The sequence below is a fragment of the Aythya marila genome, assembly GCF_965140915.1.
Source record: "Aythya marila genome assembly, chromosome: 25".
NCBI lineage: Eukaryota > Metazoa > Chordata > Aves > Anseriformes > Anatidae > Aythya > Aythya marila.
In genome coordinates this window covers 2,100,970-2,241,174 of record NC_139066.1, presented here as the reverse complement: position 1 = coordinate 2,241,174, position 140,205 = coordinate 2,100,970, and the positions used below count along the sequence as shown (strand labels likewise).

General features: G+C 52.5%; 8 protein-coding genes, 2 long non-coding RNA genes, 1 pseudogene and 2 gene segments (V, D, J or C); 8 read left to right on the top strand and 5 right to left on the bottom strand.

The window, feature by feature from the left end:
• Positions 1-23,665: 23,665 nt before the first annotated feature.
• On the top strand, positions 23,666-23,971 carry LOC309887447 (feather keratin Cos1-1/Cos1-3/Cos2-1-like; the record flags this gene model as incomplete). The annotated part of the gene is made up of 1 exon (XM_082779155.1): positions 23,666-23,971. One exon carries the CDS (start codon positions 23,666-23,668, stop codon positions 23,969-23,971), a length of 306 nt encoding a protein of 101 aa, XP_082635281.1.
• Positions 23,972-39,293: 15,322 nt separating this feature from the next.
• Positions 39,294-40,091, top strand: LOC309887441 (feather keratin Cos2-3-like; the record flags this gene model as incomplete). Its single annotated transcript, XM_082779150.1, has 2 exons — positions 39,294-39,392; positions 39,765-40,091. The coding sequence occupies 2 exons, from the start codon at positions 39,294-39,296 to the stop codon at positions 40,089-40,091; spliced, it is 426 nt and encodes a 141-aa protein (XP_082635276.1).
• Positions 40,092-54,569: 14,478 nt separating this feature from the next.
• LOC309887444 (feather keratin Cos2-3-like) lies at positions 54,570-55,355 on the top strand (annotated as a pseudogene). Its single transcript has 2 exons — positions 54,570-54,648; positions 55,048-55,355. The product of its transcript is annotated as a feather keratin Cos2-3-like (transcript).
• Positions 55,356-63,366: 8,011 nt separating this feature from the next.
• LOC309887443 (feather keratin Cos2-3-like) lies at positions 63,367-64,167 on the top strand (the record flags this gene model as incomplete). The annotated part of the gene is made up of 2 exons (XM_082779152.1): positions 63,367-63,465; positions 63,841-64,167. The coding sequence occupies 2 exons, from the start codon at positions 63,367-63,369 to the stop codon at positions 64,165-64,167; spliced, it is 426 nt and encodes a 141-aa protein (XP_082635278.1).
• A 6,849-nt stretch (positions 64,168-71,016) lies between these two features.
• LOC309887450 lies at positions 71,017-72,219 on the bottom strand. The gene is made up of 3 exons (XR_014319059.1): positions 72,184-72,219; positions 71,635-71,687; positions 71,017-71,538 (listed from the first exon to the last, which is right to left on the bottom strand). It is a non-coding gene; the product is annotated as an uncharacterized lncRNA (long non-coding RNA).
• A 3,865-nt stretch (positions 72,220-76,084) lies between these two features.
• Positions 76,085-76,390, top strand: LOC309887446 (feather keratin Cos2-3-like; the record flags this gene model as incomplete). The annotated part of the gene is made up of 1 exon (XM_082779154.1): positions 76,085-76,390. One exon carries the CDS (start codon positions 76,085-76,087, stop codon positions 76,388-76,390), a length of 306 nt encoding a protein of 101 aa, XP_082635280.1.
• A 7,535-nt stretch (positions 76,391-83,925) lies between these two features.
• LOC309887442 (feather keratin Cos1-2-like) lies at positions 83,926-84,726 on the top strand (the record flags this gene model as incomplete). Its single annotated transcript, XM_082779151.1, has 2 exons — positions 83,926-84,024; positions 84,400-84,726. The coding sequence occupies 2 exons, from the start codon at positions 83,926-83,928 to the stop codon at positions 84,724-84,726; spliced, it is 426 nt and encodes a 141-aa protein (XP_082635277.1).
• Positions 84,727-91,863: 7,137 nt separating this feature from the next.
• Positions 91,864-92,752, bottom strand: LOC309887346 (T cell receptor delta variable 1-like). The segment is given in 2 exons: positions 92,707-92,752; positions 91,864-92,210 (listed from the first exon to the last, which is right to left on the bottom strand).
• A 3,423-nt stretch (positions 92,753-96,175) lies between these two features.
• LOC309887448 (feather keratin Cos1-1/Cos1-3/Cos2-1-like) lies at positions 96,176-96,896 on the top strand (the record flags this gene model as incomplete). Its single annotated transcript, XM_082779156.1, has 2 exons — positions 96,176-96,193; positions 96,571-96,896. Exon 2 carries the CDS (start codon positions 96,591-96,593, stop codon positions 96,894-96,896), a length of 306 nt encoding a protein of 101 aa, XP_082635282.1. The 5' UTR covers positions 96,176-96,193; positions 96,571-96,590.
• Positions 96,897-97,791: 895 nt separating this feature from the next.
• LOC309887345 (uncharacterized protein) lies at positions 97,792-100,330 on the bottom strand (the record flags this gene model as incomplete). The annotated part of the gene is made up of 3 exons (XM_082778970.1): positions 100,247-100,330; positions 99,282-99,818; positions 97,792-97,856 (listed from the first exon to the last, which is right to left on the bottom strand). The coding sequence occupies exons 1-3, from the start codon at positions 100,296-100,298 to the stop codon at positions 97,792-97,794; spliced, it is 654 nt and encodes a 217-aa protein (XP_082635096.1). The 5' UTR covers positions 100,299-100,330.
• Positions 100,331-119,926: 19,596 nt separating this feature from the next.
• LOC309887445 (feather keratin Cos1-1/Cos1-3/Cos2-1-like) lies at positions 119,927-120,232 on the top strand (the record flags this gene model as incomplete). Its single annotated transcript, XM_082779153.1, has 1 exon — positions 119,927-120,232. One exon carries the CDS (start codon positions 119,927-119,929, stop codon positions 120,230-120,232), a length of 306 nt encoding a protein of 101 aa, XP_082635279.1.
• Positions 120,233-125,130: 4,898 nt separating this feature from the next.
• LOC309887440 (T cell receptor alpha variable 1-2-like) lies at positions 125,131-128,666 on the bottom strand. The segment is given in 3 exons: positions 128,553-128,666; positions 127,733-128,013; positions 125,131-125,312 (listed from the first exon to the last, which is right to left on the bottom strand).
• A 4,346-nt stretch (positions 128,667-133,012) lies between these two features.
• On the bottom strand, positions 133,013-139,821 carry LOC309887231. 2 transcript variants are annotated; one of them, XR_014319034.1, is made up of 4 exons: positions 139,768-139,821; positions 139,224-139,338; positions 136,001-136,105; positions 133,013-134,605 (listed from the first exon to the last, which is right to left on the bottom strand). It is a non-coding gene; the product is annotated as an uncharacterized lncRNA (long non-coding RNA). The 2 variants fall into 2 exon arrangements; XR_014319035.1 differs by lacking the exon at positions 133,013-134,605 and having other exon boundaries at positions 134,726-136,105.
• Positions 139,822-140,205: the final 384 nt, after the last annotated feature.

The window sequence follows — 140,205 nt, the reverse complement described above, 5'->3', positions numbered from 1 at the left end:
ATCACAGACCAGTCAGGAGGACATTGCTGACCTCTGGGATCTCTCAATGTGCTGAAGCTCTCTTCCCTCCATAGGGACACCTCTTGAGTGAGATCAAAACCTTTGTTATACCAAATGCTTCCCCAGGAAACCTAGCATTGCCAATAGAGTTATTTCATAAGTTAACTTACATGTAGTTGATTGTGCTAGTTCTCGATACTTCAACATGCTTTGCAAACAGTGTGTTTATCACCAGTGATCCAAAAGAACCTCCAAAAGGAGCACAAGAAGGCAACACACATCCTGTATCATTAGCTGGGATGTTTTGCATTTAAGAGGAGCTTGTCAGAAAATAGTCCCATTAATCTTAAGAATGCTGCAAGAAAAGCAAAAAGTAAAATAAAATTCTAACAAGCAAGTTTTTTTTCTCTAGTTTCTCTACTTTTCCCAGTTCATTTTTTTCTGAACAAAGTCACTGAATGCTCAGAAGATGATAACAGTGATTTAAATGCATTTCTTCTTTGCTCTAAGCAATACTGATCTTCCTTGTGGGATCTTTTGTTTCCTGTATTCATTCTACCTTTATAATTCTCAAACTGGAATTCAGAGGCTGCCTGGTCAGCCCCAGCCATATTCCCAGGCAAGAACCAGAGGGAAAGCATTGTTCCTGCAGAGGTGTTCAATGTCCACAGAGAATCCTTGGGGCAGTGATCCCGGGGGTAGATCAGACCCTTTCTGAGACAAGGCTGAGGCTGGTGCTGCCTTCCCTGAGAGCACAGAGAAAAGAGGGCCCATGGCTGTCCCCTGCTGGGAGCTGCCTGGGCCAAGCTTTTCTTTCTCCAGGTTGCTTTGCTTCTTGCTCTTGCAAGCACACACAAGAGTTTCCTCAAGCCTGAGGATGTCAAAACACCATATTCAACATGGTTTGTGAGACAGAGAAGCTTCATCAGCACAGCCTCGTTTCTTCTGTCTGGTCTCGGCATTTGCATCCTGCAAGATGCCCTTCTTCGCCCAGACACGCGAATCCCCCATTGCTGCAGGAGCTGGTCACTACACCACTGCTTCACTACGACACTGCTCCCTGTACAGGAGCTGGAGATCATCACGCATGCCCCCAGCTCCCATGAGAAGATGACATCTAATGCAACAGGTTGTAGGTCTTCATTTATCTCTTGCTCTGATTGCTTAAAGTGGTGAACATGGAGAACTCTTAGGCCTTTGGCACTAAGGGCTGTTCTATTTTTTCTGTCCCTCAGGCACAAGCTTTGGACATGGACTAGCTGAATGTAACCTGGAGATAACGTGGTGGCTGGGATGTGAATCAAGTTTACCGACTGACTCATTGAAGAGAGGGAAGAACCCTGCAAATCTCTGTCAGAATTTGTTCTAGGGGCCCGGGGCCTGGGCCTGCGGCCCAGTTTGAGAATTTGTTCTGGGCTGGCCAGGCCAGGGCTTGGAGCAAGCTGCTAAATCATGGGCTGCTATGAATTTACTCACCCTGGGGATGAAGGGCTTAGAGCAAGCCCCCGAGGGAGTCCTGGTTCCCAGCAGGCTTTGCCCTATTCTGGCAGTCTGGAAAGGGTACAACAGCAGAGCACTGTGGTCCAGGTCAGCCAGTCAGTCAGCCCTCTCTGCACAGCCATTGACACTAGCCTGTTTGGGAAAGAGGATCTGGCTGGCAGATCTCAGGGTCCACAAGGGAAGAAGCACTACCAGGGGAGAGCTGAGGGCCCAATACCAGAGCTCTGCCTTGCACAGATACATCCTCTCCCTTTCTGGGGTTGTTGCACAGCCAGTGTACCTCCCTGCACTAGGGTGTCACGCACAGCACAGAAGTACAAGGCGCTGTCAGAGAGCTCGACTTCCTTCAGTTGCAGAACACTGGATTTCCCCTCAGTGTTCAGCTCTGTGGTAAAACGGTCCTTCTGCTTGGTGCCTACTATGCCTTGATGTGAAATCAGCTGAGGGACTTGTCCCTTCTTCTGCTGGTACCAGAATAAGCCCTGAAAGTTGGAGCTTTGGTACGTGCAAGTGGTCTGGAAGGTATTTCTGTGCTCCACGGTGACTTGTCCTTCTTGCTGTTTCACAGACACCTGCCCCATGGTTTCTGGAAGAAAGAAAAGGTCAGCAACTCTGTAGAAAAGTCTCCAGGCAGCCAAACAGGAGTGGATTTAGACACGTGGGAGATAAGTTTCCCAGGACGGAGCCCTGCCTGTGCCGACAAGCAGGAGGACATTGGAGGCCATGGCAGGAACACATCAGGCAGAAGACAGACTGGACACCCTGGTAATGTCCATGGGAGAAGAGCTTTCATGTCCTGTATTGACTTGGACACAATCTGTTTTTTTCTATAGGAAAGGGAGAAATGAGGGACTGCAGAGACTGATGAAATCTTCTCTGGTGACAGTAGGTGGACCAGAAGAGAGAGGCAGAAAAGGGATGGACTGAAAGGATGAGAGAAGCAGGATAGGTCTCTTCTCCATCTCCTCTTTCCAAATTTCGAAGAATAATGGCATCGTGAGAGAACTGGTCCAAGAACCAGAAACAGGAGACAACATTTACCAATATTTTCCCTGCGATTCATAAACTCTTCCCCACATAAATGTGATAAGGCTGATGAGGGCTTCCTGGGAAAAGAAGATTTATGTCTTGATTAAAAGCCAGCACTTACCCAGCAGTAGCTCCAGGAAGGCAGTGAAGACGAGATACCCACGGTGCATGCTGAGACTGACCCTCCTGTTTACTGCAGGAGGGAGAGTCAGAAAAGCACCAACCAGCCCCAAGAGAACAGAGCTCAGGAAATGACTCTGCTGGGGGAACAAGGGCAGATTCAGTGACAAGATATGTTCTGGTCTGACTGTGCCCCAAATGCTCCCTGGGGTTTCTCCCTCCTCCAGCAGGAGCAACCCCTGAGGATTGTCACAGTCAGGGGAACTCTGGGAGCAGCATCATGTGCAGGGGCTGCTCTTGTCTCCTCTCCCAGTGGGGTCCTCACCTCCCCAGCTACATCTGCCTTCTCTTCTTCACACACACTGCTTGGCCATGGCTGATGTCAGGGCAGTCTTCTCCACTGAGCTTGTGCACCTTCACCTGGGGTCCTCAGCTCCATGGGGATGTTCCTGTTTCCCGTGGGAGGACAAGACACTTTGATTTCTCTTTCACATCCCCAGAAAGAAGGGAGGAATCATGCTATGCAGCAGCCAGGGTTTCTGGCTGTGTCCTGTTCTGGTGGGATAACCTAGCATTTGCAAGAGGAATGGGGCTCCATTGGGGTGTTGGATGGCACAAGCCTAGAGGGGACAAGGACAAGCTGTTCCATAGGGCAAGGGGTGAGGAGTCAGCAGGGAAAAGGATGTGGGTTCAGTGGGTCACATGCACTCACAATGACGGGCCACAGGGAGCACCCACCCAGGGCCACATCCCTGGCAGTTTCTGCTTCCCTGATGCTTGGGCTCCCTCTATCACCACCCCTAACACCTTGTCTGGCTAGGCTGTGCCTGGCTAGTTGCGTTGTCTTCCCCCATATCTCCCTCAGCACATCTGAAATGTGGAATTCTCAGACACCCAAACGAATGACTCTCCAAGCCCTGCAGACACCTGGCGATGTCCCCTCCCTCCTCTTGCCCACCCTCCACTTCCTGGCTTTGGAGGGCTTGAAGAAAGAGTCTTGATGCTATGACAGCACTGCTCCATAATTGCTCAAACATTGGAGCGATGGCAGTGGAGTTCTATCTCCAAGTACAGAGTACAGCACGCTAGGGACTGCTGTAGGGATGGTTAATTCTGTCCCAGGCAGTCCCAGTACAGCTCCATAAATCAGGGTTCCCAGCTTCAGGAAAAAAAAAAATAAATAAATAAATAAAAAAAAAATTTGCCTATGCTATTCCTTTTTTCTTTGAGAGTTTGGCTCCATTTGACTTTTGAATATATCACCTAGTAATGCAATTTGAATAGACAGCTAAATACAAAGATTAGACATATTCTAATATGAACTCACTGTGTAGTATCCTAATTACAAGAGTAAAAATCACTCCCCTGTGCAGGGAGACCCTGGCCCAACATGGGACCCTTCCTCTCTGAGGACGTGCAGAAGGAAAAGTGCAGATGCTTATTCATCCCTGTACACTCGTTGCTCCTGACATCTCCCAGACTATCTCCCGTACTGGTCTGCAGCCCCTGCTCTCCCTACAGAAAACACTTCCAGTTCTTCCAGGGAGGCAGGACTCCCATTTCCCCCCTCCAGAAATGATGGGATGCCATCTTGACCCTAGCTTGCCCTCCTCAAAGTCACATCTCACCAAAGTCTGACAGTGCCATCAAGGCTGCCAGGAAAAGCAGGACCATGTCACGCTCTCGCCTTCACAGGGTGCCCACGTAGTGCCTGGAAAGAGGGAGCTCAAGCTTGCAAGTTCACTTCCCCCTCTGCCAGCTCAAAGCAGCCTCTAAACCTCAGCACAGCGGGTGGAGCAAAGCTCTCCCCCAGTCTCAAGACTAGTGGTTAAAGCAGTCAGAAAGGAATCCAGCCAATCTTTGCTGTGCCCTAGGATCCCCATGGCCAGCCAGAAGTGTTCAAGCACCGTGAGTGTCACACTTGTGCTGTTAGCTCAAAACTGCAGGCCTGTGAAGGCTAGGACATTTCACTTGGTCAGCGGTAAGGCAAAAGGGCAACGACATCGCCCCTGTATGCTTCCCTCTTCTGGCCCCTTCTGGCAGGTGGGCAGCCCCAGCAAGGGACAAGTGTCCCCAGTGGCCTCCCTCTGACATCCAACCTGCATCCATCCTTCCAAGCAATGCCAGGGCGCCCACGTGGCTCCGGCTGTGGCTGTGCCTCTGGCAGGTTGGTGCAATCTCCGTTCAGCTGCACCCAGGCTCCAGACCCTTTCAGCAGAACCGAAGTGCCTTAGACGGGCCGGGCTGGCGGGGGAACCCCCGAGGCTGCGGGACGAGGAGGTCCTGGCGGGCGGAGCGGCAGCACCCCCTGGGGGCTGTGCCCCTGCCTCGCCCCCGCCACACACGCCCGGCCCCGCCCGCCACGGTTCCTGCACGGCCGCAGCCCCGGCTCCTCTCCCCGTGGCTCTCAGGGCGCAGTAATACACCGCCGCGTCCCGAAGCCGGGGCCGGGCGAGCCACAGGGTGCTGGACCGGCGGTTTGCTGCCACCACGAGCCACCCCTCCGGATTCTCCACTGGTCTGGAGTCTGTACGAATGCTCATGAGGAATGCGGGTTCTCGGCCCGGGAAATGGCGGTACCACTGGATGAACTCGCTAGTTTGGATGTTGGGGTGTGAGCAGGTGATGTTGATGCCGGTGCCCTCCCTGGTCTGTGCCCACGGCTCCTGCTGCACCTGGGCTCTGCCTGCAGCGGCTGCCGAGAAGGAGGAGAAAACTCAGCAAAACGGCTTTTCTGCTACTGCAAACGTCATGTGGGGGGGAAAGGGAAGATCAAGTCGCAGCAGGGCTGTTTGGAAGGAGGGTCCGAGCCAGGAGGAGAAGGGAAGCAGGCAGGAATGAGTGGGGGTGTGCCGAAAGGAGAGGAGGAAGGCAGGGAGCAAGGCAAGGTGGGAGGCAACGGCCGGCTGAGCTCGCTGGAGGCAGGCGGGATGGCTGCAGAGGGAGGCCAGAGGGGAGCGAGGTCCGTAAGAAGCCGGCGGGCCAGAAGCGAGGGCAGCCCCGTCCCGTCCCGTCCCGTCCCGTCCCCGGCGCCGGCAGCCCCGCGCACCCAGGAGCACCGCGGCAAGCGCCGCCAGCCCTGCGGCCCGGCCCTGCCGCATCCCGCCGCTCCGCCGCCCGCGCCGCGCTGCCCCCGCCAGCCCCGGCTCTGCTCCGCCCGCGGCGCCTCCTCCCCGCCGCCGCCGCCCGGCGCCGCCAGCTCCGCCCCGGGGCCGCTCGGGGGCTGTCCCGGGCTGCGAGTGCTGGGCGCCTGTGGGCGGGCATGGCTTCGGCTGCTGCTCGCGGGGCTCTGCCCGTCCTGCAGCCCAGTCCGGGATAGGAGAGGCAGAGGGAGAGGGAGTGGGAGTGGGAGCGAAAGCGAAAGGGCGAGGGAGCGGAGACAGCAGCTGCCCGTCTGCTACGGCATCTCCTTTGGGAGTGGGAAGGGGAGAGGAGGGCAGTGAACATGATAGGAGATGAGTAGGGAGAGAGGAGAGAAGCGGGAGAGGAGAAAGCAGCTGCCTGCCTGAAGCGTCCCCAATGGAGGGCAACGGGTCAGGCTGGGCTGGGCCTGGGAGCTTGGTGCTGTGGTGCGCTGGTATCACAGCTGTGGCTGGCACTGCTGCAGGTGTGGAAAGCCAGCAGCAGGAATGGGTCCGGGGACACAGTGCCCCGACAGCACCCCAAACTGTACGGGGCCCTGCTGTCTGGCACTGCCCATTGAGCTGTCATCGTCGGTCGAGCGTCTCTGCCCAGATTGAGGGGCACAGTTGCCACTTTCCCCTTTTACAGGCTCCATGCAATAGAAGCTGAGCACGTACCTGGGACACACACAGACAGGCACATGCATGCCCCATTGAGGGAAGTTACATCCAGGCCGGTACCCCCAGTAGCTGCTTTTGGAGACCCCAAATGCTTCTGCCGTATTTGCCTGGAGGCTGAGGCTCCCTTTTGAGATGGTAATGATGCTAAAACTTATCCAAATTAGTATTTAGCTACATATATGGTAAAATATCCTAATTATCCGGGAGTTGGATGAAAACCTAGAAATATGCCAATTGGATGTAGATGAGAACCTTATGAGAAGCAGATGTAAAAAAGAAGGTATTGCTCAAGGCCAATGGATGAGGGAAGGATGAACAACTTGTTGGCAGGAAACAAGGCAAAGATAAACAAAAAACTTCTAAATACTGTGCAGCAGCAGGTCAAAGTCCACAAAGGTAAAAAGTTTAACCTCCTCTTCCTCGTTGCCTTCATCCTGCAAGACCCCTTTTCCGTGCATCACTTTCCCTGCTCCAGGAGCTACACGGGGACCCCCTGGCTCCAGCATCTGACAGCACAGGCCAGGGATGTCCTCGCGCTGAGTCTGACTCCTGCAGCTGGAACCAAATGCACTCCTCCCTCTCCACCAGGAGTTGCTACTTTCTCCTTGCAGCACACGTGCACATGGGACAGAGCGAGATTACGCAGATGTAAAGAAATATTCCATAAGAGGACAGGACAGACGGTGGTGCTCATGTGCAGGGCCCAGCCACACAAGTACATGCTGTAGCCCCTTTTACACCTTGCTCTGTCTGCCCTCATGTGCTCCTCCCGGCTCCCATTTCCCTGCACGTCCCCTCATGGGGTTGTATAGGTCTGTCCTGCACCCATCCCAGCCTGTGTCCTGGCCTACAGCTGTAGGAGGTGCAAGGCCCAGGCTGATCTCCCTGGCAGTGGCACCTGTGGTTTCTTGATAGGCCATCAACTGGTGTGAATGGTGATGTTTGTCTCTTGTCATTGCCTCTGTGTTTGTTTTCTCTGGTCTCAGTCTCTGTATGCTTGTTGCTTGCCTCCTCTTTTCTTAGCATCCCACTTGCCAAGGTCCCCAATCTTAGAACCTCACTGACATAAACTCAGCCACAGCTCTGTGTACCCCCCACAAGTGGTGTGACTGCCCACATTTGTCTTCTCACTGCCTCCCACATCATCTGTCAGTCAGGTTTTTATCCCTGTGAGTTGGTTCCAGCTTCCTGCTGTTCTTTCTCTGGTGGTGCTGATTTATTCAAGGAGCACAGAAGTCCAGAAGCTCTCTGCAGAAGGCAGCTGCATGACTGAGAGCGAGTCCCAGAAGAAGCTGCGATTGTGTAGGGCCAGAGCAGGGCAAACAAAGGGTGAGCACCGCTTGTGCCAAGGAGGGGAGCAGGAGCTCAGGCCACAGGCCTCCCACCAGACTGGAGTTCTGCAGTGGGTGGCAGATGCATGCAGCTTGGTCATAGGCCATGAGTGTGAAGAGGACATCCCAGTTTAGGCCCACTAGTGGAGGAAGAGGAGCCAGACCACACAGCTGGAAAAATAAATTGTCCATAAAGAGGCATCCTGACCAAGACATGGCACATGTCAGTGAATGAGAGGTTTCCAAAGACAAACTACACGGAAGGATGCATGGGCTATTTGGGCACCACACATGAGTGTATTCCCAGCCTGGATCAAGAGGTAGATGGCTGAGTCCAGAATAAAGAGCAGCAGCTCTCAGCTCTCAGACAAACCCAGCAGCAACAAAAGAAACTTCTCTCTTAGACCTTCCCCTCACTCCTGTGGGAAGGAGATAGAGTTGCTGCTCAGGATTCCTTGCCTTCCACCACTCGATATCTTCTGGAGGTAAAACACAGCAGGGCCTCAGCAAGCCAGGATGTTCCTTCAGAGAGAGTAGAAAGTAAAATCAGAACCCTGGAGTTCAGGAGAGCAGTATTTGTTTTCTTCACTGTGTGCACAACTATCTCTGTGTGTGCCCAAATATACTTCAGTATGCATCCAGGAGTGTCTGTGAGTGCACCCATGAATTCATGCATCTTTTGACATGAGCAGCAGTGTGCATGAGTGCTGTTCCCTGTACCTGCTTTTGATGTCATGAATGATATCGGTATGAGAACAAGCAGCACACTGTGAATTAACAGAAACAGTGATCTGACGTCAGCATCCCACCAAGGCTGATATGTGGTGACTGTGCATGTTGCCCCATGCTTCCTGAGCAGTCCTAATGAGAAACCCTCCAGAGGATCACAGGCTGCACCTCCAGCACGCACGTAGTCCAACCCTGTTTTCAGAGCAGGTCATCAGATCAGGTTGCTCAGGATCAAGTCCAGGCAAAGTCTGAACTCTTCCAAGGATGGAGCTCCAATAGCACCTCTTAGGCAATCTGCTTCAGGATTTGATCACCTTCAGGGTAAAAATTTCTTCCATGTATCTAACCAAAACTACCTGTTTCTGAACTTGCACGCATTAGCCCCAGACTAAGTATGCTTCATCTCCAGAGTCCAGCTCCGTCTCCTTTGCATCCTCCTGTGAAGTGGGATTAGAAAATACACGTCTGTTTGGCTTTCTGTGTGGCACCCACAGGGTTTGTCCTTCCACCCACAGCACAGCAACACCAGGACCCATGTTCCATTCGTTCAAGGCCACTTCTGCCCAAGGGTTCAGGCATTGCATGACTCAGCACCTTGCACTTAAGGCCTGAGATCCCATTTGTTAGCCTGAGTAGCAGTGGCAAGGAAAGTGCTGGAGTGCCCCGACTGATCACTGGTGGGTGTCATGACAGAAATAAGCTTGCATCATGTAAGGAGATGGTGTATGATTTTATTTATTTTTTAAAACAATAAATGAAAGGCATCAAGTTATGGGAGTGAAGAAGGAATTCCCTATGGACAGGATCTGCACTGCGTGTCTTGGGAAAACCCACCCGGCTCTGTCCGATGCTGGTAGAAGGCAGGATCACCTGCACATGAAAGGTTTCCTTTCTGTGTACATGCATCTTGTTATTCCTTCTAACTAAAACAGCCACTGACCTGTTGGGCCTTTCTTTTGTGATCCAGAAAGGGCCCTGCACAACCTCTCCCCCTTTACAGACATCCCTGGGTCAGAGCAGGAGGAGGCAAAACAGGCCAGCAGGTTTTCCCTGAGGGCAGTGTCAGCAGGGGTAGGGTCACAGTCAGGAGCTGGGTCACCTGTAGCCAAAAGGGCCCCAGAGAGTCCCTAGGGTGTCACCCAGACTGACAACATTTGCTTTTACTGGACTCTTCCAGCACGTGAGCTGAGTCTTCTGCCCACACTGACGTGTGTTGCCTAGAAATACTTGGGCCTTCCTGCCTGCCACTCAGGAGTTGCCTTCTTTGGGGAAAGGGCATAAAGCAGGAAATGAAAAGCAGTATCACAGGAAGGCAACACACATCCCGTATCATTAGGTGGGATGTTTTTCATGCATGAGTAGCTTGTCAGAAAATAGTCCCTGCTTCAAGGGATGCCTCTGGACATGGGGCAGCCAAGGCCCACTATAAAAGCCAGCCCAGCTCCGTGCTCAATCATCCATTTCTCTGGCCTTCGTCTTGTTGGGAAGTATGTGGGTGTGAAGCCCCTTCTTGTGCCCCTCATTCTTCCACAGGAGGACTCAGTTCCTTGGACCTTTCAGCTGCTATCAGCTGTGTGCCCTGCCATATCTTGGGACGGCTGGTTGTGGGAGAGTCAAGTTATAGAAGGTTTGTCATGGAGGAAGACCTCCGTGGTCACAGTACTGCCTGTGCCTTGGATCTGTTAGGGTGGGGTGACAGGCTGCTCCTCATGCAAGCCCATGTTCTGCTTCCTCTTTGCCCTCTCTCCTATGTCCACCTCCTGCCCCCAGACATGTCCTGCTATGACCAGTGCCAGCCATGCCAGCCCTGTTGCCTGACGCCACTGGCCATCAAGGCCACAAGCATGGATCAGCTTTCATCAGGCCATGGAACTCAGAGACCCCATAGGTGGCACAATCGCACCATGCTGCAACCATAGGGCACACGCTGGAGGATCTTCTTCCAGGCACCAAGCTCCTCTGTATTTTCCAGAGTCATGAGGATGAAGTGGCCCTTGCGCTCCATGCAGCACCGCTGCTCTCTATACCCAGGCAAGGGCCTTCTGAACTCTGCACACCTCGGGGCCCTGTGGTGTGGGGCTGATTTAGTTTCACACAGACTGTATGCCAGTGTAATGGGACCAGGACAGAGGATGGGGTTATTGCTCCATGGTGTGAGGATGGGGGGACCTCTCCCCAGGCCAGGTTCTCTGGGAGGCAGTGCTGGCTCAGGTGGCGGTGCAAGGGCAACACGCATCAGAACCAAGCCCACCACAGCCCAGCTCTGGCCTGACCTTTAGCCCAGGGTCTCTGCACAAGCTCAGACCTAGCATAGCCCTTCCCCAGCTCTGCTGCCTGTGTGCCTATGCCTGCCTGGCCAAATCTTGCCAGCCTGGCCTGGCCAGCCTCTTAGGTGGTGCAGGGCCATCACTGGATGGAGCCTTCATCCAGGCCTCTCTGGAGTCTGGCCTATCTGGTATTGTAATACACAATAAATGTTTGTTCATTGTCTTTTGTATTAGAAAAACAAGGAGTTCTGTTTGAGGAGCAGGAGTTGCAAAAGCTTCCTGCTGAAGTAAGGAGATGTATAATGCTTGGCTAGACACTATGAAAATTCCTTTGCTTAATGTAACAAAAAAGAGAACCCCCTCCCCTTCTCTCCTTCTGCATCTCAGTTGCCTCTTTTGTTCAAAGACACTGCTGCAAAGCTCATGTAACCATCTCCTGATAAGTTGCTAAACTAGTGTATCAACATCCTGCCTTCCTGTCTCACACTGGGCCAAAATGACCAATTAAAAAAAAGAAGTTGAACCACAACGCCAAGGAAGACTACGGCCTTCATCTTCACGACCACCAGAGGGACAAAGACGACCCTCTAGCAACAGTGCGCGCAGTCGCAGAATATACCAGGATGTGCTGCGTAATCCCAGAATTACCAAGATATAAAAAGGGACCCTGGTGGGGGTGAGGTGCGCGCCATTGACGGAGCCGAGACTCCCCGGCCGCCCAGTGCTGTTTTGCCTGCTGTTGCTTACTCAATAAATTCCTTTCTATTATTAATGCAATGCTCTCTGAAAATTAATTAAGGGGGCAACTTATAACAGTATTAGCCCCCGCCCAGCTCTCACGCTGGGACTGAGACTTTCTACGCACAACACATCTATTGCCTGGGTTAGAGCAATAATCAATAGGTGCTCCTGAGCCAGAACTATCTCCTGGCTAACACTGAAGTCTGAGATGGAGGAGCATATTCACAATTTGGAGATTCACCTTTGTCTTGGAAACGACAAAATCCATCTGGAGAACAAGTGAAATTTTTGATTCCATCTTTCCTATTCCTGAGCTTTCGTGCTGCAATACGAGCAGCAGAAAACATCAACAAAAAGCGTCTTCCATTTCCTCTCATGGCCTCTCTTGATCTCTCATTTTCCCTCCATCTGTCCTTTCTCCCTCACACTCTACTTCATTACAGACAGCAATACAAACAGCTGTCCATCCTTCTCCAGGCATCCATCCACCCACTCTTCACTTCATGACCTTCCTGGAAGTGAGATACAAATTAGTCTATGTCCTGGTTTCAGTTAGAACAGAATTAATTTTCTTCCTAGTAGCTGGTGGAATGCTGTGTTTTGGCTTAGGATGAGAAGAGTGCTGATAACACCCCGATGTTTTAATTGTTGCAGAGCAGTGCTTATACCAAGCCAAGGACACCTCAGACTTTTGCTCTGTCCTGCCAACAGGCAGGCTGGGGGTGCAGTAAGAGCTGGGAGGGGACAGACCCAGGACAGCTGACCCGAACTAGCCAAAGGGGTATTCCATACCATCTGACGTCATGCTAAACAATATATAGGGGTGGCTAGCCGGGGGGAGGGGGCCGGACTGCTCGGGGTTAAGCTGGGCATCGGTCAGCGGGTGGTGAGCAATTGCATTGTGCATCACTTGTTTGTACATATTATTATTAGTAGTACTATTATCATCATTGTATTATTATTATTATTGTTATTATTATTTTCCTGTCTTATTAAACTGTCTTTATCTCAACTCACGGGCTTCACTTTCCATTTCTCTCCCCCGTCCCAGAGAGGGAGGGGGGAGGGTGAGCGAACGGCTGCGTGGTGCTTAGCTGCCAGCCGGGTTAAACCACGACAGTCTATCAAGTCCAGATTCTTTTCTCTATTCTTGTCCCTTACCTCTTCTCTTGTGTCAGTTTCCAAAAACCAAATAGGTCAGACAAATCTGGAGCATTCGATAGAAATTTTTTATTCAGGTTTCAAAGAAATAGTAATTCTATTTGTTTTTTATTTGCATTTCTAGTGAAATATTTCTTTGTGTCCCACAGTGCTGTATTACATACAATAATTTTCTGCGTAAAAGAAATTCCCAACTCATAAGAATTCCAGCCAGACAACAGAAATACTCTTATACACAACCATCAGTATCAACCCATCGATTTTTTTTTTCCAATCAAAGTGAAGAGAAATTAAGCTTCAAAATGTTGCAAAAGAAACAAAAAATAAACAAAATTTTAGAAGCATTTTTTTTTCTCATTCGGATTCTTAAACTGGTATTTAACAGCTGTTTGGTAAGCCCCAGGCATGTTCCCAGGCAAGAACCAGAGGGAAAGCATTGTTCCTGCAGTGGTGTTCAATGTCTCCAGAGAATCCTTGGGGCAGTGATCCCGGGGATAGATCAGACCCTTTCTGAGACAAGGCTGAGGCTGGTGCTGCCTTCCCTGAGAGCACAGAGAAAAGAGGGCCCATGGCTGTCCCCTGCTGGGAGCTGCCTGGGCCAAGCTTTTCTTTCTCCAGGTTGCGTTGCTTCTTGCTCTTGCAAACAGACAGAAGAGCTTCCTGAAGCCTGGGGACATCAAAACACCATATTCAACATGGTTTTGAGACAGAGGCTGTTTGGGAAAGAGGACTGGGCTGGTAGATCTTGGAGTGAACAGGGGAAACAGCACCGCCAGGGGAGAGTTGAGTGCCCCATCCCAGAGCTCTGCCTTGCACAGACACATCCCCTCCACATCCAGAGTTGTTGCTCAGCCAGGGCAGCTCTGTGCACCAGGGTGTCACGCACAGCACAGAGGTACAAGGCACTGTCAGAAAGCTTGACTTCCTTCAGACGCAGAACACTGGATTTCCTCCCACTGGAGTTCAGCTCCGTGGTGAAACGGTCACTCTGCTTGGTGCCTGCTACTGCTTGATGTGTAATCAGCTGAGGGGCTTGTCCCTTCTTTTGCTTGTACCAGAGCAAGCCATTAAAGTTGGAGGTTTCATATGTGCAATTGGTCTGGAAGGTGTTTCTGTGCTCCACGGTGACCTGTCCTTCTTGCTGTTTCACAGACACCTGCCCCATGGTTTCTGGAAGAAAGAGAAGGTCAGCAGCTCTGTAGAAAAGTCTCCAGGCAGCCAAACAGGAGTGGATTTAGACACGTGGGAGATAAGTTTCCCAGGACGGAGCCCTGCCTGTGCACACAAGGAAGAGGACTTTGGAGGAACACATCAGGCAGAAGACAGACTGGACACCCTGGTAATGTCCATGGGAGGAGAGCTTTCATGTCCTGTATTGACTTGGACACAATCTGTTTTTTTCTATAGGAAAGGGAGAAATGAGGGACTGCAGAGACTGATGAAACCTTCTCTGGTGACAGTAGGTGGACCAGAAGAGAGAGGCAGAAAAGAGATGGACTGAAAGGACGAGAGAAGCAGGAGAGGTCTCTTCTCCATCTCCATTTCCAAATTTTGAAGAATAACAGTATCATGATAGAAACCGGCCAAGAACCAGAAACAGGAGACAACATTTACCAACATTTTCCTTGTGATTCAAAAGCTGTTCCCCACATAAATGTGGTAAGGCTTCCTGGGGAAAGCAGATTTATACCTTGATTAAAAGCCAGCACTTACCCAGCAGTTGCCCCAGGAAGGCAGTGAGGATGAGATACCCACGGTGCATGCTTAGACTGACCCTCCTGTTTACTGCGGGAGGGAGAGTCAGAAAAGCACCTCCCAGCCCCAAGAGAACAGAGCTCAGGAAATGACTCTGCTGGGGGAACAGGAGGAGATTCAACAAAGATAAATTGTCTGTTCTGACTGTGCCCCAAATGCTCCCTGGGGTTTCTCCCTCCTCCAGCAGGAGCAACCCCTGAGGATTGTCACAGTCAGGGGAACTCTGGGAGCAGCATCATGTGCAGGGGCTGCTCTTGTCTCCTCTCCCAGTGGGGTCCTCACCTCCCCAGCTACATCTGCCTTCTCTTCTTCACACACACTGCTTGGCCATGGCTGATGTCAGGGCAGTCTTCTCCACTGAGCTTGTGCACCTTCACCTGGGGTCCTCAGCTCCATGGGGATGTTCCTGTTTCCTGTGGGAGGACAAGACACTTTGATTTCTCTTTCACATCCCCAGAAAGAAGGGAGGAATCATGCTACGCAGCAGCCAGGGTTTCTGGCTGTGTCCTGTTCTGGTGGGATAACCTAGCATTTGCAAGAGGAATGGGGCTCCATTGGGGTGTTGGATGGCACAAGCCTAGAGGGGACAAGGACAAGCTGTTCCATAGGGCAAGGGGTGAGGAGTCAGCAGGGAAAAGGATGTGGGTTCAGTGGGTCACATGCACTCACAATGACGGGCCACAGGGAGCACCCACCCAGGGCCACATCCCTGGCAGTTTCTGCTTCCCTGATGCTTGGGCTCCCTCTATCACCACCCCTAACACCTTGTCTGGCTAGGCTGTGCCTGGCTAGTTGCGTTGTCTTCCCCCATATCTCCCTCAGTACACCTCAAATGCAGAATTCTCAGACACCCAAAGGAATGACACTCCAAGTCCTGCAGCCCCCAGCTGTTCCTTTTATATCCCCCAGGCAGCGTGAACGTTCTCCCTCTCTCCAAAAAAGTTTACTGCACAAAGCAGTGAATCCTCCTCATTGCTTGTGTTTTCCTGAAACAGATGGAGATTTTTCGTGGAGCAGTTTGGGATCTGCATGGCAGCTCACCTGCGTAGGCACAGAGCTCTGCTGTGCTGTACAGAGCTGTGCTGTCCACATCCTGAGCCCAAGATCTTGTCCCCATATCTGTTCTTCATACCTTGTACCCAGATCTGCTCCCCACACCTGCTCCCTAGAGCTGGATCCCACAGAGCTCTTCCCAGTACAGAGTTCCCAGATTGGGTTCCCATGACCCGGGCATGAACACCTGGTCTGCAGATCTGCTCCCCCAGACCTGCTGCCCAGACCTGATCCTCAGATCTGGATGCCAGCTCTTGTCCCCATATAGCCCAGTAGATTGCAACAGCTTGCCAGTGAGGGGCACTGTAGGTTCCGGAGGCCAGCCATGGCTGGCTGGTGGGGGTCCACCACCGCACTCGGGAGATTCCAGCAGCTTGCCGGCAAGGGTCCGCTGTAGCTCCTGGAGAGCCAGGCATGGCTCTTCAGTGCGAGTCTGCTGTGGCACTTGGGAAACCACTGCTGATCATTAGCGGGGGTCTGCTGCCACGCCCTCAGTCCGACGCAGGTCATTGGCAGGGTTCCGCTGCCACACCCGGGAGACCATAGCAGCTCACCAGCGAGGTTGCGCTGCAGCTCCCGGAGGCCCGCTGCAGCTGGCAGACCTGGTCCCAAGACGTGCTCCACCAGGACCTGCTCCCTACACCTTCTCCTCACACCTGTTCCACAGATCTGGTCCCTAGACATGCTCACTAGAGCTGCTCCCCAGAGCTGGCTCTCCAGACCTGCTAATATGACCTGCTCTGCACACCTGTTCCACATATCTGGTCTTGAGAACTGCTCCCCAGACCGGTTTCCCAGAGGTGGTCCCCAGAGCTGGTTCCCAGAAGTGGTCTGCAGACCTGGTCCCCAGATCTGTTCTTCAGTTCTGCTATCACAAACCTGGTATCCAGACCTACTCTGCACACCTGGTCTCCAGTTCTACCCCCAAGATCTGGTCTCCAGAGCTAGTTCACAGACGTGGTCCCCACTCCTGGTGCCCAGACATGGTTTCCGGATCTGGTCCCCAGACCTGCACTCCTGAGAGCTGGTCTCCTGACCTGGTCGTCAGAGTGGGTGCCCAGGGCTGCTCCTCAGAGTTAGTGCCCAGGACTGATTCCTAGACCAGGTTCCCAGATCAGCTCTCCAGACCTTCTCCCCACACGTCTTCCGCAGATCTGGTCCCCAGAAGTGCTCACTGCACATGGCAGTGAGCATGTGGCGAGTCTGTAGGAGTGAAGCAATGTGTTGTTTGATGAATAGTTTCCATTTCTAAGAAGAATCGCAAAAAATCCCTGAAAATCTCCAAAGATAACAATGGCAGTGAATCTTAGCAGGAGCAGGATCTGCAGCATGTGCCTTGCCCTGACAAGTGGTCTGTCTTATGTTCTTTGGTGAGCTCCACCACAACCACTCCCTCACTCCCCCTCAGAAGAAGAGGAAAAGGAAGAAATTTGGTATAAGGCAAAAGTAAGAGAAGAAAATAAGCAAAGGCTGCATGGAAGCACAGAGAGAAAAGAAAATTATCCTCTACTTCCCCTCAAAAAGTGATGTTTGGCCATCTCCTGGGAAGCAGGGCCTCAATACTCATAGCGATTGTTTGGGAGGACAGATGTCTTCATAATGAGAGCTCCCCGCTTTCCTTCCCCTTTCCCACCTTTTATTGCTGAGTGTGACATCACATGGTATGGAATATCCCTTTGGATGGTATGGGTCAGTTGCCCTGGCGATGTCCCCTCCTGCCTCTTTCCCACCCTCCACTTCCTGGCTTTGGAGGTGTTGGAGAGAATCTTGATGCTGTGACAACACTGGAGTTCTAGCTCCAAGTGCAGAGCACAGCACTCTAGGGACTACTGTGGGGAATGTTAATTCTGTCCCAGACAGTCCCAGTACAGCTCCATAAATCAGGGCTCCCAGCATCAGAAAAAAAAATTGCCTATGCTATTCCCTTTTTCTTTCTTGTGTTACCTCCAACTTACAGTGTTTTATTCGGTACTAGAAGGCCACTCCTGCTGGCATCCATCTATATTCACAATCCACCCTCAAGAAAAGCAACAAAAGTCCCAATTTCTAGTAGGAATTTTTCATGTTCCAGAATGTGCGCATTGCCTTGTGTTCTTTCGCTCATTCAAGAAGAATGTGGCTTCATTTGGCTTTTGAATATATCACCTAGCAATGCAATATGAATAGACAGCTAAAAACCAAAGATTAGGAGTATTTACATGTGAAGTCACCATGTACTATCCTAATTGCAGGAGTAAAAATCATGCCTGTGTGCTGGGAGACCCCGGCCCAACAAGGGACCCTTCCTCTCTGAGGATCACAGAATCACAGAATGTAAGAGACCTTCAAGATCACCTAGTCCAACCTCTGACCTAACACTAACCAGTCCTCCACTAAACCATATCACTAAGCACTACATCTAAACGTCTTTTAAAGACCTCCAGGGATGGTGACTCAACCACTTCCCTGGGCAGCCTATTCCAATGCCCAACAACCCTCTCGGTAAAGAAGTTCTTGCTAATATCCAACCTAAAACCCCCCTCGCGCAACTTTAGCCCATTCCCCCTTGACCTGTCACCAGACACGTGGCAGAACAGACCAACCCCCACCTTGCTACAGCCTCCTTTATGGTACCTGTAGAGAGTGATGAGGTCACCCCTGAGCCTCCTCTTCTCCAGGCTGAACAAGCCCAGCTCCCTCAGCCGCTCCTCGTAAAACTTGTTCTCTAGACCCCTCATCAGCTTCGTTGCCCTTCTCTGGACTCACTCAAGCACCTCCATGTCCTTCTTGTAGTGAGGGGACCAAAACTGAACACAGTACTAGAGGTGCGGCCTCACCAGAGTACAGGGGGACGATCACTTCCCTAGACCTGCTGGCCACACTGCTTATGCAAGCCAGGATGCTGTTGGCCTTCTTGGCCACCTGAGCACACTGCTGGCTCATATTCAGCCGACTATCAACCAATACTCCCAGGTCCTTCTCTGCCAGGCAGCTTTCCAAGCACTCATCTCCCAGCCTGTAGCTCTGCTTGGAGCTGTTGTGCCCCAGGTGCAGGACCTGGCACTTGGCCTTGTTGAACTTCATATGGTTGGCCTCAGCGCATCGGTCCAGCCTATCCAGATCCTCCTGCAGAGCCTTCCTACCCTTGAGCAGATCGACACACACACCTAACTTGGTGTCATCTGAAAACTTACTGAGGGTGCACTCGATATTCTCTTCCAGATCATCGATAAAGATATTAAAGAGAACTGGCCCTAGTACTGAGCCCTGGGGGACGCCACTAGTGACTAGCCTCCAGCTGGATTTGACTCCATTCAAGGCCAATAGGCCTTGGTCAAAAGGCTCGTCCAGGTCACCAGGGGGCGTAACAGCAAAAGCCTTCGACAGCTGTAGCAGCAGCGGGGCCAGTGTCATAGATTGTGGCCCCACGTGGCTCTTTAAAGCCTCAGAGACTGCTTGCCAGGTGCCAAGCAATCCCACTGCAACCTTGTCGTTTTTAGTAGCAGAGTCCCACACCTTGACCTCAATTTGGTCCCATATTTCAGGATCATAAACCGTCTGATTGTTAATAAGGAGAATAAACTGTAAGGTTACCAGGACTGTCTTTGTTCCAAAGGACGTATGATTCCCCACAATGTGCAACTGCTTACCAGCAAGGGGCAGTTGTGTGCGCAGGTCCGCTTCTCTCAGCTTTATCTTCTTTCCAGCTCTGGTGCGCCTATTTCCAGCAATTTTCTGTACGAGCTTCTTTGAGCAGTTTTCTGAGATTGGCCGAACCTATCCTCATGAGGAGATCAGTGTGCCTGTTCCAGTCCTGGTCTCCGTTCTGCTAGCCTGTTCCTTTTCATTCCTTCTTTCTGCTCCTTTACTGATGACATAACTTCTTCGTGTTGCCTTCTTTTTTTTTAATCTTTTTTTTTTTTTTTTTTTTTTTTTTTTTTTTTTTTTATCTTGAGGGCAGGCTCCCCTCTTACACCCTTCTCTCTACAGCAGTTCTTCTCAAAACAACTTTTCATTGGTCAAACAACTTTGAATATAACAAGAACAGCAAACACCCAGAAATTTCCATGCCTTAAGGGCTGGAGAACAAGTACTAGAGACTGCATGGAGTCTCCTGAATCACCCTTCTTTGTTCCCTCTAAATTCTTTTACATTCCTCATGGGCTCATGGTTAAGAGTCTAATGTCATCATTAATCATGGGGCTTGCCAACCCCCATGGCCACACTCCCACATCTCCCCCTTCTTTATTAATATCAACCATTTTCTCGACTCGAATTACCACTCCATATATAACACCAGCAAGGGGCAAGAATCCCCAGTGGCCTCCCCCTCCAATCCAGAACCCAGCCCCAGACACAGAGGTCTGCACCCACCTCTGCTGTCAATGAAGATGGGATTGCTTCCCCCACCCCTTCCCCACAACCCCCTCGGAGAAGCCACGTTCTCTCAAGTTGGCAGGGAAGGATGCCGCACCACAGCCCTCTGCTCAGCAGTCAGCACCTCTGCACACACAGACGGGAGTGAATCCTGCACCAAGGGCAGACCTTCAGCAGCGCTGGCTAGTGTAGCAAACTCCCCTACAACTCAGTCCTTTGGCAAGATCCAAGGTTCCAATATGTGTCATTAGAGTGAGTGTCCAGCACAGATATTTGTTGTATTGCCAGTACGTCATCTCAGCGCCAGAAGTGCTGGACTTGGTCTTAGGAAGAAACCTGTACAACAAGCTCTTAAAAAGAGACCACTAAAGAGAATGGAAGAAACCCAGTGTGGCTGTTCTGAGGCTCCCTCGGGCCCGTGCTGTTTAACTCCAGGCCCTGCAAGGGGACTTCCAAGCACCGGCAGCGACCCCACGCGGCCCGACTGTGGCTGTGCCCCCGCCTCGCCCACGCCCCACCTGCCCGGCCTCACGCACTGCGGGGCACCCCCTGGTCCCCCCAGCTCCGCAGGTCATTGGCTGCCTTTGCTGCAAGGGCGCGCTGCTGGCTCGTGTTTGGCTGGGTGCCTCCTGCACCCAAAAGCCTTTCCTGAGGGTCTGCTTCCTTGGCAGCCAGCCCCCATCCTGAATTACTCTGGGAGTGCTTCCTGCCCAAGATGAAAATCCTTTTCTTTGCTCCTTTGCACCAAAATGAGGTTCTGGTCAGCCCCTTTCTCCAGCCAGCCTGTGTTCTCCACAGCACATTTGTGACCTACGCTGTCACCACCTGTGTGCCCTGGTTGGGGACCATGCATAAACTGACCGAGGGTGCCCTCCTTCCGACTGCTTGTGGCCCTAATGAAAGCATTCAGCAGGACTGGGTGTCTGGCACTGCCAGCTGCTACTCAAGCAGAAGGTGCCCTCCATGCCAAAGCTGCAGGCTCAGGCCTGCAGGAAGGGCTCCCAGGAACTATGAAAACTGTGCTTGATTGGCAGCCATGCTGAAGCACTCCAAACGCTGAGCATTCCTCTGGTGCAAGGGGTGGATCAATTTACTCTTGCCACTATGTGATACCTTTGCTGTGAAATCGCAAACGTGGAGGAGTGACAGCTGTCCTTTTGCCTTCAGGAGAACCAGTCTAACATGGGGTGCATGAGAATCTGCCTGCTTTCCGATGTATTTCTGAGACAATGCTGGCAGGCCTTTATAGACAACTGTGAGGAGATAGGCCTGGCTTCAGCACTGACTCCCAGGAGGACCTAGCAGTGTCTACGGGTGGAAATCTCTGACAGACATTATCAGGAGCCTTACAGCAGTCTGCTTCTCCTGTACATCCCAAGGTCAACGATGGACAGTCACTCAGAGGCACTCCAAACGTTGCTATCCTGAATTAAACCAAGGATCCAAACTGTCCTGATATGGTCCTTGTTTGGGCCTGAAGTTGGCAGGAACAGAGGGTGATTGTTGCAGCGAGAGGAAAAGGAGGGCTCAGGAGAAAGGAGCTGTATTTTTCAGTGCCTCTTCCCTGCACACACCTCTGAGAGGCTGGTGCTGTCCTGGTTTCAGTTAGAACAGAATTAATTTTCTTCCTAGTAGCTGGTGGAATGCTGTGTTTTGGCTTAGGATGAGAAGAGTGCTGATAACACCCCGATGTTTTAATTGTTGCAGAGCAGTGCTTACACACAGCATTCCACCAGCTACTAGGAAGAAAATTAATTCTGTTCTAACTGAAACCAGGACAGGTGCCATCTGCGTTCAGCTGCTCTCAGGCTCCTTCTAACCCTGGGAACCTGCTCCCCTGCAGGACTCATGCACAGAGCACGGGAGAGTGCTACAACTGTGCACATTCCCTCGTGATAAAGGGGAAACAAGGACACACGCACGTGCTCATCTATACCTGCATGGAGTCCTGGACAAATCTCTGCATCCACGTGCCTTCACACAAAGCTAGCTGCACAGTGGTTGTCACAAGACAAGAGCAGATGTGTGAACAAAAGCAACCGGGCACTCAGGTGAGTGCACAAGGTGACAAGTTAGGAATCAAGTTAGGAGAGCTTAATGGAAGACAGAATTGAATTTGGCCATGGAATGCAGCTTTGTTTCCATGCTTGGCTGCCTTGACAGAAGCATGACCAGAAGGTGGAGGGAGGTGACTCACGGCCTCTGCTACAGAATCACAGAACTGAAGGGGCTGGAGGAAGGAAGCACAAGAAACTTGCTGCCCTGGACTTCTGGAGAGCAGACTTTGGCCTGTTCAAAGCTAGCTGCACAGTGGTTGTCACAAGACAAGAGCAGATGTGTGAACAAAAGCAAGCGGGCACTCACATGAGTGCACAAGGTGAGCCTACAAGGACAGGTGCTATATTCTGGACCTCATTCTCATAGTACCTGGGGTTGGTGGGACTGTGAAGCTCAAGGGCAGCCTTGGCTGCAGTCACTGTGAAATGGTGGAAGTTAGGTTCCTGAGCACAGTGAGGAGGAAGCACAAGAAACTTGCTGCCCTGGACTTCTGGAGAGCAGACTTTGGTCTGCTCAGGCATCTGCTTGGTAGAGTACCATGATACAAGCCCTGAAGGGGAGATGGGCCTAAGAAGGCTGGTTAATATTCAAGGATCATCTCTTCCAAGTTCAGGAGTGATGCATCCCACCAAAGAAGGAGTCAGGCAAAATGCCAGGAGACCTGCATGGATGAACATGGAGCAACTGGCTGAACTCAAACATGACAGAGAAGGCCATAGAGGGTAGGAGCAAGGACAGGTAGACTGGAAAGAATACAGATACATAGTCTGATGAGGCAAGATAGGAATCAAGTTAGGAGAGCTAAATCGAAGCCAGAATTGAATTTGGCCAAGGAAAGAAGCTTTGTTTCCATGCTTGTCTGCCTTGACAGAAGCATGTCCAGAATGTGGAGGGAGGTGATTCATGGCCTGTGCTCCGCTTCAGTGAGACCTGACCTGGAGTGCTGTGTTCAGCTTTGGGGCCCCCAGCATGAGAAAGATATAGACCTGTTCAAGTGGGTCCAGAGCAGAGCCATGAAGATGATCAGAGGGGACCCATCCAGCACGTCCAGTGAGTCTTCTACACTCCACTGATGCATTCCTGCCCTGGAAATCCTTGGACATTTCATGCCAGCACTCTAAAGAAACCATCACTGCAGAATGGCCATGGCCTAGATCTGGAAATGAAAAGGCAGCAGTGCAGGAAACCAGCGCACAGCCCATATCATTTGTTGGGATGGTTTGCATTCAAGAAGAGCTTGTCAGAAAATTGTTACCTCTGCTAAGGGTGCCTCTGGGCCTTTGGCAATGAAGTACCAGTATAAAAGGCAGCCCAGCTCTCTGCTCTCTCATCCAATTCTTGCGCCTCATCCTCCTTGGTAGCCAGGTGAGTCTGAAGCCCTCTCTCCTCCTCTTCTGAAGTAGAGGGGATCTTGCATTAATAGACATCTCATCTGGTGGTGGTTCAGAGCTATGCTGGGCCTTGGAGTTCCTTCCCATGGGAGAGGGGTGGAGAGAGACGTTCTGTGTAGAGAGAGGCTGGGACACGGTGCAGAGGTAGCCTTTTGGGTTATGTGCAATGTGATTGTCTCATTGGATCAGCCTGCGCTTTGAAGGGCCCTGTCAGTTCAAAGCAATGAAGACCATGAACCTCCTGGCACAGCCTCCACATCCACCCTCACCAGTTGCCTTAGCTCCTTTGTGGTGGGATAATGGGGCTGCTCCTCACCATATGCTCTGCTTCCTCTCTGCCCTCTCTCCCAGGTGCATCTCCAGCCCAAGACATGTCCTGCTACAACCAGTGCCTGCCATGCCGGCCCTGTGGCCCGACCCCGTTGGCCAGCAGCTGCAACGAGCCCTGCGTCAGGCAGTGCCAGAACTCCACTGTCGTCATTGAGCCCTCTCCCGTAGTGGTGACCCTGCCCGGCCCCATCCTCAGCTCCTTCCCGCAGAACACCGTTGTGGGATCCTCCACCTCTGCTGCCGTTGGCAGTATCCTCAGCTGTGATGGAGTCCCCATCACCTCTGGGTGCTGTGATCTCTCGGGCATTTCCAGCCGCTACTGTGGCAGAAGATGCCTGCCCTGCTAAAGGCACTGCCCATGGCCCTGGGGTTCCAGCACGATCATGGTGCTGGACAACAGAAGGAGGAGTCTTCAGGCCATTGCTTTCAGAATGACTGACCTTCCTCACCTCCTCTGGCAAACATTGGCAGAAGCCTGACCAGGGGCTAGTCTGAGATCTCTGAAAACACAGTCCATGTCTCTCCTTCCATTCTAACACCTACCCCCCTGTCTCAATTTTCATAGTGTTCTTCTCCTCCCCTGTGCTGTGGGGATCCTCAGATCCAGCCCTGCCACTGTGGTAACAGCAGACAAATGCCCTGCATGAAATCCTCCATGGGCAAAGGATGCTGCCTCTTGGTTGGCCCTGGTGATCCCTGCACTGAAGGGCCTCTGCTGAGTGACCTCCTTTTCCTCTCTACATTTATTAAAGATTTCTGCATCCCAGCCTTAGTTGTACGTGTTTCTTCCCTCTGCATATGCCCTCCTGAGCTGCTCAGTGAGAATGGTTTTGCCCTTGGTGGTATAAGATGGATGTTTAAAGTCTTCATGCAATTGCTTTCAGAATGACGGACCTTCCTCACCTCCTCTGGCAAACATGGGCAGGAGCCTGACCAGGGGCTACCCTGAGATTTCTGAAAACTCGGCCCATGTCTCTCAGTAGGCCCTGGAGATCTCTGCACTGAAGGGCCTCTGCTCAGAGTGACCTTCTCTTCCTCTGTACACTCGTTAAAGTTTCTGGCAACCCAGCCTTGGCTGTAGATGTTTCTTCCCTCTGCGTATGCCCTCCTGAGCCGCCCAGCGAGAATTGTCTTGCCCTTGGTGGGTATAAGATGGGTGTTTAAGGAGCCTTTTCCCCACTCCCAGAACAATGGGAGGTTGCGACATGCTGCAGAGGGTCTTCTCTTGGACAATGCCCATTGGAGCTGAAGAAGACATTCCTCACTTTCACAGAGCAAGGGGCAATCTACCCTTGCCTTGCAGCATCTCTGCCCACAGCTCCCCCCTGTCCTGCAAACAGAGAGCACAACCTCTGCTGTCCTCACAGAAGAAGCTACGAGTCTGTGGGAGGCTGTGTAGGCTTGACACCCTGTAGGCTCTTAGGAACGGGCTTCTTCTTTCTCAGTACAGTGCTGTGCTGGGGAAGCAGGTGGGGACAGAAAATGGATGGCAGATGTGGGGAATGGGTGGAATAAGTGCAGGGATGCCCCACTGCTTCACATGTGTCCCATGAGGCCCAACCGCCCCCAGCACAGCACTTGGCAGGGCCCAGGTGATGGCACACATGCTGGGCTGATCACCTTACACAAGTCAGCATTGGTGTTCGCCGTAATGGACCATACACAGCATTCTCCAGTCCCTGAGGACTCTGCACTCCCATGGGCTGAGTCAGTGCAAAGACAGCAGGCAGTTTGCATGCCCCCACACTGCTCTAGGGTGCCCACTTGCCCCCAAACCTGCAGCAGCTTTCCTCTGGCCCAGGACCTGCACTCGCAAGGACTTCCTCATGTTCATTTCCACTTTTCCTGACTTTTGGAGCCTGAGGTTGGCATAAATAGAGGGTGATTGTTGCAGCGTGAGGAAAAGGAGGGCTCAGGAGAAAGGGGCTGTGTTTCAGTGCCTCTTCCCTGCACACACCTCTGCCAGGCTGCTGCCATCTCCGTTCAGCTGCACCCAGGCTCCAGACCCTTTCAGCAGAACCGAAGTGCCTTGGAGGGGCCGGGCTGGCGGGGGAAACCCCGCGGGCTGCGGGACGAGGAGGTCCTGGCGGGCGGAGCGGCAGCGCCCCCTGGGGGCTGTGCCCCTGCCTCGCCCCCGCCACACGCGCCCGGCCCCGCCCGCCACGGTTCCTGCACGGCCGCAGCCCCGGCTCCTCTCCCCGTGGCTCTCAGGGCGCAGTAATACACCGCCGCGTCCCGAAGCCGGGGCTCGGTGAGCCACAGGGCGCTGGACCGGCGGTCTGCTGCCACCGAGAGCCTCCCCGGCAGGTCCGTCAGTTCTCTGGACCCACTGAAAGCGCTCACGAGGAATGCGGGTCCTTGGCCCGGGAGCTGACGGTACCAGTAGATGTAGTCACCAGTCTGCATGTTGGGGTGTGAGCAGGTGATGTTGATGCCGGTGCCCTCCCTGGTCTCTGCCCACGGCTCCTGCTGCACCTGGGCTCTGCTTGCAGCCACTGCCAAGAACAAAACGAAGGAGAAAACTCAGCAAATGGCTTTGCTGCACCGAAAATGTTATGCAGAGGGAAAGGGAAGAAAACGGCTGACAGCTGATGGGAGCATTCCCTCAATAGAAAACATACAAAGGCATTTCACTGGGAATGGTTATTTGGGGACCAAATCCGAGCACGGCTGTTTGAAAGGAGAGTCCAAGCCAAGAGGAGAAGGGAAGCAGGCAGGAATGAGTGAGGGTGTGCTGAAAGGAGAGGAGGGAGGCAGGGAGCAAGGCAAGGTGGGAGGCAACGGCCGGCTGAGCTCGCTGGAGGCAGGCGGGATGGCTGCAGAGGGAGGCCAGAGGGGAGCGAGGTCCGTAAGAGGCCAGAAGCGAGGGCAGCCCCGTCCCGTCCCGTCCCCGGCGCCGGCAGCCCCGCGCACCCAGGAGCACCGCGGCCAGCGCCGCCAGCCCTGCGGCCCGGCCCTGCCGCATCCCGCCGCTCCGCCGCCCGCGCCGCGCTGCCCCCGCCAGCCCCGGCTCTGCTCCGCCCGCGGCGCCTCCTCCCCGCCGCCGCCGCCCGGCGCCGCCAGCTCCGCCCCGGGGCCGCTCGGGGGCTGTCCCGGGCTGCGAGTGCTGGGCGCCTGTGGGCGGGCAGGGCTTCGGCTGCTGCCCGCGGGGCTCTGCCCGTCCTGCAGCCCAGCCCGGGATAGGAGAGGGAGTGGGAGTGGGAGTGGGAGTGGGAGTGGGAGAGGGAGCGAAAGGGCGAGGGAGCGGAGACAGCAGCTGCCCGTCTGCTACGGCATCTCCTTTGGGAGTGGGAAGGGGAGGGGAGTGAACGGCATGGGAGATGAGTAGGGAGAGAGGAGAGAAGCGGGAGAGGAGAAAGCAGCTGCCTGCCTGAAGCGTCCCCAGTGGAGGGCAACGGGTCAGGCCGGGCTGGGCCTGGGAGCTTGGTGCTGTGGTGCGCTGGTATCACAGCTGTGGCCGGCACTGCTGCAGGTGTGGAAAGCCAGCAGCAGGAACTGGTCCGGGGACAGAGTGCCCCAACAGCACCCCAAACCGTACGGGGCCCTGCTGTCTGGCACTGCCCATTGAGCTGTCATTGTCGGTCAAGCGTCTCTGCCCAGATTGAGGGGCACAGTTGCCACTTCCCCATTTACAGGCTTCACGGCAATAGTAGCTGAGCATGTACCTGGGAGACACACAGGCAGGGACAAGCATGCCCATTTGGGGAAGACACACCCAGGCCAGTACCCCCAGTAGCTGCTTTTGGAGCCCCCAAATGGACTTGCCACATTTTCCTGGAGGCTGAGACCCCCTTTCCCTGCTCGGGGGACCCCTGGCTCCAGCAGCTGACAGCACAGGGTAGGGATGTCCTCGCGCTGAGTCTGACTCCAGTGGCTAGCATCAAATCCACTTCTGCTACTCCATGAGGAATTGCTACGTTCTCCTTGCAGCACATGTGTGCATGGGACAGAGCGAGATTATGGAGACGTAAGGAAATATTCCAGAAGAGGACAGGACAGACAGCGGTGCTCATGTGCAGGGCCCAGCCACGCAAGTACAGGCTGCAGCCCCTTTTACACCCTGTTCTGTCTGCTCTAGTGTGCTCCTCCCGGCTCCCATTTCCCTGCACGTCCCCTCATGGGGTTGTATAGGTCTGTCCTGCGCCCATCCCAGCATGTGTCCTAGCCCACAGCTGTAGGAGGTGCAAGGCCCAAGCTGATCTCCCTGTGGCTTCTTGATAGGCCACCAACTAGTGTTGTGACTGCCCACATTTGATCTCTTCTCTTCCTCCCTCATCATCTATCAGTCGGGTTTGTATCCCTGTGTGTTGTTTCCAGCTTCCTGCAGTTCTTTCTCTCTGCCCCCCTCCCAAGTGCTGAAGGGCTGCTTCTAGGGTAGGAAACAAGGAGGGAGGAGCTGAAAGGTAAGAAAGAAAATAAGGGCTGCTGTGGAAGCAGTGATGGCAGCTTCCCCAAGACCTCCATTGCAGAAGAGAGTAGAGAAAACGGCATGGCCCTGAAAGCAGAGACAGAGAACACAGCAGAGGAAACAAAGAAACAACCTCCGTTTCTCAGGTTTCGCATGGCTTCTTTCACCTTCTCGGTCTTTACGCTGTAGGTTGGTGCATGGAGCAGAGGGAATCACAGCCCTGGAGAAGATGGACACCACTTTGTTGTGGGAGAAGTTGGCAATGGGGTGGGCATAGAGGAGGGAACGTAGCCCCCGGCATGATACAAGTGCAGCCAAGTGAGAGTGAGCAGACAGTGTCTTGTATCTCCTCACATGTCTACATTCAGAGGGAGACCAGGAGCACCCTGCAGGAGCTCAAGGAGCACAGGAAAACTGGTGGTGCTGTTGTATTTAAGGAGTACAGCAGTCTAGAAGCTCTCTGCAGAAGGCAGCTGCATGACTGACAGCGAGTCCCAGAAGGAGATGCATTTGTGTAGGGCCAGAGCAGGGCAAACGAAGGGTGAGCACCGCTTGTGCCAAGGAGGGGAGCAGGAGCTCAGCCCACAGGCCTCCCACCAGACTGGAGTTCTGCAGTGGGTGGCAGATGCACGCAGCTTGGTCATAGGCCATGAGTGTGAAGAGGACATCCCAGTTTAGGCCCACTAGTGGAGGAAGAGGAGCCAGACCACAGAGCTGGAAAAGTAAATTGTCCATAAAGAGGCATCCTGACCAAGACATGGCACATGTCAGTGAATGAGAGGTTTCCAAAGACAAACTACACAGAAGGATGCATGGTCTGTTTGGGCACCACACATGAGTGTATTCCCAGCCTCGATCAAGAGGTAGATGGCTGAGTCCAGAATAAAGAGCAGCACCTCTCAGCTCTCAGACAAACCCAGCAGCAACAGAAGAAACCTCTCTCTAGACCTTCCCCTCACTCCTGTGGGAAGGAGATAGAGTTTCTGCTCAGAATTCCTTGCCTTCCACCACTCGATATCTTCTGGAGGTAAAACACAGCAGGGCCTCAGCAAGCCAGGATGTTCCTTGACAGACAGTAGAAAGTAAAATCAGAACCCTGGAGTTCAGGAGAGCAGTATTTCTTTTCTTCACTGTGTGCACAACTATCTCTGTGTGTGCCCAAATATACTTCAGTATGCATCCAGGAATGTCTGTGAGTGCACCCATGAATTCATGCATCTTTTGACATGAGCAGCAGTGTGCATGAGTGCTGTTCCCTCCACCCGCTTTTGATGTCATGAATGATATCGGTACGTGATCAAGGGTCACCCTGGGAATTAACAGAAACAGTGATCTGTCAACGGCATCCCTCCAAGGCTGATATGTGGTGACTGTGCATGATCCTCCTCCAGAGGATCACAGGCTGCACCTCCAGCACGCACATAGTCCAACCCTGTTTTCAGAGTGGGTGTCATCAGATCAGGTTGCTCAGGATCAAGTCCAGGCAAAGTCTGAACTCTTCTGAGGATGGAGCTCCATTAGCATCTCTTTGGCAATCTGCTCCAGGACTTGATCGCCTTCAGGGTAAATACTTCTTCCATGTATATTTCATCCATATAACCAAACCTACCCATTTCTGAACTTGCACGCATTAGCCCCGGACTAAGTATGCTTCATCTCCAGAGTTCTGTTTCCTTTGAATCCCCCTGTGAGGTGGGAGTAGACAATACACGTCTGTTTGGCTTTCTGTGTGGCACCCACAGGGTCTGTCCTTCCTCCCACAGCACAGCAACACCAGGACCCATGTTCCTCTCGTTCGATGCCACTTCTGCCCAAGATTTCAGGCCCTGCATGACTCAGCACCAGGCCCATGAGTCACAGATGTATGTGTGGCATTGGTTTCCCCATGGGGGACCTCTGTCCCACCCCACACACCACTGACACTGCACCGGCAGTAGATCCACGCAGGGCTGGGCCTGCACAAAGATGGCAGGATTTCTCAGCCTTTCTCCTTGTACATAAAGCTAACGCCATCCTTTTGAACTCTCTAGCCATGGGGAGTGTGTAATACACAATAAATGTTTGTTCATTGTCTTTTGTATTATAAAACAAGGAGTTCCGTTTGAGGAGCAGGAGTTGCAAAAGCTCCCTGCTGAAGTAAGATGTATAATACTTGGCTAGACACTATGAAAATTCTTTTGCTTAATGTAACAAAAAAGAGAACCCCCTCCCCTTCTCTCCTTCTGCATCTCAGTTGCCTCTTTTGTTCAAAGACACTGCTGCAAAGTTCATGTAACCATCTCCTGATAAGTTGCTAAACTAGTGTATCAACATCCTGCATTCCTGTCTCACGCTGGGCCAACATGACCAAATAAAAAAAAGAAGTTGAACCACAACGCGGAGGAAGACTACGGCCTTCATCTTCACGACCACCAGAGGGACAGAGACGACCCCCTAGCAACAGTGCGCGCAGTCGCAGAATATACCAGGATGTTCTGCGTAATCCCGGAATTACCAAGATATAAAAAGGGACCCTGGCGGGGGTGAGGTGCGCGCCATTGGTGGAGCCGAGACTCCCCGGCCGCCCAGCGCTGTTTTGCTTGCTGTTGCTTACTCAATAAATTCCTTTCTATTATTAATGCAATGCTCTCTGAAAATTAATTAAGGGGGCAACTTATAACAAATTTGGTGCCGTGACTCGGATGAAGGCAATCTGATTGAAAGACCTTCGGAGGGGGCGCCCCGCTGATTTCAGCGGCCTTCGCTAGGACTGCTTTCATTCAAATCCTTCACCGACGAACCCTAAATTCGGCAGCAAGCAAATAAAGCCGGTGTCGTGGTTTAACCCGACCGGCAGCTAAACACCACGCAGCCGTTCGCTCACCCTCCCCCCTCCCTCTCTGGGACGGGGGAGAGAAATGGAAAGTGAAGCCCGTGAGTTGAGATAAAGACAGTTTAATAAGACAGGAAAAAAAAATAAAAATAATAATAACAATAATAATAATGATGATACAATGGTGATAATACGAAAGTAATAATAGTATGTACAAACAAGTGATGCACAATGCAATTGCTCACCACCCGCTGACCGATGCCCAGCTTAACCCCGAGCAGTCCGGCCCCCTCCCCCCGGCTAGCCACCCCTATATATTGTTTAGCATGACGTCAGATGGTATGGAATACCCCTTTGGCTAGTTTGGGTCACCTGTCCTGGGTCTGTCCCCTCCCAGCTCTTACTGCACCCCCCAGCCTGCCCGTTGGCAGGACAGAGCAAAGGCTGAGATGTCCTTGGCTTAGTATAAGCACTGCTCTGCAACAATTAAAGCATCGGGGTGTTATCAGCACTCTTCTCATTCTAAGCCAAAACACAGCATTCCACCAGCTACTAGGAAGAAAATTAATTCTGTGCTAACTGAAACCAGGACAGCCGGCAACCCCTAGTAATCTTTGTGCACGAAGACCGAACGAAGACTCAGGAGTGAGTAAGTATAGGCCGGTGATCCGTTCGGTTGGGGTTGGGTATCCTGGAGCGTGTCGCTGTGAGACGTCCAATTGCGGACGAAGCGAGTGCGGACCCCTCGGTAGTGCGGTTCCCACATCCCGCGAGGGACTGGGCCACGAAAAGGGGGAAGCGATTTGTGTGTGTGTGTGTGAAGGCGCTCCAGAAGATGGGACAGAAGAAGAGTAAGCCTTCTGGTCCCATGGGCGGGGTAACGTCTGATGTTAGGTTACCCCGGGATTAATGATTAAAAATTGGGAGGATTCCCCTTTTAGGCGGGGAAGGAATAAAGTAAAAATGATACATTATTGTGTTGAAGTTTGGGGTGGTAAACAGATTTGAGGAGACCACCTTTACTGGCCTGTATTTGGGTCCTTTGAAGATTGGGTTTGCCAGGCCCTAAATATTTATGTAAACTCAAAAGAACTTTTTAGTTTGGAAGAAAGTGAATATGCACATTTGTGGATCAGCTCGGAAACTCGAGCCAATTTATATCCTCTAAAAGAAAAAGGAGGGGATGGGAGGCACAAGATAAACCGAGAATTAGAGATTCCAGCCCCACTGCCTCCCTATATTCCACCACCCCCACCTGCAGCCCCTCCAACTCCCGGGCTTCCTAATCTGCAACCCCGGGGAGACTCTGATAGCAACTCTGATTCTAGCACTCAGGGACCAGTGACTAGGAATATGTGGCAGTCCCCATTAACTCTGGGGACGTCTGAGATTTTAAGAAAGAGACAGGAGGAGGGTAAGTGATCTTTAATGGCAACTGGCATAATGTTTGCAGCTGCTGAGGAATAATTCTAACTGGAATAATAACTGTACATTGTATATTGTATATATAAAAGCCCGGGGAATTTTTGTTAAAGTGTTCTTTTATACATATGTTAATATGTTAATATGTAAATATAAGAACTGCCATTGAGGTGTATGTCTAAGGGAACAAAATTTGCCCAGGCATATTATCGGCTCATCAGGTTTAAATGTCCCCAGTGTAATTGTCTACAGGCAGTTAATTTACAGTGGTTTGATTTTACTTGTGTATCTGTATATTGTGGATTTTGGAGGGATTGGGATTGACTAGTAAAGAGCTTCTAGGAAAACAGTGGAATATTAACCACTGTAGATTACAATAGGAAAAGTTCAAAGCAAAGAAATCCCGAGGAAAAGCCTCCTAGGATGTATACTAACACATTGGAGGGATATAGTGGGGTGAGAGGGTACAGAAAGTAAAAGAACTCTTATCAAATATTGTAATCAGTGGTGGCCACTTTATAAACTAGAGGATGGAGCGGAGTGGCCCCTAAATGGAACTACTAATTATAACACCATATTACAGTCAATGTTTTTGTGGAGAGAAGGAAAACAGGATGAAATGTTGTATATTGATGTTGTTTCAGCATCTTGGAGGGAAAAGGTATGGAATTAAGTTGGCCCCTGACTGAGCCTTTGATGTCGGCATTAGAAAAGTAAAGGCTAGAGAAAGATAAAGGAAGTGTTAAAAGGTTTGTGGAAAGTGTTAAAGGTATTCGAAGTTGAATGAGCAGGGAAAGGTGATGTAGGTATTATCTAAGTAACAGTCTAGAAGTTTTGGTATATTTGCATATTTGCTGTGGTGTTTGTTCAGTTTCCCAAGCATCAGGGAGGGGGGAACAGCCTGCTCCACGAGGGGCCTCTCCAGCGGCTGCAGAGGGGCTTCGGCTCCAGCGCCTGGAGCGCCTCCTCCCCCTCCTTCTGCACTGACTTTGGTGTCTGCGGGGGGGGTTTCTTGCTCTCCCAACTGCTGTTGAGCAGCAGGTTTTTGTTTGTTTCTTTGTTTGTTTGTTTTCGTGGACGTGCTCTCACAGAGGCACGGACTGTGTTGCTATGGCTTGGCTCTGGGCAGCAGTGGGCCCCTTTAGGGCCAGATGAAATTGTCCCTTATCTACCACGGGGAGGTTTCTGTTTTTGTTTTGTTTTGCTTTGTTTTGTTTTTTCACGGGGGCTGCCACTGCAGTTTCGCACCCCCACACCCCTCACACCCCCCGAACCTTGCCATCAAACCCAATACACTGGGGCAGCTAAGTCATTACTGACTTGTAAAGTATCAGGGATTAAATTAACTAATGAAACCCTAAATGTGATGGGGGTAGAAGGGACTGGGATAACAGTGCCACTTTTGGGGGATACCAAGCTGAGACTAGGGGATAAAATGATCGCGGGGCAATTATTGTATGTATCCAAGGCAGAGACTAACTTGTTGGGAAGGGATTTGATGATTAAATTGGGCATTCAAATAGTAAATTGTTAGACTGGAATAACAGTGTTATTAATGGAGTGCTCTCTGGCCCTGAGAGCAAATATACATGTATATTCACCTCTGACTGGAAAGACCCTGAAATGGGGGCGGAAGCAACAATATAGGTGGACAATTTTACCTCAGGGATTTACAGGGCCACCTATCTGGGTAAATTCTAAAAAAAGATTTTGGAGTAATTACAACCTCCCAAGGAGGTATTAATGTTATAAATATGTGGATCATTTTAAGGAAAATCGATACTCCCTGATGGGAGAGAAATGCTGAATAAAGTGATAATGAGGCAAATATTAACTGTTTTACATCAGAAGAATCATTGGGAGGTGCAAGCAATGTGTGATGTTGTTCTAAGAAAGCATGTCTGTGTAGAAATATATACTTTAGGGAAGCACACATGCAGAGGATGTACTACTATATGTCAAAGGGTAAATAAAAAGGTCTTCTGTAACCTATCTAGAGGGGGACGGGAGCCAGGGGTTTGACCTTTCCAAAGTATACAGGTAGACTTTACTGAGTTACTTGTTTGTCCTAATCGACCACGTGACTGAATGGGTGTAAAGCTTTACTGCAAGGATTAAAGCAGGCCTTAGAGATTGAGTGGGATTTTCACAGCCCCTGGCACCCCTCCTCTTCTGGAAAGGTAGAGCGAATGAATGGTGAAATTAAGAAACAACTAACAAAACTTATGCTGGAAACTAAGGCTTCTTGGGTAAAATGCTTACCTCTTGCACTGTTAAACATATGGACACAGCCCAGAACTGATATAGGAATTTCTCCTTTTGAAATGCTATATGGTATGCCCTATGACTCGGAATTGCCACTTGATCACCCTCAATTCTAATTAAGACTTGGAAAGAGACTTCTTTAACACCACGATGGGGAAGGCCCCTATGTTGTTTTGCTTACCACAGAAACGGCTATTCGAACTGCGGAGAAAGGATGGACGCATGCCGGCTGAGTGAAAGGACCAATCCGGGAACGTAAATGGGAGGCAGCTCCAGGCCCTGACGACTTGAAGCTGACGCTAAGACGGACTCGATAAGTATTGTGTATTATCTGTGTATCGTGGGAAGGGGAGGAGGCCCTGTTTCGAAGGCTCCCTAGTAGGTTCCCCTGAAGAACACTGCTGCTGCCAAGAAGAACCGATACCTTGTAGTTCGCTGCAACCGAACTGACAAGCGAGGCAGAGAAGTGAAAACGGTGGGGGACTGCGGGGCCGACAATTTAGATGGGCTCCGACCACCTCCTACGATACATGGGAGTCAGTATCATCGTTTTGGTCAGCTATGGGTCTGCGCATCCCCACCAGCCTTTTAAATGGAGCTTAATCAGATGGGAGGATCAATTCATCATCCAGCAAACAACGACAGCGGGTGCTCCCAGTTTCCGCATCACATTATGTGACCTGGCGTCAGTGCAGCCATGCTTTAACCTATCAGGATTTTATTTCTGCCCAAGTTCTAACCCAGGAAAGGGGTACTGTAATTATCCAAACACATATTATTGTGCATACTGGGGGGTGTGAAACCATTGCTACGGACTGGACACTCGGGGCTGGTCGGAATACATTCTTACAAGTGGGATATGGGCCGCAAGGTTGTAACTGACAAGTGGATCCCCGTTACAGGTGGCAAGGGCATGGTATAGGGTATACAGGAACCTTCCATGGAAATAAAGAAATTTGCAAGATACTAGCTGGGTACTAGGAAAATGTCAGATTTTACGAACACAGAACAGATAGGGGAGGACTCATACTAATAAAAAGGAGGATGCTGATAGGCCCCAGGCAGTAGGAACAAATGAGGTATTGTCAGAAAATGTCCAGGGAATCCAGCCTGTGGAAAATACTACAGTGCCAACCCTCGGCAGCCCTACAAGCTCAGGTAAAGCTGAGAATGATAACATAGTTGAGAATAACATATGGGGGGGGGGGTCATGAATGCCAGCTACCAATTATTAAACAAAACAAATGTAACAAAACACTGTTGATTATGCTTTAGTATAAGGCCTTCATATTATGATGCTATTGGGGATCCTGGGGAGCCCACCCACACAAACAAGAACAGCCCTCTACATTGCAGTTGGGGAAAAGACATAAGGGTAACACTAACACAAGTCACTGGAGGTGGTAGGTGTGTGGGCACGGTTCCTAGTGGGAAGTGTCACCTATGTAATACCATGGAGAATGGAAAACAATCAACCGAGTGGCTAATCCCAGCCAACAACGCTAGGTGGGTTTGTTCATGAGTGGGCGTAACTCTTTGTCTATCACTAAAACTCTTTAATGCGTCTCGTGATTTTTGTATACAGGTGATAATTATACCAAGGATTCTATACCACCCTGAGGATTGTATGTATACCCAGCACACAGTGGCAAGTTATCATCTGGAAAGACGGGAACCATTCACGGCTCTAACTTTGGCCACCCTAATAATCCTGGGAGGAGCTAGAGTGGGGACCAGGGTAGCCTCATTGGTTAAACAAAATCAAGAATTTACTTCCTTACGCGTTGCTGTGGACGAGGACCTGACCCAAACTGAACAATCCATCTCGGCCCTGGAAAATCTATCAGGTCACTTCAGAGGTAGTGTTACAAAATCGTAGGGGATTAGATTTGGTATTTTTCAACAGGACGGGCTGTTTGCAGCCCTGAAAGAGGAATGCTGTGTATGCTGATCACACTGGAGTGGTAAGAGATACAATGGCAAGACCCAGGGAAGGGTTGGAAAAAAGGAAACGGGAGAAAGAAGCCCAACAGAGCTGGTACGAATCTTGGTTTAATTATTCACCTTGGCTTACTACTTTATTATCAACAATAGCAGGACCTTTGTTGTTATTAATAATAGCACTAACTTTTGGACCATGTATTTTTAATAAATTGATTGCGATTGTAAAGGGATGTTTAGAAGCGGCATATCTAATGCTCATACATGCCAAATACGAGCCAATAAGTACCAACGAAGGAATCGAGGAAACATTAGTTCTTAATAGCCAGGCATTGCAGAGCTTCAATGAACAAAATGAGTAACTAAAAGAAAAAGGAGGGATTGTAATACACAATAAATGTTTGTTCATTGTCTTTTGTATTATAAAACAAGGAGTTCCGTTTGAGGAGCAGGAGTTGCAAAAGCTCCCTGCTGAAGTAAGATGTATAATACTTGGCTAGACACTATGAAAATTCTTTTGCTTAATGTAACAAAAAAGAGAACCCCCTCCCCTTCTCTCCTTCTGCATCTCAGTTGCCTCTTTTGTTCAAAGACACTGCTGCAAAGTTCATGTAACCATCTCCTGATAAGTTGCTAAACTAGTGTATCAACATCCTGCATTCCTGTCTCACGCTGGGCCAACATGACCAAATAAAAAAAAGAAGTTGAACCACAACGCGGAGGAAGACTACGGCCTTCATCTTCACGACCACCAGAGGGACAGAGACGACCCCCTAGCAACAGTGCGCGCAGTCGCAGAATATACCAGGATGTTCTGCGTAATCCCGGAATTACCAAGATATAAAAAGGGACCCTGGCGGGGGTGAGGTGCGCGCCATTGGTGGAGCCGAGACTCCCCGGCCGCCCAGCGCTGTTTTGCTTGCTGTTGCTTACTCAATAAATTCCTTTCTATTATTAATGCAATGCTCTCTGAAAATTAATTAAGGGGGCAACTTATAACAGAGTGCAGCTGTGCCCTGGCCTGGAGAGACAGGGAGGGGTGACTGCCACCATGCTCTTACACTCTAAATCCTGTGGTACAGAATTAAAGAAAGGATCCAAACTGTTGTGGGCCCATCCTTGTTGGGGACTGAAATTGGCAATGAACTTCTTAGGCTCAGGAGAAAGAGGGCTTCAGATATAGAAGGCAGCATTTCAGCATATGTGCAGTGGGCACTTCTGGGCTGTTTTTGTTCTGTGATTGTTCAGCTGTTCTCAGGTTCCTTCTTGCTCTCTTCTTGCCAACTAAACATCCACCACACAGCTCTCTCACACCCCCTGCTGAAAGCAAGATGTGCGCAGAGAATGTGACTTAAGCTAAAGGGCTTACAAGTGTAGATAGGGATAATATAATTAAATGAAAAAGGAAGAAAAATTATAAAACTAAAGAGCGAAGGGTGTTTGGAAACAAACTGAGAGAAAATTATACTCCACTTCCCATCAGCAAGTGATGTTCGTCGAAGTGTTTGGAAGCACTGACTTAGTATGCCCACCCCTGTTTTTCCTTCCCCTTTCACATCTTCACTGCTGAGTGTGACATCATGCAGTACGGAATATCCCTTTGGTTGGTTTAGGTCAGCTGCCCTGGTGATGTCCCCTCCCAACCTCGTGCCCACCTGCATACCTGCTGGCTTTGGGGGGCTTGGAGAGAGTCTTGATGCTGTGTCAGCACTGCTCCACTATAGCCCCAACGTTGATGTGATGGCAATGCTGTTCTAGCTCCAAGAGCAGAGCACAGCACTCTAGGGGCTGCTGTGGGGAATGCTGAGTCTGTCCCACATAGCCCCAGTATAGGCAAGTGCCCACAAGGGAGGAACATGTGCATGAACGTGACACAATGTGCAGCAAAGACAGCATTTGAGCAAAGCACATGGTTTGACGTGATAGAGAGGTGAGGTGGACTGGGAGCCTTGCAGAAGGCACCGGAGCCAGGGCTCTTGACAAGATGATGTCAGCTTTCTTGGGCCTTGAACTTAAGGCCTGAGAATCCCATTTGTTATCCTGAGTAGCAGTGGTAAGGAAAGTGCTGGAGTGCCCCGACTGATCACTGGTGGGTGTCATGACAGAAATAAGCTTGCATCTTGTAAGGAGATGGTGTATGATTTTATTCTTTTTTTTTTTTTTTTTTTTTTTGAAGCAAAAAAATGAAAGGCATCAGGTTATGGGAGTGAAGAAGGAATTCCCTATGGACAGGATCTGCATTGCGTGTCTTGGGAAAACCCACCCGGCTCTGTCCGATGCTGGTAGAAGGCAGGATCACCTGCATGTGAAAGGTTTCCTTTCTGTGTACATGCATCTTGTTATTCCTTCTAACTAAAACAGCCACTGACCTGTTGGGCCTTTCTTTTGTGATCCAGAAAGGGCCCTGCACAACCTCTCCCCCTTTACAGACATCCCTGGGTCAGAGCAGGAGGAGGCAAAACAGGCCAGCAGGTATTCCCTGAGGGCAGTGTCAGCAGGGGTAGGGTCACAGTCAGGAGCTGGGTCACCTGTAGCCAAAAGGGCCCCAGAGAGTCCCTAGGGAGTAACCCAGACTGACAACATTTGCTTTTACTGGACTCTTCCAGCACGTGAGCTGAGTCTTCTGCCCACACTGACATGTGTTGCCTGGAAATACTTGGTCCTCCCTGCCTGCCACTCAGAAGTTGCCTTCTTTGGGGAAAGGGCATAAAGCAGGAAATTAAAAGCAGCATCACAGGAAGGCAACACACATCCCGTATCATTAGGTGGGATGTTTTACATTCAAGAGCAGCTTGTCAGAAAATAGTCCCTGCTTCAAGGGATGCCTCTGGACATGGGGCAGCCAAGGCCCACTATAAAAGCCAGCCCAGTTTCATGCTCTCTCATCCACTTCTCTGGCCTTCTTCTTGTTGGGAACCAGGTGAGTGTGAAGCCTTTTCTTGTCCCCCTCATTCTTCCACAGGAGGACTCAGTTCCTTGGACCTTTCAGCTGCTATCAGCTGTGTGCCCTGCCATATCTTGGGACTGCTGGTTGTGGGAGAGTCAAGTTGTAGGTTTGTCATGGAGGAAGATTGGGCCTTTGGTATGATGGCTCTTATGCTGAAGCCTAGGGTGTAGCCTGGCTGTGGTGGCTCTTTTTGGGCCCTGTCAGGATGCAGCCAAGAATGCCTCGCACATCCCTGCACAGCCTCCAGCTCACAGTACTGCCTGTGCCTTGGATCTGTTAGGCTGTTGTGACTGGCTGCTCCTCATGAATGCCCATGTTCTGCTTCCTCCCTGCCCTCTGTCCCAGGTGAACCTACTGCCCCTAGACATGTCCTGCTACGACCAGTGCCGGCCATGCCAGCCGTGCGGCCCGACCCCGCTGGCCAGCAGCTGCAACGAGCCCTGCGTCAGGCAGTGCCAGAACTCCACCATTGTCATCCAGCCCTCTCCCGTGGTGGTGACCCTGCCCGGCCCCATCCTCAGCTCCTTCCCGCAGAACACAGCTGTGGGATCCTCCACCTCTGCTGCCGTTGGCAGCATCCTCAGCTGTGACGGCGTCCCCATCAACTCTGGGTGCTGTGATCTCTCCTGCATTACCAGCCGCTACTGTGGCAGCAGGTGCCGCCCCTGCTAAAGATGCCAGAGAGTGCCCCAGACCAGGACCCCAGGAACCCAGAACATGCTGCTGGACAAGAATGGATGGACGAAGAGACCTCATGTTGTTGTTGTAAGAGGACCTGACCATCTCTGTCTTGTCCTGTAAAGACAGATAGGAAGGGGCCAGTCTTGAGTCTATGACAACATGACCAATGTCTTCCTATCCTGTTTTCTACACGCTCTTTTTCTTTCTTTCCTTTCTTGCCCTCTGCTTTGCATGAGGCCCCAGGAACCAGCCTGGAGAGACCTGCTAGCCCTCCTCCCCATGTGGGCCAGGTAGATTGATGCCCTGTTGCAAGTCTGCCATTGGAAAAGCTAACAGATTTTTGTCTGCTCCTGCTGTGCTATGATCTCGGGGCCTCCTCTTGGAGTCACCTCCTTTCCCTCCTGAGCCTTGATAAACATTTGCAGCAACCCTGAGTGTGTCCCTGTGTGGTCTTTTCATCTGGATACTGATGGCCAAGGGAGAAAACCATTCCTTAATGGGAATAGGCTGGGGACACTGCCTCATTCCCCTAGGCACTGGAGGGTGGGACATACTGCAGCAATTCCTCTTTCAGGCACTGTCTCTTGAAGGTGAGGAAGACATCCCTAGTTCCATCACAGCCAATAGCCACCAGTCCTTGACTTGTGGCATCTCCGCCTAGACAAGCGCTGTTGACATTGGAGGCCCCGGCTCTTGGGGAAGAGTGTTCGTCTTGCTTTGGGTGAAGCTGTGCTGGGGATGGAGGCTGAGACCAATATGATCCCAAAGGACTGCAGAAACTGGGAATGGGTAATTGTCTTGGCAATGGCCCTCTGTCTCTCATCAACTTTCACCTTTCCTCCACCACCTAATCATGGGCATCATGTCTGGGCATGGAGAGCAGGAACAGCTTCTCTGTGCATCCCCATCACACTTCAGCACAGCGTCTGGCATGACCCAGCTGTTGCCAGGATGCATAGGGCTGAGGGGATCCACAGGTTCGTTCTGGTACCAGTCCCATCAGGCCACACACTGGAGTTCCCAGGCCCTGTGAACTCAATGCCTTTTTCATGAAGGCAGGCCCAGGGCAGGGACCAATGCCCAAACACTCATGGCTGCTCAGTCTTGCTTTCTTTTCCCCAAGCATGGATCATCTTTCATCAGGCCCTGGAACTCAGAGACCTCATAGGTGGCACAATTGCACCATGCTCCAGAAAAGACATTCTGTGGGGGCAGGTATCCCACAGTCTCTGCTGAGACATAGCAGTGAGAATGGGACCTGATTGTGCACTCAGCAAGGTCTGTTTATGGGCCCTTGTTATAAATGGCTTCAGTCTTCAAAATAGGATTATAATCAAAGTTTACAATTTATTAAAGGAAGGTAAGCAAACACCGCTGGGTGCGCCGGGAGTCTCCCCTCCACCAGGACGCACACCAGTTACATCAAATAGCTGATTTTTATGCTCCTAGACTAATACATATTCATTACTACTTCTAAAAAAAATGGGTTATTATAATTAGCTTCTGGGATCCAGTCCCTCCTACTGGAGCATGCGCATCAGTCTCTGGTGGCCCCCTGGGGGTTTCTGGGGGTCTTTCATGCTGAAGGCTCATAGTCTTCCTCTCAGGTTTTTTTCTTGTCCTTCCCCTTTGTACTCCTTGGCAGTATGTCAAAAGCTTACACAGCGTCCCCTGCAAGTTTTGTCTCCTAGCTGTCCTTCAGCTTCTTTTTTCTTCTCCTTAATCTCCTGGCCACCTGGCCAGATATGAGGAGCTTGCATAGTGTCCCACTCAGAAGCTATAACAGTTACTAGTTGTTAGCAGTTGTTCTGAAACCCCCAGACATCAGAGACTTCAAAGAAAGAACATACAAACACAAATACCTCTCTTATTGACGCTTCACGAGTAGTTAAAACATGCGTCACAGGCCATTCACAGGGACACTCCAGTCACATCTATAGCAGTGCTAAATCAACCACAAAGAAGGCAAAAAGGCTGTAACTGTTAAGAACAAGAGTCTGGAATAACAAAAGCAAATAGGCTCATGGATTTGAGGAATATTTCTGAAGATTTGATAAATTGACTATAATGAGGGGGAGACTGGGACACTGGGAGGAAAGGGAAGAAACCAAAGTCAAGGTACAAGAACTATATACATTAACCATTCTGTTTCTCTTAGACTTGTGGTTATACAAGAGTATGTAAGACAGAAGGTCACATTCATCATACCATGCGGCCCTAGCACTGTTCCATACTGACTTGAATCAGATGAACATATATCACAATCCCCCATCTCCTTTTTCATGGCATTGATTCGTGTTTTCCTTTCTAATCAAGTTAATACTTGCCGAATTGATGCCAATTGATACCAATTCTGGATCTTTATTTGTTTTTATTATCATCAGAGAATGGGTTTTTTCTTTCCCTGGTTCTGGGTCAACAGGTATCGCAGATATTTGCATTCCTTGTATAACCGAGTGTATTAATCTGGTAATATTAAACATGGAATTATTAACAATCCTCCACATATCCCCAATACAACCATCCTTATTTTAGCAAACCAATCACCACCCATAAAGTCCCCTTCCATAATCATCTTAGATCGATTCCATTCCAAATTTGAACTGGGACATGTGCAATTTTCTTCATTTCCTTTACAAGTTCATTTACAGCTTTTATTTTCGTTGTGGTTTAACCCAGCAGGCAGCTAAACAACACACAGCTGCTCGCTCACCTCCCCGCATCCTTCTCTGGGATGGGAGAGAGAAATGGGAAAGTGAAGCCTGTGAGTTGAGATAAAGACAAAATAATAACAATAATAATGACAATAATGATGATAATAGTACTACTAGTAATAATGTGTACGAAACAAGTGATGCACAATGCAATTGCTCACCACCTGCTGTCCGATGCCCAGCCTAACTCTGAGCAGTCCAGCCCTCCTCCCAGCTCTTGCATCCCCAGCCTGTCCGCTGGCAGGACAGAGTGAGAAGCTGAAACGTCCTTGGCTTGGTGTAAGCACTGCTCTGTAACAATTAAAACATCAGCATATTATTAGCATTCTTCTCATCCTAAACCAGAACATAACATTCTACCAGCTACTAGGAAGAAACACCCTTATCATCAATCTTTAAACAGCAATTACTAAAGTTACATTTTCCACAGACTTCTCCTTCTTGTGTTAGTAAATAATCCAAAGCTAGGCGATTTTGATACAAAGCAGTTCTCATCTTGGTATTTTGCTTTGCAATTAATCCAAGTGCATCTCTGGTTTTATTTATAACACCCTGAATGGCACAGGGCATGCACCACCCCAACCACAGGGCACACGCTGCGTGATCTTCTCCCAGGCACCAAGCTCCTCTGTCATTCCCAGAGCCATGAGGATGAAGTGGCCCTTGTGCTCCATGTAGCCCCACTGCTCTCCACACCCAGGTGAGGGTCTTCCCACAGTAGCACACCTCGGGGCCCTGTGGTGTGGGGGTGCTTTACTTTCACAAGGACTCTTGGCCCCTAGCCCAAAGACTCTGCTCAAGCTCAGGCCTAGCATGGCATTGCCCCAGCTCTGCTGCCTGTGTGCCTGTGCCTGGTCTGGCCAAATCTTGTCAGCCTGGCCTAGCCAGCCTCTTAGGCGGTGCAGGGCCATCACTGGATGGAGCCTTCATCCAGGCCTCTCTGGAATCTGGCCTATCAGGTATTAGCCCCGGCCCAGCTCTCACGCTGGGACCGAGACTTTCTACGCATAACACATCTATTGCTTGGGTTAGAGCAATAATCAATAGGTGCTTCTGAGCCAGAATTATCTCCTGGCTAACACTGAAGTCTGAGATGGAGGAGCATATTCACAATTTGGAGATTCACAATTGTCTTGGAAATGACAGAATCCTTCTGGAGAACAAGTGCCCTCCACATCCAGAGTTGTTGCACAGCCAGGGCAGCTTCCTGCACCAGGGTGTCACTCACAGCACAGAAGTACAAGGCGCTGTCAGAAAGCTTGACTTCCTTCAGACGCAGAACACTGGATTTCCCCTCAGTGTTCAGCTCCGTGGTGAAACGATCACTCTGCTTGGTGCCTGCTACTGCTTGATGTGTAATCACCTGAGGGGCTTGTCCCTTCTTCTGCTGGTACCAGAGCCAGGCATCAGGTGTGGAGCTCTGGTATGTGCAATTGGTCTGGAAGATGTTTCCCTGCTCCACGGTGACTTGTCCTTCTTGCTGGGTGACGGACACCTGCCCCGTGGTTTCTGGAAGAAAGAGAAGTTCAGCAGTTCTGTGGGGAAATCTCCAGACAGCCAAACAGGAGTGAATTCAGACCTGTGGGAGATAAGGCCCCCTGTCCTTTACTGGGCTGAAAGGTCCCCAGGGCTGGGGCACAGCAAGGTGGTTTGGGGGCAGAGCTCAGAGCTCCCTGGCAAGAGTGGACCTTGAGGAGAGCTGTGCTGTGTGCCTGCTCCTCCTGCCTCACACATCAGGCAGAAGACAGACTGGACACGCTGGTAATGTGCATGGGAGGAGAGCTTTCATGTCCCTGTATCCACTTGGACACAATCTGGCTGTTTCTATAGGAAAGGGAGAAATGAGGGACTGCAGAGACTGATGAAATCTTCTCTGGTTACAGTAGGTGGACCAGAAGAGAGATGCAGAAAAAGGATGGACTGAAAGGACGAGAGAAGCAGGAGAGGTCTCTTCTCCATCTCCTCATTCCAAATTTCGAAGAATAACAGCATTGTGAGATAACCAGTCCAAGAACCAGAAACAGGGGACAACATTTACCAACATTTTCCCTGTGATTCATAATGTCTTTGTCACATAAATGTGGTAAGGCTGATGAGGGCTTCCTGGGAAAAGAAGATTTATGTCTTGATTAAAAGCCAGCACTTACCCAGCAGTTGCCCCAGGAAGGCAGTGAGGATGAGATACCCACGGTGCATGCTGAGACTGATCCTCCTGTTTGCTGTGGGAGAGAGAGTCAGAAAAGCACCTCCCAGCCCCAAGAGAACAGAGCTCAGGAAATGACTCTGCTGGGGGAACAAGGGCAGATTCAGTAACAAGATATGTTCTGGTCTGACTGTGCCCCAAATGCTCCCTGGGGTTTCTCCCTCCTCCAGCTGCAGCAGCCACTGAGGATTGTCACAGTCAGGGGAACTTTGGGAGCCACATTATGGGAAGGGACTGCTCTCGTCTCCTCTCCCAGTGGGGTCCTCACTTCCCCAGCTACATCTGCCTTCTCTTCTAACTTCTGCACAGGTACTGTTTGGCCATGGCTGATGTCAGGGCATTCTTCCCCACTGAGCTTGTTCTTTCTACCTTGGGGTCCTCTGCTCCATAGAAATGTTCCTGTTTCCTGTGTGAGGAGTAGATGCCTTTCACATCCCCAGAAAGAAGGGAGGAACCATGCTACGCAGCATCCAGGGTTTCTGGCTGTGTCCTGTTCTGGTGGGATAACCTAGCATTTGCAAGAGGAACAGGGCTCCATTGGGGTGTTGGATGGCACGAGCCTAGAGGGGACAAGGACAACCTGTTCCATCAGGCAACGGGTTAGGAGTCAGCAGGGAAAAGGATGTGGGTTCAGTGGGTCACGTGCACTCACAATGATGGGCCACAGGGGGCACCCACCCAGGGCCACATCCCCAGCAGTTTCTGCTTCCCTGATGCTTGGGCCCCCTCTATCACCACCCCTAACACCTTGTCTGGCTAGGTTGCGCCTGGCTAGTTGCCTTGTCAATGCCTCAAATGTGTACTTCTCAGACATCCAAAGGAATGACACTCCAAGCTCTGCAGACCCCAACTGTTCCTTTCATAGCCCCCAGGCAGCGTGAACGTTCTCCCTCTGTCCAAAAATATTTACCGCATGAAGCAGTGAATCCTCTCCACTGCCTGTGGTGTCCCGAAACAGAAGGAGATTTTTCGTGGAGAAGTTTGGGATCTGCATGGCAGCTCGCCTGAATAGGCACAGAGCTCTGCTGTGCTGGACAGAGCTGTGCTGTCCACATCCTTTGGCATGTGGTAGTGTGCATGTGGCAAATCTGTAGGAATGAAGCAACGTGTTGTTGTTTGATGAATAGAGTTCTCCATTTCAAAGAAGAATTACACAAAATCCCAGAAAATCTCCAAAGAAAACAATGCCAGTGAATCTCAGCAGGAGCAGGATCTGCAGCATGTACCTTGCCCTGACAAGTGGTCTGTCTTATGTTCCTTGGTGAGCTCCACCACATCCACTCTCTTACTCCCCCTCATCAGAAGAGGGTGAGAAGAAAAAAATTTAATATAAGGGAAAAGTAAGAGAGAGAAATAAGCAAGGGCTGCACAGAAGCACAGAGAGAAAAGAAAATTATCCTCTACTTCCCCTCAAAAAGTGATGTTTGGCCATCACCTGGCAAACAGGGCCTCAATACTCATAGCGATTGTTTGGGAGGACAGATGTCTTCACAAAGAGAGCTCCCCGCTTTCCTTCCCCTTTTCCACCTTTTATTGCTGAGTGTGACATCACATGGTATGGAATATCCCTTTGGATGATATGGGTCAGCTGCCATGGTGATGTCCCCTCCCTCCTTTTGCCCACCCTCCACTTCCTGGCTTTGGAGGTGTTGGAGAAAGAATCTTGATGTTGTGCCAGCGCTGGTCCATAATTGCCCAAACATTGTTGCGATGGCAGTGGAGTTCTAGCTCTAAGTGCAGAGCACAGCACTCTAGGGGCTACTGTGGGGAATGTTAATTCTGTCCCAGACAGTCCCAGTAAAGCTCCATAAATCAGGGTTCCCAGCATCAGAAAAACAAAAAAAACAAAAAAACAAAAAACAAAAAACAACTTACCTATGCTATTCCCTTTTTCTTTCTTGTGTTACCTCCAACTTATGGTGTTTTATTCGGTACTAGAAGGCCACTCCTGCTGGCATCCATCTATATTCACAATCCACCCTCAAGAAAAGCAACAAAAGTCCCAATTTCTAGCAGGAATTTTTTATGTTCCAGAATGTGCGCATTGCCTTGTGTTCTTTCGCTCATTCAAGAAGAGTGTGGCTTCATTTGGCTTTTGAATATATCACCTAGCAATGCAATATGAATAGACAGCTAAAAACCAAAGATTAGGAGTATTTACATGTGAAGTCACCATGTACTATCCTAATTGCAGGAGTAAAAATCACGCCTGTGTGCTGGGAGACCCCGGCCCAACAAGGGACCCTTCCTCTCTGAGGATCACAGAATCACAGAATGTAAGAGACCTTCAAGATCACCTAGTCCAACCTCTGACCTAACACTAACCAGTCCTCCACTAAACCATATCATTAAGCACTACATCTAAACGTCTTTTAAAGACCTCCAGGGATGGTGACTCAACCACTTCCCTGGGCAGCCTATTCCAATGCCCAACAACCCTCTCGGTAAAGAAGTTCTTGCTAATATCCAACCTAAAACCCCCCTCGCGCAACTTTAGCCCATTCCCCCTTGACCTGTCACCAGACACGTGGGAGAACAGACCAACCCCCACCTTGCTACAGCCTCCTTTGAGGTACCTGTAGAGAGTGATAAGGTCACCCCTGAGCCTCCTCTTCTCCAGGCTGAACAAGCCTAGCTCCCTCAGTTGCTCCTCGTAAGACTTGTTCTCCAGACCCCTCATCAGCTTCGTTGCCCTTCTCTGGACTCACTCAAGCACCTCCATGTCCTTCTTGCAGTGAGTTGCCCAAAACTGAACACAGTACTAGAGGTGCGGCCTCACCAGAGCCGAGTACAGGGGGACGATCACTTCCCTAGACCTGCTGGCCACACTGCTTATGCAAGCCAGGATGCTGTTGGCCTTCTTGGCCACCTGAGCACACTGCTGGCTCATATTCAGCCGACTATCAACCAATACTCCCAGGTCCTTCTCTGCCAGGCAGCTTTCCAAGCACTCATCTCCCAGCCTGTAGCTCTGCTTGGGGTTATTGCATCCCAGGTAGAGGACTCGGCACTTGGCCTTGTTGAACTACATACGGTTGGCCTCAGCTCATCCAAATCATTCTGCAGAGCCTTCCTTCCTCGAGCAGATTGACACATGCACCTAACTTGGTGTCATCTGCAAACTTACTGAGGGTGCACTCGATCCTCTCTTCCAGATCATCGATAAATGTATCAAAGAGAACTGGCCCTAGTACTGAGCCCTGGGGGACGCCACTAGTGACTAGCCTCCAGCTGGATTTGACTCCATTCATCACAACTCTTTGGGCCTGGCTATCCAGCCAGTTTTTAACCCAGCAAAGCGTATGCCAGTCCAAGCCAAGAGCAGCCAGTTTCTTGAGGAGAACGTTGTGGGGAACGGTGTCAAAGACCTTACTGACGTCAATGTAGACCACATCCACAGCCTTTCCCTCATCCAGCCAGCATGTCACTTTATCATAGGAGATCAGGTTCGTCAAGCAGGACCTGCCTTTCATAAACCCATGCTGACTGGGCCTGATCGCCTGCTTGCCCTGCAAGTGCCACGTGATTACACTCGAGATAATCTGCTCCATGAGCTTCCCTGGCACTGAAGTCAAACTAACAGGCCGATAGTTCCCTGGGTCTACCTTCCGGCCCTTCTTGTAGATGGGCATCACGTTTGCTAGCCACCAGTCGACTGGGACCTCCGCCAATAGCCAGGACTGCTGATAAATGATGGAAAGCAGCTTGGCCAGCTCCTCCGCCAGTTCTCTCATTACCCTCGGGTGGATCCCATCCAGCCCCATCAACTTGCGTACATCCAAGTGCTGTAGCAGGTCGCCAACCATTTCCAGGTTGATTATGAGGCATACTTTCTGTTCCCCATCCCCTTTCACCAGCTCAGGATGCTGGGTATCCCAAGAACAACTGCACTTGCTGCTAAAGACTGAGGCAAAAAGGCATTAAGCACCTCAGCCTTTTCTTGTAACTAAGTTACTTGTAACTAAGTTTCGCCCTGCATCCAGTAAAGGATGGAGATTCTCCTTAGTCCTCCTTTTTGTGTTGATGTATTTCTCAAAACAATTGTTGTTATCTTTAACGTCAGTAGCCACTTTGAGCTCCAGATGAGCTTTGGCCTTTTTAATTTTGTCCATGCACAGCCTCGCAACGTCTTTATAGTCCTCCAAAGTGGCCCGCCCTCTTTTCCAAAGATCTGCAAGAATGATTCTGTCATGGCAGCACTATGGTAGTATGTAACCATTCAGAGGACTGGGGATTGTACAAACATGTAAATGTATTGAGAAGGGGTTTTATGAAAGTGGAACGAAAAGTCTTAAGGGGTGCCAGCCTTGCTAGAAACCACCAGCTACCCAGACTTGCACTATTCTGAAATAAACAATGTCTAGTCCTTGTCTGTGGATTGACTCGTAGTACACTGGGTAACATATCTGGACTTTTTACCTGGTTGTGTCTCCTTCCACCTTCATCTGCACCTCCAGCGTCCTTGGTGGAGGGTAGTGTAAGAAGCTGAAAAGTCCTCAACATCGTCTAAGCACTGTTCTGCAACAGCCAAAACATCTGTATCTTTGGCTGATAATTCCCTTTTCAACCTTCTGTTTTCTTCCTCTAAATTTCCAGACCACTCCTTCTCAATTTTCCACATTGCAGCTAAGGACCAGCTAACACTCCTTCCTTCCTTTTCTCTTTCCTTACCGTACATGCATCTTTCCATTTATTAAGTTAATTCCCTGAGGCATTTGGATTGTGGTGTATTGAGCTTAGCCATTGCTGCTTTGCATCTTGCCTTCCATTTCCAAGAAAACCCTTTCACAATGTGGCCCATTTATTCATTATTCTAACACAAGGCTCCTGCTGACTACACCCAGCTCTGTCTCCCAACACTACAGAGCACTGGCAGGTTCTCTACGGATCCTTGGCGGAATGAGGACTGGCCACAGGTTGTGGTTGTAATTAGGAATGTATTATTACATAATAAATTACTAGAAATACTAAAAATTACTACAAAATCCTAAAGCTTACTACAAATAAATTGCTAGTTTGATTACTAGCTTGATAACACCAATGCCCTTTCTCACCACAATGGTGGGTGTCTCAGCATGCTGGGGCCAGTGAGAGGGAGAGACAAGGAGGCAGGGGTGCACATTAACAGCCCCTTCCACATGATGGATATTTGCCTTGCTGTTGGTTATGCTAACCACACTGCCAGGCATCAGGAGTGGGACGGCTGGCTCACCACAAGCCCCAGGTGTCCTTGCTGGGCAGGCTCAGCTCAGAGCTCCATGCAAACTGTGATGAGAGGGAACTGCACCTCACAGCACCTGCACCTTCCTGTATAAAGCTGCAAGCTGAAGGCACCAGTGTGGGCTCAGTGCACACAGGTACACAGCGCTGTCCTGGAGCTTGGCATCTTGCACGTGGAGAAGCACCTGGGAGTTCTCCATGGAGAGCACAGAGGAGATCCTCCTGGAATGCACATGAGGCTTGAACTTGCTCACCTGCAGCAAGAACTGAGGGGACTGGGTCAGGTGCTGCTGGTACCAGAAGATGTATGGAGAAGAGGTGCTGGTGGAGAAATTGCAGTGCAGAGTAGCGTTGTGTCCCACCTGGATGGCAGTTTCTTGTGCAAACTGCACCACAGAGTCCTTCTGTGCATGACCTGCAAAGCCAGAACAGCATCTCAGCACTGCTTGAAGATGTATCTGTTCTCCCCCTCTCTCTCCTGTGTCTATCAGCTCACCAACTTGTTCACTGTCCCCCCTCTCCATCTCCCTTTTCATGGGCTATAAAATGCTGAGCTAAGTACACATGCCCTCTTCTTTCTGCAGGTGTTATTCAATTCCCATACCCAAGTCTGTCAGCTTACCTACTTTTTAGCAGTATCTTACCAGGATTTGAGTCCTTACGTACCTATGAACAATGCATGTATGAACGCTAGGCATCTGCAAAGGAAAAGTGCAGATGCTTATTCATCCCTGTACACTCGTTGCTCATGACATCTCCCAGACTGTCTCCCGTACTGGTCTGCAGCCCCTGCTCTCCCTAAAGATAACACTTCTAGTTCTTCCAGGAGGAAGGAGTCCTATTTCTCCCCTCCAGAAATGATGGGATGCCACCTTGACCCTAGCTTGCCCTGCCTCAAAGTCACATCTCACCTAAGTCTGACAGTGCCAACAAGGCTGCCAGGAAAAGCAGGACCATGTCACGCTCTCGCCTTCACAGGGTGCCCACGTAGTGCCTGGAAAGAGGGAGCTCAAGCTTGCAAGTTCACTTCCCCCTCTGCCAGCTCAAAGCAGCCTCTAAACCTCAGCACAGAGGGTGGAGCAAAGCTCTCCCCCTGCTGCTCCTTGGGGCTCACCTCTGCCCCAGCAAGGCTCTCAAGAGAGGGATGGACTAGTGGCTAAAGCAGTCAGAAAGGAATCCAGCCAGTCTTTGCTGTGCTCCAGGACCCCTTGGCCAGCCAGAAGTGTTCCAGCACTGGGAGTGTCACACTTGTGCAGTTAGCTCACAGCTGAAAGCCTGTGAAGCCTAGGACATTTCACTTGGTCAGCATAAAGGCAAAAGGACACCAACATGGCTGCTGTGTGCTTCCCTCTTTTTGCCCCTTCTGGCAGGTGGGCAGCCCCAGCAAGGGGCAAGTGTCCCCAGTGGCCTCCCCCACCCATCCAGAACCCGGCCAGACACAGAGGCCTGCACCCACCTCTGCTGTCAATGAAGATGGGATTGCTTCCCCCACCCCCTTTCCACCCAATCCCCCGGGAGAGCCACACATTATCTGGCAGGGAAGGACGCCCCACCACAGCCCTCTGTTCAGCAGTCAGCAGCTCTGCACACACAGGAGTGAATACTGCATCAAGGGCAGACCTACAACAGTGCTGGCTAGTGCAGCAAACCCCTCAATGACTCAGTTCTTTGGCAAGATCCAAGGTTCCAACACGTGTCATTAGAGTGAGTGTCCAGCACAGATATTTGTTGTATTGCCAGGACGTCATCTCAGCGCCAGAGGTCCTGGATTTGGGCTTAGGAAGAAACCTGTACAACAAGCTCTTGGAAACAAGACCACTGCAGAAAACGGAGGAAACCCAATGTGGCTGCTCTGAGGCTCCCTCGGGCCCGTGCTGTTTAACTCCAGGCTCTGCAAGGGGACTTCCAAGCACCGGCAGCGACCCCACGCGGCCCGACTGTGGCTGTGCCCCCGCCTCGCCCACGCCCCACCTGCCCGGCCCCACGCACTGCGGGGCACCCCCTGATGCCTCCAGCTCCACAGGCCGTTGGCTACCTTTGCTTCAAGGGCGCGCTGCTGGCTCATCATGTGTGGCTGGGTGCCTCCTGCACCCAAAAGCCTTTCCTGAGGGTTTGCTTCCTTGGCAGCCAGCCCCCATCCTGAATTACTCTGGGGGTGCTTCCTATCCAAGAGGAAAATCCTTTTCTTTGCTCCTTTGCACCAAAATGAGGTTCTGGTCAGCCCCTTTCTCCAGCCAGCCTGTGTTCTCCACAGCACATTTGTGACCTATGCTGTCATGACCTGTGTTCCCTTGTTGGGGACCATGCACAAACGAGGGTGCCCTCCTTCCGACTGCTTGTGGCCCTAATGAAAGCATTCAGCAGGACTGGGTGTCTGGCACTGCCAGCTGCTACTCAAGCAGAAGGTGCCCTCCATGCCAAAGCTGCAGGCTTAGGCCTGCGGGAAGGGCTCCGACGAACTATGAACACTGTGCCAGACGGTCAGCCATGCTGAAGCACTCCAAATGCTGAGAATTCATTTGGCACAAGGGGGAGTGAGGGGGGGACACACAAATTACTCTTGCTATTGTGTGATCCCTTTGCTGTGATATTCTACACATGGAGGAGTGACAGCTGCTCCTTTACCCTCAGGCGAACCAGCCAGTCCAGGCAGAACCAGCCATGGGAATCTGTCCCCTCTGTGATGCATTTCTGAGACAATGCTGGCAGGCCTTTATAGACAACTGTGAGGAGATAGGCCTGGCTTCAGCACTGACTCCCAGGAGGACATGGCAGTGTCCAGGGTTGGAAATCTCTGACTGACAGGCACTATCAGGAGCCTTACAGCAGTCTGCTTCTCCTGTACATCCCAAGGTCAACGATGGACAGCCACTCAGAGGCACTCCAAACGTTGCTATCCTGAATTAAACCAAGGATCCAAACTGTCCTGATACAGTCCTTGTTTGGGCCTGAAGTTGGCAGGAACAGGGGGTGATTGTTGCAGCGGGAGGAAAAGGAGGGCTCAGGAGAAAGGAGCTGTATTTTCCAGTGCCTCTTCCCTGCACACATCTCTGAGAGGCTGGTGCCATCTGCGTTCAGCTGCTCTCAGGCTCCTTCTGACCCTGGGAACCCGCTCCCCTGCAGGACTCATGCACAGAGCACGGGAGAGTGCTGCCAAGTGCATATACCCTCGTGATAAAGGGGAAACAAGGACACACGCACGTGCTCATCTGTACCTGCATGGAGTCCTGCACAAATCTCGGCACCCGCGTGCCTTCACACAAAGCCAGCTGCACAGTGGTTGTCACAAGACAAGAGCAGATGTGTGAACAAAAGCAACCGGGCACTCAGGTGAGTGCAAAAGGTGAGCTTAAAAGGAGAGGTGCTATATTCTGGACCTCGTTCTCATAGTACCTGGGGTTGGTGGGACTGTGAAGCTCAAGGGCAGCCTTGGCTGCAGTCACTGTGAAATGGTGGAAGTTAGGTTCCTGAGCACAGTGAGGAGGAAGCACAAGAAACTTGCTGCCCTGGACTTCTGGAGAGCAGACTTTGGTCTGCTCAGGCATCTGCTTGGTCGAGTACCATGATACAAAGCCCTGAAGGGGAGGTGGGCCTAAGAAGGCTGGTTAATATTCAAGGAATATTCAAGCAATATTCAAGGATTACCTCCTCCAAGCTCAGGAGTGATGCATCCCACCAAAGAGGGAGTCAGGCAAAATGCCAGGAGACCTGCATGGATGAACATGGAGCAACTGGCTGAACTCAAACATGACAGAGAAGGCCATAGAGGGTAGGAGCAAGGACAGGTAGACTGGAAAGAATATAGATACATAGTCTGATGAGGCAAGATAGGAATCAAGTTAGGAGAGCTAAATCGAAGCCAGAATTGAATTTGGCCAAGGAAAGAAGCTTTGTTTCCATGCTTGTCTGCCTTGACAGAAGCATGTCCAGAATGTGGAGGGAGGTGATTCACGGCCTCTGCTCCGCTTCAGTGAGACCCGACCTGGAGTGCTGTGTTCAGCTTTGGGGCCCCCAGCATGAGAAAGATATAGACCTGTTCAAGTGGGTCCAGAGCAGAGCCATGAAGATGATCAGAGGGGACCCATCCAGCACGTCCAGTGAGTCTTCTGCCCTCACTGATGCATTCCTGCCCTAGAAATCCTTGGACATTTCATGCCAGCACTCTAAAGAAACCATCACTGCAGAATGGCCATGGCCTAGATCTGGAAATGAAAAGGCAGCAGTGCAGGAAACCAGTGCACAGCCCATATCATTTGTTGGGATGGTTTGCATTCAAGAAGAGCTTGTCAGAAAATTGTTACCTCTGCCAAGGGTGCCTCTGGGCCTGCGGCAATGAAGTACCAGTATAAAAGGCAGCCCAGTTCTCTGCTCTCTCATCCAATTCTGTTGCCTCATCCTCCTTGGTAACCAGGTGAGTCTGAAGCCCTCTCTCCTCCTCTTCTCAAGTAGAAGGGGTCTTGCATTAATAGACATCTCATCTGGTGGTGGTTCAGAGCTATGCTGGGCCTTGGAGTTCCTTGACATGGTAGAATGGTGGAGAGAGACGTTCTGTGTAGAGAGAGACTGTGACATGGTGTAGAGGCAGCCTTTTGGGTTATGTGCAATGTGATTGTCTCTTTGGATCTGGCTGCTCTTTGAAGGGCCCTGTCAGTACAAAGCGATGAGGACCATGAGCCTCCTGGCACAACCTTCACATCCACCATCACCAGTTGTCTTGGCTCCTTTGTTTTGGGTAATCAGACTACTCCCCACCTACCCATGTGCTATGCTTCCTTTCTGCCATCTCTCAAAGGTTCAACTCCAGCCCAAGACATGTCTTGCTATAACCAGTGCCTGCCATGCCGGCCCTGTGGCCCGACCCCGCTGGCCAGCAGCTGCAACGAGCCCTGCGTCAGGCAGTGCCAGAACTCCACCGTCGTCATTGAGCCCTCTCCCGTAGTGGTGACCCTGCCCGGCCCCATCCTCAGCTCCTTCCCACAGAACACCGTTGTGGGATCCTCTACCTCTGCTGCTGTTGGCAGCATCCTCAGCTGTGACGGTGTCCCCATCACCTCCGGGTGCTGTGATCTCTCAGGCATTTCCAGCCGCTACTGTGGCAGAAGATGCCTGCCCTGCTAAAGGCACTGCCCATGGCCCTGGGGTTCCAGCACGACCATGGTGCTGGACAACAGAAGGAGGAGTCTTCATGCAATTGCTTTCAGAATGACGGACCTTCCTCACCTCCTCTGGCAAACATGGGCAGGAGCCTGACCAGGGGCTACCCTGAGATTTCTGAAAACTCGGCCCATGTCTCTCAGTAGGCCCTGGAGATCCCTGCACTGAAGGGCCTCTGCTCAGAGTGACCTCCTTTTCCTCTCTACACTCATTAAAGTTTCCGGCAACCCAGCCTTGGCTGTAGATGTTTCTTCCCTCTGCGTATGCCCTCCTGAGCCGCCCAGCGAGAATTGTCTTGCCTTCGGTGGGTATAAGATGGGTGTTTAAGGAGCCTTTTCCCCACTCCCAGAACAATGGGAGGTTGCGACATGCTGCAGAGGGTTTTCTCTTGGACAATGCCCGTTGGAGCTAAAGAAGACATTCCTCACTTTCACAGAGCAAGGGGCAATCTACCCTTGCCTTGCAGCATCTCTGCCCACAGCTCCCCCCTGTCCTGCAAACAGAGAGCACAACCTGTGCTGTCCTCACAGAAGAAGTTACGAGTCTGTGTGAGGCTGTGGAGGCTTGACACCCTGTAGGCTCTTAGGAACGGGCTTCTTCTTTCTCAGGACAGTGCTGTGCTGGGGAAGCAGGTGGAGACAGAAGATTGATGGCAGATGTAGGGAATGGGTGGAATAAGTGCAGGGATACCCGACTGCTTCTACTCCACCCTCATCTTCCCTCGTTTGCCCTACCTCAGGGCTATGGCCAGCACAAATGGGCACGTGCGGCAGGAACATGTGTCCCATGAGGCCCAACTGCCCCCAGCACAGCACTTGGCAGGGCCCAGGTGATGGCACACATACAGGGCTGATCACCTTCCACAAGTCAGCATTGGTGTTCGCCGTAATGGACCATACACAGCATTCTCCAGTCCCTGAGGACTCTGCACTCCCATGGGCTGAGTCAGTGCAAAGACAGCAGGCAGTTTGCATGCCCCCACGCTGCTCTAAGGTGCCCACTTGCCCCCAAGCCTGCAGCAGCTTTCCTCAGGCCCAGGACCTGCACTCGCAGGGACTTCCTCATGCTCATTTCCACTTTTCCTGACTTTTGGGGCCTGAGGTTGGCATAAATAGAGGGTGATTGCTGCAGCGTGAGGAGGGCTCAGGAGAAAGGGGCTGTGTTTCAGTGCCTCTTCGCTGCACACACCTCTGCCAGGCTGCTGCCATCTCCGTTCAGCTGCACCCAGGCTCCAGACCCTTTCAGCAGAACCGAAGTGCCTTGGAGGGGCCGAGCTGGCGGAGGAACCCTCGCGGCTGCGGGACGAGGTGGTCCTGGCGGGCGGAGCGGCAGCGCCCCCTGGGGGCTGTGCCCCTGCCTCGCCCCCGCCACACACGCCCGGCCCCGCCCGCCACGGTTCCTGCACGGCCGCAGCCCCGGCTCCTCTCCCCGTGGCTCTCAGGGCGCAGTAATACACCGCCGCGTCCCGAAGACGGGGCTCGGTGAGCCACAGGGCGCTGGACCGGCGGTCTGCTGCCACCTCGAGCCTCCCCGGCAGGTCCGTCAGTGCTCTGGAGTCTTTACGAATGCTCATGAGGAATGCGGGTCCTTGGCCCGGGAGACGGCGGTACCAGTGGATGACTTCATCAATCTGGATGTTGGGGTGTGAGCAGGTGATGTTGATGCCGATGCCCTCCCTGGTCTCTGCCAATGGATCTTGCTGCACCTGGGCTCTGCCCACAGCCACTGCCGAGAAAGAAAGCAGGAGAAAACTCAGAAAATGTCTTTCCTACACCGAAAATGTCACACAGTGGGAAAGGGAAGAAGAAAACGGCTGACAGCTGATGGGAGCATTCCCTCAATAGAAAGCACACAAAGGCATTTCACTGGGAATGGTTATTAGGGGACCAAGTCGGAGCAGGACTGTTTGGGAGAAGAGTCCGAGCCAGGAGGAGAAGGGAAGCAGGCAGGAATGAGTGGGGACGTGCCGAAAGGAGAGGAGGGAGGCAGGGAGCAAGGCAAGGTGGGAGGCAACGGCCGGCTGAGCTCGCTGGAGGCAGGCGGGATGGCTGCAGAGGGAGGCCAGAGGGGAGCGAGGTCCGTAAGAAGCCGGCGGGCCAGAAGCGAGGGCAGCCCCGTCCCGTCCCGTCCCCGGCGCCGGCAGCCCCGCGCACCCAGGAGCACCGCGGCCAGCGCCGCCAGCCCTGCGGCCCGGCCCTGCCGCATCCCGCCGCTCCGCCGCCCGCGCCGCGCTGCCCCCGCCAGCCCCGGCTCTGCTCCGCCCGCGGCGCCTCCTCCCCGCCGCCGCCGCCCGGCGCCGCCAGCTCCGCCCCGGGGCCGCTCGGGGGCTGTCCCGGGCTGCGAGTGCTGGGCGCCTGTGGGCGGGCAGGGCTTCGGCTGCTGCCCGCGGGGCTCTGCCCGTCCTGCAGCCCAGCCCGGGATAGGAGAGGGAGTGGGAGTGGGAGTGGGAGTGGGAGTGGGAGAGGGAGCGAAAGGGCGAGGGAGCGGAGACAGCAGCTGCCCGTCTGCTACGGCATCTCCTTTGGGAGTGGGAAGGGGAGGGGAGTGAACGGCATGGGAGATGAGTAGGGAGAGAGGAGAGAAGCGGGAGAGGAGAAAGCAGCTGCCTGCCTGAAGCGTCCCCAGTGGAGGGCAACGGGTCAGGCCGGGCTGGGCCTGGGAGCTTGGTGCTGTGGTGCGCTGGTATCACAGCTGTGGCCGGCACTGCTGCAGGTGTGGAAAGCCAGCAGCAGGAACTGGTCCGGGGACAGAGTGCCCCAACAGCACCCCAAACCGTACGGGGCCCTGCTGTCTGGCACTGCCCATTGAGCTGTCATTGTCGGTCAAGCGTCTCTGCCCAGATTGAGGGGCACAGTTGCCACTTTCCCATTTACAGGCTTCACGGCAATAGTAGCTGAGCACGTACCTGGGAGACACACAGGCAGGGACAAGCATGCCCATTTGGGGAAGATACACCCAGGCCAGTACCCCCAGTAGCTGCTTTTGGAGCCCCCAAATGGACTTGCCACATTTTCCTGGAGGCTGAGACCCCCTTTCCCTGCTCGGGGGACCCCTGGCTCCAGCAGCTGACAGCACAGGGCAGGGATGTCCTCGCGCTGAGTCTGACTCCAGCAGCGAGCATCAAATCCACTTCTGCTACTCCATGAGGAATTGCTACGTTCTCCTTGCAGCACATGTGTGCATGGGACAGAGCGAGATTATGGAGACGTAAGGAAATATTCCAGAAGAGGACAGGACAGACAGCGGTGCTCATGTGCAGGGCCCAGCCACGCAAGTACAGGCTGCAGCCCCTTTTACACCCTGCTCTGTCTGCCCTAGTGTGCTCCTCCCGGCTCCCATTTCCCTGCACGTCCCCTCATGGGGTTGTATAGGTCTGTCCTGCACCCATCCCAGCGTGTGTCCTAGCTCACAGCTGTAGGAGGTGCAAGGCCCAAGCTGATCTCCTTGTGGCTTCTTGATAGGCCACCAACTGGTGTTGTGACTGCCCACATTTGATCTCTTCTCTTCCTCCCTCATCATCTATCAGTCAGGTTTGTATCCGTGTGTGTTGTTTCCAGCTTCCTGCAGTTCTTTCTCTCGGCCCCCCTCCCAAGTGCTGAAGGGCTGCTTCTAGGGTAGGAAACAAGGAGGGAGGAGCTGAAAGGTAAGAAAGAAAATAAGGGCTGCTGTGGAAGCAGTGATGGCAGCTTCCCCAAGACCTCCATTGCAGAAGAGAGTAGAGAAAACGGCATGGCCCTGAAAGCAGAGACAGAGAACGCAGCAGAGGAAACAAAGAAACAACCTCCCTCTGTTTCTCAGGTTTCGCATGGCTTCCTTCACCTTCTTGGTCTTTACGCCGTAGGTTGGTGCATGGAGCAGAGGGAATCACAGCCCTGGTGAAGATAGACACCACTTTGTTGTGGGGAGAAGTTGGCAATGGGGTGGGTATAGAGGAGGGAACGTAGCCCCCGGCATGATACAAGTGCAGCCAAGTGAGAGTGAGCAGACTGTATCTTGTGTCTTCTCACATGTCTACATTCAGAGGGAGACCAGGAGCACCCTGCAGGAGCTCAAGGAGCACAGGAAAACTGGTGGTGCTGTTGTATTTAAGGAGTACAGCAGTCTAGAAGCTCTCTGCAGAAGGCAGCTGCTTGACTGACAGCGAGTCCCAGAAGGAGATGCATTTGTGTAGGGCCAGAGCAGGGCAAACGAAGGGTGAGCACCGCTTGTGCCAAGGAGGGGAGCAGGAGCTCAGCCCACAGGCCTCCCACCAGACTGGAGTTCTGCAGTGGGTGGCAGATGCACGCAGCTTGGTCATAGGCCATGAGTGTGAAGAGGACATTCCAGTTTAGGCCCACTAGTGGAGGAAGAGGAGCCAGACCACACAGCTGGAAAAGTAAATTGTCCATAAAGAGGCATCCTGACCAAGACATGGCACATGTCAGTGAATGAGAGGTTTCCAAAGACAAACTACACAGAAGGATGCATGGTCTGTTTGGGCACCACACATGAGTGTATTCCCAGCCTGGATCAATAGGTAGATATCTGAGTCCAGAATAAAGAGCAGCAGCTCTCAGCTCTCAGACAAACCCAGCAGCAACAGAAGAAACCTCTCTCTAGACCTTCCCCTCACTCCTGTGGGAAGGAGATAGAGTTGCTGCTCAGGATTCCTTGCCTTCCACCACTCGATATCTTCTGGAGGTAAAACACAGCAGGGCCTCAGCAAGCCAGGATGTTCCTTGACAGACAGTAGAAAGTAAAATCAGAACCCTGGAGTTCAGGAGAGCAGTATTTCTTTTCTTCACTGTGTGCACAACTATCTCTGTGTGTGCCCAAATATACTTCAGTATGCATCCAGGAGTGTCTGTGAGTGCACCCATGAATTCATGCATCTTTAGACATGAGCAGCAGTTTGCATGAGTGCTGTTCCCTCTACCCGCTTTTGATATCATGAATGATATCAGTACGTGATCAAGGGTCACCCTGGGAATTAACAGAAACACTGATCTGTCAACAGCATCCCTCCAAGGCTGATATGTGGTGACTGTGCATGATCCTCCTCCAGAGGATCACAGGCTGCACCTCCAGCACGCACGTAGTCCAACCCTGTTTTCAGAGCGGGTCTCATCAGATCAGGTTGCTTAGGATCAAGTCCAGGCAAAGTCTGAACTTTTCAGAGGGTGGAGCTCCAATAGCATCTCTTAGGCAATCTGCTCCAGGACTTGATCGCCTTCAGGGTAAATACTTCTTCCATGTATATTTCATCCATATAACCAAACCTACCCATTTCTGAAATTGCACGCATTAGCCCCGGACTAAGTATGCTTCATCTCCAGAGTTCTGTTTCCTTTGAATCCCCCTGTGAGGTGGGAGTAGACAATACACGTCTGTTTGGCTTTCTGTGTGGCACCCATAGGGTCTGTCCTTCCTCCCACAGCACAGCAACACCAGGACCCATGTTCCTCTCCTTCGATGCCACTTCTGCCCAAGGTTTCAGGCCCTGCATGACTCAGCACCAGGCCCATGAGTCACAGATGTATGTGTGGCATTGGTTTCCCCATGGGGGACCTCTGTCCCACCCCATACACCACTGACACTGCACCGGCAGTAGATCCACGCAGGGCTGGGCCTGCACAAAGATGGCAGGATTTCTGAGCCTTTCTCCTTGTACATAAAGCTAACGCCATCCTTTTGAACTCTCTAGCCATGGGGAGTGCAGCTGTGTCCTGGCCTGGAGAGGCAGGGAGGGGTGACTGCCACCATGCTCTTACACTCTGAATCCTGTGGTACAGAATTATAGAAAGGATCCAAACTGTTGTGGGCCTATCCTTGTTGGGGACTGAAATTGGCAATGAACTTCTTAGGCTCAGGAGAAAGAGGGCTTCAGATACAGAAGGCTGCATTTCAGCATATGTGCAGTGGGCACTTCTGGGCTGTTTTTGTTCTGTGATTGTTCAGCTGTTCTCAGGTTCCTTCTTGCTCTCTTCTTGCCAACTAAACATCCACCACACAGCTCTCTCACACCCCCTGCTGAAAGCAAGATGTGCGCAGAGAATGTGACTTAAGCTAAAGGGCTTACAAGTGTAGATAGGGATAATATAATTAAATGAAAAAGGAAGAAAAATTATAAAACTAAAGAGCGAAGGGTGTTTGGAAACAAACTGAGAGAAAATTATACTCCACTTCCCATCAGCAAGTGATGTTCGTCGAAGTGTTTGGAAGCACTGACTTAGTATGCCCACCCCTGTTTTTCCTTCCCCTTTCACATCTTCACTGCTGAGTGTGACATCATGCAGTACGGAATATCCCTTTGGTTGGTTTAGGTCAGCTGCCCTGGTGATGTCCCCTCCCAACCTCGTGCCCACCTGCATACCTGCTGGCTTTGGGGGGCTTGGAGAGAGTCTTGATGCTGTGTCAGCACTGCTCCACTATAGCCCCAATGTTGGTGTGATGGCACTGCTGTTCTAGCTCCAAGAGCAGAGCACAGCACTCTAGGGGCTGCTGTGGGGAATGCTGAGTCTGTCCCACATAGCCCCAATACAGGCAAGTGCCCACAAGGGAGGAACATGTGCATGAACGTGACACAGTGTACAGCAAAGATTCTGGACAGCATTTAAGCAAAGTACATGGTTTGATGTGATAGAGAGGGGAGGCAGACTGGGAGCCTTGCGGAAGGCACCGGAGCCAGGGCTCTTGACAAGACAATGTCAGCTTTCTTGGGCCTTGAACTTAAGGCCTGAAAATCCCATTTGTTAGCCTGAGTAGCAGTGCTAAGGAAAGTGCCGGAGTGCTGCTACTGATCACTGGTGGGTGTCATGAATTAAATAAGCTTGCATCATGTAAGGAGATGGTGTATGATTTTATTTGTTTTTAAAGCAAAAAATTAAAGGCATCAAGTTATGGGAGTGAAGAAGGATTTCCCTATGGACAGGATCTGCACTGTGTGTCTTGGGAAAATCCACCCGGCTCTGTCCGATGCTGGTAGAAGGCAGGATCACCTGCACGTGAAAGGTTTCCTTTCTGTGTACATTCATCTTGTTATTCCTTCTAACTAAAACAGCCACTGACCTGTTGGGCCTTTCTTTTGTGATCCAGAAAGGGCCCTGCACAACCTCTCCCCCTTTACAGACATCGCTGGGTCAGAGCAGGAGGAGGCAAAACAGGCCAGCAGGTATTCCCTGAGGGCAGTGTCAGCAGGGGTAGGGTCACAGTCAGGAGCTGGCTCACCTGTAGCCAAAAGGGCCCAAGAGAGTCACAGAATCACAGAATCAGAGAATCATAGAATTTCTAGTTTGCAAGAGACCTCAATATCATCGAGTCCAATCTCTGACCTAATGCTAACAGTCCCCACTAAACCATATCCCTAAACTCTACATCTAAACGTCTTTTAAAGACTTAAAGGGATGGTGACTCCACCATTTCCCTGGGCAGCCTGTTCCAGTGTCTAACAACCCTTTCGGTAAAGAAGTTCTTCCTAACATCCAACCTAAAACTGCCCTGGCGCAACTTTAGCCCATTCCCCCTCGTCCTGTCACCAGTCACGTGGGAGAACAGGCCAACCCCCACCTCACTACAGCCTCCTTTAAGGTATCTGTAAAGAGCAATAAGGTCGCCTCTGAGCCTCCTCTTCTCCAGGCTGAACAAACCCAGCTCCTTCAGCCGCTCCTCGTAGGACTTGTTCTCCAGGCCCCTCACCAGCTTCGTTGCCCTTCTCTGGACCCGCTCAAGCACCTAGGGAGTCACCCAGACTGACAACATTTGCTTTTACTGGACTCTTCCAGCACAGGAGCTGAGTCTTCTACCCACAGTGAGGTGTGTTGCCTGGAAATACTTGGGCCTCCCTGCCTGCCACTTAGAAGTTGCTTTCTTTGGGGAAAGGGCATAAAGCAGGAAATGAAAAGCAGCATCACAGGAAGGCAACACACATCCCGTATCATTAGGTGGGATGTTTCTCATGCATGAGTAGCTTGTCAGAAAATAGTCCCTGCTTCAAGGGATGCCTCTGGACATGGGGCAGCCAAGGCCCACTATAAAAGCCAGCCCAGCTCCGTGCTCTCTCATCCACTTCTCTGGCCTTCTTCTTGTTGGGAACCAGGTGAGTGTGAAGCCTTTTCTTGTCCCCCTCATTCTCCCACAGGAGGACTCAGTTCCTTGGACCTTTCAGCTGCTATCAGCTGTGTGCCCTGCCATATCTTGGGACTGCTGGTTGTGGGAGAGTCAAGGGGTAGAAGGTTTGTCATGGAGGAAGATTGGGCCTTTGATATGATGGCTCCCGTGCTGGAGCCTAGGGTGTAGCCTGGTTGTGGTGGCTCTTTTTGGGCCCTGTCAGGATGCAGCCAAGAACTGCTCGCACATCCCTGCATAGCCTCCAGCTCTCAGTACTGCCTGTGCCTTGGATCTGTTAGGGTGGGGTGACTGGCTGCTCCTCATGAATGCCCATGTTCTGCTTCCTCCCTGCCCTCTGTCCCAGGTGCACCTCCTGCCCCCAGACATGTCCTGCTACGACCAGTGCCGGCCATGCCAGCCGTGTGGCCCGACCCCGCTGGCCAGCAGCTGCAACGAGCCCTGCGTCAGGCAGTGCCAGAACTCCACTATCGTCATCCAGCCCTCTCCCGTGGTGGTGACCCTGCCCGGCCCCATCCTCAGCTCCTTCCCGCAGAACACAGCTGTGGGATCCTCCACCTCCGCTGCCGTTGGCAGCATCCTCAGCTGTGACGGCGTCCCCATCAACTCTGGGTGCTGTGACCTCTCCTGCATTACCAGCCGCTACTGTGGCAGCAGGTGCCGCCCCTGCTAAAGATGCCAGACACTGCCCCAGACCAGGACCGCAGGAACTCAGAACATGCTGCTGCCCAAAATGCATGGAAGAAGAGACCTCTTGTTGTTGTTCTAAGAGAATCTGTCCATCTCTGGCTTGTCCTGTAAAGACAGATAGGAAGGGGCCAGTCTTGAGTCTATGACAACATGACCAATGTCTTCCTATCCTGTTTTCTACACACTCTTTTTCTTTATTTGCTTTCTTGCCCTCTGCTTTGTGTGAGGGCCCCAGAAACTGGTCTGGAGAGACCTGCTAGCCCTCCTCCCCATGTGGGCCAGGTAGATTGATGCCCTGTTGCAAGTCTGCCATTGGAAAAGCTAACAGATTTTTGTCTGCTCCTGCTGTGCTATGATCTCGGGGCCTAATCTTGGAGTCACCTCCTTTCTCTCCTGAGCCTTGATAAACATTTGCAGCAACCCTGGGTGTGTCCCTGTGTGGTCTTTTCATCTGGATACTGATGGCCAAGGGAGAAAACCATTCCTTAGTGGGAATAGGCTGGGGGCACTGCCTCATTCCTCTAGGCACTGGAGGGTGGGGCATACTGCAGCAATTCATCATTCAGGCACTGTTTCTTGAAGGTGAGGAAGACATCCCTAGTTCCACCACAGCCAATAGCCACCAGTCCTTGACTTGTGGCATCTCCGCCTAGACAAGCGCTGTTGACATTGGAGGCCCCAGCTCTTGGGGAAGAGTGTTCGTCTTGCTTTGGGTGGAGCTGTGCTGGGGATGGAGGTTCAGACAAAGATGGTCTCAAAGGACTGCAGAAACTGGGAATGGGTAATTGTCTTGGCGATGGCCCTCTGTCTCTCATCAACTTTCACCTTTCCTCCACCACCTAATCATGGGCATCATGTCTGGGCATGGAGAGCAAGAACAGCTTCCCTGTGCATCCCCATCACACTTCAGCACAGCGTCTGGCATGGCCCAGCTGTTGCCAAGATGCATAGGGCTGAGGGGATCCACAGGTTCGTTCTGGTACCAGTCCCATCAGGCCACACACTGGAGTCCCCAGGCCCTGTGAACTCAATTCCTTTTTCATGAAGGCAGGCCCAGGACAGGGACCAATGCCCAAACACTCATGGCTGCTCAGTCTTGCTTTCTTTTCCCCAAGCATGGATCATCTTTCATCAGGCCCTGGAACTCAGAGACCCCATAGGTGGCACAATTGCACCATGCTCCAGAAAAGACATTCTGTGGGGGCAGGTATCCCACAGTCTCTGCTGAGACATAGCAGTGAGAATGGGACCTGATTGTGCACTCAGCAAGATCTGTGTATGGGCCCTGACTATCACAGGGTGTGCACCAGCCCAACCACAGGGCACACGCTGCGTGATCTTCTCCCAGGCACCAAGCTCCTCTGTCATTCCCAGAGCCATGAGGATGAAGTGGCCCTTGTGCTCCATGTAGCCCCACTGCTCTCCACACCCAGGTGAGGACCTTCCCACAGTAGCACACCTCGGGGCCCTGTGGTGTGGGGGTGCTTTACTTTCACAAGGACTCTTGGCCCCTAGCCCAAAGACTGGGGGCTCTGCTCAAGCTCAGGCCTAGCATGGCATTGCCCCAGCTCTGCTGCCTGTGTGCCTGTGCCTGGTCTGGCCAAATCTTGTCAGCCTGGCCTAGCCAGCCTCTTAGGCGGTGCAGGGCCATCACTGGATGGAGCCTTCATCCAGGCCTCTCTGGAATCTGGCCTATCAGGTATTAGCCCCGGCCCAGCTCTCACGCTGGGACCGAGACTTTCTACGCATAACACATCTATTGCTTGGGTTAGAGCAATAATCAATAGGTGCTTCTGAGCCAGAATTATCTCCTGGCTAACACTGAAGTCTGAGATGGAGGAGCATATTCACAATTTGGAGATTCACAATTGTCTTGGAAATGACAGAATCCTTCTGGAGAACAAGTGCCCTCCACATCCAGAGTTGTTGCACAGCCAGGGCAGCTTCCTGCACCAGGGTGTCACTCACAGCACAGAAGTACAAGGCGCTGTCAGAAAGCTTGACTTCCTTCAGACGCAGAACACTGGATTTCCCCTCAGTGTTCAGCTCCGTGGTGAAACGATCACTCTGCTTGGTGCCTGCTACTGCTTGATGTGTAATCACCTGAGGGGCTTGTCCCTTCTTCTGCTGGTACCAGAGCCAGGCATCAGGTGTGGAGCTCTGGTATGTGCAATTGGTCTGGAAGATGTTTCCCTGCTCCACGGTGACTTGTCCTTCTTGCTGGGTGACGGACACCTGCCCCGTGGTTTCTGGAAGAAAGAGAAGTTCAGCAGTTCTGTGGGGAAATCTCCAGACAGCCAAACAGGAGTGAATTCAGACCTGTGGGAGATAAGGCCCCTTGTCCTTTACTGGGCTGAAAGGTCCCCAGGGCTGGGGCACAGCAAGGTGGTGTGGGGGCAGAGCTCAGAGCTCCCTGGCCAGAGAGGACCCTGAGGAGAGCTGTGCTGTGTGCCTGCTCCTCCTGCCTCACACATCAGGCAGAAGACAGACTGGACACCCTGGTAATGTGCATGGGAGGAGAGCTTTAATGTCCCTGTATCCACTTGGACACAATCTGGCTGTTTCTATAGGAAAGGGAGAAATGAGGGACTGCAGAGACTGATGAAATCTTCTCTGGTTACAGTAGGTGGACCAGAAGAGAGACGCAGAAAAGGGATGGACTGAAAGGACGAGAGAAGCAGGAGAGGTCTGTTCTCCATCTCCTCATTCCAAATTTCGAAGAATAACAGCATTGTGAGATAACCAGTCCAAGAACCAGAAACAGGAGACAACATTTACCAGCATTTTCTCTGTGATTCATAATCTCTTTTTCACATAAATGTGGTAAGGCTGACGAGGGCTTCCTGGGAAAAGAAGATTTATGTCTTGATTAAAAGCCAGCACTTACCCAGCAGTTGCCCCAGGAAGGCAGTGAAGACGAGATACCCATGGTGCATGCTGAGACTGATCCTCCTGTTTGCTGTGGGAGAGAGAGTCAGAAAAGCACCTCCCAGCCCCAAGAGAACAGAGCTGCCGGAAATGACTCTGCTGGGGGAACAGGAAGAGATTCAGCGATGAGAAATGATCTGTTCTGACTGTGCCCCAAATGCTCCCTGGGGTTTCTCCCTCCTCCAGCTGCAGCAACCTCTGAGGATTGTCACAGTCAGGGGAACTCTGGGAGCCGCATCATGTGCAGGGACTGCTCTTGTCTCCTCTCCCAGTGGGGTCCTCACTTCCCCAGCTACATCTGCCTTCTCTCCTCTCTTCTGCACAGGCACTGTTTGGCCATGGCTGATGTCAGGGCAGTCTTCCCCACTGAGCTTGTTCTTTCTACCTTGGGGTCCTCTGCTCCATAGAAATGTTCCTGTTTCCTGTGTGAGGAATAGATGCCTTTCACATTTCAAGAAAGAAGGGAGGAACCATGCTACGCAGCATCCAGGGTTTCTGGCTGTGTCCTGTTCTGGTGGGATAACCTAGCATTTGCAAGAGGAACAGGGCTTCATTGGGGTGTTGGATGGCACGAGCCTAGGGGGGACAAGGACAACCTGTTCCATCGGGCAAGGGGTGAGGAGTCAGCAGGGAAAAGGATGTGGGTTCAGTGGGTCACATGCACTCACAATGATGGGCCACAGGGGGCACCCACCCAGGGCCACATCCCCAGCAGTTTCTGCTTCCCTGATGCTTGGGCCCCCTCTATCACCACCCCTAACACCTTGTCTGGCTAGGCTGCGCCTGGCTAGTTGCCTTGTCAATGCCTCAAATGTGTACTTCTCAGACATCCAAAGGAATGACACTCCAAGCTCTGCAGACCCCAACTGTTCCTTTCATAGCCCCCAGGCAGCGTGAATGTTCTCCCTCTGTCCAAAAATATTTACCGCATGAAGCAGTAAATACTCTTCACTGCCTGTGGTGTCCCAAAACAGAAGGAGATTTTTCGTGGAGAAGTTTGGGATCTGCATGGCAGCTCGCCTGAATAGGCACAGAGCTCTGCTGTGCTGGACAGAGCTGTGCTGTCCACATCCTTTGGCATGTGGTAGTGTGCATGTGGCAAATCTGTAGGAGTGAAGCAACGTGTTGTTGTTTGATGAATAGAGTTCTCCATTTCAAAGAAGAATTACACAAAATCCCAGAAAATCTCCAAAGATAACAATGCCAGTGAATCTCAGCAGGAGCAGGATCTGCAGCATGTGCCTTGCCCTGACAAGTGGTCTGTCTTCTGTTCCTTGGTGAGCTCCACCACATCCACTCTCTTACTCCCCCTCATCAGAAGAGGGTGAGAAGAAAAAAATTTAATATAAGGGAAAAGTAAGAGAGAGAAATAAGCAAGGGCTGCACAGAAGCACAGAGAGAAAAGAAAATTATTCTCTACTTCCCCATAAAAAGTGATGTTTGGCCATCTCCTGGGAAGCAGGGCCTCAATACTCATAGCGATTGTTTGGGAGGACAGATGTCTTCATAATGAGAGCTCCCCGCTTTCCTTCCCCTTTTCCACCTTTTATTGCTGAGTGTGACATCACATGGTATGGAATATCCCTTTGGATGATGTGGGTCAGCTGCCATGGTGATGTCCCCTCCCTCCTTTTGCCCACCCTCCACTTCCTGGCTTTGGAGGTGTTGGAGAAAGAATCTTGATGTTGTGCCAGCACTGGTCCATAATTGCCCAAACATTGTTGTGACGGCAGTGGAGTTCTAGCTCCAAGTGCAGAGCACAGCACTCTAGGGACTACTGTGGGGAATGTTAATTCTGTCCCAGACAGTCCCAGTACAGCTCCATAACTCAGGGTACCCAGCATCAGAAAAAAAAACTTTGCCTATGCTATTCCCTTTTTCTTTCTTGTGTTACCTCCAACTTATGGTGTTTTATTCGGTACTAGAAGGCCACTCCTGCTGGCATCCATCTATATTCACAATCCACCCTCAAGAAAAGCAACAAAAGTCCCAATTTCTAGTAGGAATTTTTTATGTTCCAGAATGTGCGCATTGCCTTGTGTTCTTTCGCTCATTCAAGAAGAGTGTGGCTTCATTTGGCTTTTGAATATATCACCTAGCAATGCAATATGAATAGACAGCTGAAAAACAAAGATTAGGAGTATTTACATGTGAAGTCACCGTGTACTATCCTAATTGCAGGAGTAAAAATCACGCCTGTGTGCTGGGAGACCCCGGCCCAACAAGGGACCCTTCCTCTCTGAGGATCACAGAATCACAGAATGTAAGAGACCTTCAAGATCACCTAGTCCAACCTCTGACCTAACACTAACCAGTCCTCCACTAAACCATATCATTAAGCACTACATCTAAACGTCTTTTAAAGACCTCCAGGGATGGTGACTCAACCACTTCCCTGGGCAGCCTATTCCAATGCCTAACAACCCTCTAGGTAAAGAAGTTCTTGCTAATATCCAACCTAAAACTCCCCTTGTACAACTTTAGCCCATTCCCCCTTGACCTGTCACCAGACACGTGGGAGAATAGACCAACCCCCACCTCACTACAGCCTCCTTTGAGGTACCTATAGAGAGTGATAAGGTCACCCCTGAGCCTCCTCTTCTCCAGGCTGAACAAGCCCAGCTCCCTCAGCTGCTCCTTGTAAGACTTGTTCTCCAGGCCCCTCACCAGCTTCGTTGCCCTTCTCTGCACTTGCTCAGGCACCTCCATGTCCTTCTTGCAGTGAGTTGCCCAAAACTGAACACAGTACTCGAGGTGTGGCCTCACCAGAGCCGAGTACAGGGGGGCGATCACTTCCTTAGATCTGCTGGCCACACTGCTTCTGATACAAGCCAGGATGCCGTTGGCCTTCTTGGCCACCTGAGCACACTGCTGGCTCATATTCAGCCGACCATCAACCAATACTCCCAGGTCCTTCTCTGCCTGGCAGCTTTCCAAGCACTCATCTCCCAGCCTGTATCTCTGCTTGGGGTTATTGCGCCCCAGGTGCAGGACCCGGCACTTGGCCTTGTTGAACTTCATGCAGTTGACCTCAGCCCATTGGTGCAGCCTATCCAGATCCTCCTGCAGAGCCTTCCTACCCTCAAGCAGATCGACACACGCACCTAACTTGGTGTCATCTGCAAACTTATTGAGGGTGCACTCAATGCCCTCGTCCAGATCATCGATGAAGATATTAAAGAGGACCGGCCCCAGCACCGAGCCCTGGGGAACGCCACTAGTGACTGGCCTCCAGCTGGACTTGACTCCATTTACCACGACTCTTTGGGCCCGGCTATCTAGCCAGTTTCTAACCCAAAAAGCATGCGCCAGTCCAAGCCATGAGCAGCCAGTTTCTTGAGGAGAATGCTGTGGGAAACGGTGTCAAAAGCCTTGCTGAAGTCAAGGTAGACCATATCCACAGCCTTTCCCTCATCCACCCAGAGCGTCACTGTGTCATAGAAGCAGATCAGGTTCGTCAAGCAGGACCTGCCTTTCATAAACTCATGCTGACTGGGCCTGATCGCCTTCCAGCCCACTCCTTCTCAATTTTTCACATTGCAGCTAACAGCCAGCTAACTCTCCTTCCTTCCTTTTCTCTTTCCTTACTGTACATGCATCTTTCCATTTATTAAATTCATTCCTTGAGGGATTTGGATTGTGGTGTATTGAGCTTAGCCATTGCTGCTTTGCATCTTGCCTTCCATTTCCAAGAAAACCCCTTCACAATGTGGCCCATTTATCAAGGGAACCATTCATTATTCTAACACAAGGCTCCTGCTGACTACACCCAGCTCTGTCTCCCAACACTACAGAGCACTGGCAGGTTCTCTATGGATCCTTGGCAGAATGAGGACTGGACACTGCTTGTGGTTGTAACTAGGGATTTATTATTACATAACAAATTACTAGAAATACTAAAAATTACTACAAAATCCTAAAGCTTACTACAAATAAATTGCTAGTTTGATTACTAGCTTGATAACACCAATGCCCTTTCTCGCCACAATGGTGGGTGTCTCAGCATGCTGGGGCCAGTGAGAGGGAGAGACAAGGAGGAAGGGGTGCACATTAACAGCCCCTTCCACATGATGGATATTTGCCTTGCTGTTGGTTATGCTAACCACACTGCCAGGCATCAGGAGCAGGGGCTGCCACTCACACCTGGCTCACCACAAGCCCCAGGTGTCCTTGCTGGGCAGGCTCAGCTCAGAGCTCCATGCAAACTGTGATGAGAGGGAACTGCACCTCACAGCACCTGCACCTTCCTGTATAAAGCTGCAAGCTGAAGGCACCAGTGTGGGCTCAGTGCACACAGGTACACAGCGCTGTCCTGGAGCTTGGCATCTTGCACGTGGAGAAGCACCTGGGAGTTCTCCATGGAGAGCACAGAGGAGATCCTCCCGGAATGCACATGAGGCTTGAGCTTGCTCACCTGCAGCAAGAACTGAGGGGACTGGGTCAGGTGCTGCTGGTACCAGAAGATGTATGGAGTAGTGGTGCTGGTGGAGAAATTGCAGTGCACAGTAGCGTTGTGTCCCACCTGGATGGCAGTTTCTTGTGCAAACTGCACCACAGAGTCCTTCTGTGCATGACCTGCAAAGCCAGAACAGCATCTCAGCACTGCTTGAAGATGTATCTGTTCTCCCCCTCTCTTTCCTGTGTCTATCAGCTCACCAACTTGATCACTGTCCCCCCTCTCCATCTCCCTTTTCATGGGCTATAAAATGCTGAGCTAAGTACACATGCCCTCTTCTTTCTGCAGGTGTTATTCAATTCCCATACCCAAGTCTGTCAGCTTACCTACTTTTTAGCAGTATCTTACCAGGATTTGAGTCCTTACGTACCTATGAACAATGCATGTATGAACGCTAGGCATCTGCAAAGGAAAAGTGCAGATGCTTATTCATCCCTGTACACTCGTTGCTCATGACATCTCCCAGACTGTCTCCCGTACTGGTCTGCAGCCCCTGCTCTCCCTACAGATAACACTTCTAGTTCTTCCAGGAGGAAGGAGTCCTATTTCTCCCCTCCAGAAATGATGGGATGCCACCTTGACCCTAGCTTGCCCTGCCTCAAAGTCACATCTCACCTAAGTCTGACAGTGCCAACAAGGCTGCCAGGAAAAGCAGGACCATGTCACGCTCTCGCCTTCACAGGGTGCCCACGTAGTGCCTGGAAAGAGGGAGCTCAAGCTTGCAAGTTCACTTCCCCCTCTGCCAGCTCAAAGCAGCCTCTAAACCTCAGCACAGAGGGTGGAGCAAAGCTCTCCCCCTGCTGCTCCTTGGGGCTCACCCCTGCCCCAGCAAGGCTCTCAAGAGAGGGATGGACTAGTGGCTAAAGCAGTCAGAAAGGAATCCAGCCAGTCTTTGCTGTGCTCCAGGACCCCTTGGCCAGCCAGAAGTGTTCCAGCACTGGGAGTGTCACACTTGTGCAGTTAGCTCACAGCTGACAGCCTGTGAAGCCTAGGACATTTCACTTGGTCAGCATAAAGGCAAAAGGACACCAACATGGCTGCTGTGTGCTTCCCTCTTTTTGCCCCTTCTGGCAGGTGGGCAGCCCCAGAAAGGGGCAAGTGTCCCCAGTGGCTTCCCCCTCCTATCCAGAACCCGGCCAGACACAGAGGCCTGCACCCACCTCTGCTGTCAATGAAGATGGGATTGCTTCCCCCACCCCCTTTCCACCCAATCCCCCGGGAGAGCCACACATTATCTGGCAGGGAAGGACGCCCCGCCACAGCCCTCTGTTCAGCAGTCAGCAGCTCTGCACACACAGGAGTGAATACTGCATCAAGGGCAGACCTACAACAGTGCTGGCTAGTGCAGCAAACCCCTCAATGACTCAGTTCTTTGGCAAGATCTAAGGTTCCAACACGTGTCATTAGAGTGAGTGTCCAGCACAGATATTTGTTGTATTGCCAGGACGTCATCTCAGCGCCAGAGGTCCTGGATTTGGGCTTAGGAAGAAACCTGTACAACAAGCTCTTGGAAACAAGACCACTGCAGAAAACGGAGGAAACCCAATGTGGCTGCTCTGAGGCTCCCTCGGGCCCGTGCTGTTTAACTCCAGGCCCTGCAAGGGGACTTCCAAGCACCGGCAGCGACCCCACGCGGCCCGACTGTGGCTGTGCCCCCGCCTCGCCCACGCCCCACCTGCCCGGCCCCACGCACTGCGAGGCACCCCCTGATGCCTCCAGCTCCACAGGCCGTTGGCTACCTTTGCTTCAAGGGCACGCTGCTGGCTCATCATGTGTGGCTGGGTGCCTCCTGCACCCAAAAGCCTTTCCTGAGGGTTTGCTTCCTTGGCAGCCAGCCCCCATCCTGAATTACTCTGGGGGTGCTTCCTACCCAAGAGGAAAATCCTTTTCTTTGCTCCTTTGCACCAAAATGAGGTTCTGGTCAGCCCCTTTCTCCAGCCAGCCTGTGTTCTCCACAGCACATTTGTGACCTATGCTGTCATGACCTGTGTTCCCTTGTTGGGGACCATGCACAAACGAGGGTGCCCTCCTTCCGACTGCTTGTGGCCCTAATGAAAGCATTCAGCAGGACTGGGTGTCTGGCACTGCCAGCTGCTACTCAAGCAGAAGGTGCCCTCCATGCCAAAGCTGCAGGCTTAGGCCTGCGGGAAGGGCTCCGACGAACTATGAACACTGTGCCAGACGGTCAGCCATGCTGAAGCACTCCAAATGCTAAGAATTCATTTGGCACAAGGGGGAGTGAGGGGGGGACACACAAATTACTCTTGCTATTGTGTGATCCCTTTGCTGTGATATTCTACACATGGAGGAGTGACAGCTGCTCCTTTACCCTCAGGCGAACCAGCCAGTCCAGGCAGAACCAGCCATGGGAATCTGTCCTCTCTGTGATGCATTTCTGAGACAATGCTGGCAGGCCTTTATAATATAACTGTGAGGAGATAGGCCTGGCTTCAGCACTGACTCCCAGGAGGACCTGGCAGTGTCCAGGGTTGGAAATCTCTGACTGACAGACACTATCAGGAGCCTTACAGCAGTCTGCTTTTCCTGTACATCCCAAGGTCAACGATGGACAGCCACTCTGAGGCACTCCAAACGTTGCTATCCTGAATTAAACCAAGGATACAAACTGTCCAGATACGGTCCTTGTTTGGGCCTGAAGTTGGCAGGAACAGGGGGTGATTGTTGCAGCGGGAGGAAAAGGAGGGCTCAGGAGAAAGGAGCTGTATTTTCCAGTGCCTCTTCCCTGCACACATCTCTGAGAGGCTGGTGCCATCTGCGTTCAGCTGCTCTCAGGCTCCTTCTGACCCTGGGAACCCGCTCCCCTGCAGGACTCATGCACAGAGCAGGGGAGAGTGCTGCCAAGTGCTTATACCCTCGTGATAAAGGGAAACGAGGACACACGCACGTGCTCATCTATACCTGCATGGAGTCCTGCACAAATCTCGGCACCCACGTGCCTTCACACAAAGCCAGCTGCACAGTGGTTGTCACAAGACAAGAGCAGATGTGTGAACAAAAGCAACCGGGCACTCAGGTGAGTGCAAAAGGTGAGCTTAAAAGGAGAGGTGCTATATTCTGGACCTCGTTCTCATAGTACCTGGGGTTGGTGGGACTGTGAAGCTCAAGGGCAGCCTTGGCTGCAGTCACTGTGAAATGGTGGAAGTTAGGTTCCTGAGCACAGTGAGGAGGAAGCACAAGAAACTTGCTGCCCTGGACTTCTGGAGAGCAGACTTTGGTCTGCTCAGGCATCTGCTTGGTTGAGTACCATGATACAAAGCCCTGAAGGGGAGGTGGGCCTAAGAAGGCTGGTTAATATTCAAGGAATATTCAAGCAATATTCAAGGATTACCTCCTCCAAGCTCAGGAGTGATGCATCCCACCAAAGAGGGAGTCAGGCAAAATGCCAGGAGACCTGCATGGATGAACATGGAGCAACTGGCTGAACTCAAACATGACAGAGAAGGCCATAGAGGGTAGGAGCAAGGACAGGTAGACTGGAAAGAATATAGGTACATAGTCTGATGAGGCAAGATAGGAATCAAGTTAGGAGAGCTAAATCGAAGCCAGAGTTGAATTTGGCCAAGGAAAGAAGCTTTGTTTCCATGCTTGTCTGCCTTGACAGAAGCATGTCCAGAATGTGGAGGGAGGTGATTCACGGCCTCTGCTCCGCTTCAGTGAGACCCGACCTGGAGTGCTGTGTTCAGCTTTGGGGCCCCCAGCATGAGAAAGATATAGAGCTGTTCAAGTGGGTTCAGAGCAGAGCCATGAAGATGATCAGAGGGGACCCATCCAGCACTTCCAGTGAGTCTTCTGCCCTCACTGATGCATTCCTGCCCTAGAAATCCTTGGACATTTCATGCCAGCACTCTAAAGAAACCATCACTGCAGAATGGCCATGGCCTAGATCTGGAAATGAAAAGGCAGCAGTGCAGGAAACCAGTGCACAGCCCATATCATTTGTTGGGATGGTTTGCATTCAAGATGAACCTGTCAGAAAATTGTTACCTCTGCCAAGGGTGCCTCTGGGCCTGCGGCAATGAAGTACCAGTATAAAAGGCAGCCCAGTTCTCTGCTCTCTCATCCAATTCTGTTGCCTCATCCTCCTTGGTAACCAGGTGAGTCTGAAGCCCTCTCTCCTCCTCTTCTCAAGTAGAAGGGGTCTTGCATCAACAGACATCTCATCTGGTGGTGGTTCAGAGCTATGCTGGGCCTTGGAGTTCCTTGACATGGTAGAATGGTGGAGAGAGACGTTCTGTGTAGAGAGAGACTGTGACATGGTGTAGAGGCAGCCTTTTGGGTTATGTGCAATGTGATTGTCTCTTTGGATCTGGCTGCTCTTTGAAGGGCCCTGTCAGTACAAAGCGATGAGGACCATGAGCCTCCTGGCACAACCTTCACATCCACCATCACCAGTTGTCTTGGCTCCTTTGTTTTGGGTAATCAGACTACTCCCCACCTACCCATGTGCTATGCTTCCTTTCTGCCAACTCTCAAAGGTTCAACTCCAGCCCAAGACATGTCTTGCTATAACCAGTGCCTGCCATGCCGGCCCTGTGGCCCGACCCCGCTGGCCAGCAGCTGCAACGAGCCCTGCGTCAGGCAGTGCCAGAACTCCACCGTCGTCATTGAGCCCTCTCCCGTAGTGGTGACCCTGCCCGGCCCCATCCTCAGCTCCTTCCCACAGAACACCGTTGTGGGATCCTCTACCTCTGCTGCTGTTGGCAGCATCCTCACCTGTGACGGTGTCCCCATCACCTCTGGGTGCTGTGATCTCTCAGGCATTTCCAGCTGCTACTGTGGCAGAAGATGCCTGCCCTGCTAAAGGCACTGCCCATGGCCCTGGGGTTCCAGCACGACCATGGTGCTGGACAACAGAAGGAGGAGTCTTCATGCAATTGCTTTCAGAATGACGGACCTTCCTCACCTCCTCTGGCAAACATGGGCAGGAGCCTGACCAGGGGCTACCCTGAGATTTCTGAAAACTCGGCCCATGTCTCTCAGTAGGCCCTGGAGATCCCTGCACTGAAGGGCCTCTGCTCAGAGTGACCTCCTTTTCCTCTCTACACTCATTAAAGTTTCCGGCAACCCAGCCTTGGCTGTAGATGTTTCTTCCCTCTGCGTATGTCCTCCTGAGCCGCCCAGCGAGAATTGTCTTGCCTTCGGTGGGTATAAGATGGGTGTTTAAGGAGCCTTTTCCCCACTCCCAGAACAATGGGAGGTTGCGACATGCTGCAGAGGGTTTTCTCTTGGACAATGCCCGTTGGAGCTGAAGAAGACATTCCTCACTTTCACAGAGCAAGGGGCAATCTACCCTTGCCTTGCAGCATCTCTGCCCACAGCTCCCCCCTGTCCTGCAAACAGAGAGCACAACCTGCGCTGTCCTCACAGAAGAAGCTACGAGTCTGTGGGAGGCTGTGGAGGCTTGACACCCTGTAGGCTCTTAAGAACGGGCTTCTTCTTTCTCAGGACAGTGCTGTGCTGGGGAAGCAGGTGGAGACAGAAGATTGATGGCAGATGTAGGGAATGGGTGGAATAAGTGCAGGGATACCCGACTGCTTCTACTCCACCCTCATCTTCCCTCGTTTGCCCTACCTCAGGGCTATGGCCAGCACAAATGGGCACGTGCGGCAGGAACATGTGTCCCATGAGGCCCAACTGCCCCCAGCACAGCACTTGGCAGGGCCCAGGTGATGGCACACATACAGGGCTGATCACCTTCCACAAGTCAGCATTGGTGTTCGCCGTAATGGACCATACACAGCATTCTCCAGTCCCTGAGGACTCTGCACTCCCATGGGCTGAGTCAGTGCAAAGACAGCAGGCAGTTTGCATGCCCCCACGCTGCTCTAAGGTGCCCACTTGCCCCCAAGCCTGCAGCAGCTTTCCTCAGGCCCAGGACCTGCACTCGCAGGGACTTCCTCATGCTCATTTCCACTTTTCCTGACTTTTGGGGCCTGAGGTTGGCATAAATAGAGGGTGATTGCTGCAGCGTGAGGAGGGCTCAGGAGAAAGGGGCTGTGTTTCAGTGCCTCTTCGCTGCACACACCTCTGCCAGGCTGCTGCCATCTCCGTTCAGCTGCACCCAGGCTCCAGACCCTTTCAGCAGAACCGAAGTGCCTTGGAGGGGCCGGGCTGGCGGAGGAACCCTCGCGGCTGCGGGACGAGGTGGTCCTGGCGGGCGGAGCGGCAGCGCCCCCTGGGGGCTGTGCCCCTGCCTCGCCCCCGCCACACACGCCCGGCCCCGCCCGCCACGGTTCCTGCACGGCCGCAGCCCCGGCTCCTCTCCCCGTGGCTCTCAGGGCGCAGTAATACACCGCCGCGTCCCGAAGACGGGGCTCGGTGAGCCACAGGGCGCTGGACCGGCGGTCTGCTGCCACCTCGAGCCTCCCCGGCAGGTCCGTCAGTGCTCTGGAGTCTTTACGAATGCTCATGAGGAATGCGGGTCCTTGGCCCGGGAGACGGCGGTACCAGTGGATGACTTCATCAATCTGGATGTTGGGGTGTGAGCAGGTGATGTTGATGCCGATGCCCTCCCTGGTCTCTGCCAATGGATCTTGCTGCACCTGGGCTCTGCCCACAGCCACTGCCGAGAAAGAAAGCAGGAGAAAACTCAGAAAATGTCTTTCCTACACCGAAAATGTCACACAGTGGGAAAGGGAAGAAGAAAACGGCTGACAGCTGATGGGAGCATTCCCTCAATAGAAAGCACACAAAGGCATTTCACTGGGAATGGTTATTAGGGGACCAAGTCGGAGCAGGACTGTTTGGGAGAAGAGTCCGAGCCAGGAGGAGAAGGGAAGCAGGCAGGAATGAGTGGGGACGTGCCGAAAGGAGAGGAGGGAGGCAGGGAGCAAGGCAAGGTGGGAGGCAACGGCCGGCTGAGCTCGCTGGAGGCAGGCGGGATGGCTGCAGAGGGAGGCCAGAGGGGAGCGAGGTCCGTAAGAAGCCGGCGGGCCAGAAGCGAGGGCAGCCCCGTCCCGTCCCGTCCCCGGCGCCGGCAGCCCCGCGCACCCAGGAGCACCGCGGCCAGCGCCGCCAGCCCTGCGGCCCGGCCCTGCCGCATCCCGCCGCTCCGCCGCCCGCGCCGCGCTGCCCCCGCCAGCCCCGGCTCTGCTCCGCCCGCGGCGCCTCCTCCCCGCCGCCGCCGCCCGGTGCCGCCAGCTCCGCCCCGGGGCCGCTCGGGGGCTGTCCCGGGCTGCGAGTGCTGGGCGCCTGTGGGCGGGCAGGGCTTCGGCTGCTGCCCGCGGGGCTCTGCCCGTCCTGCAGCCCAGCCCGGGATAGGAGAGGGAGTGGGAGTGGGAGTGGGAGTGGGAGAGGGAGCGAAAGGGCGAGGGAGCGGAGACAGCAGCTGCCCGTCTGCTACGGCATCTCCTTTGGGAGTGGGAAGGGCAGGGGAGTGAACGGCATGGGAGATGAGTAGGGAGAGAGGAGAGAAGCGGGAGAGGAGAAAGCAGCTGCCTGCCTGAAGCGTCCCCAGTGGAGGGCAACGGGTCAGGCCGGGCTGGGCCTGGGAGCTTGGTGCTGTGGTGCGCTGGTATCACAGCTGTGGCCGGCACTGCTGCAGGTGTGGAAAGCCAGCAGCAGGAACTGGTCCGGGGACAGAGTGCCCCAACAGCACCCCAAACCGTACGGGGCCCTGCTGTCTGGCACTGCCCATTGAGCTGTCATTGTCGGTCAAGCGTCTCTGCCCAGATTGAGGGGCACAGTTGCCACTTTCCCATTTACAGGCTTCACGGCAATAGTAGCTGAGCACGTACCTGGGAGACACACAGGCAGGGACAAGCATGCCCATTTGGGGAAGATACACCCAGGCCAGTACCCCCAGTAGCTGCTTTTGGAGCCCCCAAATGGACTTGCCACATTTTCCTGGAGGCTGAGACCCCCTTTCCCTGCTCGGGGGACCCCTGGCTCCAGCAGCTGACAGCACAGGGCAGGGATGTCCTCGCGCTGAGTCTGACTCCAGCAGCGAGCATCAAATCCACTTCTGCTACTCCATGAGGAATTGCTACGTTCTCCTTGCAGCACATGTGTGCATGGGACAGAGCGAGATTATGGAGACGTAAGGAAATATTCCAGAAGAGGACAGGACAGACAGCGGTGCTCATGTGCAGGGCCCAGCCACGCAAGTACAGGCTGCAGCCCCTTTTACACCCTGCTCTGTCTGCCCTAGTGTGCTCCTCCCGGCTCCCATTTCCCTGCACGTCCCCTCATGGGGTTGTATAGGTCTGTCCTGCACCCATCCCAGCGTGTGTCCTAGCTCACAGCTGTAGGAGGTGCAAGGCCCAAGCTGATCTCCTTGTGGCTTCTTGATAGGCCACCAACTGGTGTTGTGACTGCCCACATTTGATCTCTTCTCTTCCTCCCTCATCATCTATCAGTCAGGTTTGTATCCGTGTGTGTTGTTTCCAGCTTCCTGCAGTTCTTTCTCTCGGCCCCCCTCCCAAGTGCTGAAGGGCTGCTTCTAGGGTAGGAAACAAGGAGGGAGGAGCTGAAAGGTAAGAAAGAAAATAAGGGCTGCTGTGGAAGCAGTGATGGCAGCTTCCCCAAGACCTCCATTGCAGAAGAGAGTAGAGAAAACGGCATGGCCCTGAAAGCAGAGACAGAGAACACAGCAGAGGAAACAAAGAAACAACCTCCCTCTGTTTCTCAGGTTTCGCATGGCTTCCTTCACCTTCTCGGTCTTTACGCCGTAGGTTGGTGCATGGAGCAGAGGGAATCACAGCCCTGGAGAAGATAGACACCACTTTGTTGTGGGAGAAGTTGGCAATGGGGTGGGTATAGAGGAGGGAACGTAGCCCCCGGCATGATACAAGTGCAGCCAAGTGAGAGTGAGCAGACTGTATCTTGTGTCTTCTCACATGTCTACATTCAGAAGGAGACCAGGAGCACCCTGCAGGAGCTCAAGGAGCACAGGAAAACTGGTGGTGCTGTTGTATTCAAGGAGCACAGCAGTCCAGGAGCTCTCTGCAGAAGGCAGCTGCATGACTGACAGCGAGTCCCAGAAGGACCTGTGATTGTGTAGGGCCAGAGCAGGGCAAACGAAGGGTGAGCGCCGCTTGTGCCAAGGAGGGGAGCAGGAGCTCAGCCCACAGGCCTCCCACCAGACTGGAGTTCTGTAGTTGGTGGCAGATGCACGCAGCTTGGTCATAGGCCATGAGTGTGAAGAGGACATCCCAGTTTATGCCCACTAGTGGAGGAAGAGGAGCCAGACCACACAGCTGGAAAAGTAAATTGTCCATAAAGAGGCATCCTGACCAAGACATGGCACATGTCAGTGAATGAGAGGTTTCCAAAGACAAACTACACAGAAGGATGCATGGTCTGTTTGGGCACCACACATGAGTGTATTCCCAGCCTGGATCAAGAGGTAGATATCTGAGTCCAGAATAAAGAGCAGCAGCTCTCAGCTCTCAGACAAACCCAGCAGCAACAGAAGAAACCTCTCTCTAGACCTTCCCCTCACTCCTGTGGGAAGGAGATAGAGTTGCTGCTCAGGATTCCTTGCCTTCCACCACTCGATATCTTCTGGAGGTAAAACACAGCAGGGCCTCAGCAAGCCAGGATGTTCCTTGACAGACAGTAGAAAGTAAAATCAGAACCCTGGAGTTCAGGAGAGCAGTATTTCTTTTCTTCACTGTGTGCACAACTATCTCTGTGTGTGCCCAAATATACTTCAGTATGCATCCAGGAGTGTCTGTGAGTGCACCCATGAATTCATGCATCTTTTGACATGAGCAGCAGTTTGCATGAGTGCTGTTCCCTCCACCCGCTTTTGATACCATGAATGATATCGGTACGTGATCAAGGGTCACCCTGGAAATTAACAGAAACACTGATCTGTCAACAGCATCCCTCCAAGGCTGACATGTGGTGACTGTGCATGATCCTCCTCCAGAGGATCACAGGCTGCACCTCCAGCACGCACGTAGTCCAACCCTGTTTTCAGAGTGGGTGTCATCAGATCAGGTTGCTCAGGATCAAGTCCAGGCAAAGTCTGAACTCTTCTGAGGATGGAGCTCCATTAGCATCTCTTTGGCAATCTGCTCCAGGACTTGATCGCCTTCAGGGTAAATATTTCTTCCATGTATATTTCATCCATATAATCAAACCTACCCATTTCTGAAATTGCATGCATTAGCCCCGGACTAAGTATGCTTCATCTCCAGAGTTCAGCTCTGTTTCCTTTGAATCCCCCTGTGAGGTGGGAGTAGACAATACACGTCTGTTTGGCTTTCTGTGTGGCACCCACAGGGTCTGTCCTTCCTCCCACAGCACAGCAACACCAGGACCCATGTTCCTCTCCTTCGATGCCACTTCTGCCCAAGGTTTCAGGCCCTGCATAACTCAGCACCAGGCCCATGAGTCACAGATGTATGTGTGGCATTGGTTTCCCCATGGGGGACCTCTGTCCCACCCCATACACCACTGACACTGCACCGGCAGTAGATCCACGCAGGGCTGGGCCTGCACAAAAAATGGCAGGATTTCTGAGCCTTTCTCCCTGTACATAAAGCTAACGCCATCCTTTTGAACTCTCTAGCCATGGGGAGTGCAGCTGTGTCCTGGCCTGGAGAGGCAGGGAGGGGTGACTGCCACCATGCTCTTACACTCTGAATCCTGTGGTACAGAATTATAGAAAGGATCCAAACTGTTGTGGGCCTATCCTTGTTGGGGACTGAAATTGGCAATGAACTTCTTAGGCTCAGGAGAAAGAGGGCTTCAGATACAGAAGGCTGCATTTCAGCATATGTGCTGTGGGCACTTCTGGGCTGTTTTTGTTCTGTGATTGTTCAGCTGTTCTCAGGTTCCTTCTTGCTCTCTTCTTGCCAACTAAACATCCACCACACAGCTCTCTCACACCCCCTGCTGAAAGCAAGATGTGCGCAGAGAATGTGACTTAAGCTAAAGGGCTTACAAGTGTAGATAGGGATAATATAATTAAATGAAAAAGGAAGAATAATTATAAAACTAAAGAGCGAAGGGTGTTTGGAAGCAAACTGAGAGAAAATTATACTCCACTTCCCATCAGCAAGTGATGTTCGTCGAAGTGTTTGGAAGCACTGACTTAGTATGCCCACCCCTGTTTTTCCTTCCCCTTTCACATCTTCACTGCTGAGTGTGACATCATGCAGTACGGAATATCCCTTTGGTTGGTTTAGGTCAGCTGCCCTGGTGATGTCCCCTCCCAACCTCGTGCCCACCTGCATACCTGCTGGCTTTGGGGGGCTTGGAGAGAGTCTTGATGCTGTGTCAGCACTGCTCCACTATAGCCCCAACGTTGGTGTGATGGCACTGCTGTTCTAGCTCCAAGAGCAGAGCACAGCACTCTAGGGGCTGCTGTGGGGAATGCTGAGTCTGTCCCACATAGCCCCAATACAGGCAAGTGCCCACAAGGGAGGAACATGTGTATGAACATGACACATTGTACAGCAAAGATTCTGGACAGCATTTGGTCCAAGCACATAGTTTGACGTGATAGAGAGGGGAGGTGGACTGAGAGCCTTCCAGAAGGCACTGGAGCCAGGGCTCTTGACAAGACAATGTCAGCTTTCTTGGGCCTTGAACTTAAGGCCTGAGAATCCCATTTGTTAGCCTGAGTAGCAGTGCTAAGGAAAGTGCCGGAGTGCTGCTACTGATCACTGGTGGGTGTCATGAATTAAATAAGCTTGCATCATGTAAGGAGATGGTGTATGATTTTATTCATTTTTTAAAGCAAAAAATTAAAGGCATCAAGTTATGGGAGTGAAGAAGGATTTCCCTATGGACGGGATCTGCACTGTGTGTCTTGGGAAAATCCACCCGGCTCTGTCCGATGCTGGTAGAAGGCAGGATCACCTGCACGTGAAAGGTTTCCTTTCTGTGTACATTCATCTTGTTATTCCTTCTAACTAAAACAGCCACTGACCTGTTGGGCCTTTCTTTTGTGATCCAGAAAGGGCCCTGCACAACCTCTCCCCCTTTACAGACATCCCTGGGTCAGAGCAGGAGGAGGCAAAACAGGCCAGCAGGTATTCCCTGAGGGCAGTGTCAGCAGGGGTAGGGTCACAGTCAGGAGCTGGGTCACCTGTAGCCAAAAGGGCCCCAGAGAGTCCCTAGGGAGTAACCCAGACTGACAACATTTGCTTTTACCGGACTCTTCCAGCACGTGAGCCGAGTCTTCTGCCCACAGTGAGGTGTGTTGCCTGGAAATACTTGGGCCTCCCTACCTGCCACTCAGAAGTTGCCTTCTTTGGGGAAAGGGCATAAAGCAGGAAATGAAAAGCAGCATCACAGGAAGGCAACACACATCCCGTATCATTAGGTGGGATGTTTTTCATGCATGAGTAGCTTGTCAGAAAATAGTCCCTGCTTCAAGGGATGCCTCTGGACATGGGGCAGCCAAGGCCCACTATAAAAGCCAGCCCAGCTCCGTGCTCAATCATCCACTTCTCTGGCCTTCTTCTTGTTGGGAACCAGGTGAGTGTGAAGCCCCTTCTTGTCAACCTCATTCTTCCACAGGAGTACTCAGTTCCTTGGACCTTTCAGCTGCTATCAGCTGTGTGCCCTGCCATATCTTGGGACTGCTGGTTGTGGGAGAGTCAAGTTATAGAAGGGTTGTCATGGAGGAAGATTGGGTCTTTGATATGATGGCTCTTATGCTGAAGCCTGGGGTGTATCCTGGCTGTGGTGGCTCTTTTTGGGCCCTGTCAGGATGCAGCCAAGAATGCCTCGCACATCCCTGCACAGCCTCCAGCTCACAGTACTGCCTGTGCCTTGGATCTGTTAGGGTGGGGTGACTGGCTGCTTCTCACGCATGCCCATGTCAAACTTCCTATCTGCCCTCTGTCCCAGGTGCATCTCCTGCCCCCAGACATGTCCTGCTATGACCAGTGCCAGCCATGCCAGCCGTGCGGCCCGACCCCGCTGGCCAGCAGCTGCAACGAGCCCTGCGTCAGGCAGTGCCAGAACTCCACCATTGTCATCCAGCCCTCTCCTGTGGTGGTGACCCTGCCCGGCCCCATCCTCAGCTCCTTCCCGCAGAACACAGCTGTGGGATCCTCCACCTCCGCTGCCGTTGGCAGCATCCTCAGCTGTGATGGAGTCCCCATCAACTCTGGGTGCTGTGACCTCTCCTGCATTACCAGCCGCTACTGTGGCAGCAGGTGCCGCCCCTGCTAAAGATGCCAGACACTGCCCCAGACCAGGACCCCAGGAACCCAGAACATGCTGCTGGACTAAAATGGATGGAAGAAGAGACCTCATGTTGTTGTTCTAAGAGGACCTGACCATCTCTGTCTTGTCCTGTAAAGACAGATAGGAAGGGGCCAGTCTTGAGTCTATGACAACATGACCAATGTCTTCCTACCTTGTTTTCTACATGCTCTTTTTCTTTCTTTGCTTTTTTGCCCTCTGCTTTGTGTGAGGCCCCCAGAAACAAGCCTGGAGAGACCTGCTAGCCCTCCTCCCCATGTGGGCCAGGTAGATTTATGCCCTGTTGCAAGTCTGCCATTGGTAAAGCTGAACAGATTTTTGTCTGCTCCTGCTGTGCTACGATCTCGGGGCCTCCTCTTGGAGTCACCTCCTTTCCCTCCTGAGCCTTGATAAACATTTGCAGCAACCCTGAGTGTGTCCCTGTGTGGTCTTTTCATCTGGATACTGATGGCCAAGGGAGAAAACCATTCCTTAATGGGAATAGGCTTGGGGCACTGCCTCATTCCTCTAGGCACTGGAGGGTGGGGCATACTGCAGCAATTCATCATTCAGGCACTGTTTCTTGAAGGTGAGGAAGACATCCCTAGTTCCACCACAGCCAATAGCCACCAGTCCTTGACTTGTGGCATCTCCGCCTAGACAAGCGCTGTTGACATTGGAGGCCCCAGCTCTTGGGGAAGAGTGTTCGTCTTGCTTTGGGTGGAGCTGTGCTGGGGATGGAGGTTCAGACAAAGATGGTCTCAAAGGACTGCAGAAACTGGGAATGGGTAATTGTCTTGGCGATGGCCCTCTGTCTCTCATTGACTTTCACATTTCCTCCACCACCTAATCATGGGCATCATGTCTGGGCATGGAGAGCAAGAACAGCTTCCCTGTGCATCCCCATCACACTTCAGCACAGCGTCTGGCATGGCCCAGCTGTTGCCAAGATGCATAGGGCTGAGGGGATCCACAGGTTCGTTCTGGTACCAGTCCCATCAGGCCACACACTGGAGTCCCCAGGCCCTGTGAACTCAATTCCTTTTTCATGAAGGCAGGCCCAGGACAGGGACCAATGCCCAAACACTCATGGCTGCTCAGTCTTGCTTTCTTTGCCCCAAGCATGGATCATCTTTCATCAGGCCCTGGAACTCAGAGACCCCATAGGTGGCACAATTGCACCATGCTCCAGAAAAGACATTCTGTGGGGGCAGGTATCCCACAGTCTCTGCTGAGACATAGCAGTGAGAATGGGACCTGATTGTGCACTCAGCAAGATCTGTGTATGGGCCCTGACTGTCACAGGGTGTGCACCAGCCCAACCACAGGGCACACGCTGGGGGATCTTCTCCCAGGCACCAAGCTCCTCTGTCATTCCCAGAGCCATGAAGATGAAGTGGCCCTTGTGCTCCATGTAGCCCCACTGCTCTCCACACCCAGGTGAGGACCTTCCCACAGTAGCACACCTCGGGGCCCTGTGGTGTGGGGGTGCTTTACTTTCACAAGGACTCTTGGCCCCTAGCCCAAAGACTGGGGGCTCTGCTCAAGCTCAGGCCTAGCATGGCATTGCCCCAGCTCTGCTGCCTGTGTGCCTGTGCCTGGCCTGGCCAAATCTTGTCAGCCTGGCCTAGCCAGCCTCTTAGGCGGTGCAGGGCCATCACTGGATGGAGCCTTCATCCAGGCCTCTCTGGAATCTGGCCTATCAGGTATTAGCCCCGGCCCAGCTCTCACGCTGGGACCGAGACTTTCTACGCATAACACATCTATTGCTTGGGTTAGAGCAATAATCAATAGGTGCTTCTGAGCCAGAATTATCTCCTGGCTAACACTGAAGTCTGAGATGGAGGAGCATATTCACAATTTGGAGATTCACAATTGTCTTGGAAATGACAGAATCCTTCTGGAGAACAAGTGCCCTCCACATCCAGAGTTGTTGCACAGCCAGGGCAGCTTCCTGCACCAGGGTGTCACTCACAGCACAGAAGTACAAGGCGCTGTCAGAAAGCTTGACTTCCTTCAGACGCAGAACACTGGATTTCCCCTCAGTGTTCAGCTCCGTGGTGAAACGATCACTCTGCTTGGTGCCTGCTACTGCTTGATGTGTAATCACCTGAGGGGCTTGTCCCTTCTTCTGCTGGTACCAGAGCCAGGCATCAGGTGTGGAGCTCTGGTATGTGCAATTGGTCTGGAAGGTGTTTCCCTGCTCCACAGTGACTTGTCCTTCTTGCTGGGTGACGGACACCTGCCCCGTGGTTTCTGGAAGAAAGAGAAGTTCAGCAGTTCTGTGGGGAAATCTCCAGACAGCCAAACAGGAGTGAATTCAGACCTGTGGGAGGTAAGGCCCCCTGTCCTTTACTGGGCTGAAAGGTCCCCTGGGCTGAGGCACAGCAAGGTGGTTTGGAGGCAGAGCTCAGAGCTCCCTGGCCAGAGCAGACCCTGAGGAGAGCTGTGCTGTGTGCCTGCTCCTCCTGCCTCACACATCAGGCAGAAGACAGACTGGACACGCTGGTAATGTGCATGGGAGGAGAGCTTTAATGTCCCTGTATCCACTTGGACACAATCTGGCTGTTTCTATAGGAAAGGGAGAAATGAGGGACTGCAGAGACTGATGAAATCTTCTCTGGTGACAGTAGGCGGACCAGAAGAGAGACGCAGAAAAAGGATGGACTGAAAGGACGAGAGAAGCAGGAGAGGTCTGTTCTTCATCTCCATTTCCAAATTTCGAAGAATAACAGTATCATGATAGAAACCGGCCAAGAACCAGAAACAGGAGACAACATTTACCAACATTTTCCTTGTGATTCAAAAGCTGTTCCCCACATAAATGTGGTAAGGCTTCCTGGGGAAAGCAGATTTATACCTTGATTAAAAGCCAGCACTTACCCAGCAGTTGCCCCAGGAAGGCAGTGAAGATGAGATACCCACGGTGCATGCTGGGACCGACCCTCTTGTTTGCTGTGGGAGAGAGAGTCAGAAAAGCACCTCCCAGCCCCAAGAGAACAGAGCTCAGGAAATGACCCTGCTGGGGGAACAGGAGGAGATTCAGCAAAGATAAATTTTCTGTTCTGACTGTGCCCCAAATGCTCCCTGGGGTTTCTCCCTCCTCCGGCAGGAGCAACCTCTGAGGATTGTCACAGTCAGGGATCCTGGGAACTCTGGGAGCCGCATCATGTGCAGCGGCTGCTCTTGTCTCCTCTCCCAGTGGGGTCCTCACTTCCCCAGCTACATCTGCCTTCTCTTCTAACTTCTGCACAGGCACTGTTTGGCCATGGCTGATGTCAGGGCATTCTTCCCCACTGAGCTTGTTCTTTCTACCTTGGGGTCCTCTGCTCCATAGAAATGTTCCTGTTTCCTGTGTGAGGAGTAGATGCCTTTCACATCCCCAGAAAGAAGGGAGGAACCATGCTACGCAGCATCCAGGGTTTCTGGCTGTGTCCTGTTCTGGTGGGATAACCTAGCATTTGCAAGAGGAACGGGGCTTCATTGGGGTGTTGGATGGCACGAGCCTAGGGGGGACAAGGACAACCTGTTCCATCGGGCAAGGGGTGAGGAGTCAGCAGGGAAAAGGATGTGGGTTCAGTGGGTCACGTGCACTCACAATGATGGGCCACAGGGGGCACCCACCCAGGGCCACATCCCCAGCAGTTTCTGCTTCCCTGATGCTTGGGCCCCCTCTATCACCACCCCTAACACCTTGTCTGGCTAGGCAGTGCCTGGCTAGTTGCATTGTCAATGCCTCAAATGTGTACTTCTCAGACATCCAAAGGAATGACACTCCAAGCCCTGCAGACCCCAACTGCTCCTTTCATAGCCCCCAGGCAGCGTGCACGTTCTCCCTCTGTCCAAAAATATTTACCACATGAAGCAGTGAATCCTCTTCACTGCCTGTGGTGTCCCAAAAGAGAAGGAGATTGTTCATGGAGAAGTTTGGGATCTGCATGGCAGCTCGCCTGAATAGGCACAGAGCTCTGCTGTGCTGTACAGAGCTGTGCTGTCCACATCCTTTGGCATGTGGTAGTGTGCATGTGGCAAATCTGTAGGAGTGAAGCAATGTGTTGTTGTTTGATGAATAGAGTTCTCCATTTCAAAGAAGAATTACACAAAATCCCAGAAAATCTCCAAAGATAACAATGCCAGTGAATCTCAGCAGGAGCAGGATCTGCAGCATGTGCCTTGCCCTGACAAGTGGTCTGTCTTCTGTTCCTTGGTGAGCTCCACCACAACCACTCTCTTACTCCCCCTCATCAGGAGAGGGTGAGAAGAAATAAATTTAATATAAGGGAAAAGTAAGAGAGAGAAATAAGCAAGGGCTGCACAGAAGCACAGAGAGAAAAGAAAATTATTCTCTACTTCCCCACAAAAAGTGATGTTTGGCCATCTCCTGGGAAGCAGGGCCTCAATACTCATAGCGATTGTTTGGGAGGACAGATGTCTTCATAATGAGAGCTCCCCGCTTTCCTTCCCCTTTTCCACCTTTTATTGCTGAGTGTGACATCACATGGTATGGAATATCCCTTTGGATGATGTGGGTCAGCTGCCATGGTGATGTCCCCTCCCTCCTTTTGCCCACCCTCCACTTCCTGGCTTTGGAGGTGTTGGAGAAAGAATCTTGATGTTGTGCCAGCACTGGTCCATAATTGCCCAAACATTGTTGCGACGGCAGTGGAGTTCTAGCTCCAAGTGCAGAGCACAGCACTCTAGGGACTACTGTGGGGAATGTTAATTCTGTCCCAGACAGTCCCAGTACAGCTCCATAACTCAGGGTACCCAGCATCAGAAAAAAAAACTTTGCCTATGCTATTCCCTTTTTCTTTCTTGTGTTACCTCCAACTTATGGTGTTTTATTCGGTACTAGAAGGCCACTCCTGCTGGCATCCATCTATATTCACAATCCACCCTCAAGAAAAGCAACAAAAGTCCCAATTTCTCGTAGGAATTTTTTATGTTCCAGAATGTGCGCATTGCCATGTGTTCTTTTGCTCATTCAAGAAGAGTGTGGCTTCATTTGGCTTTTGAATATATCACCTAGCAATGCAATATGAATAGACAGCTGAAAAACAAAGATTAGGAGTATTTACATGTGAAGTCACCGTGTACTATCCTAATTGCAGGAGTAAAAATCACGCCTGTGTGCTGGGAGACCCCGGCCCAACAAGGGACCCTTCCTCTCTGAGGATCACAGAATCACAGAATGTAAGAGACCTTCAAGATCACCTAGTCCAACCATGTCCCTAAGCTCTACACCTAAACGTCTTTTAAAGACCTCCAGGGATGGTGACTCAACCACTTCCCTGGGCAGCCTATTCCAATGCCTAACAACCCTCTCAGTAAAGAAGTTCTTGCTAATATCCAACATAAAACGCCCCTCGTGCAACTTTAGCCCATTCCCCCTTGACCTGTCACCAGACACGTGGGAGAATAGACCAACCCCCACCTCACTACAGCCTCCTTTGAGGTACCTATAGAGAGTGATAAGGTCACCCCTGAGCCTCCTCTTCTCCAGGCTGAACAAGCCCAGCTCCCTCAGCTGCTCCTCGTAAGACTTGTTCTCCAGACCCCTCACCAGCTTCGTTGCCCTTCTCTGCACTTGCTCAGGCACCTCCATGTCCTTCTTGTAGCGAGGGGCCCAAAACTGAACACAGTACTCGAGGTGCGGCTTCACCAGAGCTGAGTACAGGGGGGCGATCACTTCCCTAGACCTGCTGGCCACACTGCTTCTGATACAAGCCAGGATGCCGTTGGCCTTCTTGGCCACCTGAGCACACTGCTGGCTCATATTCAGCCGACTATCAACCAATACTCCCAGGTCCTTCTCTGCCTGGCAGCTTTCCAAGCACTCATCTCCCAGCCTGTAGCTCTGCTTGGGGTTATTGCGCCCCAGGTGCAGGACCCGGCACTTGGCCTTGTTGAACTTCATGCAGTTGACCTCAGCCCATTGGTGCAGCCTATCCAGATCCTCCTGCAGAGCCTTCCTACCCTCAAGCAAATCGACACATGCACCTAACTTGGTGTCATCTGCAAACTTATTGAGGGTGCACTCAATGCCCTCATCCAGATCATCGATGAAGATATTAAAGAGGACCGGCCCCAGCACCGAGCCCTGGGGAACGCCACTAGTGACTGGCCTCCAGCTGGACTTGACTCCATTTACCACGACTCTTTGGGCCCGGCTATCCAGCCAGTTTCTAACCCAACAAAGCATGCGCCAGTCCAAGCCATGAGCAGCCAGTTTCTTGAGGAGAATGCTGTGGGAAACGGTGTCAAAAGCCTTGCTGAAGTCAAGGTAGACCATATCCACAGCCTTTCCCTCATGCACCCAGAGCGTCACTTTGTCATAGAAGGAGATCAGGTTCGTCAAGCAGGACCTGCCTTTCATAAACTCATGCTGACTGGGCCTGATCGCCTTCCAGCCCACTCCTTCTCAATTTTTCACATTGCAGCTAACAGCCAGCTAACTCTCCTTCCTTCCTTTTCTCTTTCCTTACTGTACATGCATCTTTCCATTTATTAAATTCATTCCTTGAGGGATTTGGATTGTGGTGTATTGAGCTTAGCCATTGCTGCTTTGCATCTTGCCTTCCATTTCCAAGAAAACCCTTTCACAGTGTGGCCCATTTATCAAGGGAACCATTCATTATTCTAACACAAGGCTCCTGCTGACTACACCCAGCTCTGTCTCCCAACACTACAGAGCACTGGCAGGTTCTCTACGGATCCTTGGCAGAATGAGGACTGGACACTGCTTGTGGTTGTAACTGGGGATTTATTATTACATAACAAATTACTAGAAATACTAAAAATTACTACAAAATCCTAAAGCTTACTACAAATAAATTGCTAGTTTGATTACTAGCTTGATAACACCAATGCCCTTTCTCGCCACAATGGTGGGTGTCTCAGCATGCTGGGGCCAGTGAGAGGGAGAGACAAGGAGGAAGGGGTGCACATTAACAGCCCCTTCCACATGATGGATATTTGCCTTGCTGTTGGTTATGCTAACCACACTGCCAGGCATCAGGAGCAGGGGCTGCCACTCACACCTGGCTCACCACAAGCCCCAGGTGTCCTTGCTGGGCAGGCTCAGCTCAGAGCTCCATGCAAACTGTGATGAGAGGGAACTGCACCTCACAGCACCTGCACCTTCCTGTATAAAGCTGCAAGCTGAAGGCACCAGTGTGGGCTCAGTGCACACAGGTACACAGCGCTGTCCTGGAGCTTGGCATCTTGCACATGGAGAAGCACCTGGGAGTTCTCCATGGAGAGCACAGAGGAGATCCTCCCAGAATGCACATGAGGCTTGAGCTTGCTCACCTGCAGCAAGAACTGAGGGGACTGGGTCAGGTGCTGCTGGTACCAGAAGATGTATGGAGTAGTGGTGCTGGTGGAGAAATTGCAGTGCAGAGTAGCATTGTGTCCCACCTGGATGGCAGATTCTTGTGCAAACTGCACCACAGAGTCCTTCTGTGCATGACCTGCAAAGCCAGAACAGCATCTCAGCACTGCTTGAAGATGTATCTGTTCTCCCCCTCTCTTTCCTGTGTCTATCAGCTCACCAACTTGATCACTGTCCCCCCTCTCCATCTCCCTTTTCATGGGCTATAAAATGCTGAGCTAAGTACACATGCACTCTTCTTTCTGCAGGTGTTATTCAATTCCCATACCCAAGTCTGTCAGCTTACCTACTTTTTAGCAGTATCTTACCAGGATTTGAGTCCTTACGTACCTATGAACAATGCAAGTATGAACGCTAGGCATCTGCAAAGGAAAAGTGGAGATGCTTATTCATCCCTGTACACTCGTTGCTCATGACATCTCCCAGACTGTCTTCCGTACTGGTCTGCAGCCCCTGCTCTCCCTAGAGAAAACACTTCTAGTTCTTCCAGGAGGAAGGAGTCCTATTTCTCCCCTCCAGAAATGATGGGATGCCATCTTGACCCTAGCTTGCCCTGCCTCAAAGTCACATCTCACCAAAGTCTGACAGTGCCAACAAGGCTGCCAGGAAAAGCAGGACCATGTCACGCTCTCGCCTTCACAGGGTGCCCACGTAGTGCCTGGAAAGAGGGAGCTCAAGCTTGCAAGTTCACTTCCCCCTCTGCCAGCTCAAAGCAGCCTCTAAACCTCAGCACAGAGGGTGGAGCAAAGCTCTCCCCCTGCTGCTCCTTGGGGCTCACCCCTGCCCCAGCAAGGCTCTCAAGAGAGGGATGGACTAGTGGCTAAAGCAGTCAGAAAGGAATCCAGCCAGTCTTTGCTGTGCTCCAGGACCCCTTGGCCAGCCAGAAGTGTTCCAGCACTGGGAGCGTCACACTTGTGCAGTTAGCTCACAGCTGAAAGCCTGTGAAGCCTAGGACATTTCACTTGGTCAGCATAAAGGCAAAAGGACACCAACATGGCTGCTGTGTGCTTCCCTCTTTTTGCCCCTTCCGGCAGGTGGGCAGCCCCAGAAAGGGGCAAGTGTCCCCAGTGGCCTCCCCCTCCCATCCAGAACCCGGCCAGACACAGAGGCCTGCACCCACCTCTGCTGTCAATGAAGATGGGATTGCTTCCCCCACCCCCTTTCCACCCAATCCCCCGGGAGAGCCACACATTATCTGGCAGGGAAGGACGCCCCACCACAGCCCTCTGCTCAGCAGTCAGCACCTCTGCACACACAGGAGTGAATACTGCACCAAGGGCAGACCTACAACAGTGCTGGCTAGTGCAGCAAACCCCTCAGTGACTCAGTTCTTTGGCAAGATCTAAGGTTCCAACACGTGTCATTAGAGTGAGTGTCCAGCACAGATATTTGTTGTATTGCCAGGACGTCATCTCAGCGCCAGAGGTCCTGGATTTGGGCTTAGGAAGAAACCTGTACAACAAGCTCTTGGAAATAAGACCACTGCAGAAAACGGAGGAAACCCAATGTGGCTGTTCTGAGGCTCCCTCGGGCCCGTGCTGTTTAAATCCAGGCCCTGCAAGGGACTTCCAAGCACCGGCAGCGACCCCACGCGGCCCGACTGTGGCTGTGCCCCCGCCTCGCCCACGCCCCACCTGCCCGGCCCCACGCACTGCGGGGCACCCCCTGAAGCCTCCAGCTCCACAGGCCGTTGGCTACCTTTGCTTCAAGGGCGCGCTGCTGGCTCGTGTGTGGCTGGGTGCCTCCTGCACCCAAAAGCCTTTCCTGAGGGTTTGCTTCCTTGGCAGCCAGCCCCTGAATTACTCTGGGGGTGCTTCCTACCCAAGAGGAAAATCCTTTTCTTTGCTCCTTTGCACCAAAATGAGGTTCTGGTCAGCCCCTTTCTCCAGCCAGCCTGTGTTCTCCACAGCACATTTGTGACCTATGCTGTCATGACCTGTGTTCCCTTGTTGGGGACCATGCACAAACGAGGGTGCCCTCCTTCCGACTGCTTGTGGCCCTAATGAAAGCATTCAGCAGGACTGGGTGTCTGGCACTGCCAGCTGCTACTCAAGCAGAAGGTGCCCTCCATGCCAAAGCTGCAGGCTTAGGCCTGCGGGAAGGGCTCCGACGAACTATGAACAATGTGCCAGACGGTCAGCCATGCTGAAGCACTCCAAATGCTGAGAATTCATTTGGCACAAGGGGGAGTGAGGGGGGGACACACAAATTACTCTTGCTATTGTGTGATCCCTTTGCTGTGATATTCTACACATGGAGGAGTGAAAGCTGCTCCTTTACCCTCAGGCGAACCAGCCAGTCCAGGCAGAACCAGCCATGGGAATCTGTCCCCTCTGTGATGCATTTCTGAGACAATGCTGGCAGGCCTTTATAGACAACTGTGAGGAGATAGGCCTGGCTTCAGCACTGACTCCCAGGAGGACCTGGCAGTGTCCAGGGTTGGAAATCTCTGACTGACAGACACTATCAGGAGCCTTACAGCAGTCTGCTTTTCCTGTACATCCCAAGGTCAACGATGGACAGCCACTCTGAGGCACTCCAAACGTTGCTATCCTGAATTAAACCAAGGATACAAACTGTCCAGATACGGTCCTTGTTTGGGCCTGAAGTTGGCAGGAACAGGGGGTGATTGTTGCAGCGGGAGGAAAAGGAGGGCTCAGGAGAAAGGAGCTGTATTTTCCAGTGCCTCTTCCCTGCACACATCTCTGAGAGGCTGGTGCCATCTGCGTTCAGCTGCTCTCAGGCTCCTTCTGACCCTGGGAACCCGCTCCCCTGCAGGACTCATGCACAGAGCAGGGGAGAGTGCTGCCAAGTGCTTATACCCTCGTGATAAAGGGGAAACGAGGACACACGCACGTGCTCATCTATACCTGCATGGAGTCCTGCACAAATCTCGGCACCCACGTGCCTTCACACAAAGCCAGCTGCACAGTGGTTGTCACAAGACAAGAGCAGATGTGTGAACAAAAGCAACCGGGCACTCAGGTGAGTGCAAAAGGTGAGCTTAAAAGGAGAGGTGCTATATTCTGGACCTCGTTCTCATAGTACCTGGGGTTGGTGGGACTGTGAAGCTCAAGGGCAGCCTTGGTTGCAGTGACTGTGAAATGGTGGAAGTTAGGTTCCTGAGCACAGTGAGGAGGAAGCACAAGAAACTTGCTGCCCTGGACTTCTGGAGAGCAGACTTTGGTCTGCTCAGGCATCTGCTTGGCAGAGTACCATGATACAAAGCCCTGAAGGGGAGATGGGCCTAAGAAGGCTGGTTAATATTCAAGGAATATTCAAGCAATATTCAAGGATTACCTCCTCCAAGTTCAGGAGTGATGCATCCCAAGAGGGAGTCAGGCAAAATGCCAGGAGACCTGCATGGATGAACATGGAGCAACTGACTGAACTCAAACATGAAAGAGAAGGCCATAGAGGGTAGGAGCAAGGACAGGTAGACTGGAAAGAATATAGATACATAGTCTGATGAGGCAAGATAGGAATCAAGTTAGGAGAGCTAAATCGAAGCCAGAATTGAATTTGGCCAAGGAAAGAAGCTTTGTTTCCATGCTTGTCTGCCTTGACAGAAGCATGTCCAGAATGTGGAGGGAGGTGATTCACGGCCTCTGCTCCGCTTCAGTGAGACCCGACCTGGAGTGCTGTGTTCAGCTTTGGGGCCCCCAGCATGAGAAAGATATAGAGCTGTTCAAGTGGGTTCAGAGCAGAGCCATGAAGATGATCAGAGGGGACCCATCCAGCACTTCCAGTGAGTCTTCTGCCCTCACTGATGCATTCCTGCCCTAGAAATCCTTGGACATTTCATGCCAGCACTCTAAAGAAACCATCACTGCAGAATGGCCATGGCCTAGATCTGGAAATGAAAAGGCAGCAGTGCAGGAAACCAGTGCACAGCCCATATCATTTGTTGGGATGGTTTGCATTCAAGACGAGCTTGTCAGAAAATTGTTACCTCTGCCAAGGGTGCCTCTGGGCCTGCGGCAATGAAGTACCAGTATAAAAGGCAGCCCGGTTCTCTGCTCTCTCATCCAATTCTGTTGCCTCATCCTCCTTGGTAACCAGGTGAGTCTGAAGCCCTCTCTCCTCCTCTTCTCAAGTAGAAGGGGTCTTGCATCAACAGACATCTCATCTGGTGGTGGTTCAGAGCTATGCTGGGCCTTGGAGTTCCTTCCCATGGGAGAGGGGTGGAGAGAGACATTCTGTGTAGAGAGAGGCTGTGACATGGTGTAGAGGTAGCCTTTTGGGTTATGTGCAACGTGATTGTCTCATTGGATCAGCCTGCGCTTTGAAGGGCCCTGTTAGTACAAAGCGATGAAGACCATGAACCTCCTGGCACAACGTTCACATCCACCCTCACCAGTTGTCTTAGCTCCTTTGTGGTGGGATAATGGGGCTGCTCCTCACCATATGCTCTGCTTCCTCTCTGCCCTCTCTCCCAGGTGCATCTCCAGCCCAAGACATGTCCTGCTACAACCAGTGCCTGCCATGCCAGCCCTGTGGCCCGACCCCGCTGGCCAGCAGCTGTAACGAGCCCTGCGTCAGGCAGTGCCAGAACTCCACCGTCGTCATTGAGCCCTCTCCTGTAGTGGTGACCCTGCCCGGCCCCATCCTCAGCTCCTTCCCGCAGAACACCATTGTGGGATCCTCCACCTCTGCTGCCGTTGGCAGCATCCTCAGCTGTGATGGAGTCCCCATCACCTCCGGGTGCTGTGATCTCTCGGGCATTTCCAGCCGCTACTGTGGCAGAAGATGCCTGCCCTGCTAAAGGCACTGCCCATGGCCCTGGGGTTCCAGCACGACCATGGTGCTGGACAACAGAAGGAGGAGTCTTCAGGCCATTGCTTTCAGAATGACTGACCTTCCTCACCTCCTCTGGCAAACATTGGCAGGAGCCTGACCAGGGGCTAGTCTGAGATCTCTGAAAACACAGTCCATGTCTCTCAGTAGGCCCTGGAGATCCCTGCACTGAAGGGCCTCTGCTCAGAGTGACCTCCTTCTCCTCTCTACACTCATTAAAGTTTCCGGCAACCCAGCCTTGGCTGTAGATGTTTCTTCCCTCTGCGTATGCCCTCCTGAGCCACCCAGCGAGAATTGTCTTGCCTTCGGTGGGTATAAGATGGGTGTTTAAGGAGCCTTTTCCCCACTCCCAGAACAATGGGAGGTTGCGACATGCTGCAGAGGGTTTTCTCTTGGACAATGCCTGTTGGAGCTGAAGAAGACATTCCTCACTTTCACAGAGCAAGGGGCAATCTACCCTTGCCTTGCAGCATCTCTGCCCACAGCTCCCCCATGTCCTGCAAACATAGAGCACAACCTCTGCTGTCCTCACAGAAGAAGCTACGAGTCTGTGGGAGGCTGTGGAGGCTTGGCACCCTGTAGGCTCTTAGGAACGGGCTTCTTCTTGCTCAGGACAGTGCTGTGCTGGGGAAGCAGGTGGGGACAGAAAATGGATGGCAGATGTGGGGAATGGGTGGAATAAGTGCAGGGATGCCCCACTGCTTCTACTCCACCCTCATCTTCCCTCGTTTGCCCTACCTCAGGGCTATGGCCAGCACAAATGGGCATGTGCGGCAGGAACATGTGTCCCATGAGGCCCAACTGCCCCCAGCACAGCACTTGGCAGGGCCCAGGTGATGGCACACATGCAGGGCTGATCCCCTTCACAAATCAGCATTGGTGTTCCCCGTCATGGACCATACACGTAAATCTCTAGTCCCTGAGGACCCTGAACCCATATGGGTTGGGTCAGTGCAAAGACAGCAGGCAGTTTGCATGCCCCCACGCTGCTCTAGGGTGCCCACTTGCCCCCAAGCATGCAACAGCTTTCCTCAGGTGCAGGACGTGCACTCACAGGGACTTCCTCATGCTCATTTCCACTTTTCCTGACCATTTGCTTTGCTCCTGCTCAGGCAAGTTGCTTCTCTGTTTCTTCTTTTGGTTATGTAGAGGCTATGTTCAGGATGTGTGCAGCTCTCTATTACCCAGTTGCACTTCAAGGATGCCCATTGTTTCCAGGCCCTGCTTGACTGCTGGCAGACATTTTTCCTGTCAGTGCTTTGCAGCCCCATGATATCTCTCATCAGTATCTCATTAGAGCCTGGTTACATCTATAACAGGTCCCATCAGAAGGGCACCCGGTCCCTGCTCAGTTACAAAGATGTTTCCTTATGGATTCATGTATGGCCCTGCTTGGTACAGCCTTGTCATGTCCAGAAGGAATCAGCAATGCAGGCAAGAGAGAAGAGCCAAAGGTGCGCTGGGGTAAACCCTTTGTCTTTCCTGGTGTCAGAGGAATGGAATCAGCCACAGCTGCAAGAGAATGCAACCAATTTAGCCCAGGTGAAGCTGTGGCACTGCCAGGGCTAAGGTGTGGGGTAGACCACAGGAAAGAGACCCAGGCAGAGCTCTGACAAACATTTCTGCTTTGTTGGGATGGCCCATTGCCCTGGAAGGGCTTGGCCCATGTTGCAACCCAAAACATGACTGGTACTTCCTGGAGACATTGGTTTCTTAATTGCTCTGCTGTTTATTGCCTACCTTGAATGCCCCAGGACACTGTTAGCAATATATAAACCTTGTGTGTAGTTCTGGGTGCATGTCATTGGCAAACAGATAAAAGTGTGGTTGGGATCTGCCTCTGTGTTTGAACAAGGCAGATTAGCTTGGATGAGACACCCACTACGCTGAGAAAACACATTTGCTCTGAAATACGACGTGTGAAGCTGCCCCTTTGCCTTCAGGAGAACCAGACAGACATGGGCTGGATGGGAATCTGTCCCCTCTGCAATGCATTTCTGAGACAATGCTGGCAGGCCTTTAATGACAAGTGTGAGGAAATAGGCCTGTCTCCAGCACTGACTCCCAGAAGAACCTGGCAGTGTCCAGGGGCGGAAAAACCCTGACTGACAGGCACTCTCAGGAACCTCACAGCAGTCTGCTTCTCCTATACATCCCAAGGTCATCGATGGACAGCCACACTGAGGCACTCCAAACATTGTTACCCTGAATTAAACCAAGGATCCAAACTGTCCTGATTCGGTCCTTGTTTGGGCCTGAATTTGGGAGAAACTGAGGGAGATTGTTGCAGCGTGAAGAAAAGGAGGGCTCAGGAGAAAGGGGCTGTGTTTCAGTGCCTCTTCCCTGCACACACCTCTGCCAGGCTGCTGCCATCTCCGTTCAGCTGCACCCAGGCTCCAGACCCTTTCAGCAGAACCGAAGTGCCTTGGAGGGGCCGGGCTGGCGGAGGAACCCTCGCGGCTGCGGGACGAGGTGGTCCTGGCGGGCGGAGCGGCAGCGCCCCCTGGGGGCTGTGCCCCTGCCTCGCCCCCGCCACACACGCCCGGCCCCGCCCGCCACGGTTCCTGCACGGCCGCAGCCCCGGCTCCTCTCCCCGTGGCTCTCAGGGCGCAGTAATACACCGCCGCGTCCCGAAGACGGGGCTCGGTGAGCCACAGGGCGCTGGACCGGCGGTCTGCTGCCACCTCGAGCCTCCCCGGCAGGTCCGTCAGTGCTTTGGAGCCTGTAGTACCGAACACTAGGGATGCGGGTCCTTGGCCCGGGAGATGACGGTACCAGTAGATGTAGTCACCAGTCCGGATGTTGGGGTGTGAGCAGGTGATGTTGATGCCGGTGCCCTCGGTGGTCTGTGCCCATGGCTCCTGCTGCACCTGGGCTCTGCCCAAAGGCACTGCCGAGAAAGAAAGCAGGAGAAAACTCAGAAAATGTCTTTCCTGCACCGAAAATGTCACGCAGGGGGAGAGGGGAGAAGAAAACAGTTGACAGCTGATGTGAGCTTTTTCTCAGAAGGAAGCATACAAAGGCATTTCACTGGGAATGGTTATTAGGGGACCAAGTCGGAGCAGGACTGTTTGGGAGGAGAGTCCGAGCCAGAAGGAGAAGAGAAGAAGGCAGGAATGAGTGGGGGTGTGCCGAAAGGAGAGGAGGAAGGCAGGGAGCAAGGCAAGGTGGGAGGCAACGGCCGGCTGAGCTCGCTGGAGGCAGGCGGGATGGCTGCAGAGGGAGGCCAGAGGGGAGCGAGGTCCGTAAGAAGCCGGCGGGCCAGAAGCGAGGGCAGCCCCGTCCCGTCCCGTCCCCGGCGCCGGCAGCCCCGCGCACCCAGGAGCACCGCGGCCAGCGCCGCCAGCCCTGCGGCCCGGCCCTGCCGCATCCCGCCGCTCCGCCGCCCGCGCCGCGCTGCCCCCGCCAGCCCCGGCTCTGCTCCGCCCGCGGCGCCTCCTCCCCGCCGCCGCCGCCCGGCGCCGCCAGCTCCGCCCCGGGGCCGCTCGGGGGCCGCTCGGGGGCTGTCCCGGGCTGCGAGTGCTGGGCGCCTGTGGGCGGGCAGGGCTTCGGCTGCTGCCCGCGGGGCTCTGCCCGTCCTGCAGCCCAGCCCGGGATAGGAGAGGCAGAGGGCGAGGGAGTGGGAGTGGGAGCGGGAGCGAAAGGGCGAGGGAGCGGAGACAGCAGCTGCCCGTCTGCTACGGCATCTCCTTTGGGAGTGGGAAGGGCAGGGGAGTGAACGGCATGGGAGATGAGTAGGGAGAGAGGAGAGAAGCGGGAGAGGAGAAAGCAGCTGCCTGCCTGAAGCGTCCCCAGTGGAGGGCAACGGGTCAGGCCGGGCTGGGCCTGGGAGCTTGGTGCTGTGGTGCGCTGGTATCACAGCTGTGGCCGGCACTGCTGCAGGTGTGGAAAGGCAGCAGATTGAATGGGTCCGGGGACACAGTGCCCCGACAGCACCCCAAACCGTACGGGGCCCTGCTGTCTGGCACTGCCCATTGAGCTGTCATCGTCGGTCGAGCGTCTCTGCCCAGATTGAGGGGCACAGTTGCCACTTTCCCATTTACAGGCTCCACGCAATAGTAGCTGAGCATGTACCCAGGAGACACACAGACAGGCACATGCATGCCCCATTGAGGGAAGTTACATCCAGGCCGGTACCCCCAGTAGCTGCTTTTGGAGACCCCAAATGCTCCTGCCGCATTTTCCTGGAGGCTGAGGCTCCCTTTTGAGATGGTAAAGATGCTAAAACTTATCCAAATTAGTATTTAGCTACATATATGGTAAAATATTCTAATTATCCGGGATGTGGGTGAAAAGCTAGAAATATGCCAATTGGATGTAGATGAGAACTTTATGAGAAGCAGATGTAAAAAAGAAGGTATCGCTCAAGGCCAATGGATGAGGGAAGGATGAACAACTTGTTGGCAGGAAACAAGGCAAAGATAAACAAAAAGTTCTAAATACTGTGCAGCAGCAGGTCAAAGTCCACAAAGGTAAAAAGTTTAACCTCCTCTTCCTCGTTGCCTTCATCCTGCAAGACCCCTGCCCACGACTGTGAGAAACACTCCGTAGCCAATAACTTAGGCTCAGGCGAGGATCTCAGTGAAGTAGTAATTTATTCGTGATTGCAATGGCGGGCGCCCCACAAGCAGGAGAGTACATCTACTAGTTCCAAAACATAATTTATATACTTTTTGATGACAGGACCCTCCCCTGTTTCCCCACTGAGTGGGTAATCCAGGTTCACAATCTATCTGATGCTTCACAAACAATGCATGGCCTTCAGTAGCCGGCCTGTCAAATTTCAATTTCCTTTTGCCATTTTTACTGTTCGAAGTGGTAATGTTTCTTCACTTATCTGACTTGACTTAACACCATGATTTTCACCTAATTGTCCTAAGGAGTCTGGTTGTCTGCATTTTACAAGGTCACCTGCTTAAGCTTTCTTATCACTGTAAGCATATCTCAGTACCACATTCCTTCCTTCTAAACAATGTAACTCTGCAAAAACAACATTTCTATTCCTACACGACCACCAGGCTACACTGCGCAGGCGCAGCCGGGAGGAGCTAAGGGTAGGGAGTATGGAAATGAGTACTTGGAAGAGGTCTGCCTTTTGGGGGAAAATAATGAATATGTAGTAGAGCTCATGTAATGTGTAACAATATTCATTTATTAAAGTTGTGAGAGATGACTGGGAAAGTGCACAATTTTGAGGGAAGCTATTCCCAGTGCGCCCGGTGCACTGCAATATAGTATACCTACTTTACAACTTTATGGTTGTGGAGTTTTTTCCGTGCATCACTTTCCCTGCTCCAGGAGCTACACGGGGACCCCCTGGCTCCAGCATCTGACAGCACAGGCCAGGGATGTCCTCGCACTGAGTCTGACTCCTGCAGCTGGCACCAAATGCACTCCTCCCTCTCCACCAGGAGTTGCTACTTTCTCCTTGCAGCACACGTGCACATGGGACAGAGCGAGATTACGCAGATGTAAGGAAATATTCCAGAAGAGGACAGGACAGATGGTGGTGCTCATGTGCAGGGCCCAGACACACAAGTACATGCTGTAGCCCCTTTTACACCTTGCTCTGTCTGCCCTCATGTGCTCCTCTCGGCTCCCATTTCCCTGCACGTCCCCTCATGGGGTTGTATAGGTCTGTCCTGCACCCATCACAGCCTGTGTCCTGGCCTACAGCTGTAGGAGGTGCAAGGCCCAGGCTGATCTCCCTGGCAGTGGCACCTGTGGTTTCTTGATATGCCATCAACTGGTGTGAATGGTGATGTTTGTCTCTTGTCATTGCCTCTGTGTTTGTTTACTCTGGTCTCAGTCTCTGTATGCTTGTTGCTTGCCTCCTCTTTTCTTAGCATCCCACTTGCCAAGGTCCCCAATCTTAGAACCTCACTGACATAAACTCAGCCACAGCTCTGTGTACCCCCCACAAGTGGTGTGACTGCCCACATTTGTCTTCTCACTGCCTCCCAAATCATCAGTCAGTCAGGTTTTTATCCCTGTGAGTTGGTTCCAGCTTCCTGCTGTTCTTTCTCTGGTGGTGCTGATTTATTCAAGGAGCACAGAAGTCCAGAAGCTCTCTGCAGAAGGCAGCTGCATGACTGACAGCGAGTCCCAGAAGAAGCTGCGATTGTGTAGGGCCAGAGCAGGGCAAACAAAGGGTGAGCACCGCTTGTGCCAAGGAGGGGAGCAGGAGCTCAGCCCACAGGCCTCCCACCAGACTGGAGTTCTGCAGTGGGTGGCAGATGCACGCAGCTTGGTCATAGGCCATGAGTGTGAAGAGGACATCCCAGTTTATGCCCACTAGCGGAGGAAGAGGAGCCAGACCACAGAGCTGGAAAAGTAAATTGTCCATAAAGAGGCATCCTGACCAAGACATGGCACATGTCAGTGAATGAGAGGTTTCCAAAGACAAACTACACAGAAGGATGCATGCGCTATTTGGGCACCACACATGAGTGTATTCCCAGTCTGGATCAAGAGGTAGATGGCTGAGTCCAGAATAAAGAGCAGCAGCTCTCAGCTCTCAGACAAACCCAGCAGCAACAAAAGAAACTTCTCTCTAGACCTTCCCCTCACTCCTGTGGGAAGGAGATAGAGTTGCTGCTCAGGATTCCTTGCCTTCCACCACTCGATATCTTCTGGAGGTAAAACACAGCAGGGCCTCAGCAAGCCAGGATGTTCCTTCAGAGAGAGTAGAAAGTCAAATCAGAACCCTGGAGTTCAGGAGAGCAGTATTTGTTTTCTTCACTGTGTGCACAACTATCTCTGTGTGTGCCCAAATATACTTCAGTATGCATCCAGGAGTGTCTGTGAGTGCACCCATGAATTCATGCATCTTTTGACATGAGCAGCAGTGTGCATGAGTGCTGTTCCCTCTACCTGCTTTTGATGTCATGAATGATATCGGTATGAGAACAAGCAGCACACTGTGAATTAACAGAAACAGTGATCTGACGTCAGCATCCCTCCAAGGCTGATATGTGGTGACTGTGCATGTTGCCCCATGCTTCCTGAGCAGTCCTAATGAGAAACCCTCCAGAGGATCACAGGCTGCACCTCCAGCACGCACATAGTCCAACCCTGTTTTCAGAGCAGGTCATCAGATCAGGTTGCTCAGGATCAAGTCCAGGCAAAGTCTGAACTCTTCCAAGGATGGAGCTCCAATAGCACCTCTTAGGCAATCTGCTCCAGGACTTGATCGCCTTCAGGGTAAATATTTCTTCCATGTATATTTCATCCATATAATCAAATCTACCCATTTCTGAACTTGCATGCATTAGCCCCAGACTAAGTATGCTTCATCTCCAGAGTCCAGCTCCATCTCCTTTGCATCCTCCTGTGAAGTGGGAGTAGAAAATACACGTCTGTTTGGCTTTCTGTGTGGCACCCACAGGGTTTGTCCTTCCACCCACAGCACAGCAACACCAGGACCCATGTTCCATTCGTCAAGGCCACGTCTGCCCAAGGGTTCAGGCATTACATGACTCAGCACCTTGCACTTAAGGCCTGAGATCCCATTTGTTAGCCTGAGTAGCAGTGGCAAGGAAAGTGCTGGAGTGCCCCGACTGATCACTGGTGGGTGTCATGACAGAAATAAGCTTGCATCATGTAAGTAGAAGGTGTATGATTTTATTTATTTTTTAAAACAATAAATAAAAGGCATCAAGTTATGGGAGTGAAGAAGGAATTCCCTATGGACAGGATCTGCACTGCGTGTCTTGGGAAAACCCACCCGGCTCTGTCCGATGCTGGTAGAAGGCAGGATCACCTGCACATGAAAGGTTTCCTTTCTGTGTACATTCATCTTGTTATTCCTTCTAACTAAAACAGCCACTGACCTGTTGGGCCTTTCTTTTGTGATCCAGAAAGGGCCCTGCACAACCTCTCCCCCTTTACAGACATCGCTGGGTCAGAGCAGGAGGAGGCAAAACAGGCCAGCAGGTTTTCCCTGAGGGCAGTGTCAGCAGGGGTAGGGTCACAGTCAGGAGCTGGGTCACCTGTAGCCAAAAGGGCCCCAGAGAGTCCCTAGGGAGTCACCCAGACTGACAACATTTGCTTTTACTGGACTCTTCCAGCACGTGAGCTGAGTCTTCTGCCCACACTGACATGTATTGCCTGGAAATACTTGGGCCTTCCTGCCTGCCACTCAGGAGTTGCCTTCTTTGGGGAAAGGGCATAAAGCAGGAAATGAAAAGCAGCATCACAGGAAGGCAACACACATCCCGTATCATTAGGTGGGATGTTTTTCATGCATGAGTAGCTTGTCAGAAAATAGTCCCTGCTTCAAGGGATGCCTCTGGACATGGGGCAGCTAAGGCCCACTATAAAAGCCAGCCCAGCTCTGTGCTCAATCATCCATTTCTCTGGCCTTCGTCTTGTTGGGAACCATGTGGGTGTGAAGCCCCTTCTTGTCCCCCTCATTCTTCCACAGGAGGACTCAGCTCCTTGGACCTTTCAGCTGCTATCAGCTGTGTGCCCTGCCATATCTTGGGACTTCTGGTTGTGGGAGAGTCAAATTATAGAAGGTTTGTCATGGAGGAAGACCTCCGTGGTCACAGTACTGCCTGTGCCTTGGATCTGTTAGGGTGGGGTGACAGGCTGCTCCTCATGCAAGCCCATGTTCTGCTTCCTCTCTGCCCTCTCTCCTATGTCCACCTCCTGCCCCCAGACATGTCCTGCTATGACCAGTGCCAGCCATGCCAGCCCTGTTGCCTGACGCCACTGGCCATCAAGGCCACAAGCATGGATCAGCTTTCATCAGGCCATGGAACTCAGAGACCCCATAGGTGGCACAATCGCACCGTGCTCCAACCATAGGGCACACGCTGGAGGATCTTCTTCCAGGCACCAAGCTCCTCTGTATTTTCCAGAGTCATGAGGATGAAGTGGCCTTGTGCTCCATGCAGCACCGCTGCTCTCTATACCCAGGCAAGGGCCTTCTGAACTCTGCACACCTCGGGGCCCTGTGGTGTGGGGCTGATTTAGTTTCACACAGACTGTATGCCAGTGTAATGGGACCAGGACAGAGGATGGGGTTATTGCTCCATGGTGTGAGGATGGGGGGACCTCTCCCCAGGCCAGGTTCTCTGGGAGGCAGTGCTGGCTCAGGTGGCGGTGCAAGGGCAACACGCATCAGAACCAAGCCCACCACAGCCCAGCTCTGGCCTGACCTTTAGCCCAGGGTCTCTGCACAAGCTCAGACCTAGCATAGCCCTGCCCCAGCTCTGCTGCCTGTGTGCCTATGCCTGCCTGGCCAAATCTTGTCAGCCTGGCCTGGCCAGCCCCTTAGGTGGTGCAGGGCCATCACTGGATGGAGCCTTCATCCAGGCCTCTCTGGAGTCTGGCCTATCTGGTATTGTAATACACAATAAATGTTTGTTCATTGTCTTTTGTATTAGAAAAACAAGGAGTTCTGTTTGAGGAGCAGGAGTTGCAAAAGCTTCCTGCTGAAGTAAGGAGATGTATAATGCTTGGCTAGACACTATGAAAATTCCTTTGCTTAATGTAACAAAAAAGAGAACCCCCTCCCCTTCTCTCCTTCTGCATCTCAGTTGCCTCTTTTGTTCAAAGACACTGCTGCAAAGTTCATGTAACCATCTCCTGATAAGTTGCTAAACTAGTGTATCAACATCCTGCCTTCCTGTCTCACACTGGGCCAACATGACCAATTAAAAAAAAGAAGTTGAACCACAACGCCAAGGAAGACTATGGCCTTCATCTTCACGACCACCAGAGGGACAGAGACGACCCTCTAGCAACAGTGCACGCAGTCGCAGAATATACCAGGATGTGCTGCGTAATCCCGGAATTACCAAGATATAAAAAGGGACCCTGGTGGGGGTGAGGTGCGCGCCGTTGACGGAGCCGAGACTCCCCGGCCGCCCAGTGCTGTTTTGCCTGCTGTTGCTTACTCAATAAATTCCTTTCTATTATTAATGCAATGCTCTCTGAAAATTAATTAAGGGGGCAACTTATAACAGTATTAGCCCCCGCCCAGCTCTCACGCTGGGACTGAGACTTTCTACGCACAACACATCTATTGCCTGGGTTAGAGCAATAATCAATAGGTGCTCCTGAGCCAGAACTATCTCCTGGCTAACACTGAAGTCTGAGATGGAGGAGCATATTCACAATTTGGAGATTCACCTTTGTCTTGGAAACGACAAAATCCATCTGGAGAACAAGTGAAATTTTTGATTCCATCTTTCCTATTCCTGAGCTTTCGTGCTGCAATATGAGCAGCAGAAAACATCAACAAAAAGCGTCTTCCATTTCCTCTCATGGCCTCTCTTGATCTCTCATTTTCCCTCCATCTGTCCTTTCTCCCTCACACTCTACTTCATTACAGACAGCAATACAAACAGCTGTCCATCCTTCTCCAGGCATCCATCCACCCACTCTTCACTTCATGACCTTCCTGGAAGTGAGATACAAATTAGTCTATCAAGTCCAGATTCTTTTCTCTATTCTTGTCCCTTACCTCTTCTCTTGTGTCAGTTTCCAAAAACCAAATAGGTCAGACAAATCTGGAGCATTCGATAGAAATTTTTTATTCAGGTTTCAAAGAAATAGTAATTCTATTTGTTTTTTATTTGCATTTCTAGTGAAATATTTCTTTGTGTCCCACAGTGCTGTATTACATACAATAATTTTCTGCGTAAAAGAAATTCCCAACTCATAAGAATTCCAGCCAGACAACAGAAATACTCTTATACACAACCATCAGTATCAACCCATCAATTTTTTTTTTCCAATCAAAGTGAAGAGAAATTAAGCTTCCAAATGTTGCAAAAGAAACAAAAAATAAACAAAATTTTAGAAGCTTTTTTTTTCTCATTCGGATTCTCAAACTGGTATTTAACAGCTGTTTGGTCAGCCCCAGGCATGTTCCCAGGCAAGAACCAGAGGGAAAGCATTGTTCCTGCAGAGGTGTTCAATGTCTCCAGAGAATCCTTGGGGCAGTGATCCCGGGGATAGATCAGACCCCTTCTGAGACAAGGCTGAGGCTGGTGCTGCCTTCCCTGAGAGCACAGAGAAAAGAGGGCCCATGGCTGTCCCCTGCTGGGAGCTGCCTGGGCCAAGCTTTTCTTTCTCCTGGTTGCGTTGCTTCTTGCTCTTGCAAACAGACAGAAGAGCTTCCTCAAGCCTGGGGACATCAAAACACCATATTCAACATGGTTTTGAGACAGAGGAAGGTTCATCAGCACAGCCTCGTTTCTTCTGTCTGGCCTTGGCATTTGCATCCTGCAGGATGCCTGGCTTGTCCCAGACACGCACCAGGTTGTCCCAGACACGCAATCCTACACTGCTGCAGGAGCTGGTCACTATGACACTGCTTCCTGTGCAGGGACTGAGGATGATCACACATGCCTCCAGCTCCCCTGAGGAGACATCAACGAACTCAGTGGGCTGTAAGTCTTCATTTATCTCTTGCTCTGATTGCTTACTGTGAAGAACATGGAGAGCTCTTGGGCCTTTGGCACTAGGGGCTGCTCTATTTTTTCTGTCCCTCAGGCACAGGCTTTGGACATGGACTGGCTGGAGGTCTGCAGATAACCTGGTGGCTGGGATGCAAATCCATTGCTATTGACTGACTCATTGAAGAGAGGGAAGTACCCTGTAAATCTCTGTCAGAACTACATCTAGGGGTCTCTGGGCTGGGCTAGCCAGGGCTCAAAGCAAGCAGCTTTATCATGGGCTTGAAGAACTTTACTCACCCTGGGGATGAGGGGCTGAGGGCAAGCCGCCAGGGGAGTTCTGTTTCCCAGCAGGCTCTGCCCTATTCTGGCAGACAACAAAGGGAGGAAAGTAGAGCACGGTGGCCCATGTCAACCAGTCAAGGTCAGCCCTCTCTGCACAGCCAAAGACATCAGGCTGTTTGGGAAAGAGGACTGGGCTGGTAGATCTTGGAGTGAACAGGGGAAACAGCACAGCCAGGGGAGAGTTGAGTGCCCCATCCCAGAGCTCTGCCTGGCACAGACACATCCCCTCCACATCCAGAGTTGTTGCTCAGCCAGGGCAGCTCTGTGCACCAGGGTGTCACGCACAGCACAGAGGTACAAGGCACTGTCAGAAAGCTTGACTTCCTTCAGACGCAGAACACTGGATTTCCCCTTAGTGTTCAGCTCGGTGGTGAAACGGTCACTCTGCTTGGTGCCTGCTAATGCTTGATGTGTAATCAGCTGAGGGGCTTGTCCCTTCTTTTGCTTGTACCAGAGCAAGCCATTAAAGTTGGAGGTTTCATATGTGCAATTGGTCTGGAAGGTGTTTCTGTGCTCCACGGTGACCTGTCCTTCTTGCTGTTTCACAGACACCTGCCCCATGGTTTCTGGAAGAAAGAGAAGGTCAGCAACTCTGTAGGGAAGTCTCCAGGCAGCCAAACAGGAGTGGATTTAGACACGTGGGAGATAAGTTTCCCAGGACGGAGCCCTGCCTGTGCCGACAAGCAGGAGGACATTGGAGGAACACATCAGACAGAAGACAGACTGGACACCCTGGTAATGTCCATGGGAGGAGAGCTTTCATGTCCTGTATTGACTTGGACACAATCTGTTTTTTTCTATAGGAAAGGGAGAAATGAGGGACTGCAGAGACTGATGAAACCTTCTCTGGTGACAGTAGGTGGACCAGAAGAGAGAGGCAGAAAAGAGATGGACTGAAAGGACGAGAGAAGCAGGAGAGGTCTCTTCTCCATCTCCATTTCCAAATTTTGAAGAATAACAGTATCATGATAGAAACCGGCCAAGAACCAGAAACAGGAGACAACATTTACCAACATTTTCCTTGTGATTCAAAAGCTGTTCCCCACATAAATGTGGTAAGGCTTCCTGGGGAAAGCAGATTTATACCTTGATTAAAAGCCAGCACTTACCCAGCAGTTGCCCCAGGAAGGCAGTCAGGATGAGATACCCACGGTGCATGCTGAGACCGACCCTCTTGTTTGCTGTGGGAGAGAGAGTCAGAAAAGCACCTCCCAGCCCCAAGAGAACAGAGCTCAGGAAATGACCCTGCTGGGGGAACAGGAGGAGATTCAGCAAAGATAAATTTTCTGTTCTGACTGTGCCCCAAATGCTCCCTGGGGTTTCTCCCTCCTCCAGCAGGAGCAACCCCTGAGGATTGTCACAGTCAGGGGAACTCTGGGAGGCACATCATGTGCAGGGGCTGCTCTTGTCTCCTCTCCCAGTGGGGTCCTCACCTCCCCAGCTACATCTGCCTTCTCTTCTTCACACACACTGCTTAGCCATGGCTGATGTCAGGGCAGTCTTCTCCACTGAGCTTGTGCACCTTCACCTGGGGTCTTCAGCTCCATGGGGATGTTCCTGTTTCCCGTGGGAGGACAAGACACTTTGATTTCTCTTTCACATCCCCAGAAAGAAGGGAGGAATCATGATATGCAGCAGCCAGGGTTTCTGGCTGTGTCCTGTTCTGGTGGGATAACCTAGCATTTGCAAGAGGAATGGGGCTCCATTGGGGTGTTGGACGGCACAAGCCCAGAGGGGACAAGGACAACCTGTTCCATAGGGCAAGGGGTGAGGAGTCAGCAGGGAAAAGGATGTGGGTTCAGTGGGTCACATGCACTCACAATGACGGGCCACAGGGAGCACCCACCCAGGGCCACATCCCTGGCAGTTTCTGCTTCCCTGATGCTCGGGCCCCCTCTATCACCACCCCTAACACCTTGTCTGGCTTTTCTGCACCTGGCTAGTTGCGTTGTCTTCCCCCATACCTCCCTCAGTACACCTCAAATGTAGAATTCTCAGACACCCAAAGGAATGACACTTCAAGTCCTGCAGCCCCCAACTGTTCCTTTTATACCCCCCAGGCAGCGTGAACGTTCTCCCTCTCTCCAAAAAAGTTTACTGCACAAAGCAGTGAATCCTCCTCATTGCTTGTGTTTTCCTGGAACAGATGGAGAGTTTTCATGGAGAAGTTTGGGATCTGCATGGCAGCTCACCTGAGTAGGCACAGAGCTCTGCTGTGCTGTACAGAGCTGTGCTGTCCACATCCTGAGCCCAAGATCTTGTCCCCATATCTGTTCTTCATACCTTGTACCCAGATCTGCTCCCCACACCTGCTCCCTAGAGCTGGATCCCACAGAGCTCTTCCCAGTACAGAGTTCCCAGATCGGGTTCCCATGACCCGGGCATGAACACCTGGTCTGCAGATCGGCTCCCCCAGACCTGCTGCCCAGACCTGATCCTCAGATCTGGATCACAGCTTTTGTCCCCATATAGCCCAGTAGATTGCAACAGCTTGCCAGCGAGGGGCACTGTAGGTTCCGGAGGCCAGCCATGGCTGGCTGGTGGGGGTCCACCACCGCACTCGGGAGATTCCAGCAGCTTGCCGGCAAGGGTCCGCTGTAGCTCCTAGAGAGCCAGGCATGGCTCTTCGGTGCGAGTCTGCTGTGGCACTTGGGAAACCACTGCTGATCATTAGCGGGGGTCTGCTGCCACGCCCTCAGTCCGACGCAGGTCATTGGCAGGGTTCCGCTGCCACACCCGGGAGACCATAGCAGCTCGCCAGCGAGGTTGCACTGCAGCTCCCGGAGGCCCGCTGCAGCTGGCAGACCTGGTCCCAAGACGTGCTCCACCAGGACCTGCTCCCTACACCTTCTCCTCACACCTGTTCCACAGATCTGGTCCCTAGACATGCTCGCTAGAGCTGCTCCCCAGAGCTGGCTCTCCAGACCTGCTAATATGACCTGCTCTGCACACCTGTTCCACCTATCTGGTCTTGAGAACTGCTCCCCAGACTGGTTTCCCAGAGGTGGTCCCCAGAGTTGTTTCCCAGAAGTGGTCTGCAGACCTGGTCCCCAGATCTGTTCTTCAGTTCTGCTCTCACAAACCTGGTATCCAGACCTGCTCTGCACACCTGGTCTCCAGTTCTACCCCCAAGATCTGGTCTCCAGAGCTAGTTCACAGATGTGGTCCCCACTCCTGGTGCCCAGACATAGTTCCCGGATCTGGTCCCCAGACCTGCACTCCTGAGAGCTGGTCTCCTGACCTGGTCGTCAGAGTGGGTGCCCAGGGCTGCTCCTCAGAGTTAGTGCCCAGGATTGATTCCTAGACCGGGTTTCCAGATCAGCTCTCCAGACCTTTTCCCCACACGTCTTCCGCAGATCTGGTCCCCAGAAGTGCTCACTGCACATGGCAGTGAGCATGTGGCAAGTCTGTAGGAGTGAAGCAATGTGTTGTTTGATTAGTAGTTTTCCAATTCTAAGAAGAATCACAAAAAATCCAAGAAAATCTCCAAAGATAACAATGCCAGTGAATCTCAGCAGGAACAGGATCTGCAGCAAGTGGTCTGTCTTATGTTCCTTTTGTGAGCTCCACCACAACCACTCCCTCACTCCCCCTCAGAAGAAGAAGAAGAGGAAAAGAAAGAAATTTGGTATAAGGCAAAAGTAAGAGAAGAAAATAAGCAAAGTCTGCATGGAAGCACAGAGAGAAAAGAAAATTATTCTCTACTTCCCCACAAAAAGTGATGTTTGGCCATCTCCTGGCAAGCAGGGCCTCAATACTCATAGCAATTTTTTGGGAGGACAGATGTCTTCATAATGAGAGCTCCCCGCTTTCTTTCCCCTTTCCCAACTTTTATTGCTGAGTGTGACATCACATGGTATGGAATATCCCTTTGGATGGTATGGGTCAGTTGCCCTGCCGATGTCCCCTCCTGCCTCTTTCCCACCTTCCACTTCCTCGCTTTGGAGGTGTTGGAGAGAATCTTGATGCTGTGCCAACACTGGAGTTCTAGCTCTAAGTGCAGAGCACAGCACTCTAGGGACTACTGTGGGGAATGTTAAGTCTATCCCAGACAGTCACAGTACAGCTCCATAAATCAGGGTTCCCAGAAACAGAAAAAAAAAAAAAAAAAACAAAAAAAAAAAAAAAACACTTTGCCTATGCTATTCCCTTTTTCTTTCTTGTGTTACCTCCAAATTATGGTGTTTTATTCGGTACTAGAAGGCCACTCCTGCTGGCATCCATCTATATTCACAATCCACCCTCAAGAAAAGCAACAAAAGTCCCAATTTCTAGTAGGAATTTTTCATGTTCCAGACTGTGCGCATTGCCTTGTGTTCTTTCGCTCATTCAAGAAGAGTGTGGCTTCATTTGGCTTTTGAATATATCACCTAGCAATGCAATATGAATAGACAGCTGAAAAACAAAGATTAGGAGTATTTACATGTGAAGTCACCGTGTACTATCCTAATTACAGGAGTAAAAATCACGCCTGTGTGCTGGGAGATCCCGGCCCAACAAGGGACCCTTCCTCTCTGAGGATCACAGAATCACAGAATGTAAGAGACCTTCAAGATCACCTAGTCCAACCTCTGACCTAACACTAACCAGTCCTCCACTAAACCATATCACTAAGCACTACATCTAAACGTCTTTTAAAGACCTCCAGGGATGGTGACTCAACCACTTCCCTGGGCAGCCTATTCCAATGCCCAACAACCCTTTCGGTAAAGAAGTTCTTGCTAATATCCAACATAAAACGCCCCTCGTGCAACTTTAGCCCATTCCCCCTTGACCTGTCACCAGACACGTGGGAGAATAGACCAACCCCCACCTTGCTACAGCCTCCTTTAAGGTACCTGTAGAGAGTGATAAGGTCACGCCTGAGCCTCCTCTTCTCCAGGCTGAACAAGCCCAGCTCCCTCAGCTGCTCCTCGTAAGACTTGTTCTCCAGACCCCTCACCAGCTTCGTTGCCCTTCTCTGGACTCTCTCGAGCATCTCAATGTCCTTCTTGTAGTGAGTTGCCCAAAACTGAACACAGTACTCGAGGTGTGGCCTCTCCAGAGCCGAGTACAGGGGGACGATCACTTCCCTAGACCTGCTGGCCACACTGCTTATGCAAGCCAGGATGCTGTTGGCCTTCTTGGCCACCTGAGCACACTGCTGGCTCATATTCAGCCGACTATCAACCAATACTCCCAGGTCCTTCTCTGCCAGGCAGCTTTCCAAGCACTCATCTCCCAGCCTGTATCTCTGCTTGGGGTTGTTGTGCCCCAGGTGCAGGACCCGGCACTTGGCCTTGCTGAACTTTATACGGTTGGCCTCAGCGCATCAGTCCAGCCTATCCAGATCCTCCTGCAGAGCCTTCCTACACTTGAACAGATCAACACATGCACCTAACTTGGTGTCATCTGCAAACTTACTGAGGGTGCACTCGATCGTCTCTTCCAGATCATCGATAAAGATATTAAAGAGAACTGGCCCTAGTACTGAGCCCTGGGGGACACCACTAGTGACTGGCCTCTAGCTGGATTTGACTCCATTTACCACGACTCTTTGGGTCCGGCTATCCAGCCAGTTTCTAACCCAACGAAGCATGCGCCAGTCCAAGCCATGAGCAGCCAGTTTCTTGAGGAGAATGCTGTGGGAAACGGTGTCAAAAGCCTTGCTGAAGTCAAGGTAGACCACATCCACAGCCTTTCCCTCATCCACCCAGAGCGTCACTTTCTCATAGAAGGAGATCAGGTTCGTCAAGCAGGACCTGCCTTTCATAAACCCATGCTGACTGGGCCTGATCGCCTTCCAGCCCACTCCTTCTCAATTTTTCACATTGCAGCTAACAGCCAGCTAACTCTCCTTCCTTCCTTTTCTCTTTCCTTACTGTACATGCATATTTCCATTTATTAAATTCACTCCTTGAGGCATTTAGATTGTGGGGTATTGAGCTTAGCCATTGCTGCTTTGCATCTTGCCTTCCATTTCCAAGAAAACCCTTTCACAATGTGGCCCATTTATCAAGGGAACCATTCATTATTCTAACACAAGGCTCCTGCTGACTACACCCAGCTCTGTCTCCCAACACTACAGAGCACTGGCAGGTTCTCTAGGGATCCTTGGCAGAATGAGGACTGGCCACTGCTTGTGGTTGTAACTAGAGATGTATTATTACATAATAAATTACTAGAAATACTAAAAATTACTACAAAATCCTAAAGCTTACTACAAATAAATTGCTAGTTTGATTACTAGCTTGATAACACTAATGCCCTTTCTCGCCACAATTGTGGGTGTCTCAGCATGCTGGGGCCAGTGAGAGGGAGAGACAAGGAGGCAGGGGTGCACATTAACAGCCCCTTCCACATGATGGATATTTGCCTTGCTGTTGGTTATGCTAACCACACTGCCAGGCATCAGGAGCAGGGGCTGCCACTCACACCTGGCTCACCTCAAGCCCCAGGTGTCCTTGCTGGGCAGGCTCAGCTCAGAGCTCCATGCAAACTGTGATGAGAGTAAACTGCACCTCACAGCACCTGCACCTTCCTGTATAAAGCTGCAAGCTGAGGGCACCAGTGTGGGCTCAGTGCACACAGGTACACAGCGCTGTCCTGGAGCTTGGCATCTTGCACGTGGAGAAGCACCTGGGAGTTCTCCATGGAGAGCACAGAGGAGATCCTCCCGGAATGCACATGAGGCTTGAGCTTGCTCACCTGCAGCAAGAACTGAGGGGACTGGGTCAGGTGCTGCTGGTACCAGAAGATGTATGGAGAAGAGGTGCTGGTGGAGAAATTGCAGTGCAGAGTAGCGTTGTGTCCCACCTGGATGGCAGTTTCTTGTGCAAACTGCACCACAGAGTCCTTCTGTGCATGACCTGCAAAGCCAGAACAGCATCTCAGCACTGCTTGAAGATGTATCTGTTCTCCCCCTCTCTCTCCTGTGTCTATCAGCTCACCAACTTGATCACTGTCCCCCCTCTCCATCTCCCTTTTCATGGGCTATAAAATGCTGAGCTAAGTACACATGCCCTCTTCTTTCTGCAGGTGTTATTCAATTCCCATACCCAAGTCTGTCAGCTTACCTACTTTTTAGCAGTATCTTACCAGGATTTGAGTCCTTACGTACCTATGAACAATGCAAGTATGAACGCTAGGCATCTGCAAAGGAAAAGTGCAGATGCTTATTCATCCCTGTACACTCGTTGCTCATGACATCTCCCAGACTGTCTCCCGTACTGGTCTGCAGCCCCTGCTCTCCCTACAGATAACACTTCTAGTTCTTCCAGGAGGAAGGAGTCCTATTTCCCCCCTCCAGAAATGATGGGATGCCACCTTGACCCTAGCTTGCCCTGCCTCAAAGTCACATCTCACCTAAGTCTGACAGTGCCAACAAGGCTGCCAGGAAAAGCAGGACCATGTCACGCTCTCGCCTTCACAGGGTGCCCACGTAGTGCCTGGAAAGAGGGAGCTCAAGCTTGCAAGTTCACTTCCCCCTCTGCCAGCTCAAAGCAGCCTCTAAACCTCAGCACAGAGGGTGGAGCAAAGCTCCCCCTGCTGCTCCTTGGGGCTCACCCCTGCCCCAGCAAGGCTCACAAGAGAGGGATGGACTAGTGGCTAAAGCAGTCAGAAAGGAATCCAGCCAGTCTTTGCTGTGCTCCAGGACCCCTTGGCCAGCCAGAAGTGTTCCAGCACTGGGAGTGTCACACTTGTGCAGTTAGCTCACAGCTGAAAGCCTGTGAAGCCTAGGACATTTCACTTGGTCAGCATAAAGGCAAAAGGACACCAACATGGCTGCTGTGTGCTTCCCTCTTTTTGCCCCTTCTGGCAGGTGGGCAGCCCCAGCAAGGGGCAAGTGTCCCCAGTGGCCTCCCACACCCATCCAGAACCCGGCCAGACACAGAGGCCTGCACCCACCTCTGCTGTCAATGAAGATGGGATTGCTTCCCCCACCCCCTTTCCACCCAATCCCCCGGGAGAGCCACACATTATCTGGCAGGGAAGGACGCCCCGCCACAGCCCTCTGTTCAGCAGTCAGCACCTCTGCACACACAGGAGTGAATACTGCACCAAGGGCAGACCTACAACAGTGCTGGCTAGTGCAGCAAACCCCTCAATGACTCAGTTCTTTGGCAAGATCCCAGGTTCCAACACATGTATTAGAGTGAGTGTCCAGCACAGATATTTGTTGTATTGCCAGGACGTCATCTCAGCGCCAGAGGTCCTGGATTTGGGCTTAGGAAGAAACCTGTACAACAAGCTCTTGGAAACAAGACCACTGCAGAAAACGGAGGAAACCCAATGTGGCCGTTCTGAGGCTCCCTCGGGCCCGTGCTGTTTAACTCCAGGCCCTGCAAGGGGACTTCCAAGCACCGGCAGCGACCCCACGCGGCCCGACTGTAGCTGTGCCCCCGCCTCGCCCACGCCCCACCTGCCCGGCCCCACGCACTGCGGGGCACCCCCTGATGCCTCCAGCTCCACAGGCCATTGGCTACCTTTGCTTCAAGGGCGCGCTGCTGGCTCATCATGTGTGGCTGGGTGCCTCCTGCACCCAAAAGCCTTTCCTGAGGGTTTGCTTCCTTGGCAGCCAGCCCCCATCCTGAATTACTCTGGGGGTGCTTCCTACCCAGGAGGAAAATCCTTTTCTTTGCTCCTTTGCACCAAAATGAGGTTCTGGTCAGCCCCTTTCTCCAGCCAGCCTGTGTTCTCCACAGCACATTTGTGACCTACGCTGTCACCACCTGTGTTCCCTTGTTGGGGACCATGCACAAACGAGGGTGCCCTCCTTCCGACTGCTTGTGGCCCTAATGAAAGCATTCAGCAGGACTGGGTGTCTGGCACTGCCAGCTGCTACTCAAGCAGAAGGTGCCCTCCATGCCAAAGCTGCAGGCTTAGGCCTGCGGGAAGGGTTCTGACGAACTATGAACACTGTGCCAGACGGTCAGCCATGCTGAAGCACTCCAAATGCTGAGAATTCATTTGGCACAAGGGGGAGTGAGGGGGGGACACACAAATTACTCTTGCTATTGTGTGATCCCTTTGCTGTGATATTCTACACATGGAGGAGTGACAGCTGCTCCTTTACCCTCAGGCGAACCAGCCAGTCCAGGCAGAACCAGCCATGGGAATCTGTCCCCTCTGCGATGCATTTCTGAGACAATGCTGGCAGGCCTTTATAGACAACTGTGAGGAGATAGGCCTGGCTTCAGCACTGACTCCCAGGAGGACCTGGCAGTGTCCAGGGTTGGAAATCTCTGACTGACAGACACTATCAGGAGCCTTACAGCAGTCTGCTTCTCCTGTACATCCCAAGGTCAACGATGGACAGTCACTCAGAGGCACTCCAAACGTTGCTATCCTGAATTAAACCAAGGATCCAAACTGTCCGGATACGGTCCTTGTTTGGGCCTGAAGTTGGCAGGAACAGGGGGTGATTGTTGCAGCGGGAGGAAAAGGAGGGCTCAGGAGAAAGGAGCTGTATTTTCCAGTGCCTCTTCCCTGCACACATCTCTGAGAGGCTGGTGCCATCTGCATTCAGCTGCTCTCAGGCTCCTTCTGACCCTGGGAACCCGCTCCCCTGCAGGACTCATGCACAGAGCAGGGGAGAGTGCTGCCAAGTGCTTATACCCTCGTGATAAAGGGGAAACAAGGACACACGCACGTGCTCATCTATACCTGCATGGAGTCCTGCACAAATCTCTGCACCCACGTGCCTTCACACAAAGCCAGCTGCACAGTGGTTGTCACAAGACAAGAGCAGATGTGTGAACAAAAGCAACCGGGAACTCAGGTGAGTGCAAAAGGTGAGCTTAAAAGGAGAGGTGCTATATTCTGGCCCTCGTTCTCATAGTACCCGGGGTTGGTGGGACTGTGAAGCTCAAGGGCAGCCTTGGTTGCAGTGACTGTGAAATGGTGGAAGTTAGGTTCCTGAGCACAGTGAGGAGGAAGCACAAGAAACTTGCTGCCCTGGACTTCCGGAGAGCAGACTTTGGTCTGCTCAGGCATCTGCTTGGCAGAGTACCATGATACAAAGCCCTGAAGGGGAGATGGGCCCAAGAAGGCTGGTTAATATTCAAGGAATATTCAAGCAATATTCAAGGATTACCTCCTCCAAGCTCAGGAGTGATGCATCCCACCAAAGAGGGAGTCAGGCAAAATGCCAGGAGACCTGCATGGATGAACATGGAGCAACTGGCTGAACTCAAACATGAAAGAGAAGGCCATAGAGGGTAGGAGCAAGGACAGGTAGACTGGAAAGAATACAGATACATAGTCTGATGAGGCAAGATAGGAATCAAGTTAGGAGAGCTAAATCGAAGCCAGAGTTGAATTTGGCCAAGGAAAGAATCTTTGTTTCCATGCTTGTCTGCCTTGACAGAAGCATGTCCAGAATGTGGAGGGAGGTGATTCACGGCCTGTGCTCCGCTTCAGTGAGACCCGACCTGGAGTGCTGTGTTCAGCTTTGGGTCCCCCAGCATGAGAAAGATATAGAGCTGTTCAAGTGGGTTCAGAGCAGAGCCATGAAGATGATCAGAGGGGACCCATCCAGCACTTCCAGTGAGTCTTCTGCCCTCACTGATGCATTCCTGCCCTAGAAATCCTTGGACATTTCATGCCAGCACTCTAAAGAAACCATCACTGCAGAATGGCCATGGCCTAGATCTGGAAATGAAAAGGCAGCAGTGCAGGAAACCAGTGCACAGCCCATATCATTTGTTGGGATGGTTTGCATTCAAGAAGAGCTTGTCAGAAAATTGTTACCTCTGCCAAGGGTGCCTCTGGGCCTGCGGCAATGAAGTACCAGTATAAAAGGCAGCCCAGCTCTCTGCTCTCTCATCCAATTCTGTTGCCTCATCCTCCTTGGTAACCAGGTGAGTCTGAAGCCCTCTCTCCTCCTCTTCTCAAGTAGAAGGGGTCTTGCATCAACAGACATCTCATCTGGTGGTGGTTCAGAGCTATGCTGGGCCTTGGAGTTCCTTGACATGGTAGAATGGTGGAGAGAGACGTTCTGTGTAGAGAGAGACTGTGACATGGTGTAGAGGCAGCCTTTTGGGTTATGTGCAATGTGATTGTCTCTTTGGATCTGGCTGCTCTTTGAAGGGCCCTGTCAGTACAAAGCGATGAGGACCATGAGCCTCCTGGCACAACCTTCACATCCACCATCACCAGTTGTCTTGGCTCCTTTGTTTTGGGTAATCAGACTACTCCCCACCTTCCCATGTGCTATGCTTCCTTTCTGCCATCTCTCAAAGGTTCAACTCCAGCCCAAGACATGTCTTGCTATAACCAGTGCCTGCCATGCCGGCCCTGTGGCCCGACCCCGCTGGCCAGCAGCTGCAACGAGCCCTGCGTCAGGCAGTGCCAGAACTCCACCGTCGTCATTGAGCCCTCTCCCGTAGTGGTGACCCTGCCCGGCCCCATCCTCAGCTCCTTCCCACAGAACACCGTTGTGGGATCCTCTACCTCTGCTGCTGTTGGCAGCATCCTCAGCTGTGACGGTGTCCCCATCACCTCCGGGTGCTGTGATCTCTCAGGCATTTCCAGCCGCTACTGTGGCAGAAGATGCCTGCCCTGCTAAAGGCACTGCCCATGGCCCTGGGGTTCCAGCACGACCATGGTGCTGGACAACAGAAGGAGGAGTCTTCATGCAATTGCTTTCAGAATGACGGACCTTCCTCACCTCCTCTGGCAAACATTGGCAGGAGCCTGACCAGGGGCTACCCTGAGATTTCTGAAAACTCGGCCCATGTCTCTCAGTAGGCCCTGGAGATCCCTGCACTGAAGGGCCTCTGCTCAGAGTGACCTTCTTTTCCTCTCTACACTCGTTAAAGTTTCCGGCAACCCAGCCTTGGCTGTAGATGTTTCTTCCCCCTGCGTCTGCCCTCCTGAGCCGCCCAGCAAGAATTGTCTTGCCCTCGGTGGGTATAAGATGGGTGTTTAAGGAGCCTTTTCCCCACTCCCAGAACAATGGGAGGTTGCGACATGCTGCAGAGGGTCCTCTCTTGGACAATGCCCGTTGGAGCTGAAGAAGACATTCCTCACTTTCACAGAGCAAGGGGCAATCTACCCTTGCCTTGCAGCATCTCTGCCCACAGCTCCCCCCTGTCCTGCAAACAGAGAGCACAACCTCTGCTGTCCTCACAGAAGAAGCTACGAGTCTGTGGGAGGCTGTGGAGGCTTGGCACCCTGTAGGCTCTTAGGAACGGGCTTCTTCTTGCTCAGGACAGTGCTGTGCTGGGGAAGCAGGTGGGGACAGAAGATGGATGGCAGATGTGGGGAATGGGTGGAATAATTGCAGGGATGCCCCACTGCTTCTACTCCACCCTCATCTTCCCTCGTTTGCCCTACCTCAGGGCTATGGCCAGCACAAATGGGCATGTGCGGCAGGAACATGTGTCCCATGAGGCCCAACTGCCCCCAGCACAGCACTTGGCAGGGCCCAGGTGATGGCACACATGCAGGGCTGATCCCCTTCCACAAGTCAGCATTGGTGTTCCCCGTCATGGACCATACACGTAAATCTCTAGTCCCTGAGGACCCTGAACCCATATGGGTTGGGTCAGTGCAAAGACAGCAGGCAGTTTGCATGCCCCCACGCTGCTCTAGGGTGCCCACTTGCCCCCAAGCATGCAACAGCTTTCCTCAGGTGCAGGACGTGCACTCACAGGGACTTCCTCATGCTCATTTCCACTTTTCCTGACCATTTGCTTTGCTCCTGCTCAGGCAAGTTGTTTCTCTGTTTCTTCTTTTGGTTATGTAGAGGCTATGTTCAGGATGTGTGCAGCTCTCTGTTACCCAGTTGCACTTCAAGGATGCCCATTGTTTCCAGGCCCTGCTTGACTGCTGGCAGACATTTTTCCTGTCAGTGCTTTGCAGCCCCATGATATCTCTCATCAGTATATCATTAGAGCCTGGTTACATCTTTAACAGGTCCCATCAGAAGGGCACCCTGTCCCTGCTCAGTTACAAAGATGTTTCCTTATGGATTCATGTATGGCCCTGCTTGGTACAGCCTTGTCATGTCCAGAAGGAATCAGCAATGCAGGCAAGAGAGAAGAGCCAAAGGTGCGCTGGGGTAAACCCTTTGTCTTTCCTGGTGTCAGAGGAATGGAATCAGCCACAGCTGCAAGAGAATGCAACCAATTTAGCCCAGGTGAAGGTATGGCACTGCCAGGACTAAGGTGTGGGGTAGACCACACGAAAGAGACCCAGGCAGAGCTCTGACAAACATTTCTGCTTTGTTGGGATGGCCCATTGCCCTGGAAGGGCTTGGCCCATGTTGCAACCCAAAACATGACTGGTAGTTCCTGGAGACATTGGTTTCTTAATTGCTCTGCTGTTTATTGCCTACCTTAAATGCCCCAGGACACTGTTAGCAGTATATAATGTTTGGGTGAAGTTCTGGGTGCATGTCATTAGCAAACAGATAAAAGTGTGGTTGGGATCTGCCTCTGTGTTTGAACAAGGCAGATTAGCTTGGATGAGACACCCACTACGCTGAGAAAACACATTTGCTCTGAAATACGATGTGTGAAGCTGCCCCTTTGCCTTCAGGAGAACCAGCCAGACATGAGTTGGATGGGAATCTGTCCCCTCTGCGATGCATTTCTGAGACAATGCTGGCAGGCCTTTAATGACAAGTGTGAGGAAATAGGCCTGTCTCCAGCACTGACTCCCAGAAGAACCTGGCAGTGTCCAGGGGCGGAAAAACCCTGACTGACAGGCACTCTCAGGAACCTCACAGCAGTCTGCTTCTCCTATACATCCCAAGCTCATCGATGGACAGCCACGCTAAGGCACTCCAAACATTGTTACCCTGAATTAGACCAAGGATCCAAACTGTCCTGATTCGGTCCTTGTTTGGGCCTGAATTTGGGAAAAACTGAGGGAGATTGTTGCAGCGTGAAGAAAAGGAGGGCTCAGGAGAAAGGGGCTGTGTTTCAGTGCCTCTTCCCTGCACACACCTCTGCCAGGCTGCTGCCATCTCCGTTCAGCTGCACCCAGGCTCCAGACCCTTTCAGCAGAACCGAAGTGCCTTGGAGGGGCTGGGCTGGCGGGGGAAACCCCGCGGCTGCGGGACGAGGTGGTCCTGGCGGGCGGAGCGGCAGCACCCACTGGGGGCTGTGCCCCTGCCTCGCCCACCACGGTTCCTGCACGGCCGCAGCCCCGGCTCCTCTCCCCGTGGCTCTCAGGGCGCAGTAATACACCGCCGCGTCCCGAAGACGGGGCTCGGTGAGCCACAGGGCGCTGGACCGGCGGTCTGCTGCCACCGAGAGCCTCCCCGGCAGGTCCGTCAGTGCTCTGGAGCCTCTAGTACCGAACACTAGGGATGCAGGTCCTTGGCCCGGGAGATGACAGTACCAGTAGATGTAGTCACCAGTCTGCATGTTGGGGTGTGAGCAGGTGATGTTGATGCCAGTGCCCTCGGTGGTCTGTGCCCATGGTTCCTGCTGCACCTGGGCTCTTCCCACAGGCACTGCCGAGAAAGAAAGCAGGAGAAACTCAGAAAAGGTATTTGCTGCACCAAAAATATCACGCTGGGCGAGAGGGGAGAAAACAGTTGACAGCTGATGCGAGCTTTTTCTCAGAAAAAAGCATACAAAGGCATTTCACTGGGAATGGTTATTAGGGGACCAAGTCGGAGCAGGACTGTTTGGGAGGAGAGTCCGAGCCAGGAGGAGAAGGGAAGCAGGCAGGAATGAGTGGGGGTGTGCCGAAAGGAGGAGAGGAAGGCAGGGAGCAAGGCAAGGTGGGAGGCAACGGCCGGCTGAGCTCGCTGGAGGCAGGCGGGATGGCTGCAGAGGGAGGCCAGAGGGGAGCGAGGTCCGTAAGAAGCCGGCGGGCCAGAAGCGAGGGCAGCCCCGTCCCGTCCCGTCCCGTCCCCGGCGCCGGCAGCCCCGCGCACCCAGGAGCACCGCGGCCAGCGCCGCCAGCCCTGCGGCCCGGCCCTGCCGCTTCCCGCCGCTCCGCCGCCCGCGCCGCGCTGCCCCCGCCAGCCCCGGCTCTGCTCCGCCCGCGGCGCCTCCTCCCCGCCGCCGCCGCCCGCCGCCGCCAGCTCCGCCCCGGGGCCGCTCGGGGGCTGGCCCGGGCTGCGAGTGCTGGGCGCCTGTGGGCGGGCAGGGCTTCGGCTGCTGCCCGCGGGGCTCGGCCCGTCCTGCAGCCCAGCCCGGGACGCGGAGGCGTGGAGGCGTGCGGGGAAAGGCTGAGGCAGCTCCTTCGGCACGGGAGAGGAGAGGGGAGAGGAGAGGGAATGGGAATGGGAAAGGGAGAGGGAGCGGAGAAAGCAGCTGCCCATCTGCAGCAAGAGGGGCAGGCGGAGGGCAGCGGGCCGGGGTGTACTCGGTCTGGTAGTGTGGTGATGCGAAGCACTGGTTTCCCAGCTGTGGCCGGTAGTGTTTGGAGCTCCACTGGTATCGGAGCTGAGCACGTTTTGAGGGACACACACAGACAGAGTAATGCACACCCCATTTGGGAAAGATACAGCCAGGCTGGTACCCCCAGTAGTTGCTTTTGGAGACCCAAACATTCCTGCCGCATTTGCCTGGAGGCTGAGACACGGTTCCCTTCTCCAAGATCTGCAGGAGGACCCCCTGGTTCCAGTAGCTGAAAGCACAGGCCAGGGGCGACCTCAGCCCAAGTCTGACTCAAGTTCCTGGCACCAAATCCACTCCTGCTGCTCCACCACGACCTGACACTTTCTCCTTGCAGCACATGTGCACATGGGACAGAGCGAGACTATACAGAGGTAATCTCTGAGTAGACAAGTGCATGGAGTGTCCCCTTTTACACCCTGCTCTATCTGCCCTCGTGTGCTCCTCCCAGCTTCACATGCCCTGCTGTCCCCTCATGGGTTTGTATAGGTTTGTCCCTCACCCATCCCAGCCTGTGTCCTGGCCCACAGCTGTAAGAGGTGCAAGGCCCAGGCTGATCTCCCTGGTAGTGGCACCTGTGGCTTCTTGATAGGCCAACAACTGGTGTGAATGGTGAGGTTTGTCTCTTGTCACTGCCTCTGTGTTTGTTTTCCCTGGTCCCTGTCTCTGTATGCTTGTTGCTTGCCTCCTCTTTTCTTAGCATCCCCATTGAGAAGATCCCTAATGTGATAACTTCTGAGGCATAAACAGAGCCACAGACCCATGAACCACCCACAAGTCGTGCAAATGCCCAGATTTGGTCTCCTCACTGCCTCCCTCATCATCTGTCAGTCAGGCTTGTGTCCGTGCATGTACTTCTTTCCAGCTTCCTGCTGTTCTTTCTCTCTGCCCCCCTCCCTAATGCTTGTAGAGAAGGCATCTATAAGCATAAGAGGCATCCCGACCAAGACATGGCGCATATCAGTGAAGGGGAGGTTGCCAAAGACAAACTACACAGAAGGATGCAAGTGCTGGTTGGGCACCACCATCACCATCACAGGTGTATTTTCAATAGGGATGAAGAGGTTGATGACTGAGTCCAGGACGATGAGCAGCAGCTCTCAGCTATCAGACAAACCCGGCAGCAAGAAAAGAAAGCACTCTATAGACCTTCCCCCACCCCTAGGAGAAGACAGCAGCAGCAGGAGGAAGGAGGAGATGGAGTTGCTGCTCAGGATTCATTGTCCTCCACCACTCAATATCTTCTGGACAGACAACACAGAAGGGCCTCAGCAAGCCAGGATGTTCCTGCAGAGACAGTAGAGAGTAAGATCCCAACCCTGGGCTTCAAGTGAGCAGATTTTGCTGTCTTCACTGTGTGTGCACAGGTATGTGTGTGTGTAGTTGACGGTACCTCAGTATGTATCCAGGAGTGTTTGTGAGTGGACCAATGAGTTCATGTATGTTTTTACAAGAGCAGCAGTGTGCATGAGTGCTGTTCCCTCCACCTGCTTTTGATGTTATGAGTGATATCAGTATGAGAACAAGTGGCACACTGGGAATTAACAGAAACAGTTATCTGACATCAGCGTCCCACCAAGGCTGAGATATGGTGATTATGCAGGTTGCCCCAAGACTCCTGAGCATTCCTAGCCAGTGGTCATCTGAGAAACCCTCCCAGAGGATCACAGGCTGCACCACCAGCATGCATGTAATCCAACCCTGAGTTCAGAGCAGGTCTCATCACATCAGGTTGCTCAGGATTTCTCAGCCTGTCTCCCTGGCGATGGCGGTCATGAGAGAGGGATTAGGAAAGGTGTGACTCAGAGACCGTGTAGGACCTGGCTGAGTTGGATTTTCATCTAAGAGAGAGGCAGCAGCCTTATTGGTCCTAACCACTCTTTTTGGATCATGTCTGAATGAAGACATTTTGCTCCTCACTTTTCCCTGTGCTCTTCTTCCTGCCTGCCCTCTCTCCCAGGTTCACCTGCAGCCTTAAGACATGTCGCTGTATGACCAGTGCATGCTGTGCTGGCTCAGTGGCCCAACCCCGCTGGTCAGCAGCTGCGATGAGCCCTGCTTCAGGCAGTGCCAGAACTCCACTGTCATCATCCAGCCCTCTCCTGTGATCATGGCTCTGCCACACCCCATCCTCAGCTCTTACCAACAGAACACCGCTGCGGGATCCTCCATGTCTGGTGCTAATTGCAGCATCCTCAGCTGTGAGGTGCAGACTTCTGGTACCTCCTGGTGCTGCCTGCACTGACAGACTCCTCTAGAAGTCGCCTCATTTACCTGTTGATAGTCATTAAAGTTTTCTGCATCCCACCCTCTTCCTCCAAATGAAACTTTTCCTGGTGGTATCAAGTTGCCAGGTGTCCTGGTTTCAGTTAGGACAGAGTTAATTTTCTTCCTAGTTGCTGGTAGAATGCTATGTTTTGGCTTAGGATGAGAAGAGGGCTGATAACACGCAGATGTTTTAATTGTTGCAGAGCAGTGCTTACACCAAGCCAAGGATGTCTCAGCTTCTTGCGCTGTCCTGCCAATGGGCAGGCTGGGGGTGCAGCAGGAGCTAGGAGGGGACAGACCCAGGACAGGTGACCCAAACTAAGTCAAAGGGGTATTCCATACCATCTGCCATCATGCTGAACAATATATAGGGGTGGCTAGCCGCAGGAGGGGGGCTGGACTGCTCAGGGTTAGGCTGGGCATTGGTCAGCAGGTGGTGAGCAAGTGCATTGTGCATCACTTGTTTTGTACACATTATTATTAGTAGTACTATTATCATCATTATTGTTATTATTATTGTTATTATTATTATTGTTGTTATTATTGTCCTGTCTTAATAAACTGTCTTTATCTCAACTCACGGACTTCACTTTCCCATTTCTCTCCCCCATCCCAGAGAGAGAGGAGGGAGGGTGTGTGAACGTCTGTGTGGTGTTTAACTGCCGGCCGAGTTAAACCATGACAGTCCCTGGCACACCCCCAGTTACCATCACACAGGACCATCCAAGGACAGCATCCAATGCCCAACCCCACCCTGGCTGCTCTGCAGGGCCTTTCCCCCACCACGAAGCAGTTCTCGGTCAGTCCAGCCCTCTTCCTGGCACGGCCAACCTCTGTAGTGGTGGACACAGTCATAGGGATATGTCTAATGCACAAGAAACCATGTCCCATCTCCTGTGTTCCTCCCTGCTTAGAGATTTCCACTTCGCTGGGTGGCTTGGGAGATCCTGTTCTTGTTGAAGCTGTGTGCTGACAACATTACGTTCTGTGGGAATGCCCACCCAGGGACGGTCCATCCTACCAGACCTATGCGGAAAGTCAGAGGACAAAGAAGCTTTTTGCATGGGACTGCCATGCTCAGGTGAGCCTCTGACCTCTTGCTTCCTGCCCTCAATGCAGAGCAGAGCACATAAATCAGAATAAGAAGTGAGCTTTTTGCGAAGCAAATGGCAAAAGCTGCTTTGTCCATGGCTGCACACGGAGAACAGTTTGAGGGCAGGGCCTCTTTCACCACCTTCTCCTTCCTTTCAAGCCACTGACACCAGTCCCATTGGGAAAGAGGATCTGGCTGGCAGATCTCAGAGTGCACAGGGGAAGCAGTGCTGCCAGGGGAGAGCTGAGGACTCCGTCCCAGAGCTCTGCCTTACACAGACACATCCCCTCCCCATCCAGGGTTGTTGCACAGGCAGTGTAGCTCCCTGCACCAGGGTGTCACTCACAGCACAGAGGTACAAGGCGCTGTCAGAGAGCTCAACTTCCTTCAGCCGCAGAATGCTGGACTTCCTCACAGTGTTCAGCTCCGTGGTGAAACGGTCGCTCTGCTTGGTGCCTGCTGCGGTGTGATGTGTGACCAGCTGAGGGGCTTGTCCCTTCTTCTGCTGATACCAATACAAAGCATATAAGCTGGGGATTTGATACGTGCAAGTGGTCTGGAACGTTTCTTTCTGTTCCACGGTGACTTGTCCTTCTTGCTGGGTGACGGAGGTCTGCCCCATGGCATCTGAAAGAAACCAAATGTCACCAACTGATCACAGAAACCTAGGGGAGAAGTAAGCTTCTGGATGGGAAGGATCTTTATGCCTTCGACTGCAGCAAGAATCCCATGGATTTTGGCGTCTTTGGGCAGAAGGTCTATGACCAGAGGTTAGCATGAATCCCAGAGCAAGGTAATATCTATTACATCCCACATGTAGGGCCACTACCATCCCCCCAGAGTAGAGCTGTCTTTAGTACCTTCACTCAGGAGAAGAAACTGCCCAGAGTGTCAGAAGAGAGGGGCAGAGTGGCATGGATGGTTGGCAACAGGAAAGGAAGGGAAGAAGATCTGAGATGATCAGGAGAGGAGGTCTTTCTGCTGTTTCATTTTTCTTCCCAGCAGTAAGAGCATCTTCAGAAACGAAGCGCAAAATGGGCATGATCTGATACTAGCCATCATTTTCCCAGTAATTCAAGAGCAACTCCCTGCAGAGAGCTGTTGATGGGGGTGATGGTCTCCTGAAGAGAAGGAGAACCATGCCACCGGCCACAGGCAATGCTTACCCAGTGGTTGCCTCAGGAAGGCAGCGAGGATGAGATAAACAAGGCGCATTGTGAGACCACTCCTCCGGCATGTGTGAGAGAGCCTCAGAAGAGCACCCGTCCCCACCAAGAGCCGCTGGGGAGCAGAGCTGCAGGAAATGACTCGGCAAGGGGAACAAAGAATGCAAGGGGGAGGAGAAAATGCTTGTGCTTGGAGTGCTTGAAATACCCGGCTGCGGTCCTCCTCCACCAGTGACAGTACTGCTTCTGCAGCCAACATCTGCACAGCTGGGGAACATGGTGGCTCTTTTCTCCCCATGGTCGGAAGGGTCTGTTCCTGCACTGATCCTCCATTGGCATCCTCCCCGCTACAGTGAGAAATTTCTGCTGTTCTACACACTCCTGATGGCCCATTTAGAGTCTTCAGGGCTCATGCTCCACCGGGGTTTTACATCACCTCCTGGGGTCCCCCTCTCTCTGGGGATGGTTCTTTTTCTTCTGGGAACAACTTGCACCCTGTTTCTAACCACTCTCTTCTTTCTTTCCTATACCAACTGGGAACATTGCCTTGTAAGCAAGTCCCCAGAAATTGGTGAGGAACCCTGTGGTGCAGCATCCCAGCAGTCTGGCTGTGTCCTGATGGGGTGGGATGAGGAATGGTGTAGTCACTGTATCATTCAAGGTTCCAGAGCTATCATTAGAGTGAGTGGCCAGTACTGACGTTTCTTGCCGGGATATTATCTCGGTCCCAAAGGTAAAATCAGAATCATTGAATATCCTGACTTGGAAGGGACTCATAAGGATAATCGAGTCCAGCTATTGGCACCACACAGTTCTACCCAAGTTCATATGACTAAGAGCATATTAAACTTCTTAAACTCCGACAGGCTTGGTACCCTCTCAGTGAAGAACCACTTCCTGATATCCAAACTGAACCTCCCCGCAACTTGACACCTTTCCCTTGTGTACCATCGCTGGTTACCAGAGAGAATAGCCTGCCACGCTACTCCCCATCGTGAGGAAGCTGGAGACCATGATGAGGTCTCTTTTCCATGCTGAACAGGCCAAATAACCACTCCTCAAATGTCTTCCCCTCAAGGAACTTCACCATCTTTGTAGTCCTTCTCTGGACACTCTCCAATAGTTTCATGTTGTTTTTGTTCTGTGGTTCACAAGACTGCACACAGTACTAGAGGTGAGGTCACACCTGCACAGAGTAGAGCAGGACAATCACTTCCCTCGACCAGATAGCAATGCTGTGCTTGAAGTATTGTGCTGGATTTGGGCTTGGGACAAAGCCTGTACAACAAGATCTTAAAACATGACCACTACATAAAATGCAGGTAACCGAGTATAACTGCTCTAACACTCCCTCAGGCCAGTGCCATTTAATCCCAAACCCTGCAAGGGGACTTCCATGCACCAGAAGCGTCTCCCGGTGAGCTTGGCTGCAACTGTACCCCCGGCTCGCCCCCACAAACCGCATGGCACCGCCTGTCCCTGCCAGCTCTGCAGGCCGTTGGCTGCCTTTGCAACAAGTGAACACTGCTGGCTCATGTGTGGCTGGGTGCCTCCTGCACCCAAAAGGCTTTCCTGTGTGTCTGCTTCCTTGGCAGCCAGCCCCCACACTGCATGATTCTGGGGGTGCTTCCTGACTAAGAGGAAAAGCCTTTTCTTTGCTCCTTTGCACCATCATGAGGCTCTGCTCTGACCCTTTCTCCAGCCTGACTCTTTTTCTCTGAAGCCCCCTTGTGACCTACGCTGTCACCACCTGTGTGCCCTGGTTGGGGACCATGCACAAACTTCCAAGGGTGCCTTCCTTCTGACTGCTTGTGGCCTTAGTGAAACGATTCAGCAGGACTGGATGTCTCTGGCATTGCCAGCTGCTACTCAGGCACAAGGTGCCCTCCATGCCAAAGCTCCTGGACAGGGCCCCTGGGAAGGGCTCCCAGGAACCACAAACATGATGCAGATGGAAAGAGAAAGAAGCTTTGCACCTCTGTGTCAAATTTCAATTCTTATCGATGTGCAGGCCTCTCTCTGCCAGGCGTTAGCAACTTGAAAGAAGCAGCGAGAGCACGACTGTGTGGAGGTCTCTGTGGTGCTACGCACACAGCTCATGCAGTCAGGTGTGCCCCTCCACTCTCTCGACATCGCTGGGTGTGACGTCCTGAACCCTCACACCCAGATAGGTCTGCCCACACCTGACCCTCATCATCTGACCGAGAAGAACCGAAGGGCCTCCTCAGTCGGGACGAGTCTGGGCTGGCGGCGGAACCCCCGGGGCTGCGGGACGAGGTGGTCCTGGCGGGCGGAGCGGCAGCGCCCCCTGGGGGCTGTGCCCCTGCCTCGCCCCCGCCACACACGCCCGGCCCCGCCCGCCACGGTTCCTGCACGGCCGCAGCCCCGGCTCCTCTCCCCGTGGCTCTCAGGGCGCAGTAATACACCGCCGCGTCCCGAAGACGGGGCTCGGTGAGCCACAGGGCGCTGGACCGGCGGTCTGCTGCCACCGAGAGCCGCCCTGCCGGGTCCGTCACATCTTGAGACCCACTCTGAGCCCTCACGAGGAATGTGGGTTCTCGGCCCGGGAGCTGACGGTACCAATAAATTATATCATATGACTGGATGTTGGGGTGTGAGCAGGTGATGTTGATGCCGGTGCCCTCGGTGGTCTGTGCCAACGGCTTCTGCTGCACCTGGGCTCTGCCTGCAGCCACTGCCAAGAAGAAAAGCAGGAGAAAACTCAAAAAATGGCTTTGCTTCCACCAAAAATGTCATGAAAGGGGAAAGAGCAGAAGAAAACGGTTGATAGCCGATGCGAGCTTTTTCTCAAAAGAAAACAAAAAAAAAGGCGTTTATCTGGGAATGGTTATTTAGGGAACAGGTCGGAGCAGAGCTGTTTGGAAGGAGGATCCGAGCCAGGAGGAGAAGGGAAGCAGGCAGCAATGAGTGGGGGTGTGCCGAAAGGAGGAGAGGAAGGCAGGGAGCAAGGCAAGGTGGGAGGCAACGGCCGGCTGAGCTCGCTGGAGGCAGGCGGGATGGCTGCAGAGGGAGGCCAGAGGGGAGCGAGGTCCGTAAGAAGCCGGCGGGCCAGAAGCGAGGGCAGCCCCGTCCCGTCCCGTCCCGTCCCGTCCCCGGCGCCGGCAGCCCCGCGCACCCAGGAGCACCGCGGCCAGCGCCGCCAGCCCTGCGGCCCGGCCCTGCCGCATCCCGCCGCTCCGCCGCCCGCGCCGCGCTGCCCCCGCCAGCCCCGGCTCTGCTCCGCCCGCGGCGCCTCCTCCCCGCCGCCGCCGCCCGGCGCCGCCAGCTCCGCCCCGGGGCCGCTCGGGGGCTGGCCCGGGCTGCGAGTGCTGGGCGCCTGTGGGCGGGCAGGGCTTCGGCTGCTGCCCGCGGGGCTCGGCCCGTCCTGCAGCCCAGCCCGGGACGCGGAGGCGTGTGTGGAAAGGCTGAGGCAGCTCCTTCAGCACAGGAGAGGAGAAGGGAGAGGAGAGGGAGCGGAGAAAGCAGCTGCCCATCTGCAGCGTCCCCAGCAAGGGAGGCATGCGGAGGGCAGCGGGCCGGGCTGAACTGGGCCTGGTAGTGTGGTGCTGCTTAGCGCTAGTCCTTTGGCTGGCACTACTGGGGGCTTCACTGGTATCAGAGCTGAGCACGTTTCTGGGAGACACACAGGCAGGGTCATGCAGACCCCATTAGGGGAAGATGCAGCCAGGCCTGTAACCCCAGTAGCTGCTTTGGGAGACCCAAAACGCTCCTGCCGCATTTGCCTGGTTGCTGAGACCAGCTTCCAGTGCTCCAGGAGCTACAGGGGGACACCCTGGTTCCAGTAGCTGACAGCACTGGCCAGGGGTGACCTCGGCCCCAGTCTGATTCCAGCACCTGGTGCCAAATCCACTCCTGCTGCTCCACCAGTAGCTGGCAGTTTCTCCTTGCATCACTTGTGCACATGGGACAGAGCGAGATCACACAGAGGTAAGGAAAGATTCCAGAAGAGGACAAGAGAGACGACGGTGCTCAGGTGCAGGGCCTGACCAGACAAGTGCATGGAGTGTCCCCCTTTCACCTCCCTGCTCTGTCTGCCCTCGTGTGCTCCTCCCAGCTTCACATGCCCTGCTGTCCCCTCATGGGTTTGTATAGGTTTGTCCCTCACCCATCCCAGCCTGTGCCCTGGCCCACAGCTTTAGGAGGTGCAAGGCCCAGGCTGATCTCCCTGGCAGTGGCACCTGTGGCTTCTTGACAGGTGTTGTGGTTCCGCTCGAGTGGGCAGCTGAGCTCCACCACAGCTGCTCTATCACTCCCCCTCCTCAAAGAGGAATGGGGAGAAAATACGATGAAAAGGGCTCCAAGATTGAGATAAGGACAAGAAGATCACACAGTAATTATTATAACGGGCAAAACAGACTGCATAGAGAGATAGTAAGACTTATTGCTTATTACTAACAAGCTAGAGAAGTGAGAAACAAAGGAAAGAAACCAAAAGCACCTTCCCCCCCATCCTCCCTCTTCCACCTCCTCCCCCTGAGCGGTGCAGGGGAACGGGGGAATGGGGGTTATGGTCAGTCTACAGCGCTTCTCTGTCGCTCCTTCTCGGTCACTCTCATCCCCTGTACTGTGGGGTCCCTCCCACAGGATGCAGTCCTTGATGAACTGATCTGGCGTGGGCTTCCCACAGGCAGCAGCTCTTCCAGATCTGCTCCAGATATGGGACCGTACCACAGGGTCCATCCTTCAGGAGAAAACTGCTCCAACCTGGGTCCCCCACAGGCAGCAGCTCCTGCCAGGTCACCTGCTCCTGCCTGGTCTCCTCTCCACGGGCTGCAGCTCTGGCCTGGAATCTGCTCTGGCAGGGGTCTTCCACAGGCGGCAGCCTCCGTCGGTGCAGGGCCACCTGCTCCACCATGGTCTCCTCCATGAGCTGCAGCGTGGAACCCTGCTGCACGGTGGTACTCCATGGGCTGTAAGGGGACATCCTGCTTCACCATGGTCCTCACCACAGGCTGCAGGGGACTTCTGCTCCGGCACCTGGAGTACCTCTCCCCCTCCTTCTTCACTGACCTTGGTGCCTGCAAGGCTGTTCCTCATTCCTCTCACTCTCCCAGCTGCTGTGTGGCATAGTGTTTTGTTTGTTTGTTTGTTTGTTTGTTTTTCCCCTGTCTTAAATATGCTCTCCCAGAGGCGCAAAACAACATCGCTTATTGGCTCGGCTCTGGTCAGCAGTGGGGCCCTTACCAAACATGGGGCAGCTTTTAGATCCTTCTCACAGACACCACCCCTATGGCCACCTGCTACCAAAACCTTGCCATGTAAACCCACTACAATAGGCCAACAACTGGTGTGAATGGTGAGGTTTGTGTCTTGTCACTGCCTCTGTGTTTGTTTTCCCTGGTCCCTGTCTCTGTATGCTTGTTACTTGCCTCCTCTTTTCTTAGCATCCCCATTGGCAAGATCCCCAATGTGATAACTTCTGAGGCATAAAGAGAGCCGCAGACCCATGAACCGCCCATAAGTCGTGCCCAGGTTTGGTCTCCTCACTGCCTCCATCATCACCTGTCAGTCAGGCTTGTGTCCATGCATGTTCTTCTTTCCAGCTTCCTGCTGTTCTTTCTCTCTGCCCCCCTCCCTAATGGTGAAGGGCTGATTCTAGGGAAGGACAGAAGGAGGGGGAAGCTAAAAGGTAAGAAAGAAAGGTCCTCTCTGCAGAGAAGGCATCTAAAAGCATAAGAGGAATCCCAACCAAGACATGGCACATGTCAGTGAAGGGGAGGTTGCCAAAGATAAACTGCATGGAAGAAGGCAAGTGCTGGTTGGGCACCACCATCAACATCACAGGTGTATTTTCAGTCGGGATGAAGAGGTCGATGAGTGAGTCCAGGATGAAGAGCAGCAGCTCTCAGCTCACAGACAAACCCGGCAGCAAGGAAAGAAAGCACTCTGTAGATCTTCCTCCATCCCTAGGCGAAGAAAGTGGCAGCAGGAAGAAGGAGAAGATGGAGCTGCTGCTCAGGATTCATTGTCCTCCACCACTCGGTATCTTCTGGACAGACAACACAGCAGGGCCTCAGCAAGCCAGGATGTTCCTGCAGAGACAATAGAGAGTAAGATCCCAACCCTGGGCTTCACATGAGCAGACTATGCTCTCTTCACTGTGTGTGCACAGGTATGTGTGTGTGTGTGCGCCTGATGGTACTTCAGTATTGTCGTGTTAAGGGGTGTAACTGATTTACCGTTATTGGCCTGGTCGGATTCAGGGTACTGAACTATCACAATCACAGATTCACCAGTAACGTATTACCACCCTTACTCTAGTCATGTTTAATGAGAGCTATCACAACTAGGAACAATGCAATCAAGTGCAATTTATTACAGCAACAGGTACACACGTTCTTTGGATTGTCGGTGATAGTGATTGTCTGCAAAAGCAAGCTAGCATGCATGAAATACACAGGTGACACAGGTGTGTAGCCTGGAAATTAATGCGTTAAAAGGCTCAAAGACTCTAGAGAAATTTATAACCAAGTGTTCAAATATCACCTAAAGCTGTCCCAATGTAGGGGGAAGAGAGGCTCAGCCCTTCAACTGGTCCTAGGATTCAGGATGTCCTCGTGATGTTGTATTCCCTCGGGATGGTATCTCCCCTGACGGTGGTGTCTTCCCTAAAAAGTATGCATCCAGGAGTGCCTCTGTGTAGACCCATGAGTTCATGCATTTTTTACAAGAGCAGCAGTGTGCATGAGTGCTGTTCCCTCCACCTGCTTTTGATGTTATGAATGATATCAGTATTAGAACAAGCGGCACACTGGGAATAAACAGAAACAGTGATCTGTCTTATCACATCAGGTTGCTCAGGATTTCTCAGCCTGTCTCCCTGGTGATGGTGATCATGAGAGAGGGTATAGGAAAGGTGTGACTCAGAGACCGTGTAGGACCTGGCTGAGTTGGATTTTCATCTAAGAGAGAGGCAGCAGCCTTATTGGTCCTAACCACTCTTTTTGGATCATGTCTGAATGAAGACATTTTGCTCCTCACATTTCCCTGTGCTCTTCTTCCTGCCTGCCCTCTCTCCCAGGTTCACCTGCAGCCTTAAGACATGTCACTGTATGACCAGTGCATGCTGTGCTGGCCCAGTGACACAATCCCGCTGGTCAGCAGCTGCAATGAGCCCTGCATCAGGCAGTGCCAGTACTCCATTATCATCATTCAGCTCTCCCACAGGGAGAACACCTTGAGGGCAGGGGCTCTTTCCCCACCTTCTCCTTCCTTTCAAGCCACTGACCCCAGTCCCAGGGTGTCACGCACAGCACAGAGGTACAAGGCGCTGTCAGAGAGCTCAACTTCCTTCAGCCGCAGAATGCTGGATTTCCCCACAGTGTTCAGCTCTGTGGTGAAACAGCCGCTCTGCTTGGTGCCTGCTCTGGTGTGATATGTGACCAGCTGAGGGGCTTGTCCCTTCTTCTGCTGCTACCAATACAAACCATAAAAGCTGGGGATTTGATACGTGCAAGTGGTCTGGAACATTTCTTTCTGTTCCACGGTGACTTGTCCTTCTTGCTGGGTGACGGAGGTCTGCCCCATGGCATCTGAAAGAAACCAAATGTCACCAACTGATCACAGAAACGTGGAGGAGAAGCAAACTTTTTTATGGGAAGGCTCCCTGTGCCTTGGACTGCAGCAAGATCCCATCAGTCAAAGAGCTCCCACAGGTAGGGCCATTTCCATCCCCCCAGGGTAGAACTGTTTTTAATTCCTTCTCTCAGGAGAAGAAACTGCCCAGAATGTCAGAAGAGAGAGGCAGAGTGGCATGGATGGTTGGCAACAGGAAAGGAAGGGAAGAAGATCTGAGATGATCAGGAGAGGAGGTCTTTCTGCTGTTTCATTTTTCTTCACAGCAGTAAGAGCATCTTCAGATATGAAGCACAAAACGGGCGTGATCTGATACTAGCCATCATTTTCCCAGTAATTCAAGAGCAACTCCCTGCAGAGAGCTGTTGATGGGGGTGATGGTCTCCTGAAGAGAAGGAGAATCATGCTGCCATCCACAGGCAATGCTTACCCAGTGGTTGCCTCAGGAAGGCAGCGAGGATGAGATAAACAAGGCGCATTGTGAGACCACTCCTCCGGCATGTGTGAGAGAGCCTCAGAAGAGCACCCGTCCCCACCAAGAGCCGCTGGGGAGCAGAGCTGCAGGAAATGACTCGGCAAGGGGAACAAAGAATGCAAGGGGGAGGAGAAAATGCTTGTGCTTGGAGTGCTTGAAATACCCGGCTGCGGTCCTCCTCCACTAGTGACAGTACTGCTTCTGCAGCCAACATCTGCACAGCTGGGGAACATGGTGGCTCTTTTCTCCCCATGGTCGGAAGGGTCTGTTCCTGCACTGATCCTCCATTGGCATCCTCCCCGCTACAGTGAGAAATTTCTGCTGTTCTACACACTCCTGATGGCCCATTTAGAGTCTTCAGGGCTCATGCTCCACTGGGGTTTTACATCACCTCCTGGGGTCCTCCTCTCTCTGGGGATGGTTCTTTTTCTTCTGGGAACAACTTGCACCCTGTTTCTAACCACTCTCTTCTTTCTTTCCTATACCAACTGGGAACATTGCCTTGTAAGCAAGTCCCCAGAAATTGGTGAGGAACCCTGTGGTGCAGCATCCCAGCAGTCTGGCTGTGTCCTGATGGGGTGGGATGAGGAATGGTGTAGTCACTGTATCATTCAAGGTTCCAGAGCTATCATTAGAGTGAGTGTCCAGAACTGACATTTCTGGCCGGGACATTATCTCAGTCCCAAAGGTAGAATCAGAATCATTGAATATCCCGTCTTGGAAGGGACTCATAAGGATAATCAAGTCCAACTATTGGCACCACACAGTTCTATCCAAGTTCATATGACTAAGAGCATATTAAACTTCTTAAACTCCAACAGGCTTGGTGCCATGACTACAGCCCTGTGGAGCCTGTTCCAGTGTGCAACCACCCTCTCAGTGAAGAACCGCTTCCTGATATCCAAACTGAACCTCCCCGCAACTTGACACCATTTCCTGGGGTCCTATCACTGGTTAGCAGAGAGAATACATTAGCTCCGGCCACTCTACTCCCCATCGTGAGGAAGCTGGAGACCATGATGAGATCTCTTTTCCAGGCTGAACAGGCCAAGTGACCTCAGCCACTCCTGAATGCCTTCCCCTCAAGGACCTTCACCATCTTTGTAGTCCTTCTCTGGACACTTTCCAATAGTTTCACGTCTTATTTTACTGTGGTGCCCAAGACTGCACACAGTACTTGAGGTGAGGTCACACCTGCACAGAGTAGAGCAGGACAATCACTTCTCTCGACTAGATAGCAATGCTGTGCTTGAAGTATTGTGCTGAACTGGGGCTTGGGACAAAGCCTGTACAACAAGATCTTAAAATGTGACCATTACAGAAAATACAGGAAACCCAACATAACCACTCTGATGGTCTCTCAGGACAGTGTCGTTTAAACCCAAGCTCTGCAAGGGGACTTCCAAGGACCAGAAGCGTCTCCCAGCGAGCATGGCTGCAGCTGTGCCCCAGGCTCACCCCTACACACCGTGTGGCACCCCCTGTCCCTCCAAGCTCTGCAGGCCGTTGGCTGCCTTTGCTGCAAGGACACTACCAGCTTGTGTCCAGCTGGGTGCCTCCTGCACCCAAAAGGCTTTCCTGTGTGTCTGCTTCCTTGGTAGCCAGCCCCCACACTGCATTATTCTGGGGGTGCTTCCTGACTAAGAGGAAAAGCCTTTTCTTTGCTCCTTTGCACCATCATGAGGCTCTGACCCTTTCTCCAGCCTGCCCGCATTCTCCAAAGCCCACTTGTGACCTACGCTGTCACCACCTGTGTGCCCTTTTTGGGGACCAGGCATGGACCATGCCAAGGGTGCCTTCCTTCTGACTGCTCATGTCATTAATGAAAGGATTCAGCAGGACTGGATGTCTCTGGCATTGCCAGCTGCTACTCAGGCACAAGGTGCCCTCCATGCCAAAGCTGCTGGACAGGGCCCCTGGGAAGGGCTCCCAGGAACCACAAACATGGTGCAGATGGGGAGGGAAGGAAGCTTTGTGTCTCTATGTCAGAAATCAACACCTGCTCATATGCAGGCCTCTCCCTGCAAGGTGTTAGCAACTTGAAAGAAGCAGCGAGAGCACGACTGTATGGAGGTCTCTGTGGTGCTACTCACACAGCTCATGCAGTCAGGTGTGCCCCTCCACTCTCTCGACGTCGCTGGGTGTGACATCCTGAACCCTCACACCCAGATAGGTCAGACCCACACCTGACCCTCATCATCTGACCGAGAAGAACCGAAGGGCCTCCTCAGTCCGGACGAGTCTAGGCTGGGGCTTTGGCTCGGATGGCGGGGGAACTCCCGAGGTTGCAGGACGAGGTGGTCCTGGCGGGCGGAGCGGCAGCGCCCCCTGGGGGCTGTGCCCCTGCCTTGCCCCCGCCAATCACGCCCGGCCCCGCCCGCCACGCTTCCTGCACGGCCGCAGCCCCGGCTCCTCTCCCCGTGGCTCTCAGGGCGCAGTAATACACCGCCGCGTCCCGAAGACGAGGCTGGGTAAGCAATAGGGTGCTGGACTGGCGGTCTCCTGCCACCGACAACCGCCCTGCCGGGTCCGTCACGTCTTTGGACCCACTACTAGCCCACACGAGGAATGTGGGTTCTCGGCCCGCGATCTGACGGTACCAGTAGATGTCGTCGTATGACTGGATGTTGGGGTGTGAGCAGGTGATGTTGATGCCGGTGCCCTCCCTGGTTTGTGCCAACGGCTCCTGCTGCACCTGGGCTCTGCCTGCAGCCACTGCCAAGAAGAAAAAAGGAAAAAAATAAGAAAATGGCTTTGCTTCCACCAAAAATGTCATGAAAGGGGAAAGGGCAGAAGAAAACGGTTGATAGCCAATGCAAGCTTTTTCTCAGAAGAAAGCACACAAAGGACATTTCTCTGGGAAGGTTTATTTAGTGAACAGGTCAGAGCAGGGCTGTTTAGAAGGAGGGTCCGAGCCAGGAGGAGAAGGGAAGCAGGCAGCAATGAGTGGGGGTGTGCCGAAAGGAGAGGAGGAAGGCAGGGAGCAAGGCAAGGTGGGAGGCAACGGCCGGCTGAGCTCGCTGGAGGCAGGCGGGATGGCTGCAGAGGGAGGCCAGAGGGGAGCGAGGTCCGTAAGAAGCCGGCGGGCCAGAAGCGAGGGCAGCCCCGTCCCGTCCCGTCCCCGGCGCCGGCAGCCCCGCGCACCCAGGAGCACCGCGGCCAGCGCCGCCAGCCCTGCGGCCCGGCCCTGCCGCATCCCGCCGCTCCGCCGCCCGCGCCGCGCTGCCCCCGCCAGCCCCGGCTCTGCTCCGCCCGCGGCGCCTCCTCCCCGCCGCCGCCGCCCGGCGCCGCCAGCTCCGCCCCGGGGCCGCTCGGGGGCTGGCCCGGGCTGCGAGTGCTGGGCGCCTGTGGGCGGGCAGGGCTTCGGCTGCTGCCCGCGGGGCTCGGCCCGTCCTGCAGCCCAGCCCGGGATAGGAGAGGCAGAGGGCGAGGGAGTGGGAGTGGGAGCGGGAGCGAAAGGGAGAGGGAGCGGAGACAGCAGCTGCCCGTCTGCTACGGCATCTCCTTTGGGAGTGGGAAGGGGAGAGGAGGGCAGTGAACATGGTAGGAGATGAGTAGGGAGAGAGGAGAGAAGCGGGAGAG